The following is a 105,608-nucleotide window of genomic DNA, read 5'->3' as shown; positions in this document are numbered from 1 at the left end:
GGGGGTTATGTGACCACCAGAGCGAGACACCCTAGCTGCAGAATTCTGAACATACTGGAGCTTTTGAATGGTATTCTTTGACACCCCAGTAAGTAAGGCATTACAATAGTCAAGCCTGGAGGATACAAACGCATGTACAAGCTTTTCGATAGGGTACAGGAATCCTCAGTGCTGTAGAATGACTTTGGAACCTTATATAAATATGAATACCAGAGGCATCACTTGGAGCCTGATGTAATGAGACACTTGTTATCTTTTTTTTTTTTTTAAACACTTTCTCAGGTTATTGCTTATGATGTGCATGTATTTATATTTAAACAAACAATTGAGCAAGTTGCATGTTGTTGTAAATGCCTTGGTAAATTAGACCCAAAGTGGTCTACTTTGTTAATTTATATGTAATTAGTATCCTTGATGTTCTAATTTTCCCATCTCAATTTTATATTATTAACATTGTTTTTTAGATCTCTGTTTACATTTTCGCATCATTATAATGTTTGCACTGTTTATTTTTAATAAATTGAAAGAGCAAAAATCTTGTCTAACTACTTAGAAGACTCCTCTAGATAAGTAGCAATTGTAATAGTATCTTCTAGGCATTGCTACTTCCAAAAAAAAAAAAGATTTTTGAACCTAGGAGTTCAGCATTCGTTTATGAAAAACTATTTCTACCATCTAAATGCACTGCACCTCATACTGTTCAGGAGAATGTCAGTTTTATTTATGTACTTGTAATGTTGTCTTTTTCGTATAAAATGGTTGAAGTGGTTATAAACAATGGAATAATGAAATGAATCTTAACTGTCTCGTACTTCCATTCTCAATATAAATCTCACCTGTGCAGCAAACCTGCCTTGTCTATTATGTTTACATTTTCCTGGTCATTTCACCTCAGCGGGTTAAAGTATGTCTCTAGCTGCAGTAAGGGGATGCATTTGGTGCGTCCTCTACGTTTGTCACCCTGACCAGCATTCACAGTATGTGGAACAACGTTCTGTAAATTCCCATGCAAATATTCATTAATACACTTTCATTTATGCATTATTCCAGCATATTATCAATTTGTATCTTAAGTACTAATATATTCCAAATACAGCTGAATGAAATAGCAATATATGTATTTTTAAACCTATTTAATTAACAGTTATTTAAACCACAGTATTTAACTGTGGAGATTCCACAGCAAAGATCTAATCTCATGCAATAAATGATTATTACTAATCCAGTGACTGAGACTTGTTTCTACATGAGGGATATAAGTATATAGTATTCACTTTTACTGAAGCTTAATTATACAGCACATTTTCCTTGGTTTGCAGGAACAGTACAAGAAGCATTTACATTTCATGTTTTAAAGCATATTTGGAATACTGTAGGTGGATTTTGTTCTGTTAAGACAGCAGTTGATGTATAAATACCGTTGATATCAAAATGCCAAAAGTTTAACAGAGACCATTCTCCTAAATCTCATATAAAGAAACAAGTACTTTTCCAGGCAAAGTCTAAAAAGCCCCACAGCTACTGTAGGATGTTGAGCTCAGTGCGTGATGTGTTGAGGTTCACTGTAAGATATCTCTATGGTTACTAGTGGAAGTCACTTAAGAGTGCATCACTGAAAGGCGTGCCTTAGATTACTGGGCATTTCCAGTATAGCATGTACTGTAGCAGTCTAGCACTCTGGTTCTTGGAATACAACTTTCAGGCATTACTGTGCTTTCAGGTTCTTAATAGCCCTATTTTGGGCACATTGCCAAAATATTCTGTTGTCTTCTAGTTCTTCTAGATATGTGCCTGACTCAGGGCTGTTTCTGTTATTATTTCATTGTAAACAAAAGATGCCTGGGAATGGCTGGTTGCTTATTTATATTATGGACCATATTCTTAAAACATCATTACTCTGCCACAAAGTGCATTTGGGTCTATGTATTTACTGCTGTGCAAATGCTTTTTGAGGAATGTCTTGTGTGTCCACTGTAGGTTCAATTTTAAGAACAGACGTGTAACACGGGTGCAAATCAATGTGCCACAGTTATATTAGATTTGAATTCTTTTGCCAACTTTGGTGGGCATACTGCTAATACCGTACTCATTGTACAGTACAAAAGAGAAGTAGAACCAGATATATTTCTTGCACTTTTTGTATAATTATTACCTGTAATTTTGAAAAAATAATAATGCTGGTCATAATTTGGTTTGGTGTATACAGTCCTAAAGCTGGGGGATATATGTACACTGTATCTCTATTAAAATATTAGTACTGTGATTTTGTAACTATTGTAAGCCACACATAAAAATGGAAGCACATGCATAGGGAGTCTAGACAATACTAGTCAATACTGGTATGAGATTTTGATTAACTGCACCTGAACATGGAAGCTGACTTCTGCCTCATTTCCACTGCGGGCCCTGGCCGGCCCTGGTCAGCCCTGGTCAAGACAAACGCGTTTCAGAGCTTTTTCAAAACGTGGCCAACCTCTGAACTTCTTGTCCTGCGTCAAAAGGTCACTGGGGGTTGGGGATTGTGGGATAGCATTATGCTGTATTTTAAAGAAACCCGTAGCAGTACTACATTAAGCACAAAAACTGCCCAAGCAATGGGTGCTACAATTGAAAGAAGGTTGCAACCTAAAACACTGTCCATTTGATCAGAAAACAAAAATGTTTTCTGGCTGTTCCTGCTCTGATTGTTGGAGACTTTCACTTTTTTGTATTTCTGTCTGCAGTTTCTTTGCTGAATGCCTGTGGTAGAGGTCTGTGTGACACTTTTAGATTATCCATTTCCCTGTAGTTATTGCATTCATCCCAAACTATATTTCCGCCATGAAGCAGGAGTACTGTCTCATTATTAAGTGTAAGATTATTACTATTTTTTTTTTTTTTTTGCTTCACCTTATATTTGCTGTACTGGAGAGAAACATACTTTTAATTAACAATATTTTACTTGTCAAATGAGTATGCATCCAAACATATTTCATAGTGCTTTTGTTTCTTGCTAAGTTGGCAGTTTTAAGGGCTCTACACATAGATGGATTGTTCCTGTTTTATTGCCTGCCCTCTGTGTTCACAAGGTGTGAGATACACATACTGTATGAAACTGGCTCCGCTAGCGACCAAAATATTCACTATACAGTTGTGACGGGGTACAACCCACCCCTGGAATTTTTTTAATTATTTTGTAGGTGTGTGGCAGCAGCATGGCAGGGTGTGTGTTGTGTGAGAAGTATTAGAGGTGGCAGGGAGGGAGTTAAAATGCAAACACACGTGGGAATGTAGCTGGAGCCGTCAATTGAATAAATGTTTAAATGATTAATTAAGACTCCAGCCACGGGAGTTGGTGAGAGGTGAGGTGGAGAATGAATTTCGGTGTAGGGGAGGATTGGAGAAGGAGAGGGTTTTGTGTGTGTGTGTGTGTGTGTGAATATTATATATATATATATATATATATATATATATATATATATATATATATATATGGGGAATAATTTAGTCGTTGCCAATTAGTTTTTATTATTTTCTCCCCAATTTGAAATGCCCAATTATTTTTTAGGCTCAGCTCACTGCTACCACCCCTGCGCTGACTCGGGAGGGGCGAAGATGAACACACCCTGTCCTCTGAAGCGTGTGCCGTCAGCCGCCCGCTTCTTTACACACTGCGAACTCACCGTGCAGCCGCCTCAGAGCTACAGCGTCGGAGGACAACGCAGCTCTGGGCAGCTTACAGGCAAGCCCGCAGGCGCCCCACTAGACTACAGGGGTCGCTGCTGCGCGGTGAGCCAAGGACACCCTGGTCGACCTAACCCCTACCGGGCGACGCTTGGCCAATTGAGCGCTGCCCCCTGGGAGCTCCCGTCCACGGTCGGCTGTGGAATAGCCTGGATTAATACAGCTTGTCAGTGATCTCATCCTGATCACAACAATCCACCGAGAAATATACTGTAGCATGCTCAGAATCTACTCTGTATATTGCCTAAGGTGAGCTAATTCATTACAAATGACAACCAGAAATGTATTTTCAGTTTATTCTGGCTGAAACTGTGTGATCGAGGTTATTATTTTAAAACCTGTGTGGGAAAGGACCACACACACTTTATAACTGTACTAACACCATGCCATCTACAAAATGAGTGGAATGCAGGATCTGCCAAGAGAAGTCCTATACAGATACTGTATATGGCGAGGAAGTATTCATGCTGTTATCTTTGTTCAAAAATTGTTTAGGAATATTATAGCTATGGCTTTTAAGATAAGGAAAAGTTTGATTTTTCTCAGTCAAAATGCACACTCAGAATCAGGGTGTTCTATTCAGTACATCTTCCAATCTAAGGTATTTAACCTTGGATTGAAAGCTGGGCTGAATAGAACACCCTGTTTCTGAAATCCCTGTGCTGATATAATCATCCACATTAGAAACAAGATAAACATTACTTCCCACATGTTGTGTACCATTTAGTGCAAACGATATCTCCAAAACCAAAATGTCTAAAAAGGATTGCCTTAAGTAGTATGCCCTACCTAGTCTGGAGACATCCGCCTGTCCTTGGAGATGGTATTCCACAACAAGTCCTTGTCTGTCTCATCCCCCAGATATGAGTATCTGCTTGCCTCTTGTGTTTTAAATAATAATGCACCTCGAATTAGACAGTGTGGTGAAGGGAGCCTTGTTTATGAAGCAAGAGCAGCCTCACAGACTGTCCTATTGTATTCTGCCCTTTAGACATTCATTGCTTGTGGTTTCCCATTTTCATGTAGGGGGAAAGAATATTTGAGAAGCACGGCAAATGATACAATTTGTTGTTCTCATTGCAATATACAAAGCTTTCTAAGTTTACTGAACATAGTAACAGACCCCCAAACTAATTAATTATTAGTAGTAATTGTAGTATTGGAACTTCTTTTTTTATGTGGACAGTACCCTCAGCTCATTAAGATGAATGGGCTGTGAAAAGCTCACATTAATTACAGAACTTGATGGCCATGTGCTAAATAAACAGTGTCTGAACAGGCTTTGGGACTCGCACTTGTTGTTTATAGTGGGAGTGCAGCTTCAGCAGTTTTGGCTTTGTTATTGTCCACATTTTCTTTTTAGTTAGATTTTTGTTTGTGCATTGAAGCATGGTCCAGTGTGTGTTACAACAGGTTTTTACAGGGCAATACAATGGTATTTTTCAAGTGTTTTTGTAAGGGATATTTCTGTCCAACATCACAAGTAGCAGAAAGGCTGTTAAAAAGGCCATATTATTATTATTACAATATTTATTATAAAAATGTGTGGAGATGTGATAGTGAAAGTGCAGCTTTGAAAGTGGTCTGGCTCTGTTATTTATAACTGAGAGGTCAAGAGTTTTATGGTTTTCATTAATACTTGCTTCTTAAAAAGAACACAGTGTGACCTTGGGCAAGCCATTTGACTTTATTGTACTGTACCTCTCTCCCACCCAGCTGTAAAACTATGTAAAAGCAGGATGACGCCGGAGGGAAACTCGATGCTGCATCTCAAATTTAGGGGAAGCCTTCAGTTTCATCTGCAGTTTTTCTTTGGGGGATGAGTTAATAATAAATCTCCTTCCCTGTGATTAAGTGCAAGCACTGAGCTCTTTAATTTGACATTACAAGAGGAAACTAATTCATGATAATTCTGGTATTTAAAACAGCTAAGGCCCGTAAATTGATTTGGCATGAATGACACAAACATCTTTAGCGCATCTCTCATTCAAACACACCTGTGAGGGTGAGGCGCAAGCGATCAGGCAAAAAGGCAGGAAATCAGACAGCCATTAAAATAATAATGTTACTGAGTACTTCTATTTAAAAAAATAAACAAAAACAATATGATTTTTAAACAAATAATAACAATATACAGTCACAGGAACGAACGTACAGGCAGGTGCAGCCTTTTATACACCTGCATCATTTAAAACACATTTCATTATTAATCAATTGGGCCACCAGTCAAGGTCCAGTTTCTTCAATTCCAGCCACATTCTCACATGGAAATTACGTGTTTGAACAGACCCAAACTTAACCCTTTGCTGGTTCAGTTAATATACACATTTAACACAGAGGTGCAAATTTGACGCTAAGGTGCTAGATTCTAGCACAAGGGTACCTCATATACTAACACTATTGAACATTTATACCAAAAGTAAACAAATATGAAAAGAAAGAAAATACTGTTGTTGGTGTAGCTGTTGGAATTATACACATTTCAGGGCTCCAGACAGCGACTAAAATGGTCGCAAATGCGACTAATTACTTATTTTGGCGCCATTGGCACTTGTAACACAAAAATACTGCCTCTCGCTAGCTTTTAAGGACTGTTATCAAATAAACATGATCGTAGTGAAGTGTCATTCTGGGACCGTGATCGCGTAAACACGACAAAAACGCCATACATTGCAGTACAGCTTGTTAATGCATCTCATTGGATAGGAGAGGGGTTGAATTTCACTGCTTGCTTGTTTTTTTGATCGTGTGACGTCACTGAGATGGGCATTTAATTTTCAAAGAGTGGGGACATTTTCAGCTAGCACGCAGAAACAAAACATGATACAATAATTTGTTTACAGCTAAGAAAAAATGCTACTGTAAAAAATAGATTTTTAGTGAATTTTTATAGGAAGAGAGTCAAATGCAGCCAAAAAAACTCTGGTCCTTGGGGAGCAGCCCACTGAAAAACGCTTGGTCTTAAAGGATTAAAAAGACTAGTGAGAACACCAAAAGTGCAATCTCCCACTTTACATTATTATTTTTTTATGCGCAATCCGTATGAATACCAGCGCACAGCTTTTAAGATGGTTGGTCTGATCGACTATGAAAGACTAAACATCAGTGTGAGGAATGTGGAGCAGAACTGAGACGCAGGTACCAAAAATACTGCACTGAAGTGCTGTATTAAGATTGTGTACGGAAACAAAAATTTAAAGTGTCTAAACTTGGAAATGGTTGCATAGAATCTTGCTACTGGACAGGGACAGTTTCCTGCGGTGCATCCCCACATGGAGCACTTCGCTTCCACTTCCAAAAACACAGACATTAAAGGAAGAGCAAAGCATCTTGTACAGCAAATGGAAAAACTTGCTTTTTTAGGGTTTTGTCATTTTTTACATGATCTCTTCTCAGAGGTGTCAAAGTGTAGCCTTACACTCGCAGCAATTGATAATTGGTGAATGGATGCACTGTTGCTGCAGTTCACCCAGAATGGAGAATGCTTAAAACACTAGTCAAAGGTCAGTTTATGGATAAATCCTACATTGGTTTATGGGAGGTCATGCTAACAAAATAACCCTTTTGCACAGATTTTTAAAATTTAGAGGAAATCATACTTATGCTGCCAATATCAGCTGCCCAATGTGAATGTGGATTTTCTGCACAAAACAGAATTAAATTCAAGCTACACAACTCGCTTACTGTGGCAAATGTTGAAGATCTTGTGAGAATCAGTGCAGAGGGACTTTCCCTTGAAAAGTTTCATCCAGAGCCTTGTGTTAAGCACTGGCTTTCCTCAGGTAAAAGGACACGAAGACCTGGCCACGTGATGTAGACATTTTAACTGTTGGCGACACTATGAATAATAAAGATTTGATAGTTGTACATAGTGCACAAGCTTAAGTTAAGGCCAAATTCCAATTGGTTCAGAGAGCTGAGTTAAGGAACACGTTGCTAAAAGGCAGAACTGCAGGAAATTTGAAGTTCACTCTTAAAGAACCAGAGATGTAAAATGACAGCATGAGGAAAAAGAACAGTTACAGCAGCAGCATTCGAGGACAGGTGCAGCATCAGAACAACAGATCGCATGGAGGACAGGTACAGTGTCAGAACAGCAGATCACATGGAGGTCAGGTACAGTGTCAGAACAGCAGATCACATGGAGGACCAGTGCAGCGTCAGAACAGCAGATCACATGGAGGACAGGTGCAGCATCAGAACAGCAGATCACATGGAGGACAGGTACAGTGTCAGAACAGCAGATCACATGGAGGACCAGTGCAGCGTCAGAACAGCAGATCACATGGAGGACAGGTGCAGTGTCAGAACAGCAGATCACATGGAGGACAGGTGCAGCATCAGAACAGCAGATCACATGGAGGACAGGTGCAGTGTCAGAACAGCAGATCACATGGAGGACCAGTGCAGCATCAGAACAGCAGATCACATGGAGGACAGGTGCAGCATCAGAACAGCAGATCACATGGAGGACAGGTGCAGCATCAGAACAGCAGATCACATGGAGGACAGGTGCAGTGTCAGAACAGCAGATCACATGGAGGACCAGTGCAGCGTCAGAACAGCAGATCACATGGAGGACAGGTGCCGTGTCAGAGCAGCAGATCACATGGAGGACAGGCAAGGCAGAGCAAGTCAGTGTCAGCAAGCGTAGATGAACAGTGAGGCAGCAAACCAGTGAGTACAAACATTACATTTCTATTTTTGTACCATTTTAGTGTTTTTCTTGTATTTAAGCAGTTCAATATGGAAGCAACCAACTTGCTCTTAAAGTGGCGCACAACAATTGTATTTTGCGCCCACAATTTTTAGCCTAGGGGCGATTGGCTCCTAAGGCAAAACGTTTGTCTGGAGTCCTGCATTTATACTGCAGAGTATGGGAATGTATTAAGTACCTGTACAAAATAAGTTAACACAATAAATCACAAAAGTAACACTCTTTACAGTGAGGGTTTTTCACCACATCACAACGGTAGCATTTCCACTGCACGGCCATGACCTGGGCAGCTCTTTAAAAAACAACACGCATAAAGTAAATTGAGGAAAACAGCAAACGCAATATATAGGAAAGTGAAGCATGTTATTATTTTATAAAAATCGGAATGTACAAATCAGCGAAGTAATGCTGTTTCCTTGTCATAGCTTCTTTTTTCTTATTAAAATAAGCATTGATAAGTCTCGTTGACTGCCTCGATTTCATTGAAGTAAAGTTTATTTCGCTCACATTTTGTTTTATTTGTGGCTATGGCTAAGCTCAGTAAAATACGGCTCTAATGTCTAACAAAGCTTTTTTACAGCACACAGAAGGAGGATCGCTCTTGTTGTGGGGAAGACATGCAGATTTGTTTCGTGCCTTGGGACTCCCACTTGATGTTTGTAGTTTATTGTGAAATATACAGTAGTTCATTCAGAGTTTACCATGTGTTTACCATGGGTATTGTTTCAAGATCACACCACGGGGGAATGGCTTCTCATTTATTACCAAGGTTGCTTCTCTCACAGTAATAAACAATAGCATTTTCTTTTACAAAAATCTATATTTTGTAAACCACAGTAAATTTCTTACATTTGTTTAACAAAATCAGCCCTTCAATTGAATTGCCCCCCTAGCATTAGCCTCATTTGGCACAGGGCTGTATTCAGATATTTTGTGAGGTCAAAGCTTCATGGCCTGGTTCTGGTACAGCCCTGAAGAACAACCAGTGTAAATAAAATACCTTTTTTGCTTAAATCGTTACAGGGTTTGCACATCATGTCACAGCCCCTGTCCCTGTGTTCCTGCAATAAGCATTTCTTAGGGCAGTGGTTCCTACTGTAGCTGTGGACCTTGAAGTAATTTCCAGTCCAGGAGTTTGTTCCATTAAGCCAGTTCAATTAACTAATTTAGTACCTGGTTGGAAAACATAGCTGCACTGGAATGGAATGGATCTTGAGGGCCTGAGTTGGGAGTCACCATCTTAGGGAGATTTAATTTGTATTTGGTTCTGCGTAGTTTTGAAGAATGTTTGTTTGTTTGTTTGTTTGTTTGTTTATTTATTTATTTATTTAATATTAAAATGAAAGGCAAACTATCGGATGCAACTCAAAAGTTTTATTCAAGCACATCATCTGCACAGCCAAAACGCTGTACTTAAATGAACAATTAAACATAAAAGGGGTTATTTTCTAACTTACCACATATAAAGCACTACCTCAAAAAATGAAAAACTATAATAAAAATAAACATTTCAAAAGAAACTAGTGTGTAAACAGGTATATGTACATACAAAACTGTAAAAACAAAAGTAGTTAAAAATAAAAATGGACAACTGCATAACTTTCAGACATGCAGAGTAATTTAAATTTGAAAACCTCAAACCATCAAAATGAATGCCGTGGCGGTTCTAGTGTTAAAGAGGTTTCTTGGTTTCTGAGTACCCATTACTGATATGCAGTGCTAAGTCTTTAATAACATCACATCTTCTGGGAAGTCATAAATACTCCTCCCCCACAGCTATTTCCTACTGCATCAAGTGCTGGGCATCTCCTTTTTATAATGTAGAGAAATCAAAGCAGAAAAGTAAACTGGAAAAATATGTCCTGTGAATATCTATCCTCTCACAAATATTATACTATTGGCAGGCACTATATTAAAAACAGGGAGGGTTCATTAGAAAAAGCCACGTGTTTATATACACGTGTCAGAATGCAAGTGGTGCAGGAATGAGTGGAAGTCCAAACAGAGGGTGTATGTACAATGCCGCAATATTTATTTTCTTCTGTGACGATACACACACACACACACACACACACACACACACACACACACACACACACACACACACACACACACACACACACACACACACACACACACACACACACACACACAATAATCCACAACGCCCAGAAAACGGCAAGTGTTCCCAGTTCGAGTGTCCAGTACAGTGTCCAGTGCAGTGCTTTGTGAAATGTTCAGTGCAACTATCAGGGTCATTTAATTTTAAAGTCATTTTGAAGAAATCGGGCTGGGCTTACTAAAAATGTGCATTGTACAAAGATTGGAAAGGAAATTTAGCATCCTTTCTGTGTTTCAGCTTTACAATCCAAATAACTAAGTTTTTAGGCACATTCAGAACTTGAGCAAAGAAAGCATCTCTCAATTAATCAGAATACTTTTGTGCTTTGGTTCTTCAGAGCAAAACAGCTACACAAGTAGATCCTTCCCCTTCATCCCATAATGCTCACATAATTCTATAACTGGGCAGCTTTTAGAGTAGGCTTTTCAGTACTGTGGCAAGGATGGCTTTGAGGGGCATGGGTGGTGATGTCAGCGTCCAGGAAGCAGTACACAGACAGTGGCACGGGGCTAAAACTGCCGCAGCTGTAATTTATTAAATAATAAAACAAACACGTTTACAAAGCACAAAGAAAAGGGCACATTGGCCAAAGCAAAACATAAACAATACCAAACATTACTAAAATGAATACCATTCAACCTTGTAGTCGTGGTATCATTCACTCTCTGTCTTTCTCTATATTTACGTCTTTCTCCTAAACTCTCCCTTTAATGAGCCCCGAGTGGGTCCTTTTATATTCTGTGGCTGGAGCCTTAATTGCCTATTAATCAAATAATTACCTTATTAAGACTCCAGCCACATTCCTACGAGATTTATAGGGATGGGGATTTAACACCATCCACGCCAACTACACATTATTAGGCCGGCTTTTCGCAGGTCTCACATAATATATAATAATGACGGACGGTTCCCGTCCGCCCGCATATAAACATCAATAATAATAATGATAATACAAATGAAAATAATAATCATACATAAATATACACAAGGGGAGGGCAACCCATCACAAGTACTCAAAAACAGAGAAAGTAAAAAATTTGCAGTATGTTCATCCAAAGGGTATTTGTGTATGTCATCATTATTATAGTGGCAACAACAGCCTTAATTGAACACGTGCCGTGTCTGTAAGTTGCTGTTTCTGTTTTTAATAAAAAAGGGTATTTCTGGGTCTTTGTGGCGCTTTTCACCTCGGTTCTGTTAAGCAGACTTACAGTTCCCAAACTCTCCAATTTAAAAGGTTCAAGAAACAGACTCCTTCTGTCTTACCTTCAGTGTCTGACTGTAATAATCAAGGGAGATCTTTGTTTATTTATTTAATTAAAATTCTATTCACTGGGAAAGCCACATGGGCTACAAACAGCTAGTTTACAAAGGCGTCCCAGGGGGAAGGCAGGAGCAAATTACAGTAACATACAAGCATACAGCAAGCACGCAGTTTTACAATCCATGGATTATTGTATTCACTTCACATCATGTGCAATCACAAGGCTGGTTCAAATGATCAAACAACAATCTCTTAACATGATAGTGTGACACTGTGGATCTGAGTTCTACGGGTAGTTTATTCTAGTCTGACGGGGCAACAAAAGCAAAAGCTTGCATTCTACTAGTATGTCTCACTGTTGGTATTTTGAAATATTTAGTGTCACCATTTCTTAAGGAATAAACACACAGTGGAACAGACTATTTAGATAGGCAGGCAGTTTATTATTCACCCCTTTTAAAAAGGACCTGGTGTACAGATTGCACATGGACCACACTGAAGAATAAATCGACAAATCCAGTTGACAATTGAATCTGTTTTCTTTAACATCACTTTACTTGCGGTCATGTATATCACATCACCATAATCCAGAGATGGAAAATAGATTTGTTTAGATAGTGGAAGACTTGAATTAAAACTTAAACAATGATGCTGACCAAACCATGCTACATATAGTCCTATCTCTTGCATCTCTTGCATGTTTTTTCACTGTGCAGCAGCAGATAATGTACATTTTGAAAACTCAACCCCATGCATCAAAAAGCTGTTAGCTTTACCAGCAAATGGCAGAGGGAACTTAAAGGGTAGCCAATAGATAGTGGTCAAATTTCTTCAGGAATCTGATTAACAAGACACCTAATGTGTGTTTCTACATTAGGATGACCTATGTGGAATTCCACAGGGGCCAAGAAAACATCATTCTTGCCACCCCAGTGCAGATCTAGGGTTTTGATGTGTGCATTTGACCCCAGAATTTGACCACATATCCTTCATAAACAGATGGAAATCATTTCCTGATAATATTTTTTATTAGCATGGTGCTGGTGAACTACTGCCTCCCCCCCTCCCCTTCTTGTAATTGAGCATCCCCTGTGAATTCTCCTCTGCAGCATTCACAAACAGCACCTTAAATCTCAGTTACTAGCATGATGTACTAATAGGTCTTTGAGATAGTAGATTAACATTTGGCACACTTCTGTATTCTAAGACTCTTTCAACAAAGTTTGATTATGGATAGCACACAATAAAAAGAGAACTTTATGAAAAAGGCGATTTCAAATTCTGGTATCTTGTAAGTAATTTGAGATACAGATTTGATATTTGAAGGGTAAACATTTATAATGGGGTATTTCACTGTGAGTATTCATTTGAGTCTTTACAGAGTCCCTGCCTATTACACAATCTCAATCTGAAAATGTATCTGATGAATAACTGAAGAAGAGTAATAGCTTTTCAGTTGCCTAGTGTGTAGTCTAGTAAAATAATTACAAAGTAGTTCCTGCTTGTTAACCAAACTGTAGATCTAAACAACATACCAGTCAACATGATGGTCATTGTTATATCTTTTTTTTGTATTTATTTAATATGGTATATTAATTACATTATGTTGACTGTGATAAACAGCTGAGTTTGTGAACCTGTAATGCAACTCAACCAATTCAATCAGTTTTGTAACCAGAAACACAAATAGTGGCTGTTTGGCCGACGGCCGGGCCAGTAGCCGGAGTCGGCGTTTGTTTATTGAACAGAGGAGATTAGTTCTGGGATTGTAGCTCGCACCAAAGTATAGAGAGCAAGGTGAATAAGTGGGATCTCCGTGCTTTAGGAGTAGCGCACGCTGTTTTCATGGCACCTTTTATTTTATCGTTTTTTTACAGTGTCCGTCACGATCTCCTGCCTGTCACTCAACAGCGAATGCACACTACCCACACGGCAGGCGCCTGTAACAGGCTGTATCACTGATTTGTTTTATTCGGTACATGTACCCTAGGATCCGAAAATAGCATCAAGTGCAGTAAACTGTAGCAATCACTGGCACATCAAGACTCATTTTTAAAGTTTTAAAGAGCCCTGATTACTCTTCATTTTGCAGATACAACCCAGCATGTTTGATAAACATTTTGCAGATTTCCTCTTCTCTAAATGAACCCCACAGGGTGTATGTGTGGTCCTTGTGCTTTTTCAAGCCAAGAGATGGCCCTACACTGGTAAAATTAACATTCTATCCCATGTTCAGATTGGAAAAAATGACACTCCTGTCCTGTATTATCTAATCCACAGGCCCAAGTACATATTTGTGATCACCAGTGTGTAAAACAGATCATCAAATCAATGACATTTTCTGAGGGAAACATACTTAAATTATACTTGTTCTAACTTGTAACCCCGCAGAATAACAGAACCACATTTAGCATTTTAGAATAGGGAGAATTACCTAATATTGTACTTACTTAAACTCTACAGAATAGAGTAAAGAAAATCAGTCATGTACATGTGTGACAGGATGGCTTTGTGGTGATGTCAGACCAGGAAGAGAATGACAGCAATACTGTGGGTGAAGCGCTGGTGCGCGTATGTATTATAAAATAAATATTTAAAAAAAACAAAACGACACAAAACAAGACACGCTGGCCAAGACAAAATGGACAATAATCCAGCAAGACAAAACAAACAAGTATCGTGCAGGTTTAAAGCCAGCATGAGTAGCAATTGTTAGTCTTTTCTTTTAGTTCTCTTTCACTCACCTTCCACCTCTGAACACCCAACCCTGATCAGCAAAAGATGCTGTTTTTTATATTGTGTTGTCGAGGGATTAACTGGCTATCAATTACCTAGTTTTTCCCTCGACCACATTCTGCAAGGGCTTTCTCATACGCGTGGTTTACAGATAGTTTGTCAATAATCACTCACTGCCGACCACGCATTCTCACGATTTTAGCTGGATGGGACAATAACAAATAAAACAGTAAAACAGTGTTTAAACCACAGAACAGTACATTTACATAATAATAATAATATAACAAAAACCCAAAATAAACACAATACGCACAGGGGCGGGGTGTACCCCACCACAACATGTATGACTGATTTTTGTTTTAATTAAAGATATTTTTTAAGGAGGTGGAGATCAGTAAACATATTCTACCTGTAAGTTTCGTCCGCTGATAACCAGATTCTGTTTTTAGGTGGAACAGACCAGTACCGTGACTATTTTTTGTCTTCAAGATCAAGGCTTTGCTTTATATTCCCCTTTGCACCAAAGTGAGAGTGAAGTGCTCATATGGTGAGTGGCTGCCATGGGAAGACTGGAGTCTGGAGAGGGTCAGGTGCAGACATGTGTGCAGCAATCCCAGGTGCAGGGAGCTGGATTAGAATGCATGGTTCAGTAAGTGATCAATAACATCCCGTCTGCCTGCACCTGTTTAATACCGCATCATTTTAAGATGATGAATCACCACCCGTGTTTGGTATTGTTTGGCAGGACGAGCGAGGTGCCGTCCGCCATTTCCTGTTCATGTTTTTAAATGCCTCGTGGGAATGTGTGACTGTCAGCTACTGATTGTTTAACTTGCTGACAGTCACGCAAACTTAATAAACTCGTGCAGACTATGGCCGAGGGGTAATAAGATGATATATAGCTTGTTAACCTCTCGGCCATAATATCAAAGACCTGCAGTTTGGCTGCACACAGAGAGTGTGTTCGTGAGTGGAGAACAGGTGTGGAGTTAGGAGGTAATTTTAATATATGAAATAACAATTGCTACGCATGCTGGCTTTTAAACCAGCATGATACTTGTTATTGTTTGTTGTTTGTTTGTTTGTTTGTTTGTTTGGCCAACGTGCCTTTTTGTTTTGTGTTTTGTTTAAAATCTTTATTTTTATTTAATAAAAGTACTGAGCGCCGTAGTGTCTCAGTTTAGCCCCGCCATTACTTGTTGTGGTTTCTGTTTCTGGTCTGACGTCACCCCTGCAGCCATCCTGTTCACATTGTGCCATTCCAGAAATCTAGTACTCTTTGTACCTATGTAAAATACTAGCAACTGTTTGAAATAACAATAATTTGTATGCAATTTTTAGCATTTAGTTTCCTGTTTAAGTGAATTTTCTTGAAAGTTATTTGGATTGAATTATACTGCAGTGGTATTTTATAAAACATACTGGCCTGTATGTCCATGCATTTGTGTGATGTGACATGATAAAAAGCCAGTGGCAAATTATTGGCCCAAGCCTCTTTTGAAGAATATTGCTTTTAACATTTTGAAGTCAGTTCTACATTTGTAACTGCATAATGTTAATTTATTAAGCATTCTTAAGTATCTTTACAGAAAGACATCCACAGGGAAACTAATTCTGCATCCTTATAGTTTACCACAGTACAATATTTTTGCACAGCATCTTTACAGTTTGACTGTGCTTTGCCTATTTTTATACAATGCATTTACCTAGCTTATCCAGGTTTGCCGTGTTTATTAATACACTTTACCATACCTTGCTATTCTTAACAATGATACCCTAAACTTCACCATGCTTTAAGCTTTATTCCACTTTGCTATACTTTTTTATAAGGGCAGTTCTACGTGGAGTTTTCTTAACGGCCTGTATGCAGGTATTCAGTATTGAAAGAGTTAGGCTTTTTGCACGATAATTGCATTCTAATGCATTCATTTTTAGGACAGATGTTTCGTGATTTGAAATTGTTATTCTGACAGCCTTATACCAGTGAAATATGCTTCACCGTGAAAAGAGACTTCTCGATGTATGGAACAGGTGGCTTCTATTGGGTTACAGAAGCTATTTCTGTTGCTTAAACACCGGAAGTCATGAATATATATATATAATTTCTAGGATCGTTTTGATATGTAGAACATAATTCGATTCCCATTTTTAGTTTGATAAATGTTTTCAATTATTTCATGGCACCAAAATTTTTTCTATCTGTCCATTGTTTTTTTTTTTTTTGGTTTGTTTGTTTTTAAATAGTTCTGATAAATCATTTAAAAAGTAGTCTATGTATCTAAAGGCTTCTCCTTTTATTGTTACCATCTCTTGCCTTGTTGCAGTATTCCCCTTTGTCAAGCCATTGCTATTACACCTTTTAAAAAAGACAGACACCTCAATTGACACCTATCAGTTTAATTAGTACAATGAGTCCTTTACCACAAGTTTAGGTAAGTCAGGAATGCTGTTAACATATTTTTTGTTATACCTATTTTCAGTTTTATGAATTTCTTGGCTTTACTTTTTTTTTTTTTAAAGCTCAGTCTAACTAGCAATATGTGTTCTTATGTTTTTCTCTTTTTTGTGACACTGAACAGCAGAAATTGGGTCCCACAGGCACATTCAAAGATTGATGTTATTAAGCAGGGGGAGCCTGTGTGAGTTTACAAACCCTCCACTGCCACCCACACCTACGACTCCTAATATCTCATTAACCATTTAAACTGGCATGAGAGTGACCCCTATTAAATAAAAAAAATATACAAATACTGTAACAGGTGTGAAGTATGCTGGTAAAATGTCAATTCTCCCTGTGACTTGTGTGGACAAGTCCTAAAGAATTTTTTTTGAGTGTAATGAACTGTACCAGAAGCAAACACAGCACCTCCGAAGTATTCTTAGTTGTTTGCTCGTTACATTTTTGCAAGTGGCTGCTTCTTTGCAACATAAGGCAGAGGTTGCTTTTATTTATCTCATTACAAATGGAAATCAAAATCCAGATTGCACAATTTCCACAGTACTTACATTTTGCTTGCTTTTTCTTTTAGATACTGTGTGTGTGTGTAATATGTTTAATAAACATTGTCAAATTAAAAGTATTATGAATCTGCTGACTGAAAAGAGGTAAGTAATTCTGGACTTCAGTTTAAGTCGGTGCTGGAGTGATATTTAATTTATTTCATGCCACAAGTTGACTCACAGCGTTCATATTAATCTTACACTTGTTTGAAAGACACCACCAATTTTAAATATATTAAGTTCAACCCTTTGGCAGGCCTGTTTGGCACGAGAAGATCCACTTAAAAACCTTTACACTTAATATGGGGGCAATTTTTTTGTTACTGTACTGTAGGAGGATGTTCTCAAAACTTCGGAAAACCTTTTTTTTATTGTATAATATAGACTTATGCTTCTGTAATCGATAGTCAGAATTACGTATAGCTTAATTTACTGAAAGTTACCGTACCATTTCTTCAGTGTTTAAAAAGTGTGTTGTCTGATCCAGTCATGGAAATAGTGAGCGGAAAAGCCATTTGACCAAAATATTGGCCTGAAACAAGCAGATAAAAATCAAATATGTGCACCTGCCCTTTTAATGAAATTCTGCTACAAGCTGATAAATTGTCGCCCATTTCGTCGACACTAACTGTCAAATAAAATATTGAATTTAAAACAAATAGTTCTTACAGTGTATTACCCCACAAAAAATGTATGTGTTGTATATGGACACTATTCTTTGATACAGATCTAAGTGGTAAATTAGGATTCCAAATGTACAATTATTGTCCTTCTAATCTATTTAATAAACTCAAAACATATACTGACAGGAAACTTATGTCAAGGTGTTTTATGCAAATGAAGGGGATGACGTACAGCACAGAGACACTGGATCTTTCAATCCGGATAGTAGGACACTTGTTCCTCTAAGTAATTTTCCACTGTGGGCAAATGGCCCATGCAATACATTTACTACGGAGGAGGCAATTTCCCTGTGATTTGCCTATTGGGCAAAATGTATGCCATAGATTTACATAAAATTAAAAAAAAATAAGAAACACAGAAAAGGGTTTGCAACTGAAAAGATGTCATGAGAAAATACTAACATGTTGATATTGGCAAATGCCCAATTTTAGCATGAAGCAAATGTTATATTAAGGAATATACTGAGATAATATAAAGAGATAATATAAAGAAGGCAATGAAGGGATCCACTATACATTTCCTGTCAATCCTATCGTACCTTACAATTATAACCCTCCTTTCCTCTTGCACCTATACCAGTCAGTAACATGCAGTATGACAAACATATATAACCTACTCCTTGACCATTCCTCTAATCCTCCAAGAATATCAATCAGCACTATATTCCTGTGCTGAAACTTTGTCAAGTTTTTATGTTGATCAGATTTCATGGGCAAGCATGTTAACAATTTAGTGTAGGCCATGCAGTTTTATTGTATTATTATTATGTTTTAATTATTAATAATGCTTTTACAATTTGAATTCAGATGTAATGATCAAGCAAAATTACTTTTTTTCATCCTGGAGGGATGGGGGGGGGGGGGGGGGGCAGGTCCTGTATGCTGATAGCTGAAGTGATTGCTGGATTTTGGGAAGAGGCCAGAGACCAGGGATTGAGCGGATTGAGAAGGGCTGTGATTGGTTCTCCACTCAGGCACGGCTGGGGTGGAATGTGGAACCGAGTCCTTTAAAGTTAAAACGGGAGCCAGTTTCTAATTTCAGATCCCTGCCTGCCTCCTCCAACTGTGCTTTTTTTGCTTTTTCTTTATTCTGTTGCCCCCCAGGCACAGGACTAGTTTTTAATAGTTGTTCAAAAAGGAGGATACACTTATACAACATTTCACAATTATAAGGGATTGAACACAGGATGGTTCACACAGTAGGGTGAGTAGAAAAAAAAACTATGCCTTGGATCCTGTCGTTTTATACACTGAATGCTAATCAGGTGGTTTTTGATGCTTGGCTAGCATTAATTGTAGTTAATTATAAGGAAAGCACGTAATACGATTTGAACTGCCCTTTGTGAATTCAATTGCTGGACTGCAGTAAATTACAGGGCATAAGAGGATGTTTGGTGCCTTTGTTAAATGGTGTTTTGAAAGCTAAAACACTCAAGCGTGTTATATAAAGCAAGAATGGATATGTGGTGCTTAATATTATCTTGTAGTTTTTTTAAATACTTTGTTCCAAACACAGCCAGTCAAGATCAGAGTTGTAAAAGTTGGAGTAGTACATGATGACTTTTGAACAGGTGTATTTTTAGAATCGCATACATTTTTCTTGTGTGCTGGATATTTGTATTCCCCTTTTAATGTGTTGCAAAAAAAACCTTGCACTGCATTACACTTAATATGAGGGCAGTTTGTACTGTAAACTTCCGAAAAACTTTTTTATTGTATAATATACAAGCATAATCCTGTAATCTATAGTCAGAATTATGTATAGCTTAATTAACATATATACAGTGCTCACCCGTTATAACGCACCTTGTTATAGTGCGGAATTGGTTATAACACGGTAGGGTTGTGGTTCCCATTTGCTCTATAATGCCATTACAGTAGCCCTTTTACACTCGTTATAAGGTGGAACACAAATAGCACGGTCTTGTAACTATGGCTCCCCACTATAGCGTTATAAAGGGTGAGCAAATTTTTCACAACAGCATTCTATTTTTTATTGTTCCGATAGTTGAGTTGTAGGCTTTTCCAGTTTGATTTGCAAATGTTTTGTTTCTTCGTTCAGCTCTTATAATTGACAAACTCCTTTTATGCTGGTAGGTGGGGGTAGTGGAGGAGGAGGGGGTCTGTAATTTGAGTTTAAAGAGGTGGAACTGCTTTAAATAAACAGGAGTGGTGGGTAAAGCAAGTTAGAATTGTACCGTGTGTTGATTATTATTGTTTTAAAAAGTATAATTAAACTTGTTTTTATTAATGATTTACATTATTACATTTACTCCTGATTGCATGATTACATTCTGTTTAAAATGCTTTTGGTCTTTTTCAAGTGTATATTCCCAAAATCAGATATTTACCATATAGGGGCTTGGGTGTTGGTTATGTGTTCTGTTGTTAAAGTTGTGGTTAAAATACCAATTGACCAAACTAAGACAGTTCTAAATAGATACCAAACAGCATGACCTCTTGCAGTATATTCAGATAAGGTGATTGCAAAGCAGATATTTCTTTCTTCGTTATCCACTTTTGTTGAGTACAGTGCTTACTTTTTAATTCCACATTAAGCTGTAAGTATTTATGTATTCAGCACTGATGCTTTGACAATATTACTGATACAGACTACTCACTTTCAGACGTGGTCTTTACAAAGCTGTGTTCTATGATGCAGAATATGCAGTAATTCCAGTTTTGCCCTGTGTTCATAGAGTAATTTAAACATGAAGTCCTTGTGTGATTATGACCTGCATCCCAACAACTCTTTTCCATATTTCCCAGTATCTCTTGCTGTATGTACAGTATATTGGGGAGAATGTATTCTGAATTCACATAAAAGCAAAGGTTACTTACCACTATTTATTTATTTATTTATTTATTTATTTATTTATTTATTTATTTTTAAAAGTTTTTTTATTATTTTAAATGTTCAGAGCAGGTTTAATGCTTTCCCCCTCTTATCATGCATGCGTACACTGCAAAGTTCACTATAGCGTCCAGTACAGCATTTTCCAAGTTTCCAAATCCAATCATACTTCTGATTTATGTGTAAAAAGGGGACTACCTTCCTTTTAAAAACCCTTGCTACCGTACATTAACAGGGCTCACAATACTGTGCAAAATTCACAGTCAAAGAAACTGCTAAAACTGCTTTACTACATTTGGCATTGTATGCTATGTAAAATGATATTCCTTCTTCCAGCAGAGCATGTTTTAATAACGGCCTAAATACACTACATGCACAGTTGTAAAATGAAATCCCCTTTTTCTTTCATACCACCTTTGATATTGTATTTATCATGATTTATTATTTGTATTTAGAATAACAGATCAAGAGAATGTAATTTCAAATGACAGCTAATGCCTTCACCAGTTGTTCGTACAATAGTACTTTTGTGTCCTGTTTAGAAAGTGACAGCATGGTTATACACCTGTTACACCTGTGCACTGCCTCCGCCTTTTATCTTGGTTCTGTTTGAAAGATAGTGCTGAGGGGCACTGGTGGTTAGATGTCAATAGTTCTGATTGTCACCCTGGGGCCAGAACATTCCATGTTTGAAAACCCACAGCCCAGAAAGGACAAAAAGGCTTCTGATCTTCACAGTCCGTTATGTTATTTATTTATTTTTTCTTTTGCTCATTTCAGTTGCAGGATCTTTATTTTTTAAATGTGGTATGTTACTGTACCTACAGGTTTAATATAAGTTTAAGTGTGTTATTCTTATAGTGAATTTGACATTAAAAGACAATAATGAATAAATAAATCTGGGGAATAGGTGGTGTTGGCATTGTATTAACTAGAACTAGAATTCTGCTTCGCTTTGTCAAAAATAAGCATGTTGAGGTCTTAAGTATACATTTTATCCTTAGTGGGTTTCTACAGTTACTTTTTATTCCTAATTTATTAAGTCTTATCCATATACCGATTGAATATTGTACATATGTATTGTATGCATAAATGCAGTAGTGAGTAATAAAAAAGACTACAATAAGCAAGACAAACATTCAAAATTATAATACCGTCAAAATTTAAATATATTTAATGTATGTATTAAGGTATTGAATGTATTAAATAAACTAAACAAACAATAACTAAATATTATCAATATTAATATAATTGAAAGCATTTCAAGCATCAAATGCATGTCATTTATATGTGGTACATCCCCTTCCATGATGACCTCTGCTATTGCAGTTTTAGGACTGACTGCACAACATTGAACTGCATTAACCGCAAGTTCACTAAGCACTGAAGTGTGTATAGATGTACAGAACAACGGTACAGTTATGCTTTGATACAGGTGCAGAGTGGAGAAAAATGTGTTCTGAATTGCTTGGTTGGTCATTCAGAAAGAATGTGTTTGCTGTTAAGGGAAGCACACCTTACCATACCCACTTTTTTTCTTAGAGAGAAAAATATGAAACAAAAAAAAAAAATACTGGAAATGTTCAGCTCATCACAAAACATTAAAACACAGCCATCGGTCATTAGAAAGAAAAACAAAAATCCCTCATACACGTCCAGCATTTAATGAGCTCTCTGCTTCGGTGGGATCAGGGTCATATGGTTCCTATTCATTTTACTTAATGGACTGCGAGGTGGAATTCCGCATGTTTTGAGGATGTTCATATCCAGTGAATTTTTATTTTCAACAGATTCTTGAATAAAAGCCCTCCCTCTTAGAGGGAGATAGACTGTAAGGCAGAGAAATGGAGCATAAACTATGGTGTGTCAAATGATCTTAGTCAGTGCTATATATGGTAAAATGCACAGAGGCTGAAGTAGCCCTCTAAGTGCTGAGGACTCATTTCTTCCCTGAAAGCCATATTGGAACATGTTATTTGCTATCTTTCTAACATGAGTCATTTTATCTTTCAATGAAGAAACCACTAATGTAGCAGTGCTCGAGAAGGCCTTGCACAACATTCGTTCCCATGGTGCTCTTGAGTGAAAGGCCAAATGCAGCATGTTACATTCCAGTCCAGGATTATTTCTTTATTCCTCTGGGTAATTGTTCAGAGTGCTGTATACAGTTCTTGCCAGGGGAGATCCATATATTAAGAGTGGTGATGTTTGTTTCAGGTAATGAGGCTCTCACGCTTTCATTTTTTATATCTTGATAACCGCTTATCCAAATATGATTAAACTTGGTTTGGACCGTCCTCTTTTTCTGAGGCTTTAAGAATCATGCTGACCTCCTTATGCATGAGGTATGGCCTTTAATTGGTATAGGCTTCAGAACCACCATGCCTACATTTTGATAAAACTTTGAAGTTATGTTTTATCACTCTTTAAATTGCGATACAGCACTTGTCCGTTTTTATACAGCAGTTCAGCAGACCTGATTTGCTTCATCTCTGTGTTGATATTTCCTGGAAACTACAAACAAATTCTTCATTCCCTCCACTGAAAACTGAAACAAAACAAGGTAATACTACAGTAAGCCGTCGCATATCCGACTATGGTGGGACCAGAGTAAGGGCAGATATGTAAAAAGGTGAATACATGAATCCTATTTTAAAAACCATTATACACTGCTGTAACAATTACTATATTCACACAATTATTGTTTTGAGATTCAGCTTTTATTAGGGAGCTCCCCTAAGTCCCTTGTTTAGAAAGATACAGAGTATTAATGCTTGTGACAGGGTAGCCGTCTGCCATGTGGGTGCGTGCATTCACTGCTGAGTAGCAGGCAGGAGATCGAGACGGAGGTTGAAGTTGATACACCCCACAGGTGAACAGGATTTATTTACCTATCAACACACTGAACAGCTCGGCGTGACACTACCAACTATGGCAGCACACGGAGCACATACAACACCGTGTACGAAAACTTTGGTAGGATCTACAATCTCTGAACTAATCTTCTCTGTTCAATAATAAACTAACGCTGCTGAAGAGGGTGATCATGGAGGATAAATGGTTAGGGGACATATGTGACGGGCAGATACGCGACCAATTACTGTAATAATTATTATTATTATATTATTATTATTATTATTATTATTATTATGATTATTATTATTTCATTTAGAGTATTGCTTGTGACATACTGTTACACAACCAGCAAACTTTAGCAGTTTTTGTTTTTGTGTTTGTGTTTAAATCACTTCATTAAGGCATCACCATTACATGGTACGAGCATATATTGTAATGCACTGGGAATTGCCTCCCTAATACTCCCTAATACTACCAAGAGTAACATGGAGTTTAAGGGGTGCAGTGTTTCGGCTGCCAATGTACTTAAATGCATATGACTTCACACCATGCAGCTATTGAAATTTGTTGTATCACTTTACTGTATGGTAGCAAATGGTTTAAATATGCTTTTTATTTAGAAACATTTAACATGCTGAGTAGTTCTCTATGATTATTAGAATTTGGCACTGATAAAATCAATCCACTGTTTTATAGGCAAGGCAGTTGCTTATTGTGGATGAATGACTTCCAGTGTTTGGGATCCGGTTGTAAGGGATCGTTTACAGTAACTTGATGTTCATGTCATTACATGTGTCTTGATATATCTGTTTAAATGTAACTGTTTCCTATTTCCCTTCTGTCTTTTTAGTCTTCGTATTTCAATTCTTCTTTTTTATTAAGTTTCAACACACCAAACCGCAAAAAAAAAAAAAAATCCAATACAAAATAAACAGCCGTTGTAAAGACATGCAAAAAACAAACAAATATAAAACAAACCCATAAGAAAATAAATAAATAAAACAAACGATAATAAAAAAAAAAACATTTTTTTAATTAAATTAAATGAAAAAAAAAATGAAAATTGTTGATTGGGTCTCAAAAATGACTGCTCGATACAAAAAGGCACAGAGGAAATGCCTAAGGGAGGACTGAGAGCTTCAGGCTGTCAACAGGCTGCCATGCACCATGAAACTTGTTACTAGACCCACTGAGCGACTTTCTCCAGTTTGAGATACTGCATGGCATCTCTAACCCAGTGAACATATGAGGATGGGACAGCTTGCTTCCAATTTACAAAGTACGCCATTGGACCAACAGTGATGCACAAGCCAGGGTGCTCGACTGGACCTTGGACAGAGGGATATCATCAGGCACTGTCCCAAAGATTGCCACAAGTGGTGTGGGGTCAATAGAAAAAGGTCTCAAAATGAGGCTAGCTTGGGACAGGACCAGAACATATGGATCAGTGAGGCAGGAGCCTGCTTACTTCTGTCACATGTGAGGTCTAAATCAGGGTACATTTTTGATAATGTAAAATCGTCACTTTTTCCAAAAATATGCACGAGATTTTAATGGGCAGTCTCTCCCACAAGTGCTGTGCCACCCTGGATATGATCCACTTACTACCAACTTTTTCTCTTCATGAACCCTCAAGAATAGATTTCTGGCTGAGGACTGAAAAGAACAACACTGGATTGAATTGTGTACCAGCTTGGCACAGGACAAAATGTTTTCTGGTAAAATAGAGAACAAATGCTGTACCCAGTCATTAAGCTTTATTAGTAAATTAATCATATTTAGGGTATCACTGAACTTGTGAGACAGATTGCTCATTAAAATCCTTAGCATATTTTTAAAGAGGAGACAATTATCTATTCAGGGATACCAAGATATTTAGTGAGCAATTAGTCCGATTTGAAGTTAACCAGCAACAAACTTCACATCCTCAGTTGTACTGCTTTCCTAAAAAAAGGAGAACATTTTGGTGTACCATTCTACTTATGAGATGTCTTTCTCCATAATATTTAGCATTTTTTTTTTATAAGGAGATGATTATCTATTCAGGGACACCAAGATATTTAGTAAGTAAAGGGTCCGAGAGAAAAAAAGGACAATACAATCCCCACCCCTAGTCTTGCAATAAATAATGTATTGTTTCCATAATTTGTGCCTGTACTGTATGTTGCTGATAAACCTTGTTTCCAACTGAAGTAGAGTTTGGGGTGAATGAGATACTTCTTTTGATACTTTTGATACTTCTATTGAGTGCCGCCTTTTCACTTCTTGGAAAGGTTATGTTGAAAATCAGACTTTCAGGGAGAGAAAGGGACTTAATCTAAAGTAGCAGAACTGGTAGGTACTCAGGGAAGGAAATGAGACTTCCATTGCATAACCGTTTGATCCATTCCTGGTTTTACTATGAGTCACACCTGAGCTTGTTACCAATACACTGTGGCTAATCAAGCTTGTAGTACAACCTGGAATGGGTGAATGCTAAGCAGTAGGAGTCTTATTTCCATCCCAGGGTATGGTGGCAGATATACTGTAATGGAGGTGTCCCCTCACTCTCTGAACTGGGTTTAAATGCATATTTTGTTGCAATTAGTAAAGCGCTCAATTCATTTTGATATATTTTAATTGTGGAGATTCTGTAAATGTAAAACACAAAGCTCTGTTTTTTCGTTTTTCTGAGGTTGTCTGTCTATTAGCCTGTCTGTCTGAGCTTGTCAGTCACTTCAAAAGGGAACTCCTGAACTTGAAAACACTTGTGAAACAGTTGAAGGCTATATATTGTTTCAAATGCAATTGCCCTTGTAAGAATATACAGCCTTCAACTATATACTTTGGAGATTATTCAAATGTGTTTGTCGTTGTTTGTTATAGTTATCATCACTTACACTAATTCTGATAACTGGTTCATTCTCTCAAGCACTGTATGCGTCCCAGGGTACTTTGATAATGAAGTGTGTGTAATCTGTTTTGCTTAATGCCCTTATCTGTGGTGCTGATTCTAACAATTGATGAGTGCTGCTCTGATCTTGTTTTCATATTTTACATTCTTTTACTACATTTGCAGCCCTTGAGACAGCTGCGCTGCTGCCATTTGTTATGGAGGCTGCAAATAATCCGTGAATAAGCAGCACATACACAACAAGCAATTCATGATCCTGTGTGTTTTACTGATCTCGCCAGGAACAGAAAGAGAAAGTATTCTCTCTCTCTCTCTCTCTCGCTCTCTCTCTCGCTCTCTCTCTCGCTCTCTCTCTCGCTCTCTCTCTCGCTCGCTCTCTCGCTCTCTCTCTCTCTCTCGCTTGCTCTCTCTCTCTCTCTCTCTCTCTCTCTCTCTCTCACCCCTGTGGCTTTAAAAGGTCTTTCAGGTCTCACTCGTGTAGAGTGCACAGGATGTGCCCTATAGTCTGGACTTCGCCGGTTCGAGTCCAGGCTATTCCTTTGCCGACCGAGGACGGGAGCTCCCAGGGGGCGGCGCACAATTGGCCGAGCGCCTCCCGGGGGAGGGAGGGTTAGGTCAGTCAGGGTGTCCTTGGCTCAGCGCGCACCAGCGACCCCTGTGGTCTGGCCGGGCGCCTGCGGTTTTGCCTGTAAGCTGCCCAGGGCTGTGTTGTCCTCTGATGCTGTAGCTCTGGGTGGCTGCATGGTGAGTCTGCAGTGTGTAAAAAAAGCGGGAGGTCTTTGAAACAGTGCTCTCTTTGAGTTCAGCAGGTACAACAAAGTGTAACCACCAACCTGTTTCACATTCTGCCTCCAGTGGATAATGCTTTCTTTCTGTTTCCATCGCAGAAGGTGCATTTGCTACCAATGCCATTACACTTGAAGCCTACTTTTAATATGTATTTATTTATTTATTTAGCGAGGCGGTTAATTGATCAGGGCGGTTATGTGACAGTCGGATATGCGACGTTCCACTGTATAGCTCTGTAGATAAGTTTTGAAACACAGGTACTAGAAATAAGTAATTTCTCTGCAACACAGCAATTATGAGAGAAAAAATAAATTGGCTAATTAGCAGAAATGTACATTCTTTTTTTTTTTAAACACATTATTTTTCTTGAACTGTGTATAACTGCAAATAATTAGCAATCCTTGTTTTTTGTGGGTGGCGTAATTACTAGTAGGAGAGAACTAATTATTTTGCTGTGGGTGACACCACAAATGTCCTGACCCAGGGAAGATGCAGTGAAGCGGTTGGGGTATTCAAGGGCAACTCAATAATTTATAACACTGGTGCGGGAAATTAGGTGGTGGCATACCTCCATTTTCTCAGCAGATTTAGTAGTCTCCATGAGTACCTTCAATCTGCTCTTCCAGGGGCCCTTACTGGAGAGTAAAGAATTTAACACCATTGGTTGGGCAAGGGTGATTTACACTCGACCCTGTGACACAGTCAGTTTCCAGGCTTTGATTGAATGTGACAAAAGAGTCATTCATACAAGAAATAGGGTGATTGCTTTCTTTCAGTACACAAAATAGTGAAATGAAGGAATGCACTGCTGAGGTGCTTTTGTGACTGGTTAACCTAGTGAAATTGTCAGGATCTGCAATCTATTATATATAGGAAGGATATTGACAGAGGTTGGTTTTCTCAAAACAACTTGTAGGACCTATACTGTATGATATGTTATAGTAAAAGAGAGTGGCCTTGTCAATCCCAGATAGGTCCAAAACCAGGATAGACTAGTCCCTCATTAATACAGACACTGTTTTGCCGTACATTCGGATATGATGGACACAACGTATGTCCCCTAATAATATCTAATTAAGTGTGATGCTAGGTCACTGTGAATCACATAATTCAAAGAATTAAACTGACACCAAAGACAGGACGAAAATAAATGGAAGAACAGATACAAGTAGTCTACTAAATCGTTAAAATTAATTTAATGATTTAAAAGAGGGCATATAAACAAACTCTACAGAGTTTAAACAAACTGAGATCGATCGGTTGGAAAAGGGCGAGAAGCTTTTAGAAATAACGATGGACTCCAGTGGTTCCAAACACAAGATGTGCACTACAATAATTGTAATTCTGAATTTGAAATCTTTAATTGCTTTTGCAAAGAAAGTCTCACTCATACCAGAACAGAAAGCAAAAGCAGCAAGTAGGCTATCTGTTTTACTTTCATCTGTGCATACACTCTGTAAAATGCATGTAGTATATGTAAGGTATTGTATAGTAACATAAAGTGTCAATGCGACACCATGATCTATTTCGTGTTAATGTTGTACTATGTAGGCAACAGGGGGAAAAAAAGAAAATGTGCTAAAATTATTTACTTTGAATTTAAAATATTTTATTATTTTCTTATTATACAGTACTGTGTACAATGCAGCAGCGTGATTTATTTTGTGTTACTGGTAGCATATAGGCTAAAGTAAAAAGAAAGTGTGCTAGATATTCATTTGATATTACTAATTTATACTGTATAGGCCTACTGTACATATTCATTTTTTTTTAAATACTGTAACGTGTAAAGAGAACACATTAATGTTATTTCAGCGCAATGGTTTATAAAATTAAAATAAATTGAGCTCTATAAATGTCGTGTGCGATTTTTAATTATTATTATTTTTTTAATTAAACGGACACGTCGTTATTTCTGTCTGCCTCCTGACAATATAGGAACTGGACAACAAGATCTCTAAGGAATCTCAAAGACAGTTAGAGAATACTGGGTGAAAAAAAAATCCATATATTGGTGAAACAGAATTCTGAATGCTTTCAAACATTATAAAAATGGAAGGGCAGGAAACTCGTAAGTTTACAAATGAAATGAGCCCTAAATGCTTGTTTCCTGTCTAAAATATTTATTTCCTCTTATCATAAACAATGGACTGTATGCTTTTCTTTTTCTCTTTCCTGGGACACTTTCTCTATTTGCTTATTTTACGCATTTCTCTCCCAGGAATCATCAGTGGTTTCATCTTTGCACTGCGTGTTGTCTCTCCTACTGATCTCTCTTCATGGCAATTCACACCTGTTGTGATGAGGATGCCAGGACATTCACTTGCTATGGCGTAGCACTCTAAGTGTGGAAATGGAGACAGACAGAGTGATGGGTGCTCCTCCCAGGCAACAGCTGACACTGTTAAGAACTGAGATCCATGCAACCCCAGCTTAGATACATAAATTATTTAAAAGAAGTACAACCTTCTTTGCAACCTTTGCCTCGTCAGCCTGTCATTATTATCAGAAGGTATAATTAGGGCTGGAACACCAGAATCTGTAAAGGCTCATTCCCCTGCTGAGCACAGTAATTAATAACGTTAATTACTGACGTAGTAACACAGCTGTATCTACGTAAACCTTGCTTATTTTATGGCATAATGTGGAAAGTTGTAAAAGCCAGTTTAGGTGGTCTGCAGTGTTTGTGCCTGCTCTTCACATTCTTCCCCCAGATTTACAACCTTTAGAAGTTTTAAAGTAATGACTTCTGGCAGCAAATCAAACGGTAATTAGGACTTTACAAAATAGCCCCCAAAGAATGTTTGACAGCTCTTTGGGCCTCATTTACGAAAGGGCACTAAACATTAAGGGGCACCATAATTGCAATTAGTGTGCACATTAATGATGTCCGTATTTGCTACTGCAATTCATTATTGCGTGCAATACTTTGCATATTATGGCGTGCACTAAATTTAGTGCTTCACACTAAAACACATTACCCCCACTGCACGATTTCTAGTCATCAATATGTATGCAGGCATGGTTTCTATCAATTAATCAACATATTACTTAATGTATTTTATAGTACAGAAATAGGCAGATATAACTAGAAGCAGCTTTCCTAGAACTCTGACAAACAACTCAACATCACAAATGTAATAATAATAATAATAATAATAATAATAATAATAATAATAATAATATTTTGCTTTCAATGGAAGTCTCAAACAGTAAAAAAGTCGGAGTATATAATGCCATGTCTCAATATTTAACTTGTATTCCAAAATATAACATTTTTAACAGCACTGAAAAAAAAAAGATACTGGCAAGCTATGAAAATGTGATTTAGTAAACCACTATGAATGTACCTTTTTATGACTGTCCGGACACTTCTTTTCTCGCACACTTGATAACCATGCTCATTGGGCAGGATTTTCAAAAAACAGTGTTATTTTATCGAACTCACAGAATAGTAACGAGAGCTTTAGTAGCAAGTGATTTTCAAACAGAATGTGTTAATTAAATCAATCCGTTATGCTTTGAAATTGAGTCGATGAGATCGTTAATGAGCGCATTTCTCGTTAAAAAGCTTAATTGTCGCAGGTCACGTACATCACTTCCTGTCTCATCAACTAGATAAGGGGAACTCATTAATCAAAATGCATGTTAACAAGATAAAAAAAATGAATGGAAGCAGGATTCGCTGTTACGGAAACTACTAGCGTACAGCGAGACGGCTCTCTCACCTGCGAGCAGCAGCCAAATGGGCATAAAGAAATAATGGGAATATCTATTTTATGTATAATTTGTAAACCTTATTTAAAATTGTGCATTTTGTCATCCAGAATGTACATTCATTTAGAGCCTTGTTGCAGAATTAGAACACTCTAATTCTGCATCTTTTCCACATAATGCCTGTTGATGCAGAATGTAGTTTCTTAATTTTTTTTTCCAGCACTCTGCTAGCCAGACCACTCTTTTGCTCAGTCATAATGTGGTGCACCATCTCTTGTAATCCCAGTTAGTTTCTTCCAAGGTAATTCTGCACTTTCCATGGCTTGTTGAAGTTAAAACAGTTCCTTAAAAGCTCTTCAGAAACATTACAGTTAATATTACCTGCCATTTCGGTAATACGCTCAGCAACCGTGTTACGAGACAGACTGATGTTAGAAATTGTTTTTATTTTTTCAGTGCATACTACACCAGCTGTTTTAAGAAAGCACCTTTTAATAAATTCATCATCCGAAAAAGGTTTGGCTGCACTTGCAATCTCTTTGCTAACAATAAAACTGGCATCCACAGCACTTTTCATTTTTTTTTCTCATTTTCAGAAAAAAACTTTCATTGAGATTCCATAGCTTCTTTCATTTCCAGTAAACTCAAAATACGTTGCTTTGTGCAGCGTGTCATAGTGACGTTGTATGTTACAATCTTTCATAACTGCAACCGTTGCACTGCAAATCAGACATATTGCCTTGCCGTCAGAATTATTCAGTTAAAAAAATAATCATCTAGCTAACGATTTTGGAATCTTCTGTGTTCCGCCTCCACCTTTTGCTTCTGATTTAAAATTTTACACAAAGTAAAATAAATAGTTTAAACAAGCCTTTGCTTTGCTATCCTAATCAAAATTATGTGTGATGTGCTTTTTACACGTGTGCGTGAGGAAACAGATCCTGTGTGCCATTTGATTGGCTATTTTACTAACTCTGTGAGCTGTGATTGGCTTAATGGGAATGTCACTCTTACAATGCAGACTGCACATGTTGAATATACTTATATTAAAGAGGCGGGTTGTTTTAAAGAATTCCAAAATGATACAAACATCAATGCAATTTTAGAAACTAATGAACACCCCTAAACCTGAGATGGAATTGTTTTCCTGTAACTCACTGAAGCAGCCTATCTATTATTTTTTATAATTATTATTATTATTTGTTTATTTAGCAGACGCCTTTATCCAAGGCCACTTACAAAGACTAGGGTGTGTGAACTATGCATCAGCTGCAGAGTCACTTACAACTACGTCTCACCCGAAAGACGGAGGTTAAGTGACTTGCTCAGGGTCACACAATGAGTCAGTGGCTGAGGTGGGATTTGAACAGGGGACCTCTTGATTACAAGCCCTTTTCTTTAACCACTGGACCACACAGCCTCTATTATAATACAGAGATACCCTTGTGATGCTAATATTAATGAAGACGAGGTTCAGCTGTACAGTTGTACAGTAACGTAGTATTTCAGTGCTGTACAGATGTTCTATGTTGTTATTCATTAGTGCTTCAGCTTTATTTGGATGATTGCCTTTACCTTGTTTTAATTTCCTGTTCCTCTCCAGTTTTTCTGAGATACAAATGTACCAGCTTTACATCATTTTTTTTTTTTTTTTTTTTTTTTTTAACGTATTCTCGTTTTGTTGATCATTAATGAACATGTCTGTACTGTGGGTGTTATCGAGTGGTTGAAAACAAGACATGTTGTGTTTGAATTAAGGAGTCGAATGGGTCAAAGTTCAAGTAAATGCATTAAAAGAGAGGATTTTTTTTTTTTTTTTGCATCACACAAGGAATACATGTTAAAATTCAAAGGTAAGCAGTGCAGTTTCACTTTACGTTGCCTCTGCCTGTCCCCTGCTGAGTGCTGTCTGTTCGCTCGTTTTCGGTCAATGTAAGTGTGACGGGGTACTCCCCGCCCCTGTGCATATTATGCTTTGTTGTATTATTATTATTATTATTATTTTATGTATTACATAGGATGGCGAAAAGCCATTTTTATTACGTATTATTGTTTGGCAGGAAGAGCGAGGTGCCGTCCGCCATTATTTGTTATTGTTTTATTGTTTCAAATAACTTGTGAGAATGCGTGACTGCCAGCTACTAATTGTTTAACTGGCTGACAGATTAGTAAACTTGTGCAGACTATTAATAATAATTAATATCTAGTTAACCCCTCGGCCATAATATAAAAGACCTGCGGTTTGGCTGCACAGGGTGGAGTGTTCGTAAGTGGAGAATGAGAGTGAAAGTAATTAAATAGAAATAACAATTGCTACTCGTGCTGGAAGCACCAGCACGATACTTGTTACCGTATTTGTTTGTTTGGCCAACGCGCTTTTTGTTGTAAAAGTGTTTCACCCACAATTGCCTTGTGTGTTGTGGATTTATTTCCTGGCCTGTCACCACGTCACCACCAGTCAGCCTGTTCACAGTAAGCCACCTGCACCTTTCACAATAAGCTACTGACCAAAACATACGCCAGGACTGCTGGAGCTTTTTATATAGGTGGTCACGTGTAGTCTCGGACATTAACATGCACATTAAATTTTTGCTCGCACTAAATTTAGTGTGCGCGATATGGCATGTAAATGAGCCAAATCGTGTGCACATAAATGAATGCATTCTCTGTTAGTCAATGTGGCAGCAAATTTAGATTCATTGCGCACGTTAGGCTCAGTACTTTATGTGCGTGCTAATTCTAAATTTAGTGCCCTTTAGTAAATGAGGCCCTTTCATGCTGTTATGTAAATGTAACGTTCTGGTTTTTAGATAAGGGGTGTTTTTTTCTGTTTGTTTCAGCAGTTGAAAGTGCACTTGCTTGTAATAATTATTGCTCTCTCTCTCTGTTCTCAGTGTTTCATTGTATTTACAATTTCACAATGTACAAAAAGTTTTTTTTTTTTTAAACTTAAGCATTGTCCTGAGCCATTTCGGGTCTCAAGAAAATAAGAACACACTGGCTATTTTTATTTGTTCAGATCTTTTCCGATTTAAATTAATTGTTAAATATTAAAGTATAACTTGCAGTCATCTTATAGGCACTAACTAACTGAGGACAGTTTTTGTTGTAAAGTTGACTATATGACCATGATGGAACATTGAAGAATAAAATTGTACAAGTAAAGATGTTATATATATATATATATATATATATATATATATATATATATATATATATATATATATATATATATATATAAAATGGATGGGCTTCAGTGAGTTACAGGTAAATATTTCCATCGAGAGTTTCTGTGACGTCATAAATTACGAGACCAAAGGGTGTCCTCGGCTCGCCGCACACCAGCGACCCCTGTGGTCTGGCCGGGCGGCTGTGGGCTTGCCTGTAAGCTGCCCAGAGCTGCGTTGTCCTCCGACGCCTGCAGTGTGTAAAGAAGCGGGAGGCTTACAGCACACACTTCAGAGGACAGCGTGTGTTCATCTTCGCCCCTCCCGTCAGAGCAGGGGTGGTAGAGGTGAACTGAGCCTAAAAATATTTGGACATTCTAAATTGGGAGAAAATAATAAAATAATTGGCGACTACTAAATTAAAAAATAAATAAATAAATAAAATGAAGTACATGAGTAAAAGAGGGCATATAAACAGCTACTCTAAATAAAATGAAGTACATGAGTCCTTTTTTCTGCCTAAGAAACTGCATCTTCTCTCTTTGATTTCCACTTTTCATCTTGCTCCATCTCTATGCTCTCCTCCAGTGTCCAATCTGCAAACCAGGCCCGTTTAAAAACATCATACAATTAACACGTTTTTTTCTGTTTTAAATGATACCTGTCAGCTTAAAAAAGGAAGCTTAAAAGGATTGACCCCACCCCCAGCCCCCCAGTAATTCGAGCCCTGACATGTGCCTCTTTTGCTTAAGGTAAAACATGTTTTTATCAATGTGTTGTTTTTCTTCTATTAAACTAATAGATGTGATAAAGTAAAATGCTTATAAAAGACTTTATATAGCTATCACACGTATGCAACAGAGAGCATTAATCTTTGTCTCCTATTTTTTCTTAAACTTTACAGGATAAAATGTACTACTTCTAAAATACACCTGCCCTCTGAGGCATGTGTCTTTTACATATTTATAAAGAAGGTAAAACTATTTGTATCATGTACAGTACTCGACTATCAATGCAAACATTATTTAAAGACCTGAAACTATTGTATTACATTATTGCTAAAAATAATATAAAATGTATACTTAAGAAATAAAAAAAATTCTGAAACTTTTTAAAAATATTTTTACAATATGAATTTCACAAATGTGAAAATAACTAAATCATAAAGTATTTTGTATTATTCACTAACATACGGTTCTTAGAGGGTAATTGTGGTGAACTGAAAGTGAATGTAGACTTTCAATAAAAAATATGTTTCCAAATACTTTTGTCATATTTTACAGCCCCTCCTATTGTTGTGATGGGCTATTTTGATGCACAACGTGTTCAAATCACTAGAAGCTTCAGTGTACTGGGTTGTAAACATGGCACTGTGATGTGACATGACAGCATTTATTTCTGCAATTGTTGCTTATAGATGCACACAAAGCAAAGTTGTTTGCACAAAGATATACAAATATCATGGAAGAGAATAATTCCAACACAATACAGTGATACCTGTATGAGCCGTTATTGTTAGACTACAGTAGTCCAACCTCTTTAGACAGTGAGAGTGATCATTTAGAAGAGGATAGTTGCCATTTCAGTGGATAACCCCACCTGCAATTCTCTGTGATTGGTTGCAAATATGAACATTGACTGTTCAGTAATTCTCCAGATTTGCACAGCGCTGTACAGCTGCTTTTTAATGCTACTGGTCGTTCAACCTTCCCTTCAGTCACATCTAGTGTCATTGTACTGTAATAAGGTACCTATGGTAGTAACACAGCAGCCTGCATGAAAATACAATATTCTGTTACCAACACAACGATGCTCTGTCAACAAATGAGTAGCTAACAAAACACATTCATGTTTAGCTGCTGTACATTTGATATTTCATGTTGGATAGGTAGCTCAAAAGCAGACACACAGGAAGATAACCCACAGGTAATATAAGATAACCCACAGGTAATATAAGTAGGAAATATAGAAGACACAGAGTTGGAGTACTGTATTGAACTCATCAACCGAGGACTGAGACAGCCCATACGAATATGATGATCAGTGGTGTCATGGGAAGATGTGATATTCAGAGGATAGGCAGTCATCAGTGACCCATAACAGTGCTGTGTGTGGTGACATGACTGGAACTTCTGGTGATGATATTACAGGTGAGATGGGGAGACAGTAGATTACAAAGTTTTGGTTGAATATTTATTCAAGAAAGTTGTTATTTTAAGGGTACTTTAAAGCAGCGAGCCTATACTTACATATACTTGTGTTATTCAGAGAATGATACCAGGACTGGTTGTATATTGTAGAAACTGCAGGTTATTGTAATTTCACCATTTAATAACCATCTTACCTGGAGGAACTACAAACAACCACATTTATCATTAGGGTTAGCCACAGGAATGATCCACACAAACATATCTGCTTCAGAGTTTAGTGGAGTGACATTTTAAACTGATACTGTAGTTAAAAAATAAACCCATTCTAACTGATATCAATACACCTCTTTTGGCCCTGTTTTTGTTATCCTGTTTGTTTGTTTGTTGAAGCTGATTTATTTGGCAATTGTTGAAGCTGATGATGAAAAGCAGAAAAATATAATGTTTATTATAAAAAACTATTTAATGTGTTTCTATGTGCCTTCTAAATTTCTGTGTGTATGCATTTTCTGCATTAATCCTTTTCATAACTCATGGTGATAGATATGAATCAACAGATCAATCATGATTTTCTAAATCCCTGTGTAAGGCAGCCTCCAAAAACGTAAGCAACGTTTTAGTCTCTGGCGCACAGGCCAATTACGTTTTGAATGTGGTGATCTTATTTCTTAAGTAGGAACTGCTTCTGTGTTTCAGTGTGCTGTTATAACACTGTTTATAATGTTTTACAACTATGATAAAAACATGTATTTTTACATGTTTTGTGGCATTGCTATCTGTGAGCATCAAACAAATCGGTTCTGTTGGTTGATAGTACAGCAGTAGAAAAATTGAGTTTTTTTTTTAATTTAAGAATCCCATAAAGAGTCTGGACAAACCTACTTAAGAATTATCAACGAGTTCCTCAAATAGGAGTAGAAACAAAATTGCATATGTTTTCCATGTTGCCAACAGAACCACTGAATGTTGTTTTTCTGATATCTTGGACAGAATGATTGAAGATCGTGGGAGAAGAGGTAATACCATGGCAGAAAGAAGACAGCTGTTTGCAGAAATGCGTACGTATTGAAGGACATGCATCATACCGTACGAAATCCAGTGCCAAACTTGAGAACACATCTTTGGTTCTTTATTAGTTACTCCGTTTTGAACAGTTAGTAAAAGGATTATACAGTAGTACTCAACTCTGGCCCTCAAGATCCAATCCAGTCCAGGTTTTTACTCCAAGCAGGTTCTAATGTAGTTAATTGAAGCTGCTGAGAGGCAATTAACTAATTTAGGACCTGGTTGGAATAAAGACCAGGACTGGAATGCATCTCGAGGGCCAGAATTGAGTACCACTGCAACAGATGTATAAATCTTTACGCTGAAGTAACAGTCATGTATTCTCGGTACATATTATGTTTAATTATGAAATATCTTGAAATACCTGTTTTTAGACTGTGAAATAAGTGAAAAAATACATCACTAGTGATAATATATTTAAGATCGCACAGTAATAATACAATGGATTCCATATATTGTCCTTTTCTAGTCCATAATCCTTTTTAGTTATTGTTATTCTAGCAGGAATCTATGCAGTGTGTGTTTGTTATTAGTGTTTTTATTTCCTACCCAGGGGCTCAAGATTTGGATCGCATTCGGTTATCTACCTACAGGACAGCATGCAAGCTCAGATTTGTACAAAAGAAATGCAATTGTAAGTAAAGTAAATTCAGTGACATAAGTCACATCCCAAGGGCTTGTTGGTGACAGATTCAGTTCCAGTACTGGTCAGTGATCAATTTCAGTCATGTGGCTGATGGGGAAATACATTCTGAGACAAATTTCTATTAAACAGCATAGGCGCTGTCACCAACTGAGTTCTTACATTTTATTAAAAAAACACCCTGTCCAATTCCCCAGAATAGAATCTTGCTACATCTCAAGGAGAGGATAAACAGCAGTAATAATTCTGTGTTTAATCACAAGCTATGTAAACTGTATTTGTTGATGTCCTAGGGCGAATTAAAAACAGTATTTGCATGCAGAAGCACTGATTTTGAATCCTGTGTGGTATAAACGGAATAACTAATAGCTGCTGGTTGGATACTGTCTCTAGATTCTTTGCATTTTTATCATTCAAAAATGAATGTATTGTCAAGGAATTCAATTTAGGCCTTTAATTGTAAAAATGATTGTACTGTAAATGTTTTAATGAGCTCTTCTGAGTTACAGAGTGATTATTTTTCGTCTTTTGTATCCGGTATTTGTTGGAAATCGAGTAGAAATTGGGACTATTTTTCTGCTGATTTACTGTTCAACTTAAGTAACCACTGAAACAAAAGAAGATCTGCATTGACATTTAAGCCAGTTTCTGTGTTCCATTCAAAACCCACTCTCTTTTTCATTTTTGTAGAGCTAATGTTTTTTTTGGAGGCAGCTTTTCAATGTGACCCACATTCCTATAACCTCCTTTATAAAACGGAGTGTTAGAATGCTGCATGCTGATTGGTCCTTCAGTGTTCCAAGCCATTATGATATCCAGCACAAAGTCACGATTAGGAACTACTTGGGAACAAAGGCAAATCACCACCTGTGCTTAACCACTTATCACTGCACCACGCAAAATCAAAGAAAACACCTGTCAAAATACCTGCTGTCATGGAAGATCCTGAAGGCAAAGTGTCTTGTCATATCTTCGAGTTTATATTAATTTGCACTACGAACCAGTTTGCTATTTTAAACAAGACTGTTCATGTATTTTATTTGTAGTACGTACCAGTCATTTTCTGTAACTTCGGTCGGATCCAGTTGTCAGATATTCAGTTTTATTTTCCTCCTTTTAGTTGATGTCAGCCGTCGTTTTGTGAAACTGACTTTTCATTCATTTTTAACTGGATATTTTTATATTTTTCGACAGTATTTACATTATTACGTGGTCTTAACCATCAGACTCTCGCCTTTCTTCACTGTCTCTCTTCCCCTTTACCGGGCACGCACTCTCTTTACAGGTACAGAAATGTAACGTGCTAGAATGAACTCAAAATGAAATTAATATCACAAAACAAACAAAATTAATTAATTAATTTAAATTAATTACTTCATAATCTTCATCCCAACAAAGCACCTTAAACTCTTGCGGTGTTTGGTATACGCTAGAGCCAATGGGTGTGAATTGCCTAGCAACAATGTTACCTAGAATATGCAGGAAGGCAGGCACCTCACAGATATACACACTAAGTTTTTTAAAGTCTTTATTTAAAAAAAAAAAAGGATTTATTGAAACAAACAAAAAAAAGTTTTACCTGAATATTATTTTTAGTTCATGAGGACTATTTTTAGTTGTGGAAGGTTATACCTTAAAATGTTAATACATCTTTAGAAACTATTTAGCTTTCTCCTTTCTTTTTTTAATTAAATGTTTATAAATCTGTTTTATAAAAGCAATAAGGCACTTGAGGGCTGCGTCTCGTGACAAACAACGCACCAAGAAGTGACAATATCCAGCACAACCCATGCCCTCACGTGCCTTATTGCTTAATTAGATGGTCCTATTACTGACTGCTCTTCCTGCAGCTTTTGAAGCAATCAAAAATCATTATTCTGAATAATAATAAAATTATGAATAATAAATGGTCCGTAACTCAAAAGAAATGCAAGTAAATCACTTGATTTCATAATTTCAGGCCTAAAATGTATTGCTTGCCAATATCTTAGTTTTGAATGAATACTAATGCAAAAATCAAGATATACTGGGGTTTTGGGGGGGGGGGGGTTGTTTGTTTTTTTTGTAGACGATTTCAAAAAAATCATAGCTGTTTTTCCGTGGAAGCCTTAAAAAGTAATTGCAACCGAAACACAACAAGCACCATATGAACTTTTATTCTCTTCGCTTTGTAGGATTTTTTAGTGGTCAAAAGCCTTTCAGTCATATAATGAAAGTCATAAAGCTATTATACATGATAATTTAACATCCTGGAGCTGAAGGATGTCTTTTGACACAAAAATTAATTACATCTTAATTTTTTTTGTAAAACCTTTGACTAATATCTTTGACCAATATCTCTACACACAGACTCACCTTTTATTAACACAATTATCATGTGTTTTTATTTCTTCTCTGCTATGTAAAGTGCACCTGGTGGACATCTGGAACGTTATAGAAGCTTTCAGAGAAAATGGTCTGAATACAATGGACCCCAACACGGAGTTCAGCGTGGCTCGCCTGGAAGCAATACTCTCCACCATTTTCTACCAGTTGAACAAACGCATGCCAACCACCCACCAGATCAACGTTGAACAGTCCATCAGCTTGTTGCTCAACTTTCTGCTGGCAGCTTATGACCCGTAAGTCACCAGAAGGGCTATAGACTTGTGTAACGTGCCACCTGTAAATCCCACAGTTTATATTGGGTTTTTTTTCAAGCCTGGCCCTCAATTACCCCCAGCTGGTCAGTGTTTAAATTTTTTTTAATGTTTTAAAAAATGTACACACACTGGGAAAACCTTATGCCACAGCCAGTAGACTACAATACAAATAAAACAAAATGAACAATTTGGTGTACTTGAGGACCTGGGGTGAAGATGTACTGTAAATGTAGTCTATTATATTTTTATATATAAACGTGGTTCTCTGTCACTACACAAACACATTATCACCTGATTTATGTTGGCCAATCAAAGTCTGATTATTGTGGTCATTGCTGGGCGTAGTAACTACTAGCTTGATCAAAAACTACATAGAAATACTTGCACAAAAATATAATATTTTTAGTGGATGAGGAATGGGGAGAAAACAAAAATCGGTTTATGAATATTCAAAAGAAAATGAATGTTTTATGTAATAGCAAAAATAGCAGAAGTGGGTCAGATGAGGCAGAGGATGCATAGCGTTGTAAATACTGCTGCATTGAGGTACATATTCACACTGACAATAAAAGAACATGCTGAAAAATAAGCGACACTAAACTAAAACAGGAAAGTGAACTGAGAGACAAATCTAAACAATCCATTTATGCTGCTTTTACACACACTTTAATAAAAAGAGAGCGCAGAATGACTGTTAATGAGTCTGTCAGAGCGCTGTGCTTTGCTGGTCAGCTACTGTTTATTGCAGAGGTATGTATTGGTGACTTTGTGTGACAGTACTGTTCATCAGCTAAAATACTGCCTAACACCGACAATCTTAATCGTAATATTTGACAGAAAATGGTGATGCTTTAGTTGGTAAACTTATATGGAACGCATTGATGGAAATGTCCAGTGTGATTTTTGACGTGTGTCTTCTTTTCTTTTTATGATTTCAAGGTGAATAAACCTGGCTTGTTTTGTGCTGATGTCATGTTCATACCTTCTGTAGATACTATTTCTGTCAGCACAGCGATTGCCCAAACATTCAAAGTACCAGTTAACTTGGGAAAATGTGGCTTCGACTTGCACAGACTGTGCTTCAACATACATGCCAGGGACATTAAACCTAATCAGAAACCAGAACTGCTACACATCATATTCCACATGTAAAGTGTGGGTACTGAGATTTTTTCCCCCCGGTTTTTACCGATGTCTCAATTAAAAACTATTTATTACTGATTTTATCCCTACTTTAATACATGTAAAATAAACTCTGAAAAATTCCCGGAATATATATTTTTTAAAGATAAAAACCGAAAACACGGAACACTAAAACATATATTTTATTAAAATTAGATAAAAAGACTTGAAAATAATTTCACTGAACCCCTTAACATCCTCTTGCTAGCCTATAGCTGTTGTGCCCAGAATTTCTATTGCATAATGAAATACAGCTTTGCCTTTGAGCCGGATCATTCTAGCAGTACCTATAGAGATCAAAAGACACAGCAGGATTTTCTGTAATTGTCACGGACACTGAAGTATCCACTGGAAAGGCAACGGCAGTTTAATTTTACATTCGGTGATGTTTCTTTCCAACATAATTTATTATCTGTCTCACAGCCTAAGCTGTGTTTTTATTATGAGGTCAGACTTTTGTCTGCTTGACTTTGTTTCTTAGTTTTACTGCTGAATTTAAGATGGAGCATTTCAAAGTTATTGATTTTTTTTGTTACTGCAGTGGAGAAAATTGTCAATCAATGAGCTATCAGTGGAGATGAACAAAATTGAAAAACAAGTCTTACAAGAGTGATAGACAATGTGTATTTCTTCCCTTTCCAGCGACAGGAATATATTTATATATACATTCTGTAACACATAGTCATTAAGGTTTATCTTAATCTAAGGATATACAGTATGGATGTGTGTGTCTCTCTGAAGCAATACAATCAATTTTAAAGCCATTATATTTTACTCAGTTGTAATTGCTTGAGTCTAATGCTTAAGCAAGAGATGCTACAAGCTTGATTAAAAGCAGTAAAAGAAATAGAGAAAAATAAATAAATCATCCCCGTGTTGATTTCTGTTCAGTCTTTTGTTAAGATTACTGTGGTGTGTCATGATCTTCACCCTCTGTGTTCATGATTCATGGGTTATAGACTCACAAGACTGCTGCACAGGACAAGTATGGTGTCAAACCTTGAGGTAGAGAGTGCTGGAGATGTATGTGAAGACTGCTCTCAGAGGACCAAAGCTAATTGTCTCTTATTGTAATGAATCAACAAATGACCTGTATAGCACTTTTGTACTGAATCAGTAGATAATGATGAGTTTAAAGCTGTGAAAAAGGCTAATATATTTGTCTGCTTTGTTTTTTTTTTGCAGGGAAGGCCTTGGCAAAATGTCAGTGTTTGTTGTAAAAATTGCTCTGGCAACAATATGCGGAGGAAAGATTTTAGACAAATTAAGATGTAAGTTTAAATTTCTCACTCTTTCTCTCTTTTGTGAGATTTTCTCAAATCACATTTTTGTAGCCAGAAATTTCACCATATGGTCAATTATGTGATATGTCCACAGGAGAGTTCTCTATATCATTGAAATGATTCACTGATAAGATGAAAAATATGCCGATCAACAATTTACAGTGCTTTATCTCTCAGAAGGTACTTTATTGATGATGTTCTGTAAAATGACAGTTGTGGTGCAATGTTCAGGGTATTAGGGCCACATCTAGTATGAAATCCCAGCATTCACTATGTTTTGAAGGATATTGTTGTTTTATAGCCTTAAAGCTCACTGGTTTAAATATTGTGAGAGGACATTGTAAACATCCAATAACGCCATGCATGGTTTATGTCAGTTCGGTGTTGGCCAGAGATGTGTGAGGGTATAAAAATGAGTTGCAGTACCTCTGCTGTGAGCTCATTAAAGATCACAGGACTTTCTCCACGTCCCCACCTAAGCACAGGAACAGGGCTGCTCAAAATGATGCAATTTGCAGACCTGTTTTGTTTGAAAGTTAGCAGAACCAGACATAAATCTGCAGGTGTTTCTGTGTGATTTAAGTGTGTGACGTACTACTTTACATATATGGCTTAATAGATCTCGAAAGTATTATGGTGAATTCTTCCGATGGCGTCAGTCAGATCTCTGTATGCCATGATTACAATAATTGTATTGCATGTTAACATGTTTGCAGAGGATCTATCACATATTTCCCATGCACTTACACATTATGCCAAATCTGTAGCAGTTCTGATCTTGCAATCTTATCAAGGATAAAAAAAAAATGTAAAAAAATTACACGTTAACTTTTCTATACCCCTGCCATTTGTAATACATATATTCATGTATGTATCCTTGCATTTTTCAGATATTTTTTCACAGATTTCTGACTCCAGTGGCATAATGATTTACTCAAAATTTGATGTGTTTTTGCGGGAGGTACTAAAACTGCCCACAACAGTTTTTGAGGGCCCCTCCTTTGGGTATACTGAACAGGCTACCAGGTCGTGTTTTGCCCAACAGGTAATCTCTCACTTAAATGCACTCAGCATGAGTCTAGGACAGCAACAGTAGCTCCTTGTCAGAAAAAAATGAAATGCGTGTTTTAGATTTATAATTTTGGTTGCTTCTTGCAGTTTAAATGCCTTATAGCTAGCTCTTTAATAGTTCAAAGTTAGCATTTTTATTATATTGCGTTCTTGACATCCGATATGCTTAGATTGCTCTTCTTTTTATCTGTGGTTTTGATGCTCTTTGACCTGTTAGTAGTAGCTTTTATTTCTGATTTAACAAACTAATGAAAGAAAGGTTCACAGTCCCAGTGGGGACTGTGCTTGCTGGTCTGTTATGAACAGAATAAAACAAAACGTCTTCTTCATATAAACAGAAAAAGGTATCGCTCAACATTTTCCTGGATATCCTCATGTCTGATCCCCCACCTCAGTGTCTGGTTTGGTTACCATTAATGCATCGTCTGGCTAACGTAGAAAACGGTAAGCTTTTTATCTTTTTATCAACCAGAATATATAGAAAGAAAAACTATGTAAAGATAGACAGGGTTATACAGTCAGAGAGCACAGGAGTCCTAGCTGTGACACCTTGATCTGGGGATCCAAGAGAGGGTATCTTGCTGGCGTTGACAAGGACTACATTACCTGATCATGCTAAAGCGGCCCATGATGGCCTGGAGGAGACCTTTCCTGAGCTGTTGTGGGAGTTAAAAATGGGGATAAAATAATAAGACACATTTGAGTGTTTTTTAAAGAAACCTTTTACGTTGTATATTACTATTTTTGTTTTTATTTTCCTTTCACAATAAATAGTGTTATACCTGAAAAAAATCTTTTAAAAACACACAATGCATTGTTTTTATTTATACTGAACCATATTGAGTAAATACATATTAATAAGGGAAATAAATAATAATTCAAACCAACATTTCCATTTACTAGCTGTGGCTCTGGGTATCACTTGAATTGAGACCCTGTTTGTCTTGGTGCTGCCCATGTTAGAAACCTGTGGGCTTGCTGTTTGTTTTCCTTTGCACAGACGTGACTCTGATGTCTCCTGTGATTTCTTCCCTCCAGTCTTTCACCCTGTAGAGTGCTCGTACTGCCACAGTGAGAGTATGATGGGCTTTCGCTATCGCTGCCAGCAGTGTCATAATTACCAGCTCTGTCAGGACTGTTTCTGGAGGGGACATGCTAGTGGTTCCCATAGCAACCAACACCAAATGAAGGAATATACATCATGGGTAAGAAAAAGGGGGTTGCAGCAGCATTAAACGTGCTCTCACAGCATTATTCTACCTACATGCAACTGACCACAACAATCAAAGCCTATTGCTAATGACAGTGATTTTTATAAAAATGCTTTATAATAAATCATAACAATTGATTTATTTTACGAGTGGTTCAAGTAAATGCCCTTATAATGACCTTTGGGGAATAAAGCCAGTCATGAATCAGCTGGGTCCTGTGTTGGAGATCACTTGAAAACCTGTGTCTAAAAACGCTTTAGACACTGTACTTGTCTAGCAGTAAGACCTGATTTGAGTGGTGTGTTGATTGCATTCATATCTGTATCGGACTAAAATTATTTGGATACTAGAACAACAATTTTGCATTGTCTCACAAACCTCTGATTGTCGCTGGTTTTGAATTTGGAATGTCAAGAGACAACAGTCAGGCTGGTATCCGAATTCAGATGGAGCAATGGAAGCTGAGCAAATACATTTACCAGAATATTTTTTTTGTATGTTGTAAAACTATGTACTAAAACGATTTATTATGAAATAGTAATACATATTCATTATCCAATGTAAACATGAAACAGCTTTACATGATTAGAAACTTCCATTAGTCCTGCACCCAGTCCTGGGTTTCAGAACCCTTGTTGAGGTATATTATTGAAGTCAATTAAATAATAGACTTAACTGATGGTAGTTCAGAAATCCAAGACTGGGTGCAGGACAAGTTTGAGTTTCTAACCCTGAGCTCTATGGTCACAACTATAGGATATGCAAGTGTATTCCCAGCGGATGTTTTTTTTATAGCCTTAATTAGCCACGCTGAGTATAGGTAACAAGCTCAGGAGTAGATCTTCCTCTTGGGTAGAGAGAGAGGACCTCTAAGTCAGCTGTGCATGTTGGAGCTTCAGTCTGAGCCCAAGCTATTTCAAATACATCATCCTTTTCTAAACTCCACCATATACCGTACTATGAGATTTGTGTGTTACTCTCCCCGCGAAATTAAAATGCCAAAATATGACTGATAGAGAGAAAAAGACAGTAGCTTGTGCTACATCTGCAATGGCTAGTTTGGGCAGTCAGTGCCAAGGCCTGCTGTCTTTCAATTTGATACCGATGGTCATGCTGGCTATAAAGGCTTCTGTAGAGCAGCGGCAGTTTTTAAGGGGTTACAGTGGTTCTAGTGTTGGCTCCTTTGGAACATACATGAATTTAATTGAATACAGAATCTTTTTTTTTTTTGTATTTTAAAAGATTTGTTATACTGTAACGTTCCTAATAATAACTAAGCTAATATGTCTACCAAGATAAACCCCCAGGGTATTGCAGCCAGTTTGAACATTTTCAGAAGAGGCAAAGCCAGCCTTGATTCATACAGATTCATTTTAAATCCCATTTAATTTTGAAATGGGAAGTAAGGTTAATGGCATTCTACATAACACAATGCCACGCAGTGTTGACCAGTGATAACCTGGCTGGCTATACCTACCAGAAATGGAGTTCATACTGTGCATTTGTTGGGGGAACAACTCTTATGTATAGCTGGGTATTTTATTTAAGAAGTGAACTGTTTATTAAAATGAACTTTTCAGTATTTGTTGTAGTATCCTTGTGTTTTGCACTATCTTTAGCTCTGCTTCTACCAACCCAAGTCACCTGTAGCCTCCTTGTTCCTCCCAGAAATCTCCTGCTAAGAAGTTAACTAATGCGCTTAGCAAGTCCTTAAGCTGTGCTTCCAGTCGTGAGCCTTTGCACCCAATGTTCCCTGACCAGCCTGAAAAACCTCTAAACCTGGCCCACATTGTGTAAGTATATATCCAAGACTGCATGCTCTAAAGAGATGGCTAGCGTGTCTGGTTATGTTGTCAGATTTGATTAACCTTTTTTGCAGGTTTTCCTTCATTCATGCAGACCGCTATTCTTAGTTTTCAGCCTAAAACAAATTTATTTAAATTTATATGACAGACAGAAGAACAGAATATTTTTGGATGGAATCAATGTTATTTTTTCTGAATGCTCTATAGTATTTCAGATTGCCAAAATCACAAAGTATTTAAGGAACTGCTGTGCTTTTGAAAAGCTGCTGAATGCACTTTAGTTGTTTCTTTCCAGCGCTGTAAAATTAGCAGTTTGGTGCAAAAAAAAGGGGGGCCCATATGGCCCCAAGTATTTTGTAAAACTTATTTTCCCAGTGTAAATATATAAGTGTAAGTGGTAAAACTTTTCTTAAGTGTTTTAAAGATGACATACTGATATTATTGAACTGAATTATGTAGCACCCTATATTGAGTCTTTTCAATTCCATATATGTTGTCAGGCTTGTTTTGCTATCATCATTATAGAATCTAATGGCTGGATGCCTGTCAGAAGCTACTCTGCATGATAACCTGACCCCTCTTTTTGCACGGAACCACTCCATGTACCAGGGCCTGGTCGTGTCGTATTAAATTACCGTATTTTCTCGAGTATAAGTCAAGAAATCTAAACCCAAAACACAATCCTGACTATACACGAGCAAACATATAAACCGATCAATAATTTATAGTAAAAGCCTATATTTACTGATTGCGATGACCAGCAGCAGCATGAACGCTATGGAGAGGAATAATAATAATAATAATAATAATAATAACTTTACCTTTTCTATTGCTTGGTCCTGCAGCATAGTGCCTCTGTGGGAAACAGCAGCACCTCTATTGTTGTGGGCAAAGTCTTGTTGCCCTCATTGCCAGAGCAAATGCTTCTAATTTCTCTCAAATCAAAACGTAAAAATATCAAAATTTGGCAAAAACTATTTTGTGACATTGTCTATATATAAAAACATTAATCCCAGGTTTGTTTACATCCTGGAGCTGTCATGTAAAACACAGACGCAGTTTCATTGAATTACAGCCAGAACACACCACCCCCACATTCCATTGAAATACATACTTCCGTGTGGGCTAGGAAGGAAGTGGGGGTGGGGCTTGTATACTAAAATAATACTTTTGAAGACTATACAAAAAAAAAAAAAAGTACTTTATTGTAATACGCGTCAAAATGACACATCTGGCGGTTCTAGGTGGAAGTGCTTATAAAATTGTTATTTTTGAAAATCTGCCACTCAAACGCCGTCAGGATATCTAATACATATATTTAGGAAAAAAAAATGATGCCCGAATCTCGCCCTCACAATGGGGGGGGGATCGACTTTTACTTGAGCAAATACTGTACTCTTCCTTATCTCTACCTGCAGAAGCACCCCCTTAACTCCTTCACGTAGCTCCCTGCTTATGCTCAAACCCTGGATGAAATTACATTTGCAATATGTTACCCTGCCTGTCAGTCGTCTCAAGTCAAAATGTTCCCGTTCTCCTCCCAAACATACAGTTCTTTCCAATAAAGTGCCCTTGCAGAGGATACTTTATGTGGACCACTGTACCAGTTAGTTCACTAATGTTACTGTATTTCATTTTCTGATGCTGTCTACTGTTGGCAGTAACATTCTCTGCCATGTCAGGCTTTCTTGTAACTATGGGATCAAAGCCTCTTATATAAGGATGCTTGAATGTAATTAAATGGTCTTTATGTTTCTTCTATTGCTGCACCAAAGTGACACTTGGTAAGTGCATGAGTTTTAAATGTCTAAGTGTTATAGATTGAAGTGGGTGGGGCAACCCTTTTTGATATCTAAACTGTACTGTTCAGATTTAGTGACAAAAAAACTAGGTAAAAATCTATGGTTTTTGAACAGGGAAAGAATTAAACAATTATTCTATTTAAAAAATAAAACACCAATGTAAAAGTATGGCATTCTTTTTGGTATTTGAAAAACATTTACATTTATGTCTATTCCATTTTAACAGTATTTAGACATTTAATTAATTAAATATGTATTTTATGGAATGATAACCTAATAGTGAGATATTAACTGATTTTAACACATTTTAAGATATAATTTAAATGTTTATAAAGTTAGCCTTGTCATACTTGGGAGAAAGTTGCATTATGCCTTCCTGCCTAGTGAAATGAAGAACATATGGTCTAGCTTAAAATACTGATTTTAGAAAAAGCAGGATATGAATTTAAATTTTGAACAATGTTTTAATATATGTATTTTATTTATTCATTAATTACATGTATATTGCACTTTTCATACAAAGTATCACAAAGCACTGAACGGTCATTTTTTTTAAAAAGCATTCACATTTGCACAACACAATACTTTTGTATAAAAGTCCCCAGTCATGTCACACTCACAACTGCTACATTTTAAATAGCATATTTAAAACACAGTATATAAAAAAATAAAACATTTTTTTAAAATGCAGAAATGTAAAAGTTACATTAAACCCACTAAGATAAGAAAGCCGTTTTATAAAAGTATGTTTTCAGTCTTTACTTAAAAACTCTGAGAGTCCCAGCTTCCCTGGCAAAAGAAGGAAAGGCATTCCATAATTTAGGGACTCTGCATGAAAAAGCCCTTCCTCCCGTGTAAATTTTGTTGACCCTAGGAATAACCAATATCCCCGCATCTAAGAGGGGTTTGGATAATAATGGAGGAGTAACTCCTGCAAATAACTATGTGCTAATCCATTTAGGGCTTGATAGGTTAACAGCAAAATCTTAAAATATATTCTATACTGCACAGGGAGTCAGTGTAAGGAGGCTAAAACAGGGGTAATATGTTCACTTTTCCTGGTTTTAGTCAGAATTCTAGCGGTGGTATTCTGAACGAGCTGTAGGCGATTCTAGATGAAACAAAGGCATGCATAAGTCTCTCGGCATCAGATACAGAAAAAATTGGTCTAAGTTTGGCTATATTTCTCAAATGGTAAAAATACTTTTGTAACTTCCCTAATATAAGTCTTAAATGATAGATCAGGATCACAGATGACCCCCACATTTTTGATTTCTAGTTTAAATTTTAATGAGAGATTACTACGGTTGAGCTAATGTAATCCCACATGTTTTAGTTGGTTCCGAGAGCCCTCTAGCATAACCTCTGTTTAATCTGAATTTTAGCATTAAATAATTCTGAGACATCCAACACTTGATGTCTGCAAGACAAGCAGCAAGTAAGCAGAATTATTTCCTGGCTATATACACTGTTCCGTAAGAAAATAGAGAAATGTCTTTATCCGTGTAGTAGTGTAGGTAACTCCCTGGTTTGGTCTCTCATAGGTCAGTGCTAACTCATCATTGTCTCAGTTTCATGTCTGGAACATAAAGTATATTAGCATTCAGCAGCAATTTAATAATCCACTCACCCACTATACCTCCTATATTACTCAACTGCATTCAATTCCACTTGAAAAAATGATCTTGAGCAATGCTTTGACAGTCCCTGTGGCTTGCACAAATACAGAAAAAAAGCATAACTTGAATTTGCTCCGTACCAGCATTATTTGAATCAGTAAAGTATCTCCTTCAAATTCTGAATGTCTGGGGTTGACAGTCCAGCTGTTAAAGCAGTGATCATGTGTTCCTCTTCATTAGGCCTCCGAGACCTGCAAACAGCCTGAATGACACCATGTTCTCTCACTCTGTTCCCAACTCAGGAAGCCCGCACGCAAATAAAAGGTGAGTGCCAATGATGGTTGTATTAAACCAGCGCGGTGTATGAGAGGTTGCTAATACTGGGTGATCATTTTACCCAATTCCTGTCATATGTTTCTGAAATAAAAGAACAAATGGAATAGATATTTAAGATCAACTGACAACATTAAATATTGTACTGAGTGTGCAGTGCATAAGTGTGCTGCTGTAGAAAAGCATTCACTTAGAGCAATGAAACTCTGCAGGAAGAGGAACTAAATTAAGAGTGCAGGTTCACATTGGATCAAGCATTCCAAGGCAAAATGGTCAGGGACTGTTTCTCCTTGATGCACTTTAGAAGCCTGGTGAGATCAAGCATCCACCTGCAAGGCTGGGCTTTGTCCTCCAGAGGCTAGTAGCTCACCGACCAGTTTCTAGGACGACCATCATAAGTTATACAGGGCTCTGTAGCTGACACCTAGTAGTGTTATTGCATTAACTGCTGACATTGGGCATATATTGTTTCAATGGTTGATACAAGTATGATGCCACATAATGTATTCTGATTAACTGCATGGTTTATGACTATTGGCATAATACTTACAATATTCCCCAGGGCGACTTGCTTAGATATACAGGTAGGAAATACTGTCCCCTTAACAAAAAAAAAAAAGGAAACTGATAACACTGTCAAATCACCACCGCAGCATCTGCATTTCTATTGTGTTTTACCGCATAACAAGAGCCTTGGTGCTTGAATTGTTTAGATCAACTGGTGCAAGTCCACATAGTCCAGTGACTGATGATGATGGTGATGATGGTGATGAGCATGCGCTAATAAACCTGTTTGTAAGTCTGCTCAGCAGCGACTCACGGTCAGTATGGCAGAAACATGCTTGATGTAGTTTAGTAGTTGTCATACTAAACCATTAGCTCATGTTCTAAACTACTGCATTGTTTTTTAGAGGAGCTAAACTAATATGTAGCCTTCTGTTTAGTGCTTAACATATTTGTTGTCCATCAGCAATAACAATAGTACAGATGTAGTTTTACATTATAAAAACTGTCATCTAATCTTGGCAAAGAGCTGTAACTTATAAACATTGCCTTGTTGGGATGTGCAGAAAATGTGACTTCTCCTTGCTGCTATTACAGCATGCAGCAGCATGATATCACCGTGTGCTATGCAGAAATTCCTGTCAAAAAAACTGCAGTAACAACATTTGGACCCGGATGGCAAATAAAAACCATGAAAGCAATATTAAAAAAGAAGTGTCTTAAGCCATCATTTTTTTCACATGCCAAACTGAACAATATAAATGAACACATACAGGTTGAGATTAACATTGATACAGTAGTCCCTTGCTAAACCAGGTAGATCCGGTTACATTGTGTTTATTGCACACACATACATTTATAGTCCTCAGTTTACTTTAAATGTATAAATGGTTGCACTGAAGTAACAGTAATATGTTCTCTGTACACACTGCATTATGTAAAAATATAAATCTGTACAGTAGGCCTATGCAGTGTACAGTATAGTAGTAAAATCAAATGAATGCCTAGCGCACTTTCTTTTTACTTTAGCCTATAGGCTTCCAATAACACGACGTGCTGTAAGTAAAACACGTAGCCTACCTGCTACTTTTGTTCCCTGTTGAGTCTATAATTCCTTTATAAAAGCAATTAAGACTTTAAAATTTAGAATTTTAATTATTGTAGTCCACATCTTGTGTTTCGAACCACTGGAGTCCATGATCGATCACAGTTAGTTTAAACTCTGTAGAGCATGAGCTTATAGCCCTCTTTTAATCATGTTCTCAGTTTTAGTGATTTAGTAGGCTACTTATCTGTTTTTCCGTTTTATTTTTGTCATGTCTTTGATGGCAGTATAACAGCTGTTTCTTTTAGTGTGTCTCTTTGGATTATGCGATTCACATTGGATATTATTAGGGGACATACGTTGTGTTTGTCAAAACTGAATGTACGGCAAAACGGTGTCTGTATTAGCGAGGGACTACTGTACTGGGAACAAATTAGGTGACACGGTACTATAATACATCATCTGCTAATCTCTAAAACAGATAATTATAAACTAACCATTCCTCCCGTGTGTGTGTGTTTAGTTAATTTCAGTACTGACTTCTCTCTTGCTCTTTTCAAATTACTGGGCTCCAGATGCAAGAGCCTATTGATAGAAGTGCAAGGGCTGGTATAATGAAAAGGGTTGAGATCTCTAATCCCAGGTGAGAAGCTGTGTGAAGAAATGTCTACTGTAGTCTTGACTGCAAGTGTTCCCATTGTTAGATAACTTCTTTAAAGGGGGTTTGCATAGTTTTTCATTCATATGGTATCAGCTGCTACCACTCCCAGTAATATTTGTACAATTGCTAGGGTTGTGCAGAGGACCCATTACTCATATTCAAACTTGAAATTGAAAGTCATCGCTGGCCAATTGCAACCATGAGCTGATTTTAATTATTTATATTATTATTATTATTATTATTATTATTATTATTATTATTATTATTATTATTATTATTATTATTATTATTATTATTTGTATATATAGTAAAATAATATTACAAGTATCAAGGAACAGGCTTTTTACTCAAGGATTAGTAGTACTCTGAAATAATAAAAATGGTAATAGATGCATATATTCGTTATAAGTTATTATAAACAATAGCAACAAAAAAAACCAATGGCAAAAGTGTATAATAACTGTATTGCAAAAACAAAGCAGCCCCATACAATTCGTGAGAAAGACAAACAGACCTGAAAAAACAGACTGTATGCATTATAACAGATAATAAACCATAGCAAAAAAAGTGACATAATCTTATTATTTCTAATCACATTCTATAATTGTTAATAGCATAATTAATAACATGTTTATAGACTGTTTATAATGGACACTAAAGTGCTACCTGTGTAGCATCCGCAGTGCTTACAAAGGTACCACAAAATGTTCCTGTCAGGGAAACTCAGGAAACATGAACTACTTTAGATGTGTAATGACTGCAGTATAGGATACTGACCTTAAGGTTAGGTGTAGGGAGAGGATTATTCATTGTTTTATTAACAATAATATAATAGTGCAGTGTCCTGACAGGAGAATTTCATGCTACCTTTGTAAGGACAGCATATCATCCAAGTACTCGGCATACCCCTAATTCTTACTAACAATTTAAATGTGTTTCACAGTAGAATTTGTAGTAAACGATTAGTATTGGCTCTTCATTTCAGTGTTCTGACTGCTGTGGTCTTGTAGTGTAGAATTGTGTGTTCTATGCCATGGCTCATGTCAGTAGAATGGGTCACAAGGCTCGTAACTGGATCTAAAACAGAACTTGCTGTGTTCACCTAATTTTGTTTGAATTCTAGCTGAACAATTATACTCACGTGTATGTGTGTGTGTGTGTGTGTGTATTCTACTGTGTAGGAGGAAAAATCTGAATCTATTCTGTCCCTTTAAATACTGTTCATTAGAACTCATGTCTTACAGAAGCAGCCTACCCTCTGACTCATCTTTGCTGTGTTTACTCTGAAATCTGACCAGGACACTAATTAGGCCCTCTGCAATGGTTGGGTACTATGAGTATTACACAGCTCAGCTTGCTGGTAAGCACAGCAGACTGCCCACTCACTCAGTCCTGTGCAAAGTGTTCAAATGGTGTCAGGGGATATGACTGTAACATTCTGTAACTAGTGTAAAGTATTTAGTAAGTGCTGTAATTGTGTAGCTGTCATATTCAAATGAGTGATGAAGTTGAGGTCCTATGGGCCTTGCAGGTGTTTCATTCTCTCCTGAACTCGTGCTGGACATATTAGCCTCCAACAATAAGTATCCCACCTATGCTGCTGTGGTCCAGAGAATTGTATAGGCCGACCCAAAGGAGCAACATTTCACATGATAAGTAGCATAATGGAGCCTATTTTAATGATCTAAACAGTGGAAGACATACAGTAAGTGCTGCTGCCCATTAACACTACATTCATCTTGATGGTTATATTAATGGTTATATATCATTTTGGTCTCCTATATCATTTCCCAGCACTTTCCTATAGTCTGCTGATGATACCCTGATCCCATTGTTATGTTTTGGTTCTTCCTTTTAGTAAAATTTTTGTTTCTTTTTGTTTTGTATGTTTTTTTTTTTTTTTTTTTTTTTTTTACTGTGTCACTTTATTTGTTTCATTTGAAAAGCTTGCCTCACACCAAGAATAATGAAGTAGAACAGAGCAAAAACTTGGCTAGGGCTGCTCCAGCTTTGTTGAAAGGGAAGGGGTAAGTGAAAAGCAATAGAGTGTGACTGTTGTGCGTGATATAGTATCTAACCATCGCCGATGTGAAAACTGTAATGCACACCCAATCAGCCTTCAATCCTATCGACAGAATTAACATCCTTACCAGAATATTTTGTGCCACTGCTCCAAACTCATTTGACCAATAACTATAATCACAAACTTAGTACTTTAATTGTTTAAAAATTCTAACTAATCCTTTAAAGCACACTATTGTAACTTAAAGCTGCACTGTCCCACAAGCATGTCCAATATAACACTCAAATCTAAAGCCTTGATATCTGTAAGGGTTACTACTTTCTTCTATAGCTGCTCAGCAAATTGACTGTACCTGTTCTTTACATTCCCAGGCATCTTAGTCAGACAAGTCTTGCTTGGCCATAATTTTAAAACTTAATGCGTTTACATTGCAGAAGTGTAACTACGTCCTACTAAATAATCCAATAATAGGCATTCTGTTATTAAATCAGGAGTTTATTCTCTTCGTGTACACTTAGATTTGGAAACCAAGATGCTAGACAAAGCATCCATTCAGTGCTACAGAGTACACCTTATGAATTTGGCATCTGTTCTTTCACAAACCATCCCAGTGTTATCTGTTTTGTTACTCATTACCCCCTGCTCTGGAAAAGTCATAAAAGCTGACCGTGCAAGCTGAATAGCCTGGCATTTGCTTCATCAGTGCAGGAGATGTGTCCTGCAGGCACCCACGCCAGCTATCATCAGGATGGTAGTGAACTTCACACCTTCTCACACCCTATAACCCCTGATGCATCATAACTCAGATTGAAAACATAACTCAGATTGAACTCAGATTGTTCAAGTCCAGGCTTCTCGTAGACCTTAAGGCAACAAGCAAGCCCTGATAAAAAAAGGGGGCATTTGTCTTGCTGGCACCAAATATTCCCAACAGAAATAACTGGGCTTGTGTTCAGAAAGAACAGTAAACAATCTGTGTCATTCCAGCAATAACCAACATTGAATTGCTGCATCTTTTAAAGGCACAGTTTTATAATGACAAGGTTGTCTGCTAGGCTTGTTTGTTCGTAAGTAAATGGTCTGCATAAAATTGATCGGCTTCATTCTCAGAGAGGGGAGTTCAGGTTTAGTCTGCAAAGTTTCTTATGCAGGTGTCTTTGAGCTCGCAATCAAGCCCACTGCTTTATTCTGGTAATGTTGTTTTTCTTGTCGTTGACTCAACTGTTATAAAAAGCTTTGTCAAAATATAGGGAATAAAATAATTACAGTCAGCACTCGAATATCTGTTACCCAGATACACGTCAGTCACGCTTTACCACCCTTATATTAAGAATAAAATCTATCCCAATTTATATATATATATATATATATATATATATATATATATATATATATATATATATATATGTATGTGTATATATATATATAATATGTATGTGTATATATATATATATATATATATATATATATATATATATATATATGTATGTGTGTGTGTATATATATATATATATATATATATATAATGTGACAAATTAATTCACTTACCCTTCACACACGATTTCCGACTATGCAGTTACACATCGCTTACTCCAATATCACATTAATGTAAAAGTTAATCATTAAACAGTTTTAGATATTGTGATTCTTTTTTAAAAAAAATCTGTGATCTTTAGGTGCTTTTGTGCATTTTCATTTGCAAGTGAACTGTGACGTTAGGGCCTTATCGAGCACTATGTTCTGCATTTTAAATACTGACTTTGGATACTGTTTTAATTCTGGAAACTGGTGTTGTTTTCTTAATCTTTTGTTAAATTGCATTGCCTTTTACGTTTTATGCGGTTCTGTGCATGGGTAACATTTTGATTTCATTTTGCTGTTGTGTCGTTAATGGGGAATTTTATATACTGCGACAATACGTACTAGATTTAAAAGTATGTACTCTATTACCGTCCACGTGTCCACAGTCGTCTCTTTTGGCAAGTGACAGTTTCAGAATCATTCTGAATTAAAATACTTCTGTTGAAAAATATAGCACTGTTCCAACAAAACCAACTACAGTAGATCTAAATGGAAGCCTACTTATTTTAAAACACAGTCCTTTCAGCTATGTATTTTTGACATTGTACCTTTTTTGTGTTTCCTGAAAAAACTGACAAGGGTTGGAACGGGCCAAAATGAAATAATCAGATATACATCACACTCGTTTAACCGTCACTGAAGTTAGGGTCGGGTATGTGAGTGCTGACTGTATATCATTTTCACCTGTCATGCATCTCTGTTCACCTAAGTAGGTCTCGCATTTGCAGGTTTGAAAAAAGTATATCCCTTTTTATTAAAAAAAAAAAAAGAATAATCTGGTATCTTACTAAATTAAAAGAAAACTCTCAGTTTCCATTGTTAACTCAGATACACTTGTACAGTACATTGTAGGTCATTTCACCTTTGCAATTGCTTAGGTGTCAAAGCATGTCACTGGCTGCAGTCATTAGGGGAATCAGCTGGTTCCTTAATGACAAGAAAGAAGGTTGTGAAGGGAGACGAAAATTACACTACACATGGGGGGATGACCTAGGAAATACAAGTCTAAAAGACTACTTGAAAGTAAAGCATTTTTAAATGTTTGCAGTGACATTTGTTTCTTTCAAAAGATGGAATGCAAAATCTACATAGCGAGTGAAAGTGTGCAATGGAAAGGATTTATGGAATGTTTTCAATAGCTATGTAACCATTTAAGATTTCAGCAACTTTATCACCTTACATTCATTAATAGTTATTTTCAAATTTAACAATATGATACATTGAAAGTTGAATGTCAAGTACAGTAGACGCTCTTTAGTTCAAACCCTGTTAGTCCGAACTTACCTATATTTTGAATCACACCAGCAAAACTGAATACTCAACCTTAAAAACTCAACTTCATCCTCACAAGTTTAAGTGTGTAAAACATTTACAGTTGTGTTATTTGTTCAAAGGGTCACTACTGTATAACTTTTAAAAGCATAAAACAAAGTAGTCATTTTTTTAGTATGGTGTAGATTATGATCAGGGTCACGACTGGTTTGGATAAGTGAGATTGTGTACTGTAACTTCAAATGTAGGTAAGACAACACATCTTCAACACTCTGCCCTTCCTTTAAAACAAATGTATGTTGTTGGAACTTCGTTTTATATGTATAATATATTGAAGACAGAAGGTTTTCAAGGCTGAGTAACTGAATAATACTTTTCCTAACCTAATCAGTAGGTACTGCATGCAATTGCTTTGCAACAGTTTCTGTTAGAATTAAGAATGTACTAGAGATTGGTGGAGAGGAGCGTTTTAAAACAGAGCTTGTTCATATATATCACATGCCATTCTTTTTTGGACACTCTTCTTTTTTCCCTTTTTTGTTGTCATTTTCACGCTCACTTTTTCTTCTTCTTTCTGTGTCTACCTGGATAATCACACTGTTCTAGGTTAACCTACAGCCTAGATGTTGCCGATAGACTTGCTGATGAACATGTTCTCATCGGGCTGTATGTCAATCTGCTTCACAGCAACCCCACACGGTTAGTGCAGGTTTGCCACCTCATAAGGACGCGGGTATTATACTATTGCACACTGAACCTGCGTTCTCCTATATCTCTGGGCTAGATTCGCAATGCTATTTACTCCAAAACATTATTAGCATGGTATTCTCACAAATGAATAACACACCCAATAAAGTTAGCAAACCAGAAGTAAACAACTCAGACATCTGATGCTGGGGCTTGTGAGTAGTCCTGAGTTGTTTCTTATTTGTTTTATAATTGTAAATGGTGCCCCCCCCCCCAACAAAAATAGCGCAGTTGACGATTTGGAGCAAATCGTTTTGAGAATCTAGACCACTGTGTTGTCTTGACTGCCTTGTTTTCTAAAAAGCCAACTGAGGCAGCACCTGCTGAGCATTGTAGCCAAGTTGGGAAGTCTGAGCACCTGCAGCTTTTCATGCTGGTGTCAGATAGTGACACAAAGGTGAATTTTACAATGCTATGTTATTACTGTTTTTTTTGTTTTTTTATTAATAATAAATTGCTATCTGTATCTTCAGTCAGTGTTGTATGAAAGCATAATTTTGTAGTAATACAAATATAGGTTTAGGTGTTCAGACACTGACAGCCCATTCACTCAAGGAATCCAGTTTGCTCTTGGCTGCACACTACATGTAAATAGAAGAGCCTCCATCTGATGTGAGCTCTACGCTAGACTGGGAAAACATAGCAGCTTATGTACTGTACAGCATGGGTATACAATCCTGGTCTTGTAGGGCCCGCGTCCCTCCTGGTTTTTGTTCCAACTGTACCCTAAATTAATTAATTGGACCAATTAAGCTTCTAATAAACACTTAATTGGTCCAAACAGAAATATCCTTGAGTCTGAGTATCTGAAATCACAAGGCTAAAAATCCAATAATTTCCCCATTAGGAAAAAAAATGAACTGAAAAAAATGCTTGGACTTTCCAACGAATTGTAATGCTAGAGTACAGTGCTTGTAGGGGGGCTCTAGTCACAAAGCTTTGGCCTTGTTCATACTATGCCTTTAAACCAGCTTAAAAGTGTTAAATAAGGTTACGGTTAGCATCTACGCTACACAGCATTTAATACCGTACTGGAGAACCGTACTTGAGACCACCTCAGGGGGTAGTCTCGAGTCCTGTTCTAAATTAGATTGCATCAGGTAGTGCGGACGTGTCAGAAGTGCGGATGCTGTAATACCAAACTACATTTTGTGCGTATCCCCCAGTATCCCAGAATGCTTTCTGATGTTTTGGCGTGTGTACATTACAAATACAGTACTGAGAACTGGTGTATGAAGGAGTTGAGAATGACTATCAATACTGCTGTACTGTATACAATTTCTGAGGTATGCTGTAAAATGGTGGATCATGGAGCGACATGATCAGATGCCGAAATTATTATTATTTATTTCTTAGCTGACGCCTTTACCCAGGGCGACTTACAATTGTTACAAGATATCACATTATTTTTTACATACAATTACCCACTTATATAGTTGGGTTTTTACTGGAGCAGTCTAGGTAAAGTACCTTGCTCAAGGGTACAGCAGCAGTATCCCCCACCTGACTGAGTCCAGAACCCTAACCTCTACTCCAAACTGCTGCCCAGGGCACATTGATACCTGGAGCGATGAAATCGGTCAAGGAGAACTTCAGAGTTCAAAACGAAATAATAAAATGTACCTTGTGTTTTTAAGAAACAAAGCCAGAACGTTCATGCTTAGAAGCGCTATGTCTTCCGTGGGTACAGGCTCCGGGCTCTCTAAAATACAGTGCATGGTGGGATAATGTCATATTAAGTTCCATTGCGCTGCTAGGAACTGTAGCCAAACTATTTTAATAGTGTTTGTACACATTAAGCCAGACTAAACATGAAATGGTACTTTAGTGTGGATACTTTGAGCTGAATTAATTAAAACGTTCTGGACTATCTGTGCTTTCTTTATCAACAGGAAAAAATGTTTTGTACATTTTCAAACTTTATTTCATTCATAAAAACAAACTTTGACAGTCACAGGTGTATAAAAAGGGTAATCATGGGTGTTAAAATGAGAATTAATGGGGGTTCCTGAGTGGCGCATCCAGTAAAAGCACTTGTATAGAGTGCAGGATGCGCCCTATAGTCTGGACATCGTCAGTTCGAGTCCAGGCTATTCCTTTGCCGACCGAGGACGGGAGCTCCCAGGGGGCGGCGCACAAATAGCCGAGCGCCGCCCGGGGGGAGGGAGGGTTAGGTCAGCCAGGGTGTTCTCGGCTCACCGTGCACCAGCGACCCCTGTAGTCTGGTCGGGCGCCTGCGGGCTTGCCTGTAAGCTGCCCAGAGCTGCGTTGTCCTCCGACGCTGTAGCTCTGGGTGGCTGCATGGTGAGCCTGCAGTGTGAAAAAAAGCAGTCGGCTGACGGCACATGCTTCGGAGGACAGCGTGTACTCGTCTTCGCCGCTCCCGAGTCAGCGCGGGGGTGATAGCAGTGAGCTGAGCTAAACAAAAATAATTGGACACTATTAAATTGGGGAGAAAACAACAAAAAAACGAATTGGAGACTACTAAATACAAAAAAAAAAAAAAAAAAAGAAAAAGAGAATTAATGTTGGTGATAGAGGTGGTGTGTTGCTGTGCTGTGCTCTCCTCTGTTATCTCTGTGAGTTTTTGTGTAGGCTGTTTGTTTTGTTAAATGTGTTTTGTTACGTTAAATGTCTTTTGTTTGGTCCACTGTCCTTGTTTATTAAACATGCGTATTACTGCTTCAGTGCTGCTTTCTTGTCTCTGAGTCTCTCTTCCCACCGGTAACAGCTTGGCCATGACGCTAGCCTGTCACAACAACTCATGAGTGAAAGCTTTGTGAATAGAGCCCATTGTTAAAGGAGTTTTTAACCTCTTATTTTGTGAGCTCACTTAGCATTAGCAACATTATCACTGGTTCTTTTTCTAAGAAAATTGATTTTAAAGATATTAAAATGTGAGAAGGACATAATCTAAAGACATCAATTGAAATCTGGAAGGTACAGCTTTGTCACAGGATTTTAATTTACCTACAGCTGAATGAAGAATGGAACTGAACCTGTAATTTCTTTATACTAAAAAGGGGGGTTATTTTTTAGAGACATTTTGTTTTATTTTGGTATCGTTGTCTTTAAAGTTTATTTGGAACTCTCTACCATATTGTAGAGTTGTCCATCATATTTTTAACCATTTTCCTTTACATAATATTTTGCATTGAGAGTACTCTGGTGGGTGTACATAAAGCAAATACAGTCGTACTGTCCTCATTTTATGCATTTGATTACCATTGAAATATTTAATATTACTGCCTTTGGGGACACATCCCAAGCTTTGAGTTTGTTGTCATATTTTACATTCTCTTATTCAGTTCTGCTGAAATAATTTATGAGGTTATTTATATTGTAAGTTATTCAAGCTGCTTTGGTACTTTGTTGTGTGTATGTAATCAACATTGCTGAAATCCAGTTACAAATGTGCTTCTGTAGTTTAAGTCATTAGTTGCTTGTTTATCTAAGATTAAAAACTTATACAATAGTTTGTAAAATAGTATTACCGGTACCTTAGTTCCCAGTGGATTTATGAATCTTTTATTACTCATTTTTAGAAACCTATGCATTACCTTATAGTTTGTCAATATGCTGTATTGGTTAGCATCTATACTCTGTATCAGTATTTGACAATAGATGCCGCAGGTTTACAAGCTGTGGAACAGACCTGTACTGTAAGTGGGAGCAAAGTCAGTGTCATAACCAGAGCTGACATTCTACCGAAGTCAAACTTAGGTTTCAAGCTGCAGCTGGCAGTATTTATATGACTGCTTTGTATTTACTATCCAACCTCCAAATCTATGTTACACGGTAAACCAACAGAGAAAATTAAGGAGTCTTTTGTACTTTACCAGAATTATTACATGAGCATCAGCATTGATGATGCAAAAGAACAACCGAGGACACGACCTCGGTGTCCTCATAGCTAGTTACGGCCATGCGCAGTGTAAGTAACTGTTGTCCCCTGTGTGTTTGACAGCGTGCTGGAGAGCACCAGCCGCCTGGATGAAGAGCACCGGCTGATTGCACGGTATGCAGCCAGGCTGGCCGCCGATGCGGCTTCAACGGTGAGTGCTTACAGGACTGCTGCACTCTGATTGGCCTCAGAGGAGAGGCTGTACAGTTAGAGTGTTGGTGACCAATTGGATTCTGATGATTTAATGAACATAGTGAACATGGTGGCTGAATTGCTTTGATCATACAGAGCCGTAAGAACATTAAATAAAAAACACATTTTTACATGTAACCATTTTTTAAAATGTATTTTAAATAGCCAATGACTAAACTGCATCCAGTGTGTTAAGTTGGCTTCCACAGAGACTGCTACTCACACACATAGTCACCAGTTTCATAGATCTAAACCGTAGAAGTATTGAAAAGAAGAGCACATGTATGTGCTGAGACACACACAGAGATCTCAGGCTGACTTTGCTGAGTGTTATACACATACTGGCATTCTATAGCATCATATGGCATCGCTCAGGTCTCACTGCAGATGTTTAAGGTTTGTTTTACCTTGGTTATGTCCTTTTCTAACCATTTAGGGTTTTTTTTTGTTTTTTTCTTCTTCTAGCAACAAGCACAACAGCAGCGGGCTGCTTCAGACATTGCCTTTACCCTCGATGCAAACAAGCAACAACGGCAGCTCATCGCAGAACTAGAAAGCAAAAACAGGTGGGTCCCTTTTCCAAATCATTATTTCTTATGCTATCCTCCACAAACTAACTGTTGTACAGCTCCACAGCACAAATACTAGTGTAGAACTGTATTAGTAGCCAGCCTGCTAACCTTGTTTGCTGTGATAAATGACCACACTATTCCCTATTCCCAACCTTTCTACTCAATGTGGTTGACTTGGCAACAGTACGTAGTCAAAAAATAAGTGAATAAATCCTGGGTAAATGCCCTTATAATATTGGTAAATGATGATTAAATACTGCATATTTTGCATAGTTTTTTCTTGAGATGGCACTTATTATAAAACAAATATAAAAAACACATACATCCCATGTTTTTTTTTTATTTTATTTTATTTTTATTCCAGATGACTGAACATTATTTTCTGTCTTAATGGTAGTATAACTTTAAACAGAGTTCCATCTCAGTTAGTTTAGTGAATGGTGTGCGTGTTTTTACCAGGGCACCTGAGCTAGAAACCACAGCTGTTGTTTATCATTCTCCTGTCACATAACTGAAGTGAATGTCGACTGTTAAGTGATCTAATAAATAGAATGAGGGCTCATTCTTCTATTCAGATATTAGTCACAGTGGCTGGATGCTTTTATGACTGTCAGTTGCAGAGCACAGTATCGCCTACTGGCCAGGCACCCAGTGAGCTTGAGTGGACACCTGTGGAGATGACCTTTCCAGCTCCTGGTTGTTATAGACAGTGATTGGCTTGGCAGTGGGATCGGACATAACTGGACATTGTAAATTGAAGAGAAAAACGGGGTGAAATAATTGGACACTCTAAATCAAAAGATAAAATATATTTTCAGAGCCTTGGGCTAATTTTTTTTTCTTCTGTTTTCTTGTTTTTTTGCTGCTGTTGTTTCTATTGCTTTTAATGAGATCTGCTCTTTGTGTTGGTAAATCGAATTGATTTTATCTTGTAGAGACTACTTGTTGTACAGTATAGCCATCTAGTGACCCCAGGTATCTCTTTACTATGATGTCTGATACAGAGCAGATTGGATTTCCTTCAAAGGGCACTGTATAATTGTGTTTTATATTAAAGTCTACTGATGAGATTTTGGTAAGGATCCCATCACTGTGGATTACTGTTGTCCTGCCATATCATGTGTTTGATTGCTGAAAGAAAAACAAACATAAGGTGTTTTCAGCAAAAAGTGTTTTTTTTTATTTATTTATTTATGTTCTGGCGGGTTCAGTAAGAAACCACGTTGTGATTTGTTTGTATGTCTTATTTAATGTGTCTCCACTTGCCTCTAACAGAGAAATCCTCCAGGAGATTCAGAGGCTGCGTCTGGAGCATGAGCAGGCCTCCCAGCCCAGCCCTGAAAAGGCGCAGCAGAACCCCACCCTCCTAGCAGAACTCCGACTTCTCAGGTACAGCGCCGCATTCATGCACACCCACCTTCTCTCTCACACACACACACACACTCATGTTTGCATTCCTGCATTTGACTTCTCATTGACTCTCACTATATTAGTATTTACTATTTCTAACTCCAGTCAGACAAATCTCCACACAGGGTGAAAGTCAACAACAAACTAAATATTTTGGCACTTTTTTTTTTTTTTTTTTTGAAGGCATATTTAGTTCTTAAAAACGTGTTTTACAAAGTGGGGGCGTCCCCACAACGTCGTCTTTTTTCAGGAGTTACTATCTTTGTGGGGACATTTTCTCATATTTTGTCCACACATTGATAGTAATAACTGCCCACACACACACTGTCCCGCATAGCATTGGTTAAAGGGCTACTATATACTCTATCATCTACATTTTCCTTATATTTAACTTCCTGACTGTTAAATATCTTATTATGTCTGTTCTGTACAATTTTCAATGTACGATTTCCTCTCGCAAAGGCAAAATATGTTTTTTTCTTTTATTTATTTCTATTATATACTTATTTTAAACACTGCACAACATTTTACAGCTATTTTTCCTCATCTAACATCTTGTCTCATGATGGCTATCTGGAACACTGCTGCAGCAGGGTGATAGTCTCATACCCGGTTGCCTTTTTTTTATATATATCTATATATATATGATTCTTTCCCTCCACTACTCTCACTGAAAAATAAAATACATAAATGAATGAATACATAAACACAGTGCCAGGATATTACAGTCTGTATTTTATTTTAAAATAATACAATATTGTAAAGATAATCTTATATATAAGCATTTCAATTTGTCTATCTTCATGTTTTAATAGTTTCACAAATCAATGGATTGTGCATGTCCAATAAATAACTAATATCGCTCTGTTCAAATCTATGGGAAAAAAGTAAATATTTTTTTAATATAGTGTGTAAATAAAATGTAAATGTGGTAAATGGCAAACATTTTTTTTGTAAGTATATTATTCCTTCTACTCATAAAAAGAAAACGCTATGAAATACAGTTTTGTCAAGTGCGATTAGCGGGTTATCAAAGTTTTGATTTGGTCCCAGGCTAGGTTAGCAACACTAAAATCGAAAGAAAAAAACTCATTACATTTTTTGCCATTTAAAAAAAAACAAAAAAAAAAAACATCCCATCAAGGAGACGCTTGACCACAAAGTTGACTCAGAAATAATTTTATAAATTACACAACACCATTTTTTAAAATCTGCTAATACCTTAGCAACTATGGTGTTTGTTTGTTTTTTGTAACTTTACTAGATTCCTGCATTTAAATGTCATTCATGTATCAATAAATCCCTTACTTGCTAATTTACAAAAAACATAAATAATATCCTTAGTTTTAAAGATTAGTCTGTACCTTGCCAGAGGCTCTTTTTCCACAGCTAGCCAATCAGAAGTGACGGGTGGGATGTCAACACTTTTTAAAATGTTTGTGCCAGTGCTAGATTTCCGCAATTCAATTTTCAGAAACTTGTGCGGCTCTTTAGAAATATACCTGTAGTGTTTTTCTAGCAACAGAACGAATATAGGAAAAATAAATAAATAAAAAATATTTGTCCAAGCGGCAAAGTGTAACGGCAAAACGTGTTGTCCTGGGCATCGGGCGATATGAATTGCACACCCCTGTAACCGTATTCTCGTCATTTGACTAAAACAAATATTTGTTTCAAATTTGACAGACAGCTGTATTCTCTTATATATTGGTACTGTGAATATTGGTCATAGTGAGGTGCAGTGCTATCATCTGATTGGCTGTGTAATTGAAGGCCTGTCTTGGAAGAGTTTATCCTGGCATGAGAAAAATGGCTTGACGGAAGGTTTCATGTTGAAGGTTGCTAAATTACAGGTTTGATGAAGCAGTGCTGAGTTTTGTCAGTTTGTTTCAGGTGTTGTCTTAAAATAAAACTAAGAGCATCTTTACATTGTATGTACTGATTACATAATAAAATCCAAACAAATGTTAACAGTTGCAAGGTTAAAGGAAAATATAAGTACTTGTTCCGATCAATAGGACATGCTTCTGAGTGCAACATTTATGACGCAAAGCTTGCCCTTGAAGACCCAGTTAATGTTGAGTCTGCTATTGTAGATGAAGTGAAGCGCTGTCCTGGGTTTGTCATTGATTCAAGGCAATCGGAGATGGCAATGAGAGTAGAAGTTGTCGTCTTTAACTATAATAGTTTTTCTTACACCAAACAAGTCACTTAACCTTTGCTTTTGGAGTGAGAAAGAATCTTGCTGTGGCATCATGGGCAATCTGTGTGACCCAACAGACAACTACAGGAATAATTTGTTCCCTCCTTTATCTTCAGATTCCCTTAATTTTAATAAAACTTATTAGTATGATGCATAACTGTTTAGCATTTTTGACCAATTGCCATACATAATATGTAATGGCAGACACCAGTACCCATCGAGGTTCCTTTATAGAGGAGGCTCAGGCTTTGCCTTGGCCATCTAACACCTGTAACTCAGTTGTCAACAGCACCCTTGAAGGCACATTTATCCACTTTAGTATAATGATCATAACTGCATTGCTTTTCATTTTATCCTTGCCCTTTCTTGAGTTTATACTCCCACTGACTACTGTGGGACAGTAAAGCTGTCATACCTCCTAAATCTGATACCTGTCAGCATTCTGCTGTGCTGGAAGGATGCCAGGAAACCACACCAGGGACTGCCTTGTTGTCTTTTCATAGGGAAATCACATCTGGAAATATATAGCATAGATAAATTGTTGTCTGACTAGGAATCTGTTTTGTTCAACAAAAAGCACTAAATTACAGCCAGCCACAGGACTTGAGGGTTTCAGCCCTATGAGGGTGGAGGGTTTGGAAAGGCAAGTGCGAGATTGATGGTACTAGAGGTCAAATTGGGTTAGGGATTGAACAAAAATGACACGTGGGGATCAAATCTATTGGTATATAAATTAGGGTTTTTAATCTTGACATTTTTTATTAATCGATTTAATCATACGATCTACTAATCGATTAATCACACCTGTTTGCTAGTGATATGAAATTGTATTGAAAGACAATTACAAGTAATACAGCCAGCCGATCATTTAAAGAAAACCACTTCCAGACAGATGGTTGTGAAACCAATCCAGGTAAGGTTTATTCATGTGTCTCCCGGATGTACAAGATCTTGATTTTGCCAAATCTGATTATACAAACAGGAATATGAACTGATATTCTTGCAGGTTTGAAGCTGCCAAATTAACGTACTGACTACATGCTTGAACTACAACCCAGGTTATGTGTAATTTACACTATTTACTGCAAATGTTTCATAATGCCAGCTAATGTGTTTTTGTTTTTTTTATTTTTTTTATTTTTTTTTATTATTATTTAGTAGTCACCAATTGATTTTGATTTTTTTTAGGCTCAATCAATCAATCAATCAATCAATCAATCAATCTTTATTTTATATAGTGCCTTTCACAGTGGACCATCATCACAAAGAGCTTTACAAGATGCAGTAACAAGAAAATCCATAATACTTAAATACAGAGAAATGCATAATACATGCTATACAGGGAAAAAAAACAAAAAAAAACAATGCATAATACATTAAATGCAGTGGTAAGTGCATAATATATGAAATAGTACATTAAATACAGTGGAAAGTGCATAATACGTGAAATAGTAGCAGCAACACAGCAGCTAATAGAACAGGTGGGTCTTGAGGGTTGATTTAAAGCGAGCGACGGTGGGAGCATCACGGACCAAAGCTGGGAGAGAGTTCCGACGAGTCGGAGCCATGAAGCTAAACGAGCGTTCTCCAAGTGTGGTGCACTTTTGTTTGAGGATAACAAGCAGGCCAGAGTCAGAGGACCTCAGCTTGCGGGCAGGGACATAGCGGGTCAGCAGGTTGAGGAGGTACTCGGGACCTGTGTGATGAAGGGCATTGTAGGTGAGCAGGAGAGTTTTGAAAATAATCCTGAACTTTACAGGTAGCTAGTGCAGCTGGGAAAGACGGGGGGTGATGTGATCACGTTTTATTACATCTGGTAAGGATCCTGGCAGCGCCATTCTGAACTAGCTGCAGTTGGTTTATGGTGCGTGCCGGGAGACCACCATAGAGAGAATTGCAGTAGTCGAGTCGAGAGGAGACAAATGCATGACAAAGTATCTCCGCATCCGAGAGGGAGAGGTAGGGACGGACTTTGGAGATGTTTCGAAGATGGTAGAAGGAAGGTTTGACCATGGAGGAGATGTGGGCATCAAAGGAGAGGTTGCTGTCAAGAAGTACACCAAGGCTTCATACTGTGGGGGAAGGCAGCAGCAGACAGTTTCCGAGGTTTGGGGCAGCTATATTTAGATTCTTAAGTTCTTAACTATCACCCAGCTGTTGCTTTCTAATTAAAAATGTTTTTGATATAAAGCATGTCAGTGTTGCACAGGCGTTAGTACACAGGACAATACTAATATGCTTCCCCACTTTACCTATCCAAAATCAGCCTTGAGGAATATTTTAAGAAACATTGTTTCCTGTAATAGTTAGCAGGCTATAATAATGATGCATAACAAATAAGTTCCTGTCATCCTTGGTAATTAATGATAGAGAGGATCATAGTGCTATCATATGACAATAAAAACATGTATTTGCACTACTTGTAGGACTTTTGCATTGGAATACCATTTGCAGCAGAGATAGTGGTCAGTTTTCTTTACAGTACATCTCATCTCAGTCAAAGAGTATACAGGGAATCTGTTAACAACCGGATTAAATCTCAGAAGTCATAATAGCATATGTCTGCTAAAAAAATCAGGTTAGAAGCAGGTGAAAGATTGAAAAGCCAGTGGAAGTGATTTGTGGTGCAGACATGGTTGTACTCTTGGCACCGATTGGTGCAGGTCATGCTTCATATTCTCTGGGTTCTCTCATCTCCTAGGCAAAGGAAGGATGAGCTGGAGCAGAGGATGTCTGCTCTGCAGGAGAGCCGCAGAGAGCTCATGGTTCAGCTCGAGGGGCTGATGAAACTTCTGAAGGTAGGCCTCACAATGCAGACTGTTCACTTGGATATATAAAGGGTTAGATCCACTCTTTTGTTTACTCCTATATTTGGAAATGTTGTTCATGTTAAAAAATACATAACAACTTCATGAGGCCTTGAATTATATTAGTTATTGTTTGGTTCTAGTTTTGGAAAGTTTTTTTTCATCCTTTAAAAATAAATAAGTCAAGTAGAGGTTACACTTTGAACATACACCCTAGAGACCACCAGCAAAAACCATAAAATCTTTCTCTGACAAAGTAAGAAAAGGTGAAACTCAACCTGCAGTTTCAAAAGATATGAATGTTGCAGAATCTACATTGTGTGGATGGCTAAAAGACAAAGAAAAACTAGGAGGTTTTCTTGATAAGATTGACTCCAGAGGGCTGCTCTAGGAAAAAAATGTGCTGCGCTAAAGAGTGAGACAAGCTGCTGTGAGAGTGCAAGACTTTGTTGTTTTTGGTGTGGCTCAGGCTAACGGGTCGGGAATAATCATTCCAATAAACCATGGATTCAAGTACCTGCAAATTGTGTTTGTCTCCTTCCTTCATTTTCCACCATACGCTACAATATTAATTTGGCTTGTGGGCATTGTAAATCATTTCAGGAACAAAAATGCCAATATTCGTTGTAAGGCAAAACACAGATAACGTGGTCTCCAATTATAGACCCCGACAACCACATTATAAAGGGGTAGCACTGTATTGTATAATTGAATATACACACACAGTGGTGCGGCACTCTTGTGATAAAACTTCACTTATTATTCATGTTAATATGTAAAGGAATACTTGTACTGTAACGGAAATATTCAAATGCTGCATCAGGCTTCTTCTAATTAGGGCTAAGTGAAAACAAAATACCCTGAGATGTAGTATAACCTGTTCTAGCACTGGAAACTAAATGTTATTGTTATTACTGATACATGGTTGAAAACCCTCTTAAAACGCAAACATGGTGCAGAATGTAGATTAAACATCACAAAACATCATTGTAATACATGACATACACATTTATATATATATATATATATATACACAGTACTGTGCAAAAGTTTTAGGCAGGTATGAAAAAATGCTGTAAAGTAAGAATGCTTTCAAAATAGACATGTTAATAGTTTATATTTATCAATTAACAAAATGCAAAGTGAGTGAACAGAAGAAAAATCTACATCAAATCAATATTTGGTGTGACCACCCTTTGCCTTCAAAACAGCATCAATTCTTCTAGGTACACTTGCACACAGTTTTTGAAGGAACTCGGCAGGTAGGTTGGCCCAAACATCTTGGAGAACTAACCACAGTTCTTCTGTGGATTTAGGCAGCCTCAGTTGCTTCTCTCTCTTCATGTAATCCCAGACAGACTCGATGATGTTGAGATCAGGGCTCTGTGGGGGCCATACCATCACTTCCAGGACTCCTTGTTCTTCTTTACGCTGAAGATAGTTCTTAATGACTTTCGCTGTATGTTTGGGGTCGTTGTCATGCTGCAGAATAAATTTGGGGCCAATCAGATGCCTCCCTGATGGTATTGCATGATAGATAAGTATCTGCCTGTACTTCTCAGCATTGAGGAGACCATTAATTCTGACCAAATCCCCAACTCCATTTGCAGAAATGCAGCCCCAAACTTGCAAGGAACCTCCACCATGCTTCACTGTTGCCTGCAGACACTCATTCGTGTACCGCTTTCCAGCCCTTCGGCGAACAAACTGCCTTCTGCTACAGCCAAATATTTCAGATTTTGACTCATCAGTCCAGAGCACCTGCTGCCATTTTTCTGCACCCTGAGTTCCTGTGTTTTCGTGCATAGTTGAGTCGCTTGGCCTTGTTTCCACGTCGGAGGTATGGCTTTTTGTCCGCAAGTCTTCCATGAAGGCCACTTCTGACCAGACTTCTCCGGACAGTAGATGGGTGTACCAGGGTCCCACTGTTTTCTGCCAATTCTGAGCTGATGGTACTGCTGGACATCTTCCGATTGCGAAGGGAAGTAAGCATGATGTGTCTTTCATCTGCTGCAGTAAGTTTCCTTGGCCGACCACTGCGTCTACGGTCCTCAACGTTGCCCGTTTCTTTGTGCTTCTTCAAAAGAGCTTGGACAGCACATCTGGAAACCCCTGTCTGCCTTGAAATTTCTGCCTGGGAGAGACCTTGCTGATGCAGTATAACTACCTTGTGTCTTGTTGCTGTGCTCAGTCTTGCCATGGTGTATGACTTTTGACAGTAAACTGTCTTCAGCAACCTCACCTTGTTAGCTGAGTTTGGCTGTTCCTCACCCAGTTTTATTCCTCCTACACAGCTGTTTCTGTTTCAGTTAATGATTGTGTTTCAACCTACATATTGAATTGATGATCATTAGCACCTGTTTGGTATAATTGTTTAATCATACACCTGACTATATGCCTACAAAATCCCTGACTTTGTGCAAGTGTACCTAGAAGAATTGATGCTGTTTTGAAGGCAAAGGGTGGTCACACCAAATATTGATTTGATGTAGATTTTTCTTTTGTTCACTCACTTTGCATTTTGTTAATTGATAAATATAAACTATTAACATGTCTATTTTTGACAGCATTCTTACTTTACAGCATTTTTTCACACCTGCCTAAAACTTTTGCAAAGTACTGTATATATATATTGTGAGACAGCAGGGAGGGGGTTAAAACCTCTCTGCAGGAAAAACATGTGCGGAAGGCACACTTTTGTGTTGTTTAATTGTTTTATTGATTGATCATTACCTGCACCTGGCTACTATTGAAAATTGGAGCCAGGTGCAAGGTTTATAAGGAGAACAGTCAGTCTGCTCTAGGCTGCTGAGTAGAAGGAAGCAGAAGAGAGGTGCTCTGCTTCCGAGCAGTCGTGAGTAAGTACTGTGTTAAGCCAGCGTGGTTTTTGTGTGTGGGGCAGGTAAACGGTTTAGCCGTCCTGCGTATTAGTAAGGGAAAAATCCAGTTGAGTTAGTGCTCCAAGAGGAGCTAGGTGTTTATTTTGCTTTTGTATTTTGTGTGTTTTGTTTACTTTTGTGTTTATTAAAAATAGCGCACTAGCGCTTAAAACTCCATTTCATTGTTCTGGGTCGTATTTTTAAAGGGGCACGAACCCGAGTGAGTTGTGCTTTGTCACATATGGTGGAGAATGCGGGCAGAGTGTGTGGGCACCCCTACGACCCAGAAAATGGATTTTAAAGAATTGATCGTAATGATCAATCGTAACACCGCTGCTCAGAAAGAGCAGACAAAGAAGTGGAGACAGGAGTGGGGGCTACCGGATCCGGAGCCGACAGAGCTAGACCTGCTACTCCAAAAGTGGGAGCAAGCAAGAGGTACCCTGCTGACTCCAGCTCCAGAGCCCAGAGAGGAGGAGCCGCCGCTTCCAGAGCCCAGAGGGGAGGAGCCGCCGCTTCCGGAGCCCAGAGGGGAGGAGCCGCCGCTTCCGGAGCCCAGAGGGGAGGAGCCGCCGCTTCCGGAGCCCAGAGGGGAGGAGCCCAGAGGGGAGGAGGTGAAAAGCATACCTCCACCACAGCCCCGACCACCACCCCTACAGCCCAGTTCGGCGCCGCTGCGTCCAGTCCCTCACCCCATGCTCCTGGACACCCTGCCGGTCTACCTGGACCTCCCTGTGCTGGACCTAGAGCCCAGGAGTCTGCAGCACTGGCCACAGCTCTGCCCCTGGTTACCTGCTCCGCTCTCCCCGAGCACCCAGACGTCGCTGGGCTGCTGCCAGACGTCGCTGAGGCTCCCCCTGTTAGCTGCTTCGCTCCCCCTGGGTGATCGGACATCACTGCGCCAGTTCCCAGGGGAAGACCTGTGTCCACTGCGGCATCCTCCAGTGCCCCGGCCTACGCTTCGGTCGGCCCTGTTAGCCCGGTGGGGTCCCGTGTCGCCGGTTTGCGGACCCTTCCTGGCAGCGCCGGAAGGACCGACCCATCCTCAAGCCCGCCCGTGGAAGAGGGCGGCAATGGACATTGCTGGACTTGAGGCTGGGTGGTCTTTTAAGGGTGGAGGGAGGTGGCCGTGGTATGGCCGGTGTCTTGAAAAGACATGGGGGGGGATGTGTGAGACAGCAGGGAGGGGGTTAAAACCTCTCTGCAGGAAAAACATGTGCGGAAGGCACACTTTTGTGTTGTTTAATTGTTTTATTGATTGATCATTACCTGCACCTGGCTACTATTGAAAATTGGAGCCAGGTGCAAGGTTTATAAGGAGAACAGTCAGTCTGCTCTAGGCTGCTGAGTAGAAGGAAGCAGAAGAGAGGTGCTCTGCTTCCGAGCAGTCGTGAGTAAGTACTGTGTTAAGCCAGCGTGGTTTTTGTGTGTGGGGCAGGTAAACGGTTTAGCCGTCCTGCGTATTAGTAAGGGAAAAATCCAGTTGAGTTAGTGCTCCAAGAGGAGCTAGGTGTTTATTTTGCTTTTGTATTTTGTGTGTTTTGTTTACTTTTGTGTTTATTAAAAATAGCGCACTAGCGCTTAAAACTCCATTTCATTGTTCTGGGTCGTATTTTTAAAGGGGCACGAACCCGAGTGAGTTGTGCTTTGTCACAATATATATATATATATATATATTGTAAACGAGCGGCCCTTACTCGCGTTCGTTGCCCCTTTAAAACACGACCCAGCACACAGAAATGGCGTTTTCAAGCGCTGACGCGCTATATTTTAATAAACACAAAAATAAACAAATACAAAATCAAAATAAACACCTAACTCCTCTTGGAGCACTAACTCAACTTTCAGGAACACACTGCCTAACACGGGACAGCTAAGCTGTTTTCCCGTCCTTACAAAAACACAGGTTTGTCACCGCACTTACTTTTTTTAACTCTGGCTACTTGGAGACACAGCACCTCTTCTGCCTCCTTCTACTCAGCAGCCTCGAGCAGACTGCCTGCTCTCCTTTTAAACCCAGCATCTGGATCTAATTCCCCCAATAACGCCCAGGTGCGGATGATAATTAATAATAAAACAATTAAACTAAACAAAACAATTAGCAAACCAAATGAAACAATAAAGCAATACAATCAAACAATTAACAAAAGGTGCATTCTCACATTTTTCTCTCGCAGGGAGGTTTTAACCCCCTTCCTGCTGTCTCTCACAACCCGCTATCTTACAATATATATATATATATATATATATATATATATATAATATATTTAAACATGTATATGTACATACATTTATGTGTTCAAGTTTATATATATATAAGCATGTATACACATTTATATATATATATATATATATATATATATATATATATATATATATATATATATACATACATACATTTATGTGTTTAAGTTTGTCATTTATTGTAATAAATATATACTTATTCTGTCTGTATTGGGGATATTGGGTCTCTTATGAAAGTATTTTAATATAATTGGACACAAGTTTACATTTTTCATGATCAACCCTTTCTACAGGAAGAAGAAATGAAGCAGGCAGTAAGTTTGTAGTCTTAAGTGGGGCAAACAGACCTAACGTTTAACGCTACTACAGTAGTTTGCTTTTTATAAGGCCTTGGGCTTGAGATTTCTGACTTTGTGTTTCTCAAGCGGAATGACTAATGCAGTGCTGTTTGTGGAATGGTTTGTGGAAAATAGAATGCAATGACCAAAACAAAAAAGTTGCATTTGAGGCCAGCAGCTAAACGTAGCGATTTCACCATTAACTGCACACTTCATTATTTTTAACCAGTCAGCACACAGATTGTAGCCCAAAAAATGGATACGCTAGGTACATCTCATTTTAAAAGCATATCCAGGTTTAAATTAATAATACTACTTAATTCTCATTATTCCTATGGAGTATTAAACTCCTGTTTGTTAATACCATACTTAATATTGCCTTATCCATGCTTTTCCGTGCGTCTTATCTGGGATTTGATACTTTGGTTGTCTAATTGATTGTTTTTTTTTTAGTCTACTGAAGACAGCGGGTTTGTCCTGTGGATTCTTTGAATTCGGAAAAAAAGAAACCACAGTCAACAAAGCCAGTTCCACATAATTGCGACCAAATTGACTGGCATTCTAACATTATAATACAATTTTGTAATACATAGATAAATTGTAGATGTTTTAAGAGGCAAAATCCATTAGCGTGAGGAAGCTGTGGATTATTTTATTCAAAAAAAGTAATTTGAACCAAGTAAAAAAAAAAAAAAAAACTGCTTCCCTAATTTTAAAATGTTTGGCTCTGAGAATCGCGCTGCTTCAAACAGCAAAATAATATGCAATCACCTGTTGTTAAACACCCATCTTTATTGGTTAAGGTTGAAGCAACATCTGGGTGCACTTCTTGAAATGAAGCTGAAAACAATTACTTGTCTCAGTACAGTTCCTGCTGTCTAAATTGTATGTGAAACAACAATATTACAGCGCTGTTATGCATGCCGTTTATCTTTTTATATAATTTACATAATAATTTAGTTTATTTTAACACCAGTTTTTATTCATTGTAACTGCACTCTTGGCGTGTAGAAAATAGGAGCATTCAAACTAACAGCATGTGCTTTCATTATGTTTTGTAATTATATGAACCATATCAGAATTAAATTAGACAGTAAAGTGTTTGATAAAGCTTTGAATTTTACTGTGCATGCTCTGGCATCAGCCTATGAGGAAAAGGGATGTGTGAGATTTGATCAGTATTGTTAGCCATACACATTAAACACCAGGCAGTCATGTACTGACACCTTCAAGTTATACTGGGTTGGTGCTTTAATACAGAAAATGTTTATTGAATGAATACAAAAATACTTGCTAGGTGTTTAAAGTACATTCTTCTCACGTCTCACAGTAGCTTTTGAATTGTGCAGTAGTATCTTGCCTCACAAATCAAGGAATGCACATTTAACAGCTGTCTTCACCTCTATTACGTTTTTCTGCACCACATGGACTGTACATGAGCTCTCCTAGGACCTGTGCTGTTGGAAAAGCATGTCCAATTCTTGATTTTGTTGACATATTTCATAACGAGTAGCAGCTACTCTGACACCATGGATTTTTGTATGTTTTTGCTGTTTCTGGGTTCAGGGTCAGGGTGATTTGGCCCTGGAGCACAGTCCCTCAGTTTTTCCTCATATTAGTGGTTAGCTGTGTTATCTCTGGCAGGGCTTTAAATTGACCATCAATAACTCTTTTCTGGTGTTTCAGACACAAGGGGCAGGCTCCCCTCGCTCGTCTCCCAGCCACACCATCAGCAGGCCCATCCCTATGCCGATCCGCTCTGCATCCGCCTGCTCGACGCCAACCCACACACCTCAGGACTCTCTCACCGGCGTTGGAGGGGACGTACAGGAAGCCTTTGCTCAGGGTAGGCCAATGATGTGAAAAAGGGATTCTCTACTATTGCTTCTTTCACAGATACTGATTTTAATTTCCCCAGAATTAAGTTTCCAACTGTGCATTGCACACGAGCCTCTGAGACTAGCCTTGGTAGCCTGGTTGAAGTAAAATAATAATTTACCTGTGCCCCCATTTAAATAACCTTTGTATACACTGTAGAACATCATTGGTGTGCAACATTTCTCTGAAGAAGCATTTAAGGACCAATCAGACAGAGCACTCTGCTTTTTTCAGTACCACGAATTGCAAGCAGGTGACGATTTAGAGCATTTAGCTATAACAAAGAAGCACGGTGCTTGAACATTTTAAATCCCTGTGGCAAAGTGGTTTGCAGTGCGCAGGTGTAGAGGTGATGCAGTGCTCAAGACAAGGACAAACAACAAAGTACTGGTGAAATGATGGTTTATTTAGAATCCAAAGTCCACGGGTTCAGTTAAGTCCACGGGTTCAGTCCCGAAATAATATACACAGTATTTTTAAACACACACTAATACACAAAATACGGTCACAAGTCCAAAGTGAGTGCTGTAGTGCTCGTGGTGCAAATACAATTTATCGTACTCAAGGTGCAATGTTGTCCGGGTTTGTGCTGGCCTGTAGTGACAGCTCCGGATTGTGTTAGCCGTCTAATAATAACAAATAAATAGATTTTAGACAAAGAAAACAAACAAAATACTCACAATACATTTTACGTTCTCCTTCCGGTTCAGCATTTAAACATGCAAAGGAACAGATCACCTCGCTACGTCCCATTATATACCGTCAATCACGCCCCCTTTGTTAACGATTGCAACCTCTTCTCCAGTCCACGTCTGCCACATCGTTTCCCTTCCAGGTCAATGATTTACTGTACTGTAGCTCCGCCCTCTTTCTAGATGGCCGACTTCCACCTAACCTTGGGAATGAATTGTCTGGCCATCCAGTCCAGGGCACTCTGTTCCCTTTACACAGTGCCCTCACAGGTCAGGAGGGAGATGCATCACCAAGAATCATTTTGTCACAGTCGCACGGACAGGTTTAAACTGTTAAGAATGAAATTACTGTCATGTAATGAAAAAAATGAAAAGGCAGTGATATCAGTAACTGACAATAGTGGGTAAGCGTAGGCATAGAAATATGGCAGCAAAAAATGTCATAATCTTGTGTGGCAAAAAGAGAGATGAAACCAAGCTGACCATGCTGTATTCCCCTCTACATGCCACAGGTCATATAGCCAAGAGAAGAAGCTAAAGAATTAAACTACAGCCCATGGCATCAATGAAACATTAGCAGGGATTCAGTTATAATAATTGAGCAGCCCATGTGTCATCCCTGAATACATTTTTATTTTTATTTATTTTTTACTTAATTTTAAAGGATGTTTTTTTTTTCTTTTTTTTCTGTACCGTACATAACCAAACACAATGCATTGTGCTGAAGAGAGGGAACATTAAAAAGTAAACCAACAGTCGTCTACAATTTCAAGAGATGCTATGAAGGCAAACTATTGATTGAAAATAACAATAAACGTGGCAGTGATTTAAATATCTTATTGTGCCAAGAGGAATTTTTAGTTTAAAAAAAAAATTAATAATAATGTTTTGTTTAATAAGCATTAAGAGTAAGTATGTGTAATGGGCAGTGTTGTATGATATGCTCCCATTGCAGATTCTTTCCCCAGTTGGTGAGATGAGAGGTTAAGGGATGATTATGATAATGAGGTTTATGTGGACTGCAAAATATCTTATGTATTAAACAAATATTTATTTTAATGTTTTCACCAGAGAGAATACAAATAGTATGTCGCCAGTGAAGATTTCATCATCAGTGAAGTAGAGGTATTAAATAAGCTACAGGAGCTAAAAATAACAAAGCACTGGGCCCAGATATGATTTATCCAAGGGTGCTTAAGGAAGCAAGGGTAGAAATAAGTAGACCACTGGCTATTATCATGAATACTATAGAAACAGATGAGGTCCCTGTAAGCTTGCAAATGTTGTGCCATTATTTAAAAAGGGGGATAAGACAGGTCATTATAGACCTATTACTTTAACTTCCACAACTTGTAAACTGATGGAAGCAGTATTAAGAGGTAAGCTTGAAGATACAGCAACAATATTATAAGGGATAGCCAGCATGGGCTCAGAAGAGGGAGGTCCTGCTTAACTGACCTGCCTTTGAGGATGTTACAGCTTATGTAGATGATGGCAACGCTTATAATTTATCTTGATTTTCAAAAAGCCTTTGAACTTTAAATCAGCAGGAATACAGGGGAGGACATGTAATTGGATACAGAACTGGTTAAAAAAACAGCAAGCAGAGAGTAATTGTGAGAGGTGTACAGTCAAATTGGGTGGTGTATTTAGTGGGGTACCACGAGGGTCTGTACTTACAGCCTTGCTGTTCCTCATTTATACAAATGACTTGGACAAAGTTGCCATTGCAAGATTGGCATCATCTTCACATTTAAGTAGTGGACTCTGAATCTGCAGCCCAGCTAATTCAAAGGGATTTGGACCTCCTCTGTAACTGGGAAGCACTTTTTGCATGGAATAGCCTACTAGGTGAAATAGTAGGATCTAAAGCTCTAGAACCACAAATGCAGACGAGCCCGGCTCTTTTGCATAGTGGCTAAGACACTTGCTTTGCGGTGCATGGGGTAATGATTACTGGTTACATCTGCATTTTTAAATCTTTGTCCTTGTACGATCCACTTATTTTAGTCCTTGAGCATTAGTTATTGAATATATATATATATATATATATATCTATATATATATATATATATATATATATATATATATATATATATATATATATATATACAGTGGTTTGCAGAAGTATTCACCCCCCTGCAAAGTTTTCACATTTTGTTGGCACCTGAGCGTACTACACAACGCTTTCAAATTAGACTTTACATGTAGAATCTACACAAACTACTCCACATTGATAAAGTTAAAAAATGCATATAGAATATTAGTAAGTAAGATTTACAGAGAAAAACAGATTAATCTCAGTTGCATAAGTATTCAACCCCCTTGCTACTACAGCCCTAAATCAGCTCAGGTTTTAATGATTTGTTTTGAATAATGACTCACTGTGTGACCTTGAGCAAGTCACTTAACCTACTTGTACTCCGTCTTTCGGGTGAGACGTTGTTGTAAGTCTCTGCAAGTCTTGGATAAAAGCGTCTGCTAAATAAACAAATATCCTGTATGCATTTAAGATACTTGCTTGTGCTGATCATGATTCTACTCCCACTCACATTTTTCCTTCAGTGTCCTTTGCTACTGTTTCCCTCTAGTGGCATAAAATAGCGACTGCATGTGAACTCTATTCAACAAGATACTCGACTCTGCTGATTTTCAATGAAGACTTCTGTCTCACTGCGCGCAAAGCATTGTGGTACATACAGAGAGCTCGGCGGAATTTTTTCTATGGCCAGTCAATGGAGGCGTAAGAAATGTTGGTTTGTGCTGGTTTTCGCCATGTTAAAAAAAAATGCATCAAACACTTGAAGTAGATTTAACATTTGCCCAAGGTATTTTGAAGAAAACGGCAACATTAGCAAATTATACCAATACGTAATTATTATGAAAAATGCTATTTTCTGAGCACTGTCCCGTACGGTGGTGCATGCGCAGAAACATCGCTCTAAAGAAGTGACGACTGCATGCAAGTCCAGATGTGTGTAGGAAAGACAGGCGTTATGTATTTATTATTCTTAACATTGAAATTAAGTTAAAACCGTGTTTAATAATCTTTTCAATTATTTTTTAACTCTCTCTCTCTCTCTCTCTCTCTCTCTCTCTCTCTCTCTCTCTCTCTCTCTCTCTCTCTCTCTCTCTCTCTCTCTCTCTCTCTCTCTCTCTCTCTCTCTCTATATATATATATATATATATATATATATACATGTTATTACAATTAAAAAACAAATTACATAATATACGGTATTTTATGTGTAAAGTGAAGTTAAGCTATATTTATTATTTAATTTTTGTAGTTTTAATTGATACATTATTTTGTTTATAAACTATTAAATACGGGTGCTTAATAGAATGGAAGATAAGAGACAAAAGTGTGAAGTCAACATTTATTATTCTTGGAGAAACGATTTTTATTCAAATAATTCACTATTCAGTGGTACAGTTATTATTATTATTATTATTATTATTATTATTATTATTATTATTATTATTATTATTTATTTCTTAGCAGACACCCTTATTCAGGGCAACTTACAATTGCTACAAGATATCACATTATTTTTTACATACAATTACCCATTTATACAGTTGGGTTTTTACTGGAGCAAACTAGGTAAAGTACCTTGCTCAAGGGTACAGCAGCAGTGTCCCCCATCTGGGATTGAACCCACGACCCTCCGGTCAAGAGTCCAGAGCCCTAACCACTACTCCACACTGCTGCAAGTTAACAGATCACAGTTTATATTTACAAAAATGAATTTGCAACAGTTACATAAATGATTTCACAAATAATTAACATACACAAAAATAGTAATAAAATATATCTGATATGATATAGCTTTTAAATCTCCCATTACCCGCTTCCGAAAGCTGTCAATAGATATTATCATCGATGACATGTTCGATCAGCAGTAACTGTATTTACTGTGCATGCGCCACGGAGCTATAGTGCTCAGAAAATAGCATTTTTCATAATAATTACGTGTTGTCATAATTCGCTAACCCCAATTACTGTCTGCCTGGCACCTGATTTTCATTAGTTTCCATGTGTTATAAATAAAAAGTATATGAAAAGTATATAGTTGTATTGCAGTATTGGATCAGCATGTACTGTAAAATGGTGCTAGGTGGTGCAGTCAATTCGAGTACTGGTCTTGTGGTTTGAATATGGATTGGGCCCCCAGTTAAATTGCGGCTACATCATTACATTTTTTATGTAATACTTTTATGGACTTGCCCTACCTAGGTCAACATTAAAGACACAATCTGGCTGTAAATAATTAAGATTATGCCAGCCCTGTTGTAGATTAAATGTACTGCCATTGGCAACAGGCTTTTCTGGTTTGTATGGTTAAAACAAGCCTTGTCGGACCCAAGCTTTCTGCTTGGACTCAGTATTCATTTGAATAGGATACAAATACCATTAGATTTATATAGGACCTTTCATGTCATGAATCCCCATGATGTTTACAAAGAAGCCTCAACACTCAGCAAGGACACCCTCGGCCGTCTGTGTATTAAAAGACTCTGAAAAGCCTTTGAAATCATGCTTATGCTACATAATGTTGCCAAGCAACAGGAGACTGATATAACCCCTTAAACAGGTTTGAAACAGAATGAATGCCTGCCTATCCCTGACTAGCTGTTGGTCTCCTTAAATATAGGAAACATATTTTACGAGTCAAGCCGTCTCACAAGTGCAGCAGTATCTAAAATGTTCTACTATTTTAGAAATACAGGAGGACTATGGGTGGGGCTTGTATCGGCCAGTTTTTCCAACTCAGGTCCCTTGCTCATAAATATCTTGCTATCCCTGAAAAGATAATTGACTCCATTTTAAATATTTGCAAAACATATATTTTTTTTAATTAAGTCATAACTACATGTGCAATGATAACCCAAATCAATTTACTACCAATGCAGAATGACTGTGTGGGGCAATTGTTCTTCCTTTTACTCCAAAGCATGTTTCTGCTTTAAAATAAGAAAAACGGTCCCACATTTACACTTGTGAGGTGGATTTATCATTATAATCCTTTGCATAAATTTCAAGAGGATGTGGCAGGGCGAAAGCCGTAATTGTATATTTGTGTGTGAATGTAGGGTTGTCAGGGAGGGGGTTAAAATTGGCCCTGCCAGAAAACGTGAGAATGTGGCTGGAGCCTTAATTGAACGACTGATGATTAATTAGGCCCCAGCCACATGCTAGATAAGTGGGAGAAAGGCCTTTGTTTGGGAGGTTGATGTTTAGGTGAGTGTTGGAGTAAGAAAACTGTGTCTGACTGCGTTGTGTTGGAGGTAGTGAAGGCGAATGCCCAGCCTAAGTCTTATTGTTTTGTGTACACCTTTTATTTTGGCCCTTGTGCCTGTTTATATATGTCTGTTTTTGTTTATTAAAAGTTCGCAACAGCTCTTGAACTGCAGCTATTCCTGACTGTGGGGTCTATTCATAAAGGGTTAACACCTGTCGAAATGAGAAAACAGGAGTACATGATCAGATTTCGTCCATAGCCGCAGTTGCTATTCATAAGAGATAATTCAGATGCGTTGTTAAGCCCCAACGATTTTCATCTATGAAGGCTAGTTTTTAATGAATTGAGAGAAAGGTCAACGATTACCTCATTAGCTTTTCATAAGAGTGAACGGCAGCAACATGCTGTTATTGAACGATTTCTACAGTCAAGTCTAAACTAACGACAGCGTCAGCAGACTTTTTTTAAAGACATATTTTATTACTGCAGTTATACAGTTTGACATATCCGTGATTAACACTGCCTATTTTGAAAAAAAAATTAAATCTGTAGCTTCATATGAAGGAAAATGTTTAATATAAATTTATACTCACACAAGAACATATTCTCTGGCATAATCATTTTGAAACAGCGCTGAGAAGTGGAGAGCAAGTGAGAGACTGAGAATAGACAGTTATTCTATTATTATTATTTCTTTGCCGTGATCCGCGGCTGACAGCGGTCCTTTTCTTTTTATTTCTTTTACCTGTGTTCACAATAAACAGTTTGACAAATACTGCCGGTGTGAACCCGTTTATTTTCATGAAGCGTTACAATATACAGTATACCAGAGCTGCTGATGCAGTTGGTGTGAAATTTGGGCTTGCTTGGTATTGCAAAAAACACTGATCGAGCCTCAGTGCGAGGTTCGATGAGTGTTCGAAAGGGAGTCTTTTTTTTTTTTTTTTTTTTCCCGCACACCACAAAACGATCCATTTTGTGTACAGTGTGCAATACAGCATGAAACGTTAACTGATTCATAAACATAAACTCACCCCTGATTGATTCCCTGCTTTAAGTGGCGGTTATTATTATTATTATTATTATTATTATTATTATTACTAGAATTACAGTATTATTCAAACGTCCTCCTACAGTGCTTTTTGTTTTAGTTTTTTTTGTGGTCATGCAGTTAAGGATGGAAGTCTTATGTGTGCGTATGGAAATGTGTTTATCAGCGTTGCCAAACAAAATGAAAATACAAAGTAGTAGGCTACTGACGGTGGATTCCGTTTTTCTTTTTGCAACAGCTACCGACTCCACCCAGGGAACATTAATAATGCTGATGATGTCATCAAAAAAGGCAGATTTTCATTCTTGAACGACTCGCCTGCTTGCTCAGATCATTTTATGAATAGCAATATGGACGAGTTTTGTTAGTTTTAAATGAAATTAGTTTTATTACGACAGTCTGCAAGTACTTTTATGAATAGGGCCCTATGAGTCTCATTCCTGACGCTATTCTGTTACAGAGACAATTTGCTATTTGAGGATAACAAGATATTTAGCAAATAATGAATGGGTCTGAGTGGGATAAAAGGGGCAATAGATGTCCCACCCCAGTCATTCTGTTTTAAGGCTGGTAAATAATTCTAACCGCCTATGTATGTATGTATGATCTTTCAATTTTTATAATTTTTTTAAATTTTTGTTCATCGGATATAATTAGCATGAAAGTCCTCATCTACTATGTTTCTTGCTGGGTCAATTGCAAACCACTTTATCCACTTTTAACTCAACCCCAGGCATTAGTCACAGGATACAGCAGTTTTATTGTATTATTGTTCAGACTGGTTTCTTGCTAGTTTTATGTTGTTAAAATCCTCTCTGTTAATTTAACTCTCCACTTCCTTCAAACTAGGCCATGTCTTCTTGATCCCATTTAATAACTTGTCTGCATTCGCCAGGCTCCAGGAGGAACTTAAGAAATGACCTGTTGGTGGCAGCTGACTCCATCACAAACACCATGTCGTCACTCGTGAAGGAGCTCAACTCAGGTAAGAGACACATGGCCACTTGCCTTGAACAATTTCTACCTTTTCAGCCATTTGGTGTCCCTTTCGATAGAGCAGGCAGCCTTTTACAGTCCATGGCAGTTCATGGGTTATCACTGGAAAGGTATAACTGTTCTGTCATTAGTTCCAATTTCATTTAAAAAAAGTTAGGAAGGATATGAGGAGATCAGAAAAAAATCCTATTTGCAACCCCCCTTACCGCCTTGTTGTTACATTTCTTAAAAACCCTTACTTTGTCGCAAGCTACCATTGTAATATTTAAAACACAGTTTAAAAGCAACCTGAAATGCAGCTGACAATAAAAATAATATCTGGTTCAGAAATTTTAAGTAGGTACACTATTAGCTTAGTGTACCAACTTAGTGTACCACGAAGTGTTTACATTTCGTCTTTCCCGAAAAGGAATTTTCAGTAAAGTAACAGAAAAAACATAGGGTAGCAAGCTGCAGTGCTTTTCAACGGTCCCTGTGAAACTTACTCGTGTTGAAGTGTTGCTGCATCTTTCTTTGTTGTAGCCTCTCTAAATGCAACCATCTCCAGTGTGGTCCCTCTCCTACCCTCCACTCCCATCTCCTGCTTTGTATTTCCCCTTTGTATATACATATATTGAACCTCGCTTTCCTTTAGAGTCAGTTAGGATATGGCGTGTCCATTTTCATGGCAATGTGAAGATCTTTTTTTTTTCTTTCACCGAATTACTATACAATCCCCACTTTGGTCTCCAAAAATGGGCCCTGAAAAATAAAACTCATTATAAAGCACTATACAATTCTGTTTAGTCCAGTATATATATTTAATTTACATTTGGCACTGAATAAGTATACTTGCTTGTGGCAGCACATTTTGAATAATAGTCATTTGCATGTTTACAAGGTCATATCTAGGTGGTTACCAAGGCAACTGCTTGCAGGTCAAGTGTAAACACAGGCAGACGAGGCTGCGGATCACAGAGATCCCTGCAACCCTGAAGGTGACAGTTCTGTGTGGGAGCACTGCCACAGGAGATGGACCATCATCTAATTTCTCTGAACCTGAATTTAAGCATTGGAGCATGAAGTGGCAGCAGCATGGGGCTTTGCAGGCAAAAAGAAAAAGAAACCAGGAAGAAGCCATAAGATGTGCTCAGTGTCATGGAATTGTGCAGGTGCCTGCCTCTTTGGAAAGGTTGTGCCGTTGCCTTGGGACCCACCTGTCCTTGCAAATTATCCTAACAGCCCATTCATTGAGTGTGACCAGCCATTCAGCCTTGGTAGCCAGTGAAGCAGGCGACAGATGCAATGTATACATTTGCATGACATAATACAGAATTGACATGAAACATTTTAAATATATTCAGTGACCCATACTATTATTATTTCTGAGCAAAGAGACCAAGAAGGGGTTAATAAATTGTGCACAAACACAATGGCCCTGGTTGTAATACAGTATGCTTTCCTTTTACACTGGAGGCATCGAGAAGAAGTGCAATACTATTGTTAATATATTTAATCTATAGTTGTCTTGTATCAGTAGAAGCTTACATAAGCTTTACTTGCTCTCTGCAGAAGTTGGCAGTGGGGAGGAGGATGAGGACATACTACTGAATGGACAGGACAGGGGTAAGTCAGCCTATCTTGAGCTGTACCTGTCTCCCCCTGAGACTGCACCTCTGTCCTGATTTGCTCCCTGAAACACATAGCACAGCACAAGCTCTATTAGCATTAATCAGTGGTGCTGATGTGCCAAAGCAAAAAGCATTCAGCAACTGGTTGTATAGGGTGTCATGCATAAAACTGAGCAAGATCTAGCACACCTGGGGCCCGATTTTCATGACATCGCAAAGTGGTGGCGCTAGCGCAAAGGTCATTTGGGCACAAATTTTTTGGAGCTCAAAGTTGGCGCAAACTTTTTTGAACTGGAATGCGATTTTGGAGCCAGGCTTTGTGTCCTCTTTTAGGGCTAAGGCTAGCGCTAGCGCCAGTGGTTGGCATAACTTTTGAGGCGTGGTGTCATTAACATTTCGTTGTGAAGTGATTTTGATGTGCGCTGGGTGCTGCGTTTGCATTTTGAAAGAGAACCTCGGGCAGGTTTATTCTGAGCGCAATCATCAGCGCCAGGGTAGAAGGAAGTAAAACATAGAGAGACAAGAGAAGGGGAATGTAAAGACAAAACATTAGTGTATATACATATCTGTTTATTTTATAAATGAAATATTTATTCATTTTGTGTTTGTTTGTTTTTAGAGAGAATGGGATATGCATTGGCATTCCTGTACCTAAGGGAGAGAAGGAGATATCAAAATAGTTTTTTTTTTTTACGCCTATCAGACAGCGAATGCAGACATCGACTCCGACTAACAAGTAAATTATAGCTGATATCTGCCAGCTACTGCAGGCAGATCTGGAAAGAGATACGGGAAGATATAACACATTGCCTGTTGCATTAAAGGTCACGGCTGCACTCATCTTTTTTTTTTGCCACTGGTCTTTGAGAGGACTGTAGGTGCTAGTGCAGGTATTAGCCAGTCAGCTGGAAGCGGTGCAGTACATGAAGTTACTGCAGCTTTAGTGAAGTGTGCAGGGCAATGTATTTATGGCTTATGACACCATTTTGCAACCCAAGTACTGCTTGATTTGTCATTGAGTGCATATTTGGAATGTTAAAAATACATTTCATATGTTTGGATTGGTCAGGTAGTATACTACAATACAGTCCTCGGGTCAGTAATTTTTTTGTGGCATGTTGTGTTTTATTACAATATTGCCATACAAAATGGTTGTCGTATTGACCTTCCAGAGGACAGAAGCATTTAGGGAACATTAAGCTTTTAGCCTAGGGAGCACTGGGAGACGCTTTAGTTGCCTACGGATCAGGGAGCCTTTATATATATATATATATATATATATATATATATATATATATATATATATATATATATATATATATATATATATATATATACAGTATATAATTTTCTAATTTTAAAACAATTTGTTTTTGCGGAAAGAGGACACATCTTTGTAAATGCCTGAGTTCACTCAAAAACCATCCATTGATGGGAATGGCATATAAGGTATGTATTATTGTGTAAAATATAGTTTAGGGGTCCCTGCTATTAGCAAAATCGCTTTATACTGAATCAATAACAGACAGCTTTCAATATTAAACAGAAGTTAATTTTTTATTTTACAATCAGGACAAATATCTAATTACTTTGAATTGCTTTTTGTCTAGTTTTATTTAATAACGTTAATTCAGTCGATATGAGATAATAGCTAATACTGCAGACCCCTACAGTAGGTACACGTACCCCGTGTTATCGAATTGATTTCTTTGCATAAGACAACAACATGTGGCCGTTAGTTGATTTTTCTTTATTATTATTATTTTTTTTATAAAACTGAATTTTAGTCTTTTACATAACAAGAAAAATAAATGACACACACACATATACATATGTTGCAGCTGAAGCAATGGCAGTTCTCTTCAATGAAAAGGACATCAAAGTTTTCCTCAATGATGCACTGGGATCGAGGAGCTGTCACTAACTCCTTGTTGTACTTTGTGGCATTGGTGGGCAGGAGAATGCTGGCCTGGCCTGACCTCATTGTCCTGTTGACTTGTTGCCTCATTCTCCCTTCATTCTTCTCTTCTAGGGCTGTCTGTGACAGAGGTGTTGGTCTTTCTCCTCCCCCTCTATTGAATGGGAGATACAGAACAAACATTTTGACTGTGAATTTTTTTTGTTGTTTTATGTTTTTGTACTTAATTGTAGCATCAATAAAACATATACGTTGGGCTCTATTCATTATGAATTGTCAGTTTGTTATGTGGTTTTACTAAGCATTTATTTAACAAAATAGACAATTAATGCTTTTGAGACCTGTTTTTTTAATCGTATAGGTTTACAATCAATAAATAAAAAAACTTGCCAAATACATAAACAATTATTTTAAACGGTAAGTGATTGAAATATATCAGCCAGTTACACAATTTTGTGTAGCCACAAAAAGTTTTAAGTAGCCTAACAATTCTTAACTTTTTTTACTGTTTGGAAAAACCGACACAGTTTAAATAACATTAATTATATATGTAGATGCAGATGGAAGAGCCACTTCTAGTCCTGCACAATCTCCTGTTGAAGGCTGGATGAGGCGATCCCCTACAAGGACGTCAGTGGCTGGCTTGTGGAGGTGTCGTGGCAAATCTCACCCCCCATATAAAAGTATATTAACAAACGTTATTAATACACGTTAAAAACTACAAAACAACGGCACTATCGGTTGTGTGTCGTTATAAAGAGGCAAAAAGAGTCAACATGTACTCAAATTTGTTTTGGGTTTTTTAATGTTACAAATAATAACTGATCTACGGGTAAATATGTAAAGCATATTTTAATTACCATTATATATCGTAATTAATTCATTATTTACTGTAAAGGTTATGATTGGATATCCGATTTCACCTCCCACTCGGCAGACATTGTGTCGGATTACACTTGCGCTGAGCGGTAGATTTGATCAAAATCCCTCTCTTAGGACAGACCACTCCCTGAAGCGCTACCACAGTGACTTTGAGCATTGCCTTTTGCGCTTGCCCCCGTGTTATCAAAATCGGGCACCTGGTGTCTTTTAAATTTCATTCATGGCCGATTCAACAATTCTTCATAATAAACACTGTAGGCTGGCTTTGACAGGCCATATTTTAATTAAAAATGCTCTGCAGTGTCAAAGCCATGACCTGCTGCGTATATAATGAAGGCATTGTCTTTGGTTTTAATTAGATTCCAGATAACCAATTTTATTAAGGAGGAAAACCCTATCAACCCAACCCCATTGTTTCTAGTACAAATATATTTTTGATGTTTCTGTAGTTCTGGGGGATTTATAATCCAAAGCAAGTTGTCTTTATAAAATCCATGTTGGTGTCTTTATTTTGTTGCCTATTGATTTTTTTTAAATAATGTATGTTTGATACTTCTTTAGAGTGATATGCAACATTCAGCTTTCCATTAGATCACAATGTTGGGCTAAATATTTGAATATCATGAAATTGTTGAATCGTTAGCTATTTAAATTCAGTGCACAGAATTGCACTTTCCCACTCTGATAATTAGGATATCATTTAACATAATTTGTTTATTTTCTAGGTACCATAAATGCATTTTGGGATCAAAACAATGACCAGTACATTTTATTTGCAGATCACTTTTCTTACTGTGGGTGCAGTTTGAAATGTACCTTACAGTGGCTGTAATTAGCTGTGAATAATGTCATCTGGGCAGCCCTATTGAGTTCTTTTGTTTCATTAGAAGCCGGCAGTGAGACCGAGAGTAATGTGGACTCCGACTTTGGGCGTGCTCACTTTGATGACCTGGTCCCGTCTCCCACCTCGGAGAAGGCTTTCCTCGCACAAATCCATGCCAGGAAACCTGGGTATCTCCACAGCGCCTCAGCGACTAGCACCATCCGCAATGATCTGTAAATATCTCTCCTCTCTCTTTCTTAGACTGGGTGAAAATGTTACAGTAATACACTTTTTGTCGTGAATTTGGTGGTCATGAAAGGTGAGGCGGCGACTGTTGCTCAACTATCAGGACAATAAAACAGTTTATTCACTGTTTTCGTGTGCCGTGGATGTATAGTAGTTACCAGTATTTTAAACTGTTCCAAATTTAGCACAATCCCAGTTTCTGTCTCTAACCCACTGTGCTCTTGGACAGTGGAACGGAAGATGGGGACGATGAGAGCTACGAGAACGACTCAGTTCGCCAGCTTGAGAACGAACTGAAAATGGAGGAATACCTGAAACAAAGACAGACGGAGAAAACCTACATGGTAAAGAAGATGTGGACGCAGTGTTTTATTACTTTATTCATTTAGTGAGTTAAAGTCAACCAGGACAGGATGTGACGTCTCATTCATAATGATGTGCTTTGATAATCGGATCCCACGGACATCGTATGAAACACCAGGTTCTATACGCTTCTGTTTGCACTTTTCCTTTCTGTTTAAGAGGCATGTGCGTTGTAATGAGCTTTCATGCTCTTTGTTGTGCAGTTCTGTTTTGCATGCTTGCTTATTCAGTTTGCTTTAATCCTTTTTACTGATTCTATTCAATTCTGTTACTCTCATCCTCACTGCCCCCTCATTTTACTGTGATGGTCTTTATATTAATTAAGGATATGCAAATACTTCAAGTATAAGGTTAAAAAAAAAACTGCTGCATCCTGTGCTGTAGGTCACATTATATGGTCGGATAGTCACTAGAAACAGGAAGTGATTACATACCAGGAAGCAGCTGCAACTTCCCAACCTACATACAACCGTTACCTTTGAAATATCTGCATATCCCAAACTAAAGTATAAATACAAGCATACAACCAAAAGCTTTTCAGCACAAGGGTCGCGCAGCAGTGATGATGCAGATAAAAGGATTGATTTTTACTGATTACTGCCTTTCTAGATGTTTGGTCTTCACTGGACTGCCCTTTTCACTTCTAAAAACTCTCTTCTTGTCTTTTCTTCTTTCTTCCTTGTATTCTTTGCTGCCTGAAGGTCACTTTGCAGGAATGAGCACATTCTTTCTCTCTTTTTAAGTAAGTACCTTCCTTCCTGCTGGTATGCTCTCTGATACCTTTCGCCAGCTGATTTGTGTTTTTTCACAGCCTGAAGAAGGACCAAACCTTATAGTAACACTGGTGGAGTTCATCCTTTCGATGCCAGCAGTGCTGCATGTGGAAATACAATCTGGAGCCTAAAAATATGTTGCCTGTTCAGGACCCTATATTTTTTTCTGGTCTGAAATACATGTATACTTTTTGTGAATTTAAAAAATATATATATATTATAATTTATTTTTTTTGGTTCCCATATCGTTCTCACAGTTGCACTATACATGAAGCTATATCTTTTTTGGGATGGTAGTGGTATTTATTTAATGCAGTGTCCCCATTCCAAGGTTTGTCAAGTACCACAATTGGGATTTGAGTGGGGCTCGCTCTGCATCTATTATCCGTATCGTCTGTTATCAGAGAAATGCACAACCATGTCATCGTTATAGAAACATCACTGGGGCTGTAATACCAGCAGTTGTTTTGCATAACCAGTGCAGTATCACAGCCATGTGCAGCAGTGTCTGCAGTGATGTATTATGCGTGCCATTTTCATCACCATTGGTTGGCCAAAAAATATCCCTTTATGGACACTTGCATTTTCTCCTGTAATCTGCGTCTCTTTACTCAGATGAGCTGTGGCCAAACGGACGACGAGAGCTACGTGAGGACGGACGATGAGGAAAGCTGTATCCGGACGGATGATGATGAGGAAGGGCTGGTGGCTCAGAGCAAAGAGTGGAACGAACACATGAAGCGTCTCCTCAAGAACAAAAAGCTACAGCGATTCTGAGAAGGAGAGCACTGTAACTTTTTAAAGCTTGTAGTTAGTTGTGTGTTTTAACAATTTAGAAAACTTTCTCTTTAAGCTGTTCTTTTTTAATGACAGCATCTTCAGTGATGTGTTTCAATGGAACTAACAGGGCACACGAGACCATGTCCTGGTTCTGCTGTTAGAAACAATAGCAGCATTACTATTAAAAGAAATAGTACCTTTTGCGCATACGATCAATGCTCAGTTTACATATGAAACACTGGTAGACTTTAATACTAGAAGGGTTTGATTTCTAAATGATTTGTAGGTTGTTTTTTTGTTGTATCGAACAGGTTGTAATACTCAGAAATAAGACTTCCAGAAAATGCAGAAAAGTTTTTCATTTTGTTTCATTGGCATCATCACAAATCATGCAGTTTGAACTAAAAAGAAAACAAAAAAAGTCCCAATTTCTGGATTCATTCAATATGTTAGCAGTTTTTATCAAAAATAACTCAGCCATATATATATATATATATATATATATATATATATATATATATATATATATGTACACACATACAGATGTATATTAAAAAAGGAAAAGTTTTTAACAGCAACATATCGAAGTGAAAACTGTGAACCAAGTTGGGGAATCTCAATAATAGATGTCTATATACCACAGGTGCCATAAGATCAGATAACTATTGGAGTTATTTTTTAAATCTTCCATTACATTGTATGTGTTGATGCTTTTAAGTTGATCCAAGCATGTATTTTCAGCAGCAAAGTTTATATTAAATATTTTGTTTGAGGCCTTCAGCTTTATTGTGTGAATCTACTGATATTTAAAAGAGAGCTTGCAATTTTCATTTTCCAAGTGTTTGTGTGTATGTATATGTATATATATATATATATATATATATATATATATATATATATATATATATATATATATATATATATATATATTATGTATGTATGTATATGTGTATATATATATATATATATATATATATATATATATATATATATATATATATATATATGTATATAGGGATATGCATATACATATAGGGATATGAAAATGCCTTGGAAGAACACAATAAATATTTGAGTTTAGCTAACAAAAGTGATTTAGAGGTACAGTAACAGTATTTTACTAAGCTGAGATTAAGTTTAAGACGGAGCTTAAACTGGAACAAAAGTCTTTACTGATTCTAATTTTTTTTTTTTTAAATAAAATTAAAAATTGACTAATTTATATTTCACATTTAACACTTTGTTTTCTTATCCTTAAAATTAAACACTTAATCACAAAGTTATATAAATGACAAGTAAAACTAAAGAAACTTCTTCGTCGTTGTTTAGAACTTCCATTGCATAACAGGTGAATCCATTCCAGATTTTGTTCTGAGTTGAAATGATTGCCATAAGCATATTTGGAAACGTGATTGAACAGCATTTAAAACAAGCGCCAATTGAAGAAGGTATACACACACACACACACACACACACACACACACACACACACACACACACACATATATATATATACACACAATATACAAAATGTTGTGCAAGTTATTATGGTTGTTTTAAGTAAGGATATTAGTTGCAGTTTTACAAAGAATTTAAAATCAGAAAATATGAATTCAAACTAATTTTAGGTTCAATATTCAACTTCGTGACATCCCAGTGTAATTAGTGTTCCTTTTCCAAGACACATTTTCTTTTTGGGGTCACACCACCCTTTTTTTCATTAGGCACACAGGTGTCAAAACACAGCACTGTGAGGAAGCACAGTGTATAGGAAGAAAGCATCTGGCAAAAAAAGGCAGGGGACAACTGCAAGAAAAGAGCTTTTGAAGATTGAACAAGGGGTGCACATACAAGCAGCCAACGTCACTGCTGACTTGTTCATGGGGAAACAACACATCAATACCCAGGCTGAGGTGCAGTATCTTGTTCCCAGAGGAAAGGCAACAGGTCATAATGACTCAGGTACTGACCGCCATCTCTTAGATCTTTGTTCTAGCTAATTTGCAGGTTAAAATGCTATCATTTTTTGAAGCTGATGTAAAATACAGTAGTCCGTTGCTTTTCATTCATGGTGTGACACTGACCTCTGCTGGCTCTTGGAACTGAAATTTTGGCCCTATCAAATTATGCTTTTTTGGTTTATATTAATTCTTAGTCAGAAAACTTTTCATCTGCATAGTTGATTGAATCCCAGTCAGTTGGGCTGTAGCTTTTTAAACAACATTATTTTATTGTATTTTGTTATAGAGCACTATTATATATATATATATATATATATATATATATATATATATATATATATATATATATAAATAAATAAATAAATACATATAAACATAGCTATGTCAAGACGCAATATATACAAATCTATAGAACATGCAATAGTAAAGGATGATCTCAACCATACAGTATATTGTTTTTATATATATGACTGAAAGAGGTTAGTGCAGAAAAGTTTATTTGGACCCTGGGGCATAGTTAACTAATGCACTGGATTCAATATCCAAGTTAGGTTGTCATTTTTATATCCAGGGAAGATAAATACGCTCAAGTCCACCCAGCATCTCTGAGCTCCCCTATCGGGTGTACAAAACGTTTCATGCCTGACACAGAAGATGAGCAAATTGAACCAAATCAATTTTTTAATTTCCCTTTAACAGCACCCCTTTAGTTCACTGCATCAGAAGTGCACTCATTGCCTGCTGGAAAACGTGTTTGGTTTGTATACAGCCTCTTTCAGGGTCATCAGAGGTGGTGCACATCCCACACTCCTGATTCTTCAGGGTGAGGGGGAGCAGAAGGAAACATTATAAAGCCCTTATGCTGTACCTTGCTGACATTCTGAAAGAGGTTGAGGGAGAGTGAAAAGGGGACCAACCAAAGCCTGTTTGCAAGCACAGTGCTGTTTTCAAGCACAGTGCTAGACACTTCACGGGTGATGCAGTGAATTGAACATGGCTGCAATTCAGCACTTCTTCTATGTCAGGCTTGGTACTTTTCTCCTCTCCTTTTGTTTATATACAGGAAGTTCTTGTTTCAAATAATTTTCATACCAGAATAGAATGCAGTAGATCAAAATAATAGGTCTGACACGTACTAATAAGAAGAATTAATATATTTAGGGAAAAAAACAAAATGTTTAATCACCGATACGTGAAAGAAGCTTTTTAATGCCGTTTACTGTGTAACAAAAGAAAGGGTAGTAGTAAGTAGAATTGTTGTCTGCACAAGCCTGATGGTCTTTGTTTAGAAATGATATATGTTTTCTTATTGCATGAAATGCTGAGTTGTGTTTAAGCACAGACGTTTGGCCCTTTTTCAGGGCAGTGTGCCTCCTTAGGTTTTGAAGGGGGAGGGAGAGGAGTGGGAATAGTATGTAATGTCTGGGTCTGCCAGTCTTCATGCCAGGTGTATGGCAGTTTGGGTGAGGTTCTCTCCTGGTCTTTGGGCTCAGTGCCCTATCCCCTTTCTTTATTTCATGTGTTTTCTCCCATTTCCATTAATCACCACTGTTGTGTTGCCATGTCAATACTTCAAAAAATAATTGCTAAATTTAATTTATAAAAGAAAAAAAGAAGAAATGGTTCACTTCAGCTGTAAAAAGCTGTAAATAAGAAACAAGTCTGTTGTGTCCTGGATACTAAGGGCATTCTATTTTGAACCAAAAATGTATAAACTGTCAAATTGTCAGGACTAACTGTAAGAAAAGATTTTAATGCTACTACTGTACTTGACACCACTAGAAGTCATATACCATGCGTGAAAGCACTAAAATAATTGATTTCACGGCATTCATTGTAATAGAACTACTGATGTCTGTTTTGTATTGTTGTTAAGTATTGTTTTTTGTGTGTTGGAAACAACTGGGACATGTTATATTTTGAAGTGATTAAAATATTTAACTGTGTGTCTGTATTTTGGAATGTTTTTTTTCTTCATTAAAGAGAGAATTTCAAAAAATGGAAAATGCGTTTGTTTTAGTTTTTTTTTACTTTTTGGTTTTGCACACTTTTGCTTCTAGAGAGACATTTCTGTTTTGTGCGCCTGGATTTTTCACAGTGTTGTGATGGTTTTGATGCACACAGTGTTTGACTGGAGTTGAGATTTATTGAGGAAAATAATGAACCCGAGGGTTGGAATTGTGACAAACAGTGGATTATATATGATGGATATTTATTTAACTTAATATGAAAACACCAGTCAATATCTGTTTTAATATCTAAATATACTGTATATACTGTGTGTGTGTATGTGTGTGTGTGTGTGTATATATATATATATATATATATATATATATATATATATTGTATTTTCTTTGTATTTTCATTTATTGTGCACACAAACTTTTATTTTTATTTATATATATAGCTCCGTCTGCCATTAAACCATCTCAGTTTCTTAATGTAATCATGGAAAAATTATGACAAAATAAGCTCAAATATTTTTCTACCTATACATTCCTAAAACCACAGAGATGATGGCTTCACTCTCGCTAAACTTGTCAAATAAAATGAATAATAATTACAATGATTGTGTGTTTGCATTATAAGAGCACTACTTAAAATGCAGAGCAATTCATTTGATTCCCCCTCCTTCATGCTGCACGTTATTCGCTGGAGTAGAAAAAAGTCTCAGTTAATCGGCTCGTTTCACTTTTTAATAAAAAAAAAAGTTGATGTTGCTGTAGTCTGCAATGACAGAAAAGATTTTGAGACCCCAGAGTCTATAGATTTCAGTGGGACTTGTGAATTAACGAATGCACACAATGAGGGATGAAATGCACTTTTATTTGCAGCAAAGCAGCGTGTAAAAGGGCCTAATAAATAATTAGTAGTATGATTTTAACCAAGGCACGTGCCTCGGGTGCCTCATAGCTGGCTACGGCCTTGGTTATTTTATGTATCATTCTTATTAAAATATTTAGATTTTCTTTCTTGTAATCCGTTTTTTTTATTTTTATTTTATGTGTGCAAAACACCTTCTACAGGCGTATGGCACTTTATAGGCACTAGATGTCCCACTTTTGCATTTGAAAAGAACTGTTGGGCAAGCTGACAATCCATTTGGAACATTTTATGAAGCTTACTTGGGCAATAAAACAGACAGTGCTTTAATTAATAATCCCTTTCATTAATATTTTATGCCAGCAACATGTTCAGTGTAATTTATTACATAGTATGTCATTGTCTGTTCTTGACAGAAAACTAATTTAACAACAACTCGTTATGGATATGAATACCACAGTTACCTTTAATGTATTCTACCTGTTTACATTCATCTGGTGAATTCTAAAAATTCAAAAAGTTAAAAGCACCCCATGGTCTTAAAGTGGCTCTAAAACATGTATTCTTTCCAGTTGGTCTGTGGGTAACCAAAAACCTATCCCCCTAAAACCAGGTGTTTCCAATTACGGTCCTGAAGGGCCATTCTACTCCGGGTTTAACAGAGATATATATATATATATATATATAAATGAACTGTTTCAGGATCTGGATGGTTTAATTAGTGCAATTAAACAATTTAGCCCCAGTCCTAAAACACATGGTGGATGTAAGAAGTACAGCAGTAAGATATGCCGCTTAGAGACAGTGTGTTTGTGACAGGGTAGCCCAAGCTTTTACCAGCAGGAATTGGAGACTCAGAAACAGGAAAGCTGTAGTTTTAGCACTAGAGTGCACATTTATTAACAAAACAGAACAAAACACAGGAACAAACAAACCAGGTGCAGGGACCAAAATAAAAGGTTCAAATAAAACAGATATTTACATTTAACCCTATGCCTATCTAACATACAAGCACACACTATTTACATTTAGGCTTTTGTGGGGGGTGCCCGTTTAAACCCCTTTCTATCCTCTAAGCCTGAGTGTCTTTTTCCCCACTCGAGGCTCCACTACAGAGGGTGGCCTCAATGCCAGCAGTGGCTCTGGGCCCTCCAGCAGTGGCAATGCTGGCAGCAGCATGGGGCACTCTGGCAATGGAGATGCTGGACCCTCTGGACTCGCGGCTGGCTTTCGCTGTGCTCCAATCAGCAACAGATGTAGCAGCTGCTGAGGTTAGCCCGCAATTGCCCTGCTGACTGGAGATGGCGGCAGCTTACCCCCCCAACCCCCCCCCCCCCCCGCACTGGATACAACAATGGGTCCTCACCTTTTTGCTCTGGAGATGGCAACAGCTCCACCCCCTTTGGCACTGGAGGTAGCAGTGGCTCCTCCCCTTCCAGCTCTGGAGACGGCAGTGGCTCCCCCCCTTTGGTTCTGGAGATGGCAACAGTTCTTCCCCCTTTGGCACTGGAGACAGCGGGGCTTCTCCCTCTTGCCCAGGGGACAGCAAGGCTTTTCCCTCTGCTCACCACTAGGAACAGCCACCCCTCCTCCTCCTCCTCTTTTGGGCAGGTAGCAACTCCTCTCCACTCTGAAGGGGGCAGCACGCCATTGGGTGACTGAATTCTTCACAGGCCAGACACCAACATTGGTCTTCCAGGCCTGCAAGGAGCTCCCACTCCTCTGCTAGTCTGTACATTTTTTTTTTGTTTAATCTGCAGTCTGGCTCTGAGTATCCAGGGGGTGCTATACCTCCTGACACCAAATGTGAAAGGATAGCGTCACAGCCCAAGCTGTTACTGGGAGAAATTAGACACTCAGAAACAGGAAAGCTGCAGTTCCATCGTTAGAGCGCTCATTTATTAACAAAATAGAACAAAACACAGGAACAAACAAAACAGCCACAAGGGCCAAAATAAAAGGTTCAAACAAAACAGATATTACTCACAAAACTACTGGTCAGGCTAAGCATTCACCATCACTGACTAGTTCTCCCCCAAACTCCTTCACCAAACAAAGGCTTGTTCTTCCTTTATATACATGTGGCCATTCCCCAGTTAGCATCCAATTAGCTGCAGCACAACAATTCAGTGTGGCTCAGGTGGGGTCCTAAAACCTGCTACACAGGAAGTAATCTTCAACACAGACAAAACACAGAATATACCCTTAAAACCACCGAATTGTACCATGAAAACATATTTTCATCATCAGTCTGCTTTGCCCAAAACTGAAGAAAGTAGGGTTTGGGCATATTCGTTATGAACACATTGTAATGTCTGGTTGGGTAGGCAGACAATCAGAATTAGATGTGAAGATTTCACACACTGTATCAACAACAAGTGCATTTTAACAAAGGCTGTCTCTTTAGCTTACACTCTGTAATTTTACACAGTAGAAACATACTGACAAAACTGTTTTAAAAAGTTTCCCTTAAAATATTAGAGGCAGTAATAATGTCACGAGTGACTATAATTAGTTGGGGTTGTGCACATTATATTTTGTTTCGTTCTGCTTTCGTATTTAGTATATTTGTAGTTTGGTTGTTCACATTTGTTATTATTATTTTTATTATTATTTATTTCTTAGCAGACGCCCTTATCCAGGGCGACTTACAATCGTAAGCAAATACATTTCAAGTGTTACAATACAAGTAATACAATAAGAGCAAGAAATACAATAACTTTTGTTCAAGTGTGACAAACCACAATTCAATAATACAGCAGATAATAGTGTTACATCAGGATGTGATTAAATAGTGATACTTACATCAGGATATGATTAAATACAAAATACTACAGGTTAAACACTTGGCAGATTACAGTATTCTGAAGTACAGGATTAAATGCAGTAAAATAGGGGGCAGATAAGAGCAAAATAAAGCATATTTAAATGAAGGCTGATAGTGTCCCAGGATACAAACAGAGGAGTTCTACAGGTGCTGTTTGAAGAGGTGAGTCTTAAGGAGGCGCCAGAATGTGGTCAGGGACTGGGCAGTCCTGACATCTGTAGGAAGGTCATTCCACCACTGCGGAGCAAGGGTGGAGAAGGAGCGGGCTCTGGAGGCAGGGGAGCGTAGCGGAGGTGGAGCCAGTCTTCTAGTGCAGGCGGAGCGGAGAGGTCGAGTGGGGGTGTAGGGAGAGATGAGGGTCTGGAGGTAGCTGGGTGCAGTCTGGTCAAGGCATCTGTAGGCTAGTACAAGAGTCTTGAACTGGATGCAAGCGGTGATCGGGAGCCAGTGGAGCGAGCGGAGTAGTGGAGTAGCGTGGGCGAAGCGAGGCAGAGAGAACACCAGGCGGGCAGCAGAGTTGTTACATTCCACATTATGTTTTTTGTTCATTACCCAAAGGGAGGCACGCTGTTGCTTATTTTGTATTATTGTGTTAAGTTATTTTAAGTGTGTGTGATTATTTTGTACAACAGCACTGTGATTAGAGGGAGAAAACAGTTCCATTCCCCAACTTCCAAATGTAGTTTTCCATTTGCACCAATTAACTATCATTGATAGTCCCCTGTAATGAGGAACTGAAAGTACAGGAAGGGAGCGTGGTGACAGACAGACAGACAGACAGACAGGGAGAACAACAAGGATGATTTGGAACTCGAGAAGGAATACGGCAGGATAAAGACACGGCAGCCCGATGGAAGGAAGGACCGGTCAGAAACTGATAGCAAAGCTAAGTATTCATCCTTGAATTATGCTGTTGAAGTGGTGCTCTTTGAATAAAGAAAGATTATTAATACTATTACACCAAAGATCATGTGGTGTTGACTTTTGATTCAGAAGTAACGACACTTGGCAGAAAGGTTTATAATTACCGATATTAACTGTGGTTTATGACAAGGTGTTGTGCTGCTTCCCTTCAAGGCACCCCCCTCCATGACCGACGCCCCGGAGGAGCAAACAGGCACCAACTGAGGGACAGACCGCCAGCTCCCTGTACACACCCGAGATGTGAGGTCCTACCCTACCTTAGTTAAGTACCAGTGGCTGGTTCGGAAGACCAAATAAGAGTAGGGCGGGCTAAGATCAGGGTGTATGTAGAGAATGACCAGGACACTTAGGGAGTGTGGATATCAAGTGCTGTTTGTTCTTTCCGTTGCCAGATTCTGCGTCCTGGTGCTGGAGAGGGTGATCGAGCCTGAAGGTAGCTAAATACAAACCTTACAGCGGGATGAACAAACAGATTAGGAGGTTCTTGGATGGTCACCTTCAACTTTACCTTGCCTTGTTGGTGTTTCTACAAGGACAGTGTTTGGAAACTTGGTTTAAGTACAAGACCCACTAACTGAGATTTCTAGGCCTTTCTAAGGCCCAGGTGAATATATTGGTTTCACCAAATTGCTGCTTATATTCGGGACTGTGGTGTTGTAATATATCGTGTTGAGTTAAAGAATTGTAGTAATAATATCTCCCTGAAGTCACAAGTAGCCTGCTAGCAGTGTTTTATGAAAGGTTTTAGTGGTTTTACATGGTGCACAGTTTTAGGTGTTTTTAGGTTTTGTATTAAAATACCATGCAAGATGGTTTGAAACGGGGGATTTTGCCAATTGTCTTATAAAGTAAGCTGTATTCAATTGTACCATTTCCTGTAATAAAGAAATCATTCTTTTTTACTTACTTGCTCATGTGGTTCCTGTACACTCACTGGGAAGGTCCGGGTGGTTCGAAATCGAAATCCAAACAACCTGTGGACAAAGGGTTAGAAAGATAATTATAAAGACTTATACTTACCTGGAATTAACAGTATTGGACCCTGACATTTACACTTTGCATTATTGGCTAAATGGGCAATATCTATAAATACTAAAATAGAAAGAGTATAATAGGACCACGATTAGGATTGACGCAAGGTTAAATGCCCATTGAACAAGCTGTGCTCAGCGTCGTAACCAGAGCTGACATTCTACCGAGGTCAAACTTAAGTTTCAAGCTGTAGCTGGCAGTATTTATATGACTGCTTGGTATTTATTATTATTATTATTATTATTATTATTTATTTCTTAGCAGACACCCTTATCCAGGGCGACTTACAATTGTTACAAGAGATCACATTATTTTTACATACAATTACCCATTTATACAGTTGGGTTTTTACTGGAGCAATCTAGGTAAAGTACCTTGCTCAAGGATACAGCAGCAGTGTCCCTCATTGGGGATTGAACCCATGACCCTCCGGTCAAGAGTCCAGAGCACTAACCACTACTCCACACTGCTGCCCATTTACTATTTACTATTCAACCTCCAAATCTATGTTACACGGCAAACCAACAGAGAAAATTAAGGAGTCTTTTGTACTTTACCAGAATTTTTACATGAGCATCACCATTGATGATGCAAAAAAAAACAGCCCAGGACACAACCTCAGTGTCCTCATAGCTAGTTATGGTCATGGCTGTGCTTGGTTATACAAAATATACAGTATTTTTTGTGACTTCAGTAAGAGGAAGCTAAACAGCAGTATTGCACAGCAAAAAAAAAAAAATAATACAAAATTGCTGCTTCTTGGTGGAAAACAAATCTCGTGGGTTTGTCTGCAGCTGATTCTAACTCTGGGAGGGATTTTCACCCCTTCCTAATAAACAGCCTGTGGCAGGATGGCTTGCAGTGGTGGTGTGGTGACGTCACAGATAATAATAATAATTCAAAATAAAAGAGTTGAACAAAACAAATGGCACAAGGGCCAAACAAAACAGTAAACAAACACAAACAGGACGAAACGGACAAACATGTATCGTGCTGAACCAATAGCAATTGTTATGTTTCGCTTCTCCTCTCTATCTCCCCATACCTCCTCTCTGTACACCCAACCCCGACTGAGTGACAATGTGCGTCTTTTATGCAGTTGTACCGAGACTCGATTGCTAATCAATCATTCAATTAGAATCTCGGTACAACTGCACATGGATTAATTACATGTCCTTCCCCGTGCTCACATAGTATTACATTTTAATCAGCACGTGAAGTGATGTGCAACCCTCGTGGCTAAATACAAATATACATTTTATCACACGTGCTACACAGACCCATTTATATCCCGTGTACCAATGACTATACACCAACATTTAACACACTACATGGAACATATAAACAAACAATACGCACAAGGCGGGGTCACACTGCCATACAGCCACATACTAAGCAAGCATAATACAGTATTCAGAAGTTACAACTTATTTGTATTATTATGACTATTATTATCACATTTTATTTTCAGGTGAAGGACAATGACATTGACTACAGTGTCCACCAAACAAATGTCACTTGTGACCCCTCATCCCCCCCACCCCCCACACACTGGACGGCCAGGGAGTTGAGTTCTGTCTCCAATGTCCTTTCAACCCTATCATTTACCTGAGAGACTCCATGCAAAGGATCCAATGAGTGCCATTTATGATGATGATACAGTAATGTAGGCATGTTTCCAGTGTGAACTGGTCTTGGTGCATCCAACAACTAGGAAGCTGTTCTGGAATCAAACCAGCAAGAAGAAAAGAGTTTATAAGCCTCTGACGAACCACTGAGCCTGGCTGCCCTTGTAACTCAGAAAAGAGGCAAGGCTTTTGTGTGGCCTTTGATTAGCCCCAAAGGGCATAGCTCCAGATGGGCCCATCTGCTGCACTCTTTCCTAATTTTGTTAAAGAGCTGCCCCTTTGAGAATCAATTTGGGAAACTGCCTGTCTTTTTTAATGGTCTTTACTTATGCTTAATAGTATACCATGTCTTAATTAAAATTTAACCTGTTAAAATGTGTACCCTATAAGGTTTTAAAAGTTGGTAATTTACAGTATAAGAAGGTTGTTATGTTCCTTATTAGGCCATGATGAAAATATCAGCTATATACTGTGGGGGGTTCTAATAAAATGCTCTGAGTAAAACACCCCATTTCGAGGGAAACAAGGTGATCCCCTTTAGTTCCTGAACTGTACCATAGCTGGAATATAACAGCTGCATGTAGGATGCATTGCAACTATTTGACTTCTCTGACACTGTCCTTGCGTTTTTTGTGCTACTGAGTTGCGGGAACTTTTTTCAGCTGAAATGTGCAGTAATCCTTTTAGAATATGAACAGGGGGCGTGACCTGTCATTAAAAAAGGATGGAGTGTCCAGTTCAGTTATCCTTTAACATATCTGGAGGCTAAATGAATCTACATAATGGATGGAAAAAGCTCCAATGCAGTGCACTGCTGTGACAGTTGGCTGATGATTCACATAGGAAAGCATCATCTTGGCTCTCTTCCAACTCATTTGCTTGGCCTTGAGCCATCCAAACAGAATACACAAACTCTGAGAAAAACATGCAATCCACTAGATTAACTCAATAGGAATGTGTGCGTAGATGCTGCAAAGTTCATTGTGGCTTAGAACGCACTTGTAAGAGGTGAAGAGTCCATCAGTGCATTCTGATATTTCACTTTTGTTTCTGTCTCTCATTAACACATGATGTTATAGGGCAAGCTCCAGTTTACCGGAATTTAAATATAACTTTTTGTGTAAACAGTGGGTTAAGATAACCTTATGTTGCTGGGGTTTTTTTTATCTTTTTGTTTTGCATGTTTCCCTTATAAAAGTTTCCCATAGTAATAAACATAGCAAGGTGTAATAAAGCACAGTGAAAGCGTGGTAAAGCATAGCTAATCATTGTAAAGCATATTAAAAACATGGAAATCTTGGATAAACGATGGTAAATGCATATAACTATAGGAAAAACATGGTAAAAGTTCCAAAAATATTGTGGTTAACATTTATAAGGGTTTCTATGGATACATTTTTAACAGACTCTAAAAATAGTCCAGAGTACATCACATATTGAAGTGAG

The 105,608-nt window shown here is 37.8% G+C and overlaps 1 protein-coding gene and 1 long non-coding RNA gene across 12 annotated transcripts in view; one reads left to right on the top strand and one right to left on the bottom strand.

Moving 5' to 3' along the window:
* Window positions 1–4,698, bottom strand: part of LOC131722981 (uncharacterized) — a 6,411-nt gene extending 1,713 nt beyond the window's left edge. Inside the window, exons 1-2 of one of the 2 annotated variants that reach the window (XR_009320081.1) lie at window positions 4,513–4,698; window positions 2,364–2,505 (exon numbers count right to left, since the gene is read on the bottom strand). This is a non-coding gene — a long non-coding RNA (uncharacterized LOC131722981). The remainder of the gene's footprint in view (window positions 1–2,363; window positions 2,506–4,512) is intronic. The other variant, XR_009320083.1, reaches the window with a different exon arrangement.
* A 14,571-nt stretch (window positions 4,699–19,269) lies between these two features.
* dtna (dystrobrevin, alpha) lies at window positions 19,270–93,747 on the top strand. Of its 10 annotated transcripts, XM_059016164.1 has the most exons (25): window positions 19,270–19,449; window positions 37,662–37,729; window positions 38,290–38,370; window positions 40,787–41,000; window positions 43,389–43,474; window positions 44,377–44,531; window positions 44,896–45,001; window positions 45,596–45,762; window positions 47,437–47,561; window positions 51,235–51,318; window positions 52,041–52,148; window positions 55,484–55,564; window positions 59,020–59,112; window positions 63,128–63,215; window positions 63,722–63,822; window positions 65,104–65,217; window positions 70,143–70,239; window positions 75,665–75,685; window positions 77,396–77,555; window positions 85,472–85,561; window positions 87,124–87,177; window positions 89,655–89,783; window positions 90,870–91,038; window positions 91,281–91,395; window positions 92,803–93,747. In XM_059016164.1, the coding sequence occupies exons 1-25, from the start codon at window positions 19,433–19,435 to the stop codon at window positions 92,962–92,964; spliced, it is 2,685 nt and encodes an 894-aa protein (XP_058872147.1). In that variant the 5' UTR covers window positions 19,270–19,432; the 3' UTR covers window positions 92,965–93,747. The 10 variants fall into 10 exon arrangements, with proteins under 10 accessions (XP_058872147.1, XP_058872175.1, XP_058872152.1 ...); XM_059016169.1 differs by lacking the exon at window positions 89,655–89,783 and having other exon boundaries at window positions 19,271–19,449; XM_059016174.1 differs by lacking the exons at window positions 87,124–87,177; window positions 89,655–89,783 and having other exon boundaries at window positions 19,272–19,449.
* The last annotated feature ends 11,861 nt before the right edge of the window (window positions 93,748–105,608 follow it).

Source organism: Acipenser ruthenus, chromosome 3, assembly GCF_902713425.1.
Source record: "Acipenser ruthenus chromosome 3, fAciRut3.2 maternal haplotype, whole genome shotgun sequence".
NCBI lineage: Eukaryota > Metazoa > Chordata > Actinopteri > Acipenseriformes > Acipenseridae > Acipenser > Acipenser ruthenus.
This window is presented reverse-complemented; position numbering and strand designations above follow the sequence as displayed.

Excerpts from the sequence above, each read along its gene's own strand:
- dtna (XM_059016164.1), top strand. Across the intron at positions 38,371-40,786 it reads TGTACAAAAGAAATGCAATT|TGCACCTGGTGGACATCTGG; the intron begins GTAAGTAAAGTA and ends TGCTATGTAAAG. Across the intron at positions 70,240-75,664 it reads GGCTGATGAAACTTCTGAAG|GAAGAAGAAATGAAGCAGGC; the intron begins GTAGGCCTCACA and ends CCCTTTCTACAG.